The sequence below is a fragment of the Somniosus microcephalus genome, chromosome 34 (assembly GCF_052327205.1).
Source record: "Somniosus microcephalus isolate GS21.2 chromosome 34, FLI_Smic_1.0, whole genome shotgun sequence".
Taxonomy (NCBI): Eukaryota; Metazoa; Chordata; class Chondrichthyes; order Squaliformes; family Somniosidae; genus Somniosus; species Somniosus microcephalus.
The window spans coordinates 52,181-196,359 of NC_141020.1; the positions used below are offsets into that span (position 1 = coordinate 52,181).

General features: G+C 47.6%; 4 protein-coding genes across 4 annotated transcripts in view; 1 reads left to right on the forward strand and 3 right to left on the reverse strand.

Annotated features, from left to right (window-relative positions):
• The first annotated feature begins 3,061 nt into the window (after positions 1-3,061).
• On the forward strand, positions 3,062-119,789 carry LOC147096623 (carboxy-terminal kinesin 2-like). The gene is made up of 15 exons (XM_085973123.1): positions 3,062-3,182; positions 3,777-3,851; positions 5,336-5,465; positions 7,082-7,130; positions 8,093-8,260; positions 9,493-9,615; positions 10,093-10,209; positions 12,145-12,315; positions 13,256-13,423; positions 112,744-112,914; positions 113,855-114,022; positions 114,616-114,754; positions 115,981-116,114; positions 119,433-119,506; positions 119,597-119,789. The coding sequence occupies exons 1-15, from the start codon at positions 3,095-3,097 to the stop codon at positions 119,787-119,789; spliced, it is 1,968 nt and encodes a 655-aa protein (XP_085829249.1). The 5' UTR covers positions 3,062-3,094.
• On the reverse strand, positions 26,849-73,179 carry LOC147096624 (protein jagged-1-like; the record flags this gene model as incomplete). The annotated part of the gene is made up of 6 exons (XM_085973165.1): positions 26,849-27,211; positions 33,964-34,038; positions 47,270-47,330; positions 55,941-56,186; positions 68,318-68,378; positions 72,853-73,179. Coding segments are annotated over 6 exons (999 nt in total), but the record flags the coding sequence as incomplete, so codon positions are not given.
• Positions 73,179-88,889, reverse strand: LOC147096625 (SH3KBP1-binding protein 1-like). The gene is given in 10 exon segments (XM_085973164.1): positions 73,179-78,565; positions 78,855-78,945; positions 80,973-81,137; positions 81,515-81,595; positions 82,351-82,409; positions 83,640-83,713; positions 83,866-83,911; positions 84,533-84,543; positions 84,546-84,588; positions 88,709-88,889. Coding segments are annotated over 10 exon segments (888 nt in total). The 5' UTR covers positions 88,765-88,889; the 3' UTR covers positions 73,179-78,303.
• Positions 119,790-127,473: 7,684 nt separating the features above from the next.
• The window catches only part of LOC147096626 (uncharacterized), a 22,195-nt gene continuing 5,489 nt past the window's right edge, over positions 127,474-144,179 (reverse strand). Inside the window, exons 3-6 of the mRNA XM_085973166.1 lie at positions 139,891-139,937; positions 138,508-138,681; positions 135,752-135,902; positions 127,474-129,066 (exon numbers count right to left, since the gene is read on the reverse strand). Of these exons, the coding sequence (XP_085829292.1) occupies positions 128,648-129,066; positions 135,752-135,902; positions 138,508-138,681; positions 139,891-139,937 (791 nt within the window). The 3' untranslated portion in view covers positions 127,474-128,647. The remainder of the gene's footprint in view (positions 129,067-135,751; positions 135,903-138,507; positions 138,682-139,890; positions 139,938-144,179) is intronic.

The window sequence follows — 144,179 nt, forward strand, 5'->3', positions numbered from 1 at the left end:
TCTGAAAGTCCAAATACTCCACATCCACTGGTTCTCCCTTATCTATTTTACCAGTTACATCGTCAAAAAATTCCAGTAGATTAGTCAAGCATGATTTACCTTTTGTAAATCCATGTTGACTTTGTCCAATCCGGTCACTGCTTTCCAAGTGCTCTGCTATTACATCTTTTATAATAGACTCTAGCATTTTCCCCACTACCGATGTCAGGCTTACCGATGTCTATAATTCCCTGCTTTTTCTCTACCACCTTTTTTGAATAGTGGGGTAACATTAGCTACCCTCCAATCCATGGGTACTGTTCCCGAGTCTATCGAGTTCTGGAAGATGACCAGCACTGCACCTACTATCTCTAGGGCCACTTCCTTAAGTACCCTGGGATGTAGACCATCAGGCCCTGGGGATTTATCGGCCTTCAGTCCCATCAATTTTCCTAACACCATTTCCCTACAAATACTGATTTCTTTCAGTTCCTCCCTCTCATTAGACCCTATGTTCCCTGGCATCTCTGGGAGGTTATTTGTGTCCTCCTTTGTGAAGACAGAACCAAAGTATGTATTTAGTTGGTCTGACATTTCCTTGTTTCCCATTATAAATTCCCCTTGATTCTGACTGTAAGGGACCTACACTTGACTTCACCATTCTTTTTCTCTTCACATATCTATAAAAGCTTTTACAGTCAGTTTTTATGTTCCCTGCTAGCTTACTCTCATATTCTATTTTCCCTTTCTTAATTAATCCCTTTGTCCTCCTTTGTTGACTCCTAAACTGCTCCCAATCCTCAGGATTATTGCTTTTCTAGCCAATTTATATGTCCTCTCCTTGGATCTTATGCTATCCCTAATTTCCCTTGTTAGCCACGGTTGAGTCACCAATTTTGTTTTTTTTATGCCAAACTGGGCTGAACAAATTCAGTAGCTCATCCATTCGGTCTTTGAATGTTTGCCATTGCCTATTCACTGTCAACCCTTTGAGTGCCATTCCCCAATGAATCCTACCCAACTCGCTCCTCAGACCATCGTAGTTTCCTTTATTTAAATTGAGGACCCTTGTCTCTGAGTCAACTACTTCATTCTCCATCTTAATGAAGAATGCGATCATATTATGATCGCTCCGACCCAAGGGGCCTCGTACAACAAGATTGCTAATTAATCCTTTCTCGTTACATAATACCCAGTCTAAGATGGCCTGATCTCTGGTTGGTTCCTCGACATATTGGTCCAGGAAACCATCCCGTAAACACTCCAGAAATTCCTCCTCCACAGTATTGTTACTAATTTGGTTGGCCCAATCTATATGTAGATTAAAGTCACCCATGATGACTGCTGTGCCCTTATTGCACGCTTCTTTAATTTCCCTTTTAATGCCATCCCCAACCTCCGCCTTACTGTTTGGAGGTCTATATACCACTCCCACTAATGTTTTTTTCCCCTTAGTATTTCTTAATTCTACCCATACAGATTCCACATCATAGCTAATATCCTTCATTACAATTGTATTAATCCCTTCTTTAACCAGTAGTGCTACCCCACCTCCCTTTCATTTTTGCCTATCTTTCCTGAATATCGAATACCCCTGGAGTTCCCAGCCTTGGCCATCCTTGAGCCACGTTCCCGTAATCCCAACCAAATCATACTCGTTTACCTCTATTTGCGCAGCCAGTTCATCCACCTTATTACAAATGCTCCTCGCATTAAGGCACAAAGCCTTCAAGCTTTTTTTAACGCTCTTAGACCTATTAGAATTATTATTTACTGTGGCCACGTTTTGATTTAAACCGTTGATTTCTCTGACTGCCACTTTTGGTTTTCTCCTTCCTATCTTTTGCTTTTATCCCTGTTTTCCTTTCCTCTGTCTCCCTGCTCAGGTTCCCAACCCCCTGCCATTTTAGTTTAAACCCCCCCCCCCCCGAACAGTGCTAGCAAACCTCCCCGCAAGGATATTTGTCCTGCTCTAGTTCAGGTGCAACCCGTCCGACTTGTACAAGTCCCACCTTCCCCAGAAGCAGGCCCAGTGATCCAGGAAACTAAAGCCCTCCCTCCTGCACCAACTCTTTAGCCACGCATTCATCTGCTCTATTCTCCTATTCCTATACTCACTAGCACGTGGCACTGGGAGTAATCCAGAGATTACAACCTTTGAGGTCCTACTCTTTTAATCTGCTACCTAGCTCCCTAAATTCTTGCTGCAGGACCTCATCCCTCTTCCTACCTGTCGTTGGTCCCAATGTGAACCACGACCTCTGCCTGTTCACCCTCCCCCTTCAGAATGTCCTGCAGCCGTTCAGTGACATCCTTGACCCTGGCACCAGGGAGGCAACAAACCATCCTGGAGTCGCGTCTACGGCCGCAAATGCCTATCTGTTCCCCTTACGATAGAATCCCCTACCACTATTGCTCTCCCACTCTTTTTCCTCCCTTCCTGAGCAGCAGAAGCACCCCTGGTATACCTGTTTGAAAGGGGGATGGCCACAGGGGTCACCTGCACTACCTGCCTGCTTCTATTGCTCTGCCTGGTGGTCACCCATTTCCCTTCTGCTTGTGCAGCCCTACCCTGTGGCGTGACCAACTCATCAAACGTGTAATCCATGACCCTCTCAGCATCGTGAATGCTCCACAACCCATCCATCCGCAGCTCCAGCGCCTCCATATGGCCTGTTAGTAGCTGCAGCTGGATGCATTTCTGGCACACGTGGTCGTCAGGGACACTGGCAGCGTCCCTGAATTCCCACGTAGAGCAAGAGGAGCATAACACAGGGCTGGGCTCTCCTGGCATGACTTACCCCTTTAATTTTAAATTAATTCAATACCACCAGTTAAAGATATATTCTAGGGTGCTTATATACCAACTGTCTCCACTACACCACAGAGACCCAAGAAAATATAAACCGCAGAATTTAAGCTTGTAATGTAAAGGAGAAAGAAATACTCACCAGCCAATCACTTATCTGCTTCCTGGTGACGTCACACTTGGATTACTTTTTGCTTCCCTCTCCCGGAACCTGGATTGGTAAGCCTCTGGTGCTCCCTCACAGGTCCGCTGACTCTCCGCTCTCTCGGATGAATCTCTGTTGGGCTCTGCTTTCTAAACTGCACCATGTCCTCTTCCACAGAGAGACTGACAAACGTTAACGGGGCATGGACTCGCAGTCCAGCTGTGAACTCTGCTGCCACTCTAGCTGAAGGTAAGTGCATGTGTTAATTTCCTCTGGTGTTCCCACTGGGGAAGATGGGAATAATCTGTTTAAACCAGAGGACATGGCATCAAATCTCCAATGCAACTAACAGGGTTTTAAAACAATCTTTCATCTGTTCAAACAGCAGGCTGGTAATGAGCCTTTCTGACTTGTGTGGGGGAACTTGTTCACTGGGTCACTCTACAGACCTGATGCATGCTTTTCCTACCAGGGAATTGTTCATTCCTCTTCAATGCTCCTCATTTTCTTAGTTGTAGTGAAGAAGTCAGCAGTTTTGAAGTCAGTAGTTACTAGGATTATCCTTACACCCTTTCTTGAACAATGGTGTCACATTTGCCACTTTCCAATCCTCGGGCACCTCTCCCGCATCTAGGGAAGATTGGAAAATTATGGCAAGCCCTTCCACTATCTCCGGAGTGTTTGCTTAAAGTTAACATAACTGCAGACATCACCCTGACCTGATTACACGCTTGCGACGTGTGTTCCTGTGAACTATCTCTGCTGGGCTTTCTAGTTTCACAATAAATGGATGAATCTCTGTAGGGCTCTGCTTTCTAAACTGCACCGTGTCCTCTTCCACAGAGAGACTGATGAGAAACGTTAACGGGGCATGGACTCGCAGTCCAGCTGTGAAATCTGCTGCCACTCTAGCTGAAGGTAAGTGCATGTGTTAATTTCCTCTGGCGTTCCCACTGGGGAAGATGGGAATAATCTGTTTAAACCAGAGGACATGGCATCAAATCTCCAATGCAACTAAAAGGGTTTTAAAACAATCTTTCATCTGTTCAAACAGCAGGCTGGTAATGAGCCTTTCTGACTTGTGTGGGGGAACTTGTTCACTGGGTCACTCTACAGACCTGATGCATGCTTTTCCTACCAGGGAATTGTTCATTCCGCTTCAATGCTCTTCATTTTCTTAGTTGTAGTGAAGTCAGCAGTGAAGAAGCCAGTAACAGCAGTGGCTGCACCTTCATCCATCCAGACAGCAGGTAAAGTACTGTCTAATGCTCTCAATACAGGGCTTCAACCTGAAAATAGACTGACCTCTCGGGAGGAGCATGGCTCCTAATGTTATTCAAAAGCATATTTAGAGACAATTAATGTTGAACTAATATTTTAACTCTAATCATCATTGGTGCTGTCCTAAGGAAGTGTTGGGATGGGGGGACAATCTTCACTACAGCCTGCTTATAACGAACATGTATTCTAAGTCCCTGCAGATCTAGTCGGTTTGTGTCCATCTATTCGGTTCAGTAGAGCATGTTTTAACATGATGAAAGGCACTGTTGCCTGTTTCATGGCCCATGAACCTCCACTGCATTACTGCAAGTCGTTTGTGTCTAAAGGCACTTGACTTCTTTTTATACCAGCAAATTGTTTTAAAGTAACAATGCTCAATGCGGTCTCCTCTACATTGGGGAGACCAAACACAGATTGGGTGACCGCTTTGCGGAACACCTCCGTTCAGTCCGTAAGGGTGACCCTGAGCTTCCGGTCGCCTGTCATTCCAATTCACCATTCCACTCCCACTCAGACCTCACTGTCTGCGGCCTCTTGCATTGTTCCACGGAAGCTCAGCGTAAACTCGAGGAACAGCACCTCATCTTCCGATTAAGCACTTTACAGCCTTCCGGGCTCGCTATCGAGTTCAACAATTTCAGATCATAGCCTCGGGCCCTATTATTTTATCCACACTTTTAGTTTGTGCCTTTTCCTTTTTGTTCTCTCCCCCACATGGCAGCTGTCTCTCTCTCTGCCAGCGCATTTCACACTTCATCTAGAGCCATTGTCTGTTTCTTGACCTGTCCTATTACCATCTCATCTCACCTTGAATATCTTAGTCTCTTCTTTCATCCCCTCCCCCACTTCCCAGCCCCCAAACTGCCTTTTAATTTTTCATTTCTTGCCCTTTTTCTCTCAGTTCTGTAGAAGGGTTTGACCCGAAACGTTGACTGTTTCTCTCTCTCCACGGATGTTGCCTGGCCTGCTGAGTTTTTCCAGCGTTTTCTGTTTTAAAGTAATATTTTTGTAAACTTGCTTTGTTTTTTGTAGCTGCAGGCATTGTTCACAAACACACTTTTACTGCTGATGAGTTGCATTTTAAAAAGCGGTGAACTGATGTTTTGTGCTCCTCTTCACAGCTGCCTCCAAGAAGCGGCCAGCCCGGGATTTGAAAGGGCAACTTAGTGATGTGAAGGTGCAGCTGAGGTACGTGAAGTCAGAGTTGTCGGAATGCACCAACAAGCTACAGGTCTCTGAGGAGGCGAGCAGGCAGCTTGAGAGTATGTTACTGAGGGGTGACCAGTTGGCTGTTGCTGCCTTGCAGATCCAAGAACTTCAAAACAAGCTACAGTTAGTATTGTATTGTATTGCATCGTTGGACTGCTTGCATCAGTAATAAATAGCAGGAATTAAACCAGGGCTTGCTGTGTTGGGCCTGCAGCAGCAACAATAAATAGCAGGAATTAAACCAGGGCTTGCTGTGTTGGGCCTGCAGCAGCAACACTTGTAAAAAAAACAAAATTCCCTGCGTAGCAAAAATAGTTGTCCATGTTAGTTACCCATGACTCCCTCGCACAATTGATACTCTTCCTTACCCTCTACACACTCCCACCTTTGACACACTTCCTAATGTAACTGGCCAGTTTTGTGCCTGCCCACTCTGATTTGAGGAAGGGAGGTGGAGGCGGGGGGAGAATGCTGCTGTCAACTATCATTACATTAGGACTGGCAGACTGGTCAGTGAGTGGGCAAATGAAACCCAGTCAGAGTAATCACAGTACAAATATATAAAAATGGCAGACTCTGGGAATAAATAGGTCAGTCAGAATGTGTAGTGACAGGCAGGTAATGGTTCAGATGTGTGCCCGTAATGTCGGAAGCTGCCTTTTCACTTCATATGCTGGCTGGCTTGTGTGCTTCTAATCGAGAATCCTGCATCTTTCTAATTAGCTCAGTTAAAATGGTTAAATTCAGTACTTCCTCCTGTAATTGGTGTTGAGATCAGGTTCAGTTTACTTTCAGTCAGCATCTGTAATGTGATGGCCTCATCCCTCCCCGTCTCTGTAACCTCCTCCAGCCCCACAACCCTCCCTATCTCTGTAACCTCCTCCAGCCCTACAACCCTCCCCGTCTCTGTAACCTCCTCCAGCCCCACAACCCTCCCTGTCTCTAACCTCCTCCAGCCCCACAACCCTCCCTATCTCTAACCTCCTCCAGCCCCACAACCCTCCCTATCTCTGTAACCTCCTCCAGCCCTACAACCCTCCCCGTCTCTGTAACCTCCTCCAGCCCCACAACCCTCCCTATCTCTAACCTCCTCCAGCCCCACAACGCTCCCTGTCTCTGTAACCTCCTCCAGCCCTACAACCCTCCCCGTCTCTGTAACCTCCTCCAGCCCCACAACCCTCCCTATCTCTAACCTCCTCCAGCCCCACAACCCTCCCTATCTCTGTAACCTCCTCCAGCCCCCTACAACCCTCCCTATCTCTAACCTCCTCCAGCCCCACAACCCTCCCTATCTCTCTAACCTCCAGCCCTACAACCCTCTGATGTCTGTGCTCCTCCAATTCTGGCCTCTTGCGCATCCCTGATTTCAATCGCTCCACCATTGGTGGCTGTGCCTTCAGCTGCCTAGGTCCTAAGCTCTGGAATTCCCTCCCTAAACACCTCTCTCCTCTTAAGATGCTCCTTAAAAACCTACCTCTGACCAAACTTTTGGTCACCTGTCCCTAATATCTCCTGGAACTCTGTCAAATTCTGCCTGATAACGCTCTTGCAAAGTGCTTTTTGGAGGTTTGCTACGTTAAAGGTGCTATATAAATAAGTTGTGTGTCCACTCCCGTCCCAGCTCAGGAACCCTGACTCTGTTCACCACTTCTGTTTAGAGCAGCGGAGGTGGAGCTGAACAAGTGCCGAGAAGGTGCTATCCTGCAGGTGAGTGAAACTGCAATAGAACGCTTAACTGTTCATGTTGAAGTGAGGACCAGTAATCTGACTCTCTGCTGAGGTTGAGGAAACAAAAGTAGTGTTCCATCTAATTTTTTTTCCGGGCGTGGTCCCATTAAGTGGCTGCGCATCCCATTTAAATTTTCACGCGGTTTCTCCCATTTAAAAGCCGGTAAACTGCCTGTGCGGGACCTCCAGACTGCCGCGCAGCTTAGCGGTAGCGTCACATTTCTGGATGTTTTGATTGCCACCACCGCCACCCCCCCTCCCCCCCCCCGCTCCCCACAAAGGCTTTAAAGCATGCCTTAACTTAAAGGGGTTAGATTCACAGGCCCACAGGTGTCGATCAGGCTAAAGAGGAGATAAATCAAGCAGCGGGTCAGTGATCCAAACTAGTTCCAGCTCAGCTGTGATGGTCCACTGTTTCACTATCACAGCCTCCCACTTGGGCACTGGTCACCTGTGAAAGGTACCAGGGAGGCACTGCACTGCCACACCTGAAACTGCCCCCCAAAGAACTTGCCTTTTCACATGAGGATACCTGGAAATGATGATGTAGCATTGGATAAGATCAAGTGTCCAGTGGTACAATGTTGACTAACTCTTGAAGTCTGTGTTAAGAACTCTCGTGGTGGTTCAGCACTGCAGAGGGATCGGAGATGAGGTGAAGTATTTCTGGAATTTATTTTCAGGGGTCACTGAGTAGGCTTTGGAGACTGAATTAGAATTGGCAGCTTTATGTGCCACGGATTTGGTTAGTGTTATCTTTAATCCTAATCTTGGATGACAACCTAGGAGGGGATGATCCAGACTGACCAACTAGGTTGATTCTACACTGTTACTAGGGCAAATGTTTTAGTTAGTTGTGTGCCATGTTTACAAACGTGCCCCTTTTCAGATGGTATCTAAAATAATAGTGCTGACTGGCCACGTTGCCATTCTTTGTCCAGAACAAGCTGACATTGAAGGAGCAGGAGCTCGCGCACAACGTTGCGTGCATAGAAGAGCAGCAGACAACAATCGCGTCGCTGCGAGATGTGGTCGCGGATCTGGAGGATAGGCTGCACTGTACGGAACAAGAGAGGCGCAAACTGCACAACACTGTGCAAGAGCTCAAGGTACATAAGGCCCAAGGCAGCCAGTGCCATTGCCAGGAACCTGTGCTGGCACCTTTCTGTTCTCCAAATACTGGGCGTGTTGGACATGGGTAAATTAGAGTCTTGCTGACTGCTAAAGTGGGAGTGTTGCAAATGTCAGTTCAGTGTAAAGGCAGGGAGGAGAGCAAAATGGAAATACATCTGGTTTAGGGGAGGAGATTGAATACAAAAAGCATGCGATAATGTGCCTGTACAAGACATTGGTTGGATTGCAGTCACAATACTGTACAGTTGAGGCACACCACTATAGTGATGTTGAATAATGGTAAGGTAGAGTTAGATTCACCAGATACCAGGGAAGAGACTAGTCAGGACCTGGAGCTGAGGTTAAGGTATCTACTGGAATTGTGTGTGTGCCTTTTAATTAGAAGGTTGAGAGTTTAAGCCCACTTCAGGACTTCAGCCCATAATCTAAACAGTACTGCATTGTAGGATGAGATGTTAAACTGAAGTCCTGCCCTCCTGGTGGGGGTTGGGGGAGGGAGAGAGAACAGGACAAAACAAATCTTGCAACTCTTTTGAAGAGGAGCTGGGATTCAGTTCTCCTGACCAACATTGCTGAAACAGGTTAACTACTCCTTGATCTCATTGTTATAACAGTGGCTACACTGTCATTCTTTGGCTGACTTGCTTTGGGACATCCCAAGAATGTGAAAGGCAAGTTCCTAACGGGGCTTGATTTAGTAGGTCAATGAATTGGTAACAAGGCACAAACATTAGGGTTAGTACTAAAGGAATTCAAAGGACTGAACAACACGAGTTACAGGAAGAAAGTAGGGGGGGGTACAGGGATTGGAGCAGACTCCAATGGTTACCTTGAACAGTCAACCTAGGGTACTTGCCTAAATGGCTGTTGAAGGCCAGCTAATTAACTCTGGGGCATCAGTCGGGTCACAATGCACCATAGGCAAGTGCTTCCACCAGGGGTGAGTACATAACAATGAGTAAAACATGGTCTGTCTTTCGCCACAGGCCAGACTTACTGCAGCTAAAGTAACAGACTAACGGAGCCCAGAATGTGGGTGAAGCTGGGGCCTTGCTGGTCTGAGTGGCTCAGCTGGTCATTTGCTCGGCCATGAAGAGCTTTCTCCTTCGCTCGTAGCTTCGTCTTCAAGCAGTAGATGATCGGAGGAATTCTTTCTCTTTGCCCCATATGTAACCAATAATTTTCCCTCTGCTGTGTTACTTTGCAGGGTAACATCCGCGTGATCTGCCGTATGCGGCCAGTTCTGGACTCTGAGAAAGAAGATGGCAATGAACTTCACGTTCAGTTCTTGCCCAATAAGAAGGTGATCACCTTGACTAAAATGGAAGAGGTAAGATTGACCTGTGCGCTGTATCTGATCCTTCAAACTGGTAACCAGCAATAAACATCAACTGCAGCAATGCTACTGACTGTTAGATTCGGGCACAGGACAGGGGCGTTCTGTTCTTCCCACAAAGCAGGAAACGAAAGGGTTGCCCGATTGACTTTATAGGGACTATGAAATGGTGTTGCTGCACTACCCACTTACTCGAGTGTCTGGATGACACCACTGTCGGCCAATGAGTTGGAGGCAGGCTGCCCACTCTGCTTGCTTTCTGCTTCCAATGTTTACTGGATGGAGTCATTGTGTGGCAGTGGGAATTACTTCAGAAGTGAAATTCTGCAGAGTAGGGATGTTGAGCCATTGAAGTTCTACCACTACTTCTCCCTGGGCACTATACCAGCTCAGTACAAAGTCTTGCATATCTAGTTCCTTTGCTTGTTTACAAACTTAACTTTTTCTCCCCCTCTCTGTCCCTGGCTACAGTCTCACATAGGCCGCGATCGGAAAGGAGAGGTGAAATACGACTTCAGTTTTGACCGTGTTTTCCGGCCAATGGCAAGTCAGAAAGATGTATTTGATGATATCTCCCAACTGGTCCAGGTAATGGGGGTAGGGTGCTCTGGGTAATGATGGGGGCAGTGGGAGGATGGTTCAGGTAATGAGATGATTGGATGGTTTAGATAGCATTGTATAGGAGGCTTCCTCAATCTGAGTATGCAGGTGGTTTCACTAAAGATTGCTGATAAACTACTCACTGCCTCCATCTTTCTGGGTGGAATGATCCTTTAGATGTCAGTGTTTATACTGGAACAGGGTTTGTTGCCTAATTGGTATGAAACTTTAACTCTTGTATTCAGTTATTTATGCAAGCATTATTAGTGGACATGGGAACCTTTCCATCCACACTATTAGTATTACCATAAGAGCAGGAGGAGGCCATTCAGCCCCTTGAGCCCATTCTGCCATTCAATTAGATCATGGCTGATGTACTTCAACCCTGTTTACCTGCCTTTGCCCTGTATCCCTGGATTCCCTTATGAATAAAAAGCTGTCAATCTGGGTCTTGACAGGTTCAATGGTCCCCAGCATCCACAGCCTTCCTGTGGAAAGACTTCTAGGTTTCCACTACCCTTTGTGTGAAGAAGTGCTTCCAGATTTCACTCTTAAATAGCCGAGCTCTAATTTTAAGACTCTGGCATCTTTTTATCGTATTAAACCTGCTCCGGCTGGTAAGAGCATCAATTTGTGTGCTAAATGGTACAGAATGTGAAGGCACTCACTAAGTAATGGATGGTGCCCATTGCACCTCTGGATCTGGATCCAATGAGTTGGTGCTTTTAGAGAAGGACCGGGCAGAAAATGGAGGTAATGGGGTTATGTAAGATTACATGCATAGGATATACAGCACAGAAACAGGCCATTCGGCCCAACCAGTCCATGCCGGCATTTATGCTCCACTTGAGCCTCCTCGTCTTTCCTCATCTAAATCTATCGACGAAACCCTCGATTCCCTTCTCCCTCATGCTTGTCTAGCCTCCCCTTAAATGCATCAATACCATTCGCTTCAGCCACTCCCTGTGGTAACAAGTTCCACATTCTCACCACGCTTTGGGTAAAGAAGTTTCTTTTGAATTCCCTATTGGATTTCTTGGTGACTATCTTATATTGATGGCCTCTAGTTTTGCTCTTCCCCACACATGTAAACATTCTCTCTATCTACTCTATCAAAAATTTTCATAATTTTAAAGGTCTCCCCTCTGGTTTTTCCCCCAAGAGAAGAGACCCAGCCTGCTCATCCTTTCCTGATATGTATACCCTCGCATTTCTGGTATCCTCCTTGTAAATCTTCTCTGCACCCTCTCCAGGGCCTCTATCCTTTTTATAATATGGCGACCAGAACTGTACGGAATACTCTGGTCTAACCAAGGCTCGATACAGGTTTAGCATAACTTCCCTACTTTTCAATTCTATCCCTCTAGAAATAAACCCTAGTGCTTGGTTTGCTTTTTTATGGCCTTGCTAACCTACGTCACAACTTTTAGTGATTTGTGTATTTGTACTCCGAGATCCCTTTGTTCCTCTACCCCACCTAGTCTCGCACCCTCCAAGTGATAAGTGACCTCCCTATTCTTCCTACCAAAATGTAATACCTCCCATTTATCTGTGTTGAACTTCATTTGCCAATTATATGCCCATTCTGCAAGTTTATTAATGTCCTCCTGTAACTTGTTGTAGTCCTCCTCAGTATTGACTATCCCCCATCCCCCAAATTTGGTGTCATCCACAAACTTAGAAATTGTGTTTTTGATTTCTAAATCGTTAATATAAACTGTGAACAGCAGCGGTCCCAGCACTGATCCTTGTGGAACACGAGGGGTGGGGGCAGGTGGTAAGTAGTGCAACTGTTTTGGGATCTTGAAGGGTCCCAAGGCTCGGCCCAGAGTCATGTGCCCAAAGTGACGATGCGGGCAGTCTGAATCGAGGGAGTTATGCGATGTGGAGTAACTCTGCCTGTCTGTCTTCCCCTCTTCCCAGTCTGCCTTGGATGGATACAACGTGTGCATTTTTGCTTATGGACAAACGGGCAGTGGGAAGACCTTTACTATGGAAGGACCCGATGACGTGACATCAAAGACCAAGGGGATGATTCCGCGGGCCGTTGATCAGATCTTAACTGCACAGGAATTGAAGGCCACGGGATGGACAGTGAGTTACTGCAGGAAGTGGCATACGTCACACACCACCCGCTCTCCTGTAGGCACTGACTCAACCTCGATTTTAGATACCCGCTGTTCTCTGGTACTTCATCAAGCGGTTATTTCTACTGTGCCTTTAGACACAGGATTTGGACAGCAGCTGAATATCACATTTTTCTTCTTTGCTCCAGTCCAGAGCCCAGTCGTAGCATCTGTACTATTGGCCAACTGGCCAGTGTTCAGGCTTTTCAGATCTAGCCTATGTGGCTGATTTCTTTGCAATAGTGAAGCTGTAGAAGAACTTGCATTTCTATAGTGCCTTTCAGCACCTCTGGATGTCTCAAAAGCACTTCACAGCCAATGACCTACTTTTCTACATTAGTGACTACACTTCAAAAGTTCTTTGAATTTGTATGGCAATGTGCCTAAGACATGGGGAGGGATACTAGGAGGAGGAGGTCATTCAGCCCATTGTGCCTGCGCTGGCTGAAAGAGCTATCCAACCTAATCCCGCTTTCCAGCTCTTGGTCCGTAGCCCTGTCGGCTACAGCACTTCAAGTGCATATCCAAGTACTGTTTAAATGCAGTGAGGGTTTCTGCCTCTACCACCCTTTCAGGCAGTGAGCTCCAGACCCCCACCACCCTCGGTGAAAACAGTTCTCCACAACGCCCCTCTAATCCTTCTACCAATTACTTGTATTTCAATAATGGAAAGTGCTTTAAAAGTACAGAAAACATGGCTTGGGGGGGGTTTCATGATTCTACTTCACAAAGCATGACCTGGTGCCACCAGACTTTGATTCAACAGTGCAAAAGTTGATAGTGTGGCTTTTAATTTGTGCTCTTTTTCTGTCTAGCCAAGTACTGTACTTGAATAATTGCTTTGAGTCAGTTAATGCCATTGGCTGTTTTGCAATAATCTGTGAGCACTTTTTTTGCATCTGTTTCAGTATAAATTCACTGCCAGCTTTTTGGAGATCTACAATGAGACCCTTCGTGACCTGCTTGTGACAAAACCAGAGAACAATGTCGAGTACGAGATCAAATGGCTCGGCGCTAAATGTGAAAAGCTGTACGTAACAAACCTCCAATATATCCCCGTCGCCACAGCGGAGGAGGTGGGTAACGTTTGTGTACTTGTGTTTACAACTCAAACTGTTCATGAGTGAAAAGAATGCTTGTTTGCTGGTTTGTTAATACAGTTCCATACCAGCGAGGAGAGCTGGGACTGCTCACTGTTTCCTTGAACAGGGCCGGGTAATCAGTTTGACGTTTCTTTGTTGTGAACAGAAATATAATTTCTTTACTATGAAACTGAGCAGGGCATGTTGTGCTCTGTGCCCACGTCTAGTAGGTTAGCACCACTTTCATTCTTCAAGTTTTACATTTAGATTGCTCCTGGTTCAATAACCACTCGCCATCAATTGAAAGTAGATGGCGTTAAGTCAGATCAGCCCTGATTTCATTGAATGGCAGAGCAGGCTCGAGGGGCTGAATGGGCTGTTCCTGCTCCTGTGTTCCACTGGTCCTTTGGTGCCTCTATTAAATCGCCATTGGTTCGATTTACAGAACTCCAATTTGAATTCTGTGTTTAGCATCTTCAGTTTTGGGAGAGGGATTTCAATGAGTAAATGCTCAAATCGGTTGAGTTGCCTGGCTTCACGGATCGGCAGTTGAGTGTAGTTTCTCTGTTTCTGTCCTCCCCACGCAGGTTTGCAATTTGATTGCTATCGCAAAAGGCAATCGGTCGGTGGTGAGAACGGAAGCGAATTATCATTCCTCACTGAGCCACAGTGTCTTCCAGCTGGAGATTGACAGGAGTAACTCCACTGGTGATCTCCAGTACACATGTGAGTATCTGTCCCAACGTTGACCTTCTCTAGCGACGGGCAGAGTTTGGGCTTCTGCAATCCTCCTTCGATGCTGGTTGTGGTGCTTGTCTGTCGAACTGAAGCAGTGGGTTAACACTGCTGCCCCTCTTTACACTGGAATTAGACAATCTACAAGAGGTTCTATTTGCAGCACCCAATGAGCGCACAGCCACTTGTGTCTTGTCCAAGCTGCTAACCCAGCTCCTATGTGTTGCTGTAAGGGCAGCACTGACCCATGGTGCCCAACAAAAGGCCCCATTTACTTGTGCACAGCCCCTGGGGGTAGTCGTGCTACTTTGAAAAGACAAATCAGACCCCTCTGACTTCCCATCGCTGTGAGACTCGAAGCTGACACTAGGTGTGTAACCTGAATGAACTGGCAGAATCCCTGCCGTACGTTGCAACAAGAGCCTGAGGCAAATAATGGGGGAGTAGTACACTTTGCACATCAGACAGCACTTCTCTCCCCCAGATTCAGTGTCGTGTAACCAGATGCAGCAGCTCCCTCTAGTTCATCCCAACAATACGGCACCACCCCAACCTTAACAATCCCAACTGTGCACCAATGTGACACTTTCCCGATTCCCACGTCAACCATCCTGCTGGATCTGAGATTAGCGTGAGACTAACTGCCAGAGTCGCCCTGCGTAGGAAGGAGGCTTTCATCCCTTCAGTCTGCTAGCTTTGAACTGGAGCTTGTAGCTCGTCCCTCCCTACTCCGATTGTGTGCGTAAAGGGACAGGTAGCTGCGGCTTGTTGCTGTTGGCCTGTTTGTAGCTGCCCACTGCTACACAATGGCCAGACACTCCCTCCCTCCACAGTTCCACCTGATTTCCCCCCCCCCCTCTACTTTCTAGCACCTCCTAAAGATCCTGCTCCTTCCCTTTCTCCCTCCACTCTGGAAACCATTCTCTCCCACGCCTCTTGTATTGGTTTGAGAAACAGCACTATTTTCAAAAATGCGACAATGCTGTTTGCTGTCCAAAAGAATGACTACCACCCTCTCCATGAGGCATTTGGTTATTGATGCGTTTGCTACCAAGATTGTGGCATTTTGTGTTGCTGTCAAACATGGAACGTGGTCCCTGTCAACCTTTCTGATTCGAGACCTGCCTCCTCCAGCAGGTTTTAATGTTTTCAGCCCTGTGCGGTAACCTTGCTTTTTTGCTAATGCTGATGTTGGTTTTCCCCCAATGGGTTCAGCGACCCTGTGTCTGGTGGACCTGGCAGGCAGTGAGCGGATCGATAAATCTCACTCGAGGGGTGATCGTCAGCGGGTGTCAATTAACAGGAGCCTTTCCCAGCTTGGCCGTGTAATCCTGTCGCTGTCAAACAAGGTAAGATCCAGTATAGGAGGTTAAAGCCTTTGGAAACGGGACTGGTTCGGCTCCATACCCCATTTACACCCTATCTAATTTTTACACTCCATTTACATCAGGTTAAAATAGAAGCTGTTTCTGTTCCTTGCTCTTTCTCCCCATGCGCCCTCAGTCCCACCACAGATCTTGAGCATTCCATTTGTACCCCACCCACCAATAGCTTGAGTAAAAACGGAAAATTCTGGAGATACTCAGCATCTGTAGAGAGAGAAACGGTTAATGTTTCAGGTCGATGACCCTTCGCCAGAACTGGGGAAAAAGTTGGCGATGTAACAGGTTTTTAAGTGAGGGGAGGAAAGAACAAAAGGGATGGTCTGATAGGATGGAAGGCAGGAGAGATTAAGAGACAAACGGGATGATGGTGCAAGGCAAAGCGGTCAAACAATCTGCGTTTGGTCTCCCCAATGTAGAGGAGACCACATCGTGAAGTGATTATAGTATACTAAATTGCAAGAAGTGCAAGTAAATCGCTGTTCCTCCTGGAAAGTGTTTGGGGCCCCGGACAGTGGGCAGGGAGGAGGTAAAAGGGCAGGTGTTGCAGCTCCTGGGCTTGCACGGGAAGGTGCCGGGTGTTGGGGGTGATAGGAGTGGACCAGGGTGTCGCGGAGGGAGCGGTCCCTTCGGAATGCTGAAAGGGGAGGTGAGGGGAAGATGTGTTTGGTGGGCAGATCATGCTGGAGGTGGCGGAAATGACCGAGGATCCGTTGAATGTGGAGGCTGGTGGGTAAGGTGAGGACCAGGGGAACCCTATCGTGGTGCCAATGAAGCTCGAGGAACAGCACCTCTTTCGATGAGGCACTTTACAGCTTCCGGACTCCACAAAGTTCAACAATTTCAAACCATAACGTCTGCCCCATCTTATTTTCTCTCCGGCAGCTGTTGATCATCCTGCCATCACCATTTACACTTCATCTAGACTCCTTTTTGTTTCTTGTCCCATTACCATCTCCTTTTGCCTTGCACCATCATCCCTTTTGTCTCTTAATCTCTCCTGCCTTCCATCCTATCACAGACCTTCCCTTTTTTCTTCTCCCTCCCCTCCCCCCCTTTCCCTGCTCCTACACTTGCTTAAAAACCTGTTACACCTGCAACTTTTTCCAGTTCTGACAAAGGGTCATCGACCTGAAACGTTAACTGTTTCTCTCCACGGATGCTGCCTGACCTGCGTATTTCCAGCATTTTGTTTTTATTTCAGATTTCCAGCAGCCGCAGTGTTTTGCTTCTGTAATGGCTCAAATAGTTCAGTGTCGGCCTTTATCCATTTTCCCTGTGTGAATATTCGGTGCTGGTCAGCCACAGCTGTGCAAAGTATGTTAGCCCTTGTGTGTTTTATTTAAACACTGCTACTTTGTACTGTCTCAACGGGGGTTTTAAATACTGTCACTTTGGGGCAGTAGGTGGGATGTGGGGGGCCGGGGGGGTGCCTACTGCTGATTCTGTTTTGTCTGTGGAACAAACTGATGCAGGTGTGCAGAGATGTGGATCATTCTCAGTGTGGGCTGTTTAAAAGACCACTCTGGTTCTGGTTAGTGGCAGTGCTCTGCTGTATTGTTCGAGAGTGGGGAGAGGGAAACCAGTCCTATTTGAACTAACTATACAGCAGGAACTAATTGGATATTGGCAAGATTAAATTGTATATTCGATAAGGCGTGAAAGGTTAGTCCCCACACATTTGGAATAAACGGGTCTTTTTCCGAGTGGCAGGCAGTGACTAGTGGGGTACCGCAGGGATCAGTCCTTGGACCCCAGCTATTCACAATATATATTAATAATCTAGACAAGGGAACTAGATGTAATGACTCCAAATTTGCAGACGAGACAAAGCTGGGTGGGCGTGTGTGCTGTGAGGAGGCTGCCGAGAAACTCCAGGATGATTTGAACAGGTTGGGTGATTGGGCAGAAGCATGGCAGATGCAATATAATGTGGATAAATGTGAGGTTATCCACTTTGGTAGCAAAAACAGCAAGGCAGATTATTATCTGAATGGCAATAGATTGGGAGAAGGTGGGGAAGTGCAACGAGACCTGGGTGTCCTTGTCCACCAGTCGCTGAAGGTAAGCATGCAGGTGCAGCGGGCGGTTAAGAAGGCAAATGGTATGTTGGCCCTCTTCGTAGCGAGAGGGTTTGAGTACAGGAACAAGGATGTCTTGCTGCAGTTGTACAGGGCCTTGGTGAGACCACATCTTTAGTATTGTGTGCAGTTTTGGTCGCCTTATCTGAGGAAGGATGTTCTTGCCATGGAAGGAGTTCAGCAAAGATTCACCAGGCTGATACCTGGGATGGCAGGAATGACACATGAGGAGAGATTGGATCGATTGGGCTTGTACTCGCTGGAGTTTAGAAGAATGAGGGGATGTCATTGAAACTTATAAAATTCTAACCGGACTAGATGCAGGAAGGATGTTCCCGATGGTCGGGGAGTCCAGAACCCGGGGTCACAGTCTAAGGATAAGGGGTAGGACATTTAGGACAGAAATTAGGAGGAATTTCTTCACCCAGAGAGTGGTGAACCTCTGGAATTCTCTACCACAGAAGGCAGTAGAGGTCAATTCATTAAATATATTCAAGAAGGAGTTGGATATATTTCTCCAGGCTAAAGGGATATGGGGAGAAAGCAGGGACCGGGTACTGAATTTGGATGATCAGCCATGATCGCATTGAATGGCAGAGCAGGCTCGAGCAGCCGAATGGCCTACTCCTGCTCCTATCTTCTATGTTTCTATTTCTTTCCCTGCAAAATTTGCTGTTCCTATTGGTAAGATGTGAGGGACATGTTGTTTTATAGGGTCCACTGCAGTAATAGCTGTGTGTGGAAACTCAGTACACACAGATTTGCTAGTGCCTTTCATGACTTTGGGATGTCCCAAAGTGCCTTCCAGCCAATGAAGTACTTTTTTGAAATGTAGTCATTGTTTTAATGTATAAAACACAGCAGCCAATTAGCATACAGCAAGCTCCCACAGCCATGTGATGATCAGATCTGTTTGTGATGTTGGTTGAGGGATAAATATTGGCCAGGACACCAGGGAGAACTCCCTTGCTTGTCGAAATAGTACCATGGGATCTCTTGCATCCACCTGAGGGGACAGACCGGGGCCTCGGTTTAACATCTCATCCGAAAGACGGCACCTCTGACAGTGCAGCATTCCCTCAGTACTGCACTGGGAGTGTCGGCCTAGATTTATGGGCTCCTGTCTCTGGAGTGGGACAGTGCTGGTGGGTGGAGCTATTTTACTATTCGTCTCTTGTCACAGGAGTTCCCTTTGTTTTTTCCAGGAATCACACATCCCCTACCGGGACAGCAAGCTAACTTACCTGCTGCAGAACAGTTTAGGAGGCAATTCAAAGATGTAAGCTGCTTTCTCCTCCAGTCGGTACAATGATGTTCCATTTATCTAATTTGTGAAGTTTTTTTAAAATTGGAAACCTTTTCCTTGCAGGCTGATGTTTGTGAATATCTCTCCCCTAGAAGAGGACTTCAGCGAGTCACTCAATTCCTTGCGCTTTGCCAGTAAGGTATGTCGAATTCAAATGGTTCATGCCCTGTGTTGCAGAAACTGGCTGCTAGTGATTGTGTACAGTGGGGCACAAATGAGAGTTTGTGGTATTTATGTGCTTGTCACTGAGGTTTGACAACAGTACAAGCTGTGACCTAATGACTAACTATTGTGTTGCAGTACAAGTCCTGTACCCAGCCTCCTTGCTCGTTGAGCAGCTGACCCATACAAGTTCCATCTGTGAGCTAGCTTGTGTGACAGCAAGGGTTTTTTCAATTGGCCTGTAGTTTCAGGGGTGGAACCAGACCACTCTGCTCCAGACCTCATTACAGCCTAGGTCCAAACATGGACAGAGGGGCTGAATTCCAGAGGTGAGAGTGACTGCCCTTGACATCAAGGCAGCATTTGACCGAGTGTGGCATCAAGGAGCCCTAGTAAAACTGAAGTCAATGGGAATCAGGGGAAACTCTCCACTGGCTGGAGTCATACCTAGCACAAAGGAAGATGGTTGTGGTGGTTGAAGGTCAATCATCACAGCCCCAGGACATCGCTGCAGGAGTTCCTCAGGGCAGTGTCTTAGGCCCAACCATCTTCAGCTGCTTCATCAATGACCTTCCCTCCAACATAAGGTCAGAACTGGGGATGTTCGGTGATGACTGCAGTGTTCAGCGCCATTCACAACTCCTCAGATAATGAACCAGTCCATGCCTGTATGCAACAAGACCTGGATGACGTTCAGGCTTGGGCTGAGATGTAGCCAGTAACATTCATGCCACAGAAGTGCCAGGCAATGACTCTCCAACAAGCAAGGGTCTAACCACCACCCCTTAACATTCAATGGCATTACCATTGCCAAATTCCCCCACCATCAACATCCTGAGGGTCACCATTGGCCAGAAACTTAACTGGACCAGCCACATAAATACTGTGGCAACAAGAGCAGGTCAGAGGCTAGGTATTCTGTGGCAAGTGTCTCTCCTCCTGACTCCCCAGTCTGTCCACCATCTACAAGGCACAAGTCAGGAGTGTGATGGAATACACTCCACTTGCCTGGATGAGTGCAGCTCCAACAACACTAAGCTCAACACCATCCAGGACAAAGCAGCCCGCTTGATTGGCTCCCCGTCCATCACCTTAAACATTCACTCCCTCCACCACCGGCGTACCGTGGCTGCAGTGTGTACCATCTACAAGATGCGCTGCAGCAACTCGCCATGGCTTCAGCAGCAGCACCTCCCAAACCCATGATCTCTTCCACCTAGAAGGACAAGGGCAGCAGGCGCATGGAAACACCACCTCCAAGTCTCACACCATCCTGACTTGGAAGTATATCACTGATCCTTCATCGTCACTGGGTCAAAATCCTGCAACTCTCTCTAACAGCACTGTGGGAGCACCTTCAGTGGACTGCAGTGGTTCAAGAAGGCCGCTCTCCACCACCTTCTCGGGCAATTAGGGATGGGCAATAAATGCTGGCCTTGCCAGCGACGCCCACATCCCTGGAACAAATTTTTAAAAATTCCTCTGATCAGCATTCAATGACCTGTGTGTCTGTTGGGAGAGCTGGAATCCAGCTAAGCTGTGCTTCCCCTGGCAGTTTATTCTGCTTTGGGATTTCTGACGTTGCACCTTGTCATTCTAGTGCATTAATGACACTGTGAATTGTCTCCTCAGTAGGTTGTGCTGTCGTTTGTGGGTGGTGGGCACTTTTTGACCCAAACTCTTGCTAAACCGGGTGTTCTTTTTCAGGTGACTGAGTGTGTGACTAGGATGGCTGAAGGTGGCCATTGCTGATGCTCCAAGTGCAACGCTGTGCTGAACAAAGAACATCTGCTGTGGAAATGTGCGGCTGAGTGTATTCAGCCTCGCTGCATCTATTGAAAATCCTGCTGTGTGCATTTAATTTATTTTTAACGTGTCTTGCCTTTTTGATTCTTTGTATTTTTAATCAATAAATGTTTCTCTTTTGGCAAAGGCTGGTTCTTTGTTCAACTGTCATTCGGCACTGATGAAGCCCAGCCATTGTATGCTGCCATGTACGGTGCATTGGAGAAAACAAAATGTTTAGTCTTTACAATGATGGTGCATCTGGAAACAGATTGCTTTAACTATTTGAAAACTTCTGAGAAGTTGTGTATGTAACACTTTTTAAAAATGTTATAATAAAGTTTGTATTTTCCCATCAGCGCAGTTACCTGGATTTTCTAGTCATGTACAGCCACTGCTGTCAAGTTGTCCCCAGGGTCATTTTTAGATCACCATTTCCCCAAGTCGTAGCACCATTTGAGAGTCTGCTTCTGGCCAATGTTCCCTCTTTTTCTTTGTACTGATCGGGCCACGACCTCCTTGAGTGTGACCTTTTCGTCCGTGGGCAACTTTTACGACATCAACCACTTCTATACAGTAATGCCATATTGCCACCCTGCCATTTCAAATCATGAGACAATCAGGCAAGGTTCTATACAAATTTAATGTAACTTCACTGCTTTTGAATTCTACTCTTCTAGAAATGACCCTGTGCTTTAGTTGCACTTTTATGACTTATTTAACCTGCATTGCTACTTTTAATGATTTGTGAATCTATACCCCTAGATCCCTTTACACCATTTAGATTCTTATTTTCCAAGGAGTAGGTAGCCTTTTCCACCTACCAAAATGCACCACCTCACACTTGGCTATATTGAAATTAATTTGTCATTTCCATGCCCATCCTGCAAGTTTGTTTACAGTAGAATTAATTAAAAGCTTTTAGTTTGTCATGTACAAACTTTTTTTTAAATTACTTGTCAGAAATGACAGGCATATCAACGAACTGCATAAACACTTCAGAAACGCTAGCTGAGTGATCGACCAAAAGCCCAAGGTGAGCTGACTGAGGCATATCTATTAGTGCAATTTGTATTAATTTTAAACTTTTCCACATTAGCCCATCCCTCACGTCACTATACCAATGGCAGCACAAGCAGCAGCTTTCCTATGGCGCTGACGGGCTGTACATCCTGATATGTAATCAGAATATTAATCACAATGCAACCGGAAGACCAACCAATATAAAGTGCTCTACTTCTTTAGTTCACAGTATTAAAAAATTGAACAAAAATGGGTATACATATTTTTAACTTCAATCACTTCCATTAATAAATGTGGTCTTGTTGAACCAACACACCCCCATGTGACATGTCAGAAATGCAGCACTTCCTCCCAAGTGCAGAAAAATACATAACACAATTTGTGTTACTGAATTAAAAACAAGCAGGAAAAGCTATTATTTAACATAAAATTATTCTGGTTCTCCTGTTGTAGGATTTGCAAAATTGAACTTTATGATAAAGGGTCGAATGGCAGAAGAGGCCATGATTTTAAAGACTTTTAAAAGAAGCCTAGGGAAAAGGGGCATTCAAAATGGCCACCAGACCCCATGACCAACTTATTGGGACACTTTAAAATGGTTCCTGCAGTCCTCCGACAGCTTTGTGGATTCAGCCCACAGTAAGTTCTGGAAGCCGTTTCTGAGAACGAAACCAGACACCCACATATACATATAGATTGGATGCAGATCCAGTCAAGATTGGCCTGTAGATAAAGGCCATCTAAATGTTTACCCAGACAAAAGGGAACATTTTCATATTCATAAGAGCATCAAGGACCCGTTAAGGACATCACCAGGACATTAAAAACAATGAAGGTCATTCCAGACCAGAGATGGCCCTTTACCGGCCATCCCAAAGTATTTTAAAATATAACTACCCCGTTGTGCAACAAGCCCGCCAAAAGTTAAACAAAGACTAACCTGATTTGGGCGGGAGAAAGAGGCTTCTCCTGAGAACTATAATTGGGAGACACCCAGGTAGGAATTTGGCTTTTCAGCCTTTCCAGCTTGTTCAACCTTTGAGCTGGGTAAAGGGGAGCTGCTTTGGGAGATGATCAACGTGGCTCCTCTCCATCATTGGAGAGGAAGAAGAAAGCAGTCATCGTGGTGCTACCAACATATTCGGTGGCATCGTCGCTTGAAGAAGGGGAAGATGGTTCGAGCTGGCGACCCGCCCCGGGGTAAAACATCGGGAGATCATCAACCAACCCCAGGCCGTTGACGAAACGGGAGGCCATCGACCCACTCTGGCACAGGAGAAGAGACAACAAAAAACTAAAGAAACCTATATGAAAGCCAGTCCGAGGCTCCTCTGACTGGGGTCGAGCAGACGATCCCCGACCCCGCCGACGTCCAGGCCAGCCGGTGTCCAGCCGTCCCCGACCCCCCACCTCAGGAGAGAGGTGTGGTGCAGCTCGCTGGGGCTCCACTATCCACGAGGAGACAGGATGCCTGAAGGGATCAAAATGCAGACCTGTTTCAAAACTTTACACTTCCTAGTTGTATTGGTGAGCATGTTTCTGGCCCTTCATAATCAGATCTAGATAGGTTGAAGGGGGTGGACATTTAAGGGTATAATTAACGAGTTGTTGTCCCTCGATGTTCCGTGTGTTTCCCCATTTCATGATGATCTTTGTAGAGTATAATATGCCTGTATTTGCCTTAGTTAGTTTTGTGTCGTTATGATTTGTTTGTGTTTTTCCCTCCCATGTACCCTCTTATTTGCTTGCATTTGATTTGTTTCACCATATGCAATAACATTTCATTTTGTTTCATCAAACTTGGTCTATACGAGTTTTCTCTACATTGTAGTTCCTGCCCCAAAGTCCAGAGTACAGAATCTAAGGGGCGAGTGGGTCGAACCACTCACGGTTTACTGTGCAAGAGAGAGAGGCCTCGAGAGAGAGAAACCTTTGCGATCTAAAACCCCTTACACTGTCCAGAGGAAAATCAGACTGACCTAGAAATGTTTAATATGTTGATGTAAAATGTTAATTTACAAATTTCACTTCTAATGTTTTTCTCTCAAACATTCTCCAATATTAATCCCTGCTCTTATCACAAAGTGTTGAATTATTTGTTATTTTGCAATTAAATAGCAGGAAACAAACTTCATTGTACTCTATTTTTAATCTCCTATTTCAAACATTTATGCCAAATCAAAATTGTAGTTTAATATTTTTCTCTACAGTGGTTTCTTAAGTAGCTTGCTGCAATTTTTATACATCATTACATAATTCTTGTTTCTATTAACACTCCACTAAACATTGAAGAGGAAATCTATATTTACATTATTCCTGGAACTTGCTCGGACTATAGAACGACAGACAAAATAAAATGGTTTGTGGTTTTTTCCCCTTTTGCTTCTCTTCCTAAATGTCTGATACTTTTTATTGAATTTTTAAAATATGTAACTGCTCCAAATTCTTCCCTCAACAGCATGGTTGCATGTTTGTGTAAAGCTACTCACTTCAGTTGATTGTTCTAAATCAAATACTGAGATTTCCATTTTTAAACATTTTAAGCAATTCAGAGCCTCTGAAAGTGTTTGGACTTCAAGACCTGGTTGAAACTTGTTTTAGATGAGGGGAAAATTGATTTGCTTGTTTCTTCCAAAATCATATTCGCAACTAAGGGTGAGTTAGTGATTTTTAACACTCTCTTTTTGCCAAGTTCATTAAAAATCTTAATTCTTTCAAGTCTCGTTGCAGCTTTTACAGAAGAAGTTGCTCCAAGATTTTCTTTCCCTCTTCAATGCTGTTAAACATACAACAAAAAATAAAATAAAATAAACTCTAAACGAAGCTCAAAGTGGTTAAGCTTCCTTAGAAGGCTGAGGTTATCTAGCTCCAGTCATGGTGGTGAGTTGGGATCAATTTTAGAAGTTGTTTCCTCTTTTTCTGCTGCTGGTCTCTCAGACTCAGGTACAAACAGGGGCACAATTTTTTTCCCCTCAACATGATTTAAATAAGTGATACTCTTTCAAAAAGGGGACAATATCTGGAACTTACCGCAGGACATCCATCATCACTTTCCTGTATTTTTTTTCCGACTTTAAACAATTTTCAAAAAAAATGTCACGCTGGTCTAAATTGTTTGCTTTAGCCTCCTTCCAGTGGCCATTGTCCATGTGCTGCACCTCCACCTATGTTGTTCCAAAGTGCGGCCACCGGCTCAGTCCCCGAGAATGGACTGCACACACCTGGACCCTCACCCCTCCCTCTTGCTGTCTTTTTCTCTGTCCCTCCCTCCCTGTTTCTCTCTCTCACCCTCTCTGTTTCTCTATCTCCCTCTGTCCCTGTCTCACTCTCTCTCTCTCTGTGTGTTTCCCCCCTGTGCCTCTCTCTGTTTCGCTGTCTCTCTCTGCAAAGGACATTCGAGCAAAAGGAGAAGCAGCAATTCAGTGTTGGTTCAGGAGAGAGTTTTCCTTCCAACATTTGAAATCCAATCATGTTGAAACATGAACATAATTCTTTCCCTCTTGGGAATACATTGTCAAGAAGTGTCTCCCCTATTTGTGCTCTTGTAATAATGAAGGTGCTCATATCAGACACCAGCTCCACTAACCTATTGCAATTAATTGAATGCCCTCAGTGTCCCAGCTCTGTAATCTGAGCGATAACTGCCTGCAGGTTTTAGAAGAGATTGTAGGAATGTCTAGTTCCTATCAAGAGACTGAGGTCGACTCAGGCGATCAAACAAGCAATGTTTAATGTAAAACAAACTGAGTTTAACAAACAAATGCACGAGAACTACGAATACAGGTCTACTCAGTTCGGAGGCTCCACGAGGACTGCTTGGGCGGTCCCGTGGCTGGTGTCATGACGTCATCACGTTTTTCCCGCCGGTGGGGATCACGTGGTGAACGGCGTGACGTCATTGCGTTTGCCCACGCTCTGTACATGCAAACAGTATATACAAAGATACAGACTCAGGCTGTAGCTAACATATTGTTAAAGGGAATTATATACAGTTGATCGGAGTCCCTTAGTTAAACATTACATTGCAGTGTAAAAACAAAGACAAAATATTACATATTATACAGAAATATATAAACAAAGTTGATCTTGTGAACCCACAACAGTGTCCCAGAGGAAGTGTTACTAGTGTCACCTCTGATGATGCACCGTTACAGCAAATTACAATTCAGTGCATTCCAGAGCCTCCTGGCATTGCTTGTGGATCTTCATCCAGAGACTCCTCGCGTCAAAGTATGAAGGGCCTTGCCTGTGCCATGAGCATGCCAGTGAATACGGGCATTTATCTAGTTCATCTTTCTTTTTAAAAATACAGACACACACACATACTAGCCCTTTACTTTTAACAAAGGCGTAACAGCAACCGCTTATACTGGCCAATAGAGTGGGCACACCACTGGGCCCCCAGTTAGTACATGTGAATAAGTGGGTCTTATTCAATGACTCTCACACTGGTCCGTGAAGTTGGCAGAGGCTTGCTGGCCTAACCGGCATCTGCAATCCCATTTCAATAACAGGATACACAATAAACCTCTGACAATTTATGTATAATTTAAAAAACTTAATCACAAGGCTCAGAATGCCAGCTTCTTCATTTTGACTCATTACATACCAGTGAAAGATTCACTCACAACAAGCTGTGACGCTAAGTGTCGAATGTCTGAGGAGGAGGGTAAATAAACATGAATTCTGAGCCCCAAAGTAGTGATCACCTCAAGATCAGTGCAGGTTATTACCCTGTAAGAGGAAAACCCTTTATGAATTGGTTATGGGATCAGATGGAAGAAATTAAACCACCTGATTCAGAATGTTAAGCTCGGGGAAATCCCACTTTGCTCCTCTAAAGGAGTTGATGTGGCACCAATATCAGCTGCTCAGGATCAATGCCTTAACTCCTTTCCCTCATCCAGGCAGTTAAGCTTCTCTCTTTCTCTGTTTGTTTTATCCATTTTCTCAAGGTTCAGCAGCTTAGAGATGGCCCCGTTTCCCATCAGGGCTTCAACATCCTTTTCCACATCTGGCAGGTTAAGCCCCAGGTCTTGTTCCATTGCGAGGTGCTTTACCATGCAGATTGACCCTTTGTCAGCACAGAGGGTTTTGTACCCGTACTCTGGATCCCCGTCGATGCTGCAGGGTTTGGGCAGGTTTTGGATGAGGTTGAGGGTCACTCGCTGATTGTTGACATGCTCGCTCGGAGGCATGCGCTCTCTCTCCTTTCTCCTCCTCCGCTTCATGAAGAGGTAGATGCAGACAGATACAATGAGAATTACCATGACAGCAAGCAGCACAAGGAGGAGGTGAAAAGTACTTCCTGTAATATGAAACAGATGATATTCTTTATCCATCCTTATTTTACCAGCTGTTATTCCTACTAGTCACTCTCCTGTGGCAAAGCCATGCAGCAACACTACAGACTGGTTAAAGGGTGGGCTGCGGTCAGAGCAATTTTGCATTCAACCTGCTGAAGAATCAGGTGAAAGGGGTTGGAAGGTAGACAGGCCTCAGCTCAAAGTCTCATCCAGAAGGATGCACCTGTGGCAATGCAGCACTCAGCAGTACACTGGAGTGTCAGCCACAATTATGTACTCAAAAGGCGACTTTAAAAGGAGGAGCGAGGTGAGGCCCGACCACAGCGGCTGACCTGGGAGTGCAGTGAGGAGCGAGAGCGGACCTGCGTGAGGTACAAGGCGGCCACTTTAAAATTAATTAAAGGGTAAGTCATGTCAGGACAGCCCAGCCCCGTGTTATGCTCCACCTGCGCTTTGTGGGAATTCAGGGATGCTGCCGGTGTCCCTGACGACCATGTGTGCCGGAAATGTATCCAGCTGCAGCTACTAGCAGACCGCATTGAGGCGCTGGAGCTGTGGATGGATGAGTTTTGGAGCATTCGCGATGCTGAGAAGGTCGTGGATAGCACGTTTAGTGAGTTCGTCACACCGCAGGTAAGGGCTGCACAGGCAGAAGGGAAATGGGTGACCATCAGGCGGAGCAGTAGAAGCAGGCAGGTAGTGCAGGGGACCCCTGTGGCCATCCCCCTCTCAAACAGGTATACCGATTTGGATACTGTTGAGGGGGATGACTTACCAGGGGAAGGCAGCAGCAGCCAACTTCCTGGCACCAGGGGTGCTTCTGCTGCTCAGGAAGGGAGGAAAAAGAGTGGGAGAGCGACAGTGGTAGGGGATTCTATCGTAAGGGGAACAGATAGGCGTTTCTGTGGCCGTAGACGTGACTCCAGGATGGTTTGTTGCCTCCCTGGTGCCAGGGTCAAGGATGTCACTGAACGGCTGCAGGGCAATCTGAAGGGGGGAGGGTGAACAGGCAGAGGTCGTGGTTCACATTGGGACCAACGACATAGGTAGGAAGAGGGATGAGGTCCTGCAGCAAGAATTTAGGGAGCTAGGTAGCAGATTAAAGAGTTGGACCTCAAAGGTTGTAATCTCTGGATTACCCCCGGTGCCACGTGCTAGTGAGTATAGGAATAGAAGGATAGAGCAGATGAATGCGTCGCTAATCAGTTGGTGCAGGAGGGAGGGCTTTAGTTTCCTGGATCACTGGGCCTGCTTCTGGGGAAGGTGGGACTTGTACAAGTCGGACGGGTTGCACCTGAACCAGAGCGGGACAAATATCCTTGCGGGGAGGTTTGCTAGCACTGTTCGGGGGGGTTTAAACTAAAACGGCAGGGGGTTGGGAACCTGAGCAGGGAGACAGAGGAAAGGAAAACAGGGATGAAAGCAAAAGATAGGAAGGAGAAAAACAAAAGTGGCAGTCAGAGAAATCAACGGTTTAAATCAAACGTGGCCACAGTAAATAATAATTCTAATAGGTCTAAGAGCGTTAAAAAAACAAGCCTGAAGGCTTTGTGTCTTAATGCGAGGAGCAATTGTAATAAGGTGGATGATCTGGCTGCGCAAATAGAGGTAAACGAATATGATTTGGTTGGGATTACGGATACATGGCTCAAGGATGGCCAAGACTGGGAACTCAACATCCAGGGGTATTCGATATTCAGGAAAGATAGGCAAAAAGGAAAGGGAGGTGGGGTAGCGTTACTGGCTAAAGAAGGGATTAATACAATTGTAATGAAGGATATTAGCTCTGATGATGTGGAATTTGTATGGGTAGAATTGAGAAATACTGAGGGGAAAAAAACATTAGTGGGAGTGGTATATAGACCTCCAAACAGTAAGGCGGAGGTTGGGGATGGCATTAAAAGGGAAATTAAAGAAGCGTGCAATAAGGGCACAGCAGTCATCATGGGTGACTTTAATCTACATATAGATTGGGCCAACCAAATTAGTAACAATACTGTGGAGGAGGAATTCCTGGAGTGTTTACGGGATGGTTTCCTGGACCAATATGTCGAGGAACCAACCAGAGATCAGGCCATCTTAGACTGGGTATTATGTAACGAGAAAGGATTAATTAGCAATCTTGTTGTATGAGGCCCCTTGGGTCGGAGCGATCATAATATGATCGAATTCTTCATTAAGATGGAGAATGAAGTAGTTGACTCAGAGACAAGGGTCCTCAATTTAAATAAAGGAAACTACGATGGTCTGAGGAGCGAGTTGGGTAGGATTGATTGGGGAATGGCACTCAAAGGGCTGACGGTGGATAGGCAATGGCAAACATTCAAAGACCGAATGGATGAGCTACAGAATTTGTTCATCCCAGTTTGGCATAAAAATAAAACAAAAAAGGTGACTCAACCACGGCTAACAAGGGAAATTAGGGATAGCATAAGATCCAAGGAGAGGACATATAAATTGGCTAGAAAAAGCAATAATCCTGATGATTGGGAGCAGTTTAGGAGTCAACAAAGGAGGACAAAGGGATTAATTAAGAAAGGGAAAATAGAATATGAGAGTAAGCTAGCTGGGAACATAAAAACTGACTGTAAAAGCTTTTATAGATATGTGAAGAGAAAAAGATTGGTGAAGTCAAGCGTAGGTCCCTTACAGTCAGAATCAGGGGAATTTATAATGGGAAACAAGGAAATGGCAGACCAACTAAATACATACTTTGGTTCTGTCTTCACAAAGGAGGACACAAATAACCTCCCAGAGATGCCGGGGAACATAGGGTCTAATGAGAGGGAGGAACTGAAAGAAATCAGTATTTGTAGGGAAATGGTGTTAGGAAAATTGATGGGACTGAAGGCTGATAAATCCCCAGGGCCTGATGGTCTACATCCCAGGGTACGTAAGGAAGTGGCCCTAGAGATAGTAGATGCATTGCTGGTCATCTTCCAGAACTCGATAGACTCTGGAACAGTACCCATGGATTGGAGGGTAGCGAATGTTACCCCACTATTCAAAAAAGGTGGTAGAGAAAAAGCAGGGAATTATAGACCGGTAAGCCTGACATCGGTAGTGGGTAAAATGCTAGAGTCTATTATAAAAGATGTAATAGCAGAGCACTTGGAAAGCAGTGACAGGATCGGACAAAGTCAACATGGATTTACAAAAGGTAAATCATGCTTGACTAATCTACTGGAATTTTTTGAGGATGTAACTGGTAAAATAGATAAGGGAGAACCAGTGGATGTGGTGTATTTGGACTTTCAAAAGGCTTTCGATAAGGTCCCACATAAGAGATTAGCGTGCAAAATTAAGGCACATGGGATTGGGGGCAAGGTATTGACTTGGATAGAGAACTGGTTGGTGGACAGAAAGCAAAGAGTTGGAATAAACGGGTCGTTTTCCGAGTGGCAGGCAGTGACTAGTGGGGTACCGCAAGGATCGGTCCTAGGACCCCAGCTGTTCACAATATATATTAATGATCTGGACGAGGGAATTGGATGTAATATCTCCAAATTTGCAGACGACACAAAGCTGGGTGGGAGGATAAGCTGCGAGGAGGATGTCGTGAAACTCCAGTATGATTTGGACAGGTTGGGTGATTGGGCAGAAACATGGCAAATGCACTATAATGTGGATAAATGTGAGGTTATCCACTTTGGTGGCAAAAACAGGAAGGCAGATTATTATTTGAATGGCAATAGATTGGGAGAAGGGGAAGTGCAAAGAGACCTGGGTGTTATTGTGCACCAGTCGCTGAAGGTAAGCATGCAGGTGCAGCAGGCAGTTAAGGCGGCAAATGGTATGTTGGCCTTCGTAGCAAGAGGGTTCAAGTACAAGAACAAGGATGTCTTGCTGCAGTTGTACAGGGCCTTGGTGAGACCGCACCTTGAGTATTGTGTGCAGTTTTGGTCACCTTACCTGAGGAAGGACGTTCTTGCCATGGAGGGAGTGCAGCGAAGATTCACCAGGCTGATACCTGGGATGGCAGGAATGATGTATGAGGAGAGATTGGGTCGATTAGCCTTATATTCGCTGGAGTTTAGAAGAATGAGAGGGGATCTTATTGAAACTTATATAATTCTAACAGGACTAGACAGACTAGATGCAGGAAGGATGTTCCTGATGGCGGGGGAGTCCAGAACCAGGGGTCACAGTCTAAGGATAAGGGGTAAGCCATTTAGGACTGAGATGAGGAGGAATTTCTTCACCCAGAGAGTGGTGAACCTGTGGAATTCTCTACCACACAAGGCAGTTGAGGCCAATTCATTAAATATATTCAAGAAGGAGTTAGATATATTTAAGGCTAAAGGGATCAAGGGATATGGGGAGAAAGCAGGGACTGGGTACTGAATTTGGATGATCAGCCATGATCTCATTAAATGGCAGAACAGGCTCGAGGGGCCGAATGGCCTGCTCCTGCTCCTATCTTCTATGTTTAGAGAAGGTGCAAAGATTTACTAGAATGGTATCTAACTGAGAGATTATACCTATCAGGAAAGATTAAACAGGCTGGGGCTCTTTTCTCTGGAAAAGAGAAGACTGAGGGGTGACCTGATAGAGGTCTTTAAGATTATGAAAGGTTTTAATCGGGTAGACGTAGAGAAGAGGTTTCCACTTGTGGGGGAGACCAAAACCGGGGCCATAAATGTAAGATAGTCACGAATAAATCCAATGGGGATTTCAGGAGAATCTTCTTTACCCAGAGAGTGGTGAGAATGTGGAACTCGTTACCGCAAGGAGTAGTTGAGGCAAACAACAGAGATGCATTTAAGGGGAAGCTAGATAAGCACGAGGGAGAAAAGAATAGGATATGTTGATAGGGCGAGATGAAGAGGGGTGGGAGAATTCTCGTGTGGAGCATAAACACTGACATAAAGCTGTTAGGCCGAATGGCCTGTTGCTGTGCTACAGACTCGATGGGCAGGATTTTCATTGGGCCGTGGAGGCGGGATTGGAGGTGTGTGGGGGGTTAAAATCCCAAAATGAGGGGGCACGAACCCATCCCGCCCCCAACCCACCTCCATGCCAGTTTCAAAGGAGGTGGGTACCCGACCCGCACTGGGACCCGCCTTCCCGAGGCGGGAAGGGGATTAGTGCCAATTAACTGTCTGTTAACGGGTAGTTAACAGGCAGTTTTTAGCCTAATCCCTATTTTCATTCTTGAAGTGTGGGATTCCCGACAGCTCCAAACCACGCCAAGTTAGCGAGGCGGGCCGTCGGGCTGAAGGGTTCGAGATGTCCGGTGTTCAGGTGAGTGATGGGTGCATGAGTTCAGAGGTAAGTGTGTTTGGTGTGTTTAAAGTGCTTAAAGAAGTTTTACTTACATTTACTTACCTTTACAGCCTTCCTTCCTTCAGGTCTCAGGAGTCCCTCATCTCACCAGCACAGAAAGCAGAACGGCCGCGATCTGTCAAAAATTGCAGCATTCAACTTTCTGTTCCGGAGAGATCTCTAAATCATCCTGAAAGGAAGGAATTAACTTAGAGTACGGATTGTCAGTGTTTGACAGCTTCAAACAGCTGTGAAACGCCGATATTTCATCTGTCAAAAGGTCTTGACAGATGAAATATCAATCTGTGACGTCACCTGTTGCCAGGTGGCCCTTAATTGGCCTGCTGAGCCCGCTGGGCGGGCTCAACAAGGTCAATCAAGTCAAAATCGCATGGGTTGGCCACAACTCGATGGAGGCGGGACTACAACCTCGAAAGTTGTAGTCCCACCTCCTACCCGCCTCCTCAATGAAAATCCAGCCCGATGTATCTGTGTGTAGGGAATGGAGGGTGATCAGGATCGCCTCTGCTCTGACTCCTTTCATGGTTGAATATCCTGCTGACATATTCTGTCTAGGGTGACATGAATAATGGCTATTTGGTTAATTCCTGGAAATATATCTTAGCATCAGTCAGTGCCTTCAGAGCAGAAGTTTACATGGTGCGAATAGTGTCTGGCAAACAAGTCAGGAGACTGAGGAACCTGGGAACAGAAAAACTGGGGATCATTTTGAATGTCCTAACATAACATGAGCTACACAAGGGCTCGTCTCACTGCAATCCTGGCTTCGACTATGAGGGGGTTTGTCAGACAGTTTGCTTTCCTTCTAGGAACAGATTGAAAAGAAAAGAAGAAAAACTTGTTGAATCCAGAATAAAATAACGAAGGATTAACAGGTGCCCTGGGGCCTGTAATGAGTGGGGTGGATGTGATTCGCATTGCAATGTGACTGGGCAGCAGTATCTCTTACTCGGGCTGTCCAAACAATGCAGAAAGCTGCAGGAACTGAAGTCAGTGAATTATTGAGGGTCTTATCACAGAATCACAGAATCACAGAAACCCCACAGTGCAGATAGAGGCCATTTCGGCCCATCGAGCCTGCACCGCCACATATCCCACCCGATCCCTGTAACCCCCCGTATTTAATCCCCCTAACACTAAGGGTCAATTTATCATAGCCAATCAACCTAACCTGCACATCTTTGGACTGTGGGAGGAAACCGGAGCACCCGGAGAAAACCCACGCAAACACGGGGAGAATGTGCAAACTCCACACAGACAGTCACCCGAGGCCGGATTCAAACCCGGGTCCCTGGCGCTCTGAGGCAACAGTGCTAACCACTATCCCAGCAGGGGTGACCGCTACAACAGAGGAAATCGCTGGCAATTCAGTTCCAAACCCATTTCCTCTCAGAGTGGATAGAGACTTGGCTTCGGACCAGAAACAACACCATTTCTAGCCTCATTGTCCCCGGTTTCACACTCTAACCTGCGGCTGTCTCCATCCGGCTTCTCACTCCTTTTCCTCTCTGAACAGTAATTCCTGCACAGACCACAATTCCCTCTGATGGAAACAAACAAAAAAAGTGAAAACATTCTACAGGTCCCCAGGAGAGAGAACGAGAGAAAGAGAGACAGATAAGAGAGTAGGAGAGAGCATTGACGGTACAGTATTCAGCTACCACCCTCCAACACTCAGGAATTCTCTCCCTAAAACCCTCACTGTGCCATTACTCTTACTTCAAAAATGTAAATCTATGATCCTGCCTTTAGCCGCCTCCCCAACCCTTCTTCCAAATCCTGAAGGCGTGGACTGATGGCTCCCTAGCTGCCTTCTGCTACCTTGTCCAAGAGGTCATTCTCCACCTGTGACAGCAGATAGTGTTGACAGGGTATTCTACCATGTAGTACATCACAGATGAGCCAAGAAGTGCGGGACTGAGACCGAGAGACCAGGAAGGCTGGTCTGCGACAAGTTAACTGATCCCATCTGGAGGAGCAGTAGACCTCAGAGCTCCTGGTTTAGAGGGGGAAAACAGGGCAACAAAAGGTCCCTGCTCCTGACTGGTATCCAGTTAACTCCTGCTGGATAGGACATATATAGGCCAAGATTCAGCAAGGACAGGGTCAGGTTTGGCCATGATTGAACAGCCTGCCAACACTCACCATTGAGAAAGGATAAGAAGGGATCAGTCACGCAAATAGGGGTATTCTACAGACCACCTAATAGTGGAAGGAAAGTGGAGGGAAAAAGGTGTAAGCAGATCAATGAAATGTGTAAGACATAAAATCATAATCATGGGAAAATTCAACTACCCCCAAATAAACTGGCAGGAAGGGGTAGGTAAAGGGGAAAAGGGAATGGAGCTTTTACAGTGTGTTCAGAACTCCTTTCTTACCAAGTACGCAAGAAGGCCCAACAAGAGAAGGATCACTGCTGGATCAAGTAATGGGAAATGAACCAGAGCAGATAAGAGAAGTAAGCATAGGGGAACAACTAGGCAATAGCGAGCACAACATAATAATGTTTATGATAATGATTGAAAAAGACATAAGTAAGAAAAAGACCAAAGTAATCGATTGGAAAAAAGCTAATTTTGTGGGAATGAGAATGGAACTAGAAAACAAACTAGAAAAAAAAATTGACATCCAGAGATAGAACAGCAGTGGGAAATATTTAAAACAGTGATCAAGAGTTCAGGAGAAATATATTCTGCTTAAAAACAAGAGCAAACTAGTCAATAATGAAACACCATGGATGAATAAAGAGATAAGGGTAAAACTGAAACTAAAGAAAAAGGCACACACTGAGTACATAGACAATAAAGGAGAGGATGACAAAAGGAAATATGAAGGCCTAGAAATTCAGTATAGCCACATTTGGGGCGCTACAGCATGGCGTTCACTAACTTTTGCGCCCGGCGCAACTTAGCGCCACCTTCGCCGATATTCAGTTGCATCGCCCCAAGAGGTTGCTGCTGCGCTAAAGCAGGCGATGCACGACTATCATTAGGCGCTAAGCCGGCGATCCGGGGCGCAAACACCGAAGGCGGGCGCTGCGCAGGTGCGGCGAGTTGCTCATTGAGGGCAGACAGTCAGGCGCCGGTCAGCACTTAAAGGGGGAGAGTGGAATTGCTTGGCTGCCACGCCCTGCACACTGCAGCCCTACGGCAAGGCCTGAACACTGCTTCTGGAACAGCTCCACGCCCAGGAGAATGGAGAAGGCCAGGGAGAGAGCGCAGCGCTTCAGCGAGGGTGGCCTGAGGTTGCTGGTTGACGCAGTGGACCGCAGGCGCCATATCCTCTTCCCTGAGGGTGGCAGGAGGCCGCTGCCCGCCGAATATCGGAAAGCATGGAGGGATGTGGCAAACAGGGTCACGTCCAACAGCGTGGTTGGCAGGACACCAACCCAGTGCCAGAAAAAATTCAACGACCTCACTCGGGTTGTCAGGGCGAGTACCCTTTCCAGTATCCTCCTCGTCCCTGCATGTGCACCTCACTTTATGGCCAAACGGGTCTGAAAGCCCTAATGGCCAGCCCTCATCCAGCAGCTATGGAACTGTCATGAAAAGCACTTGCGCATTCAGGACTTTAGACACTGTCAGGGCTATTCGACCATGGGAGGCAGTGCGGGCAAGATCAGGGCTTGACACTGTACTTAGAGGCGGTCCTTTCTCTTGCAGGCCAAGCTGGCACATAACAGAAGACAGCAGCGACAGACCGGGGGAGGCCGTCCTGACCTGAAACAGCTGAGCGACCTCAAGCAGCGAGTAGAGCGGATCATGGCAGGCCGGCTGAGTGGCCCCGTCACCACTGGAGATGCTGACCCTGTTCTGGGCACCAATGGTAAGGTCATCACCTTTTTGACCTCTCCCTTTCCACTTGCTCCTCACACCAGCATCCTTTGCCACTATCGAACCAATGCAGTGCACAGCAGCACTCATGCCTCCCTCGCTGCCGCCCTGTCCTCACTCTAAAGCAACTCTTGTGCCTCCCTGCTTTCAGATGGTGACTCACCAGGTGAGGAGGCGGCCCCTCAAGCTGGCATTGTGTCCGAGTCAGACATAGAGGAGGAGGAAGAGGAAGCCAGCCCATCAGGGACACCCTCAGCCGAGGCAGCCCATGGCCATGATGGCGACACATCTTCCCTGGAGGGGAGCAGGGGGGGGGGGGGGGGGAGGGTCGGAGGATAGTGAAGCTCCGGGGGCCAGCGGGCTGCAGCAACGCGGGAGGGGTGGGGAAGATCGGCGGCCTTCTCCCCGGAGGGTGAGTGCGGCCTCCAGTCCTGCTACGGTGAGCGCAGAGGAGGTGCGGCTCCTAGCGGAAATGGGTGCCCAGGCTGAGCACAGGCACACTGAGCATGGCTGCAGTGGCAAGGATGCCTGACTCCATAGAGTCGCTGGCAAGGAGAGTGCAGGAATTCGGGACAGCACAGGCCAGGAGTCTGTGCCTCAGCAGATTGCTGCGCATGCTGCAGTGCTGGCCCATGCGCGTGCCAATGTATCAGCCGACCAGGGAGGGCCTGTGATCGGTCAGGTTGGCAGCATTCCTGCAGCCAACACTGTCACTCCTCCATTGCAGCTGCCACCAGCTGTTGGACAGACTGCTGCCGCCCAAGCAGAGTTGGAGCAGTCAGCAGCCGGCCCCTCCAGGCCCAGAGCTGGTCCAGGCCGACCCCCAAGGGCATCTGCCGTCTCACCATCTGACCCTCAGCAGCCTTCCCCCAGCCTTGCTGCAGCCACTGGGGTCCCATTGAGGAGCTGCTGCAGGGCGGGTAGGGGCCAGTCACGGAAGCGAAACGGATCACCCTTGCAGGGAAAAAAGTAGAAGGTGTGGCCAAATGTTTTGTTTTATATATAAAGGCCGAGACTGGTGTATTTGTTTCATATATAAAGGCCGAGACTGGTATATTTGTTTTACTTGTAAAGGCCGAGACTGGTGTATTTGTGTTTTTGGGGGGGGTTTCTCTCCATTAGTTTGTCATGTGGGAAGGGCACAGAGGTATCACAGTAAAAAAAAATCTTAAATCGCACTGTCCATGCTTTCTTTTGGAAGTCCTGGCTGCCCTGCTCGGCTGAGGGCTTGTGGAGCGGCTACATTCATCTTCTGCCATTGGCACAAGCCATTCCCTGAGAGGGGGCCTAGAACCGACTTGCAATAAGCCACCGACGGGCGACCCTTGCACTTTCTGCCTCCCTCCTGTGCTGGTCCTCCTCCTCCGGCGGTCCTCCAATGTCTGCTGGCAGTGGCTGAGTCCTGCGGATAGCCAGGTTATGCAGCATGCAGCACACAACGAAATGGGAGACTCGCTCAGGCAAGTACTGTAGGGCTCCCCCGGAACGATCCAGACAGCGGAACCGTTGCTTCAGCACGCCGATTGTTTGCTCAATGATGTTCCTGGTTGCTTGATGGCTGTCATTGTATCCCTCTTCAGCAGGGGTGCTGGGCGCACGGAGCGGGGTCATCAGCCAGGTGAACAAAGGATAGCCTTTGTCCCCGAGAAGCCATCCTCGTGGGTGAGGCTGGGCCTCGAACATGTCTGCCACAGAAGTCTGGCGCAGGATGAAGGCATCGTGGCTGCTGCCTGCAAAGCAGGCATTGACAGCTAGGATCAGCTGCCTGTGGTCACACACCAACTGCACGTCGAGTTGCCCGCAAAGCCACATGCGTGCAGTCAATGGCGCCCTGCACCATGGGGAAGCCTGCTAATGCTGCAAAGGCCATTGCACGCACTTGCTGCTTGTCAACGGTCATGAGGAAGGAGATGAACTGACGTCTCCTTCTGAAAAGGGCATTGGTCACCTGGCGGATGCAGCAATGTACCGCAAACTGGGAGATGTTGGAAATGTCCCCAGTAGCGGATTGGAAGGAGCCGGTGGCATAGAAGTTGTGAGCCACCGTCACCTTCACTGCCACCGACAGAGACGTCCTGCTCCTCAGCTGTGGCTGCAGATCTCCGCGAAGCAGGTGGCAGATCTCAGTGTTCACCGCCCTTCTGAATCGCAGCCTCCGAACACACTGCTCCTCAGACATGTTCAGATATGAGAACTGCTGGCGGTATACCCTGGGTGGGCAAGGCCTCCTTTGCCGACGCCTGTTGGCCCTTCTCTGTCTGGCCATGACTGGCACTCTCTCACGGCGTCTCTGAGCCCTTTGAATGCAATGGAGAAGCCCAACGTTTCCACCCATTGCAGCCCCCATTATATGTTTCCAATCAATGCTATGACACTGAAGTTAAAGACAAGTGCAAAGCTGTGACCTGAAGCCACAAGTACCTATGCGAGTGTTGAGCCAAAGCAGAAAGCTCTCTACCTTTGTCTCTCTCCAAAGATCCGTCTCTCACGAAGAAGGAGTGGTGCAAAATGGATGCCATTTATACTGCAGGAGGAGTCCCCTTTAATTAGCGCCCCCCGTGCCCCGCAGCGACTGGGAACCGTTCCCCTCTACCAGTCGCTAGGGGCGCCAGGCGCACAATAGGCCGGCACCACTGAATTTCCGGTTCGGGGCGCACAAAGGGCGTTGCACCATGAAATGATGTCAGGATCTGCGCGTGCAGCGGAGCGCGCGCAAAGGTTTTGCGCCGCCGCTAAATCTTAACTGAAGTTCGTGAGAGGCGTAGATCGCGCTGCGCCCGGGCGCTAGCCGCTTAGCGCCCCACTTCTCCTCCTCCTAAGGCGCTAGCGGCTGGCGCAAACAACTGAATTTCTAGGCCAAAGAGTTTAGGAAAGAAATAAAAAAATGATCACGAAATCAAGAACAGCTATGAAATTAAATTTTCAAGGAATATAAAAAGAAATGTGGAACTATTCTACAGACACATATATAACAGAAGTAAAATTAGGATAGGGACAGGGTCACAAGGGATTCACACAATAAACTCACAGGTAATGACAGTAAAATGACAAAGATTGAATAATTACTTTGCCTCCCTTAGTCTTGGAGACTAACAAGGTGGGCATGACAATTGAAGAGGTCAAAAAAGATATCAAGACATTTAAGATAGAAAGGGGGGAGATAATTGATAAACTAGTCAAACTTCAAGAGGATAAAACCCCTGGTCTGGATGGATTGCATCCACGCATTTCAGAAGTTGCTAGGGAAAAGATAGCAGAGGCACGAATATATATTTATATATAAACATTCATTAGAAAAGGGAACAGTGCCAGAGGACTGGTGGACAGCTATTCTGATTCCTATATATAAAAAGGAGATAGAGCAAGTCCAGGGAACTATAGAACAATTAGCTTAATGTGGCGGTAGGAAAGATAATGGAATCTTTACTCAAAGGTGTAACAGCAAAACATCTAGAAACTGAAAATATAATAACGAATAGTCAGCACGGATTTCAAAAGCAATAGTAATGCTTACCCAACCTTATTGAATTCTTTGAAGAATTAACAGAAAGTGTAGCTAAGGGTAATGTAATAGATGTAACATACTTGGATTTTCAAAAGGCCTTCGATAAAGGTACCGCATAGTAGACTCATGACTAAGGTCAGAACATGGAGTCAGGGGACAAGTAGCAGAATGGATAGCAAGCTGGCTACAAAACAGAGTAGGGGTTAAGGGTAGCTACTTAGACTGGCAAAAGGTGGGAAGTGGTGTTCCACAGGATCGGTAGTGGGACTGCTGTTGTTCACCATTTACATAAACGATTTGGACTCTAGATGCGGAAATACAATTTCTAAATTTGCGGATGATACGAAATTGGGAGGGGTAGTTAATACAGAGGAGGACTGCGACAATATACAAGAGACATTAATAAACTTGCAGAAGGGGCGTGTAATTGGCAAATTAAGTTCAATATAGATAAATGTGAGGTGGTGCAATTTGGTAGGATAAATAAGGAGGCCACATACTCCTTGGAAATAAGAGTCTGAATGGGGTAGAGGAGCAAAGGGATCTAGGGGTACAGATATACAAATCATTAAAAGTAGCGATGATGGTTAACAAGGCCAATAAAAATGCAAACAAAGCACTGGGGTTCATTTTTAGATGGACAGAATTGAAAAGTGGAGAAGTTATGTTAAACTTGTATGGAACCTTGGTTAGACCACACTTTCAGTACTGTGCACAATTCTGATCTCCATATTATTAAAAGGATATAGAGGCACTGGAGAAGGTGGAAAAAAGATTTACAAGAATGATACCAGAACTGAGAGGTTATACCTATCACGAAATATTGAATAGACTGGGGCTCTTTTCTCTCAAAAAGAGGGGTTACCTGATAGAGGTCTTTAAAATTATAAAAGGGTTTGATGGGGCAGACGTAGAGAAAATGGTTCCACTTGTTGGGAAGTCAAAACTGGAGGCCATGAATTAAGGATCGTCACTAATAAATCCAATCAGGAATTCAGGAGAAATGTCTTTACCCAGAGAGTGTGGTGAGAATGTGGATCTCGCTATGACAAGGAGTGACTGAGGTGAATAGCACAGATGCATTACACAGGATATACGGCACAGAAACAGGCCATTCGGCCCAACCATTCCATGCTGGTGTTTATGCTCCACTCGAGCCTCCTCCCGTCTTTCCTCATCTAAATCTATCAGCATAACCCTCGATTCCCTTCTCCCTCATATGTTTGTCTAGTCTCCCCTTAAATGCATCTATACTATTTGCTTCAACCACTCCTTATGGTAGCGAGTTCCACATTCTCACCACTCTTTGGTAAAGAAGTTTATTTTGAATTCCCTAATGGCTTTCTTGGTGACTATCTTATATTGATGCCTCTAGTTATGCTTCTCCCCACAAGTGGACACATTGGGCTGGATTTTACCAGCCCTGAGGAGGCAGGTTTGGAGGCGAGACTGCTAGGAAAGTCAATAAGAATGGGAGCGGGTCCCGAACCCGCTCACAACCAGCCTCCAACCAATCTTCCTGGGAGTCGGGTCCGCAATTTGCGCAGGGGCCCTACTCCTAGCGGCGGGAACTGGATTTTAGGCACTTAACTACTTGTTAACAAGCAGTTAAGAGGCTTTTTTCAATTTTGAGACTTCTGCTGCGGGCTTCCCGACATCGGGGAACCCCGCCAGGGTAGGTGAGGCGTGCTGTGAGTCTATTGTTATGTTGGTGTATAGATGACAGCTGCAGAAGTGGTATGAAGGATGCAATGGGACACTGGTAAGTATCAGAGGTAAGGAAATGTTGGGAAAGTCATTTTTAATGTGTTTAGATTTTTCTGTAAGTGACGAGCTTGGAGGTGTTTGTGTGGCCTCACCTCAGTGGGAGAAGTGACAGATTTGCTTCTGTACCCTCACCTGCAGCTGATATCTGTTTCATCCTAAGGAGAGAGTCACTGGAGAGCCTGGGTTCAAGGGCTCACCTGTGTACAGTGATTGTCAGTGTTTGACAGCACCTCAATGCTATCAAACACTGTCAAATCATCTGTCAAAAATTTATGGCCTTCAGGAAAACCGGCAGATGAAGCGTCATCAACTGACGTCATCTGACATCGGCATTCCCTTAATTGGCCAGCAAGCCCGCAGGGCGGGCTTAACAAGGCTAATCAGGGGAAAATAGCATCTGTGCATCAGATGTTGCTGGGGGCAGGACTAGAATCCGGAAGGCAGCAGTCCTGCCCCCAACGCATCTCGGTGAGTAAAATCCAGCCCATTCTCTCTGTATCCACTCCATCAAAACCTTTCACAATTTTAAAGACCTCTATTAGGTCACCCCTCAGCCTTCTTTTTTTCAAGAGAAAAGAGACTCAGCCCGTTCCTTTCCTGATATGTATATCCTCACATTTCTGGTATCATCCTTGTAAATATTCTCTGCACCCTCTCCAGTGCCTCTATATCCTTTTTATAATATGGCGACCAGAACTGCATGCAGTACTCAAAGTGAGATCTAACCAAGGTTCGATACAGGTTTAGCATAAATTCACTTCTTTTCAATTCTATCCCTCTAGAAATAAACCCTAGTGATTGGTTTACATTTTTAATGGCCTTGCTAACCTATGGCACAACCTTTAGTGATTTGTGTATTTGTACTCTGAGATCCCTTTGTTCCTCTACCCTACCTAGACTTGCACTCTCCAAGTGATGTGACCTCCCTATTCTTCCTACCAAAATGCAATACCTCACATTTGTCTGTGATGAACTTAATTTGCCAATTATTTGCCCATTCTGCAAGTTTATTAATGTCCTCCTGTAATTTGTTGCAGTCCTCCTCAGTATTGACTATCCCCCCCCCCCGCCCAATTTGGTATCATCTGCAAATTTAGAAATTGTGTTTTTGATTCCAAAGTCTAAATCGTTAATGTAAATGGTAAACAGCAGTGGTCCCAGCACTGATCCTTGTGGAACACCACTACTCACCTTCTGCCACTGTGAATAGCTACCCTTCACTCCCACTTTCTGCTTTCTGTCTTGAAGCCAGCTAGCAATCCATTCTGCTACTTCTCTCCTGACTTCACATTCTCTAACCTTGTTCATCAGTTTATTATGGGCTACCTTATCAAAGGCCTTTTGAAAAATCTAGATAAATTACATCTATTGCATTACCATTGTCTACTCTCTGTTACCTCTTCAAAAAATTCAATAAGGTTGGTCAAGTAAGATTTTCCCTTTTGAAATCCAAGTTGACTATTCATTATTATAGAAGATAGGAGCAGGAGTAGGCCATTCGGCCCCTCGAGCCTGTTCCGCCATTTAATGAGATCATGGCTGATCATCCAAATTCAGTACCCTGTCCCTGCTTTCTCCCCATATCCCTTGATCCTTCTTGAATATATCTAATGAATTGGCCTCAACTGCCTTCTGTGGTAGAGAATTCCACAGGTTCACCACTCTCTGGGTGGGGGGGGGGGGGGGGGGGGGAGAGAGGGGGGGAGGGAGAGGGGGAGGAGGAAGGGGAGGGGGGGAGGGAGGAAGGGGAGGGGGGGAGGGAGGAAGGGGAGGGGGGGAGGGAGGAAGGGGAGGGGGGGAGGGAGGAAGGGGAGGGGGGGAGGGAGGAAGGGGAGGGGGGGAGGGAGGAAGGGGAGGGGGGGAGGGAGGAAGGGGAGGGGGGGAGGGAGGGAGGGAGAGGAGGGGGGGAGGGAGGGGAGGAGTCCCCCCCGATGTCCCGCCCCGCGATCTCCCGATGTCCCGCCCCGCGATCTCCCGCCCCGCGATCTCCCGATGTCCCGCCCCGCGATCTCCCGATGTCCCGCCCCGCGATCTCCCGATGTCCCGCCCCGCGATCTCCCGATGTCCCGCCCCGCGATCTCCCGATGTCCCGCCCCGCGATCTCCCGATGTCCCGCCCCGCGATCTCCCGATGTCCCGCCCCGCGATCTCCCGATGTCCCGCCCCGCGATCTCCCGATGTCCCGCCCCGCGATCTCCCGATGTCCCGCCCCGCGATCTCCCGCCCCGCGATCTCCCGATGTCCCGCCCCGCGATCTCCCGATGTCCCGCCCCGCGATCTCCCGATGTCCCGCCCCGCGATCTCCCGATGTCCCGCCCCGCGATCTCCCGATGTCCCGCCCCGCGATCTCCCGATGTCCCGCCCCGCGATCTCCCGATGTCCCTCCCCGCGATCTCCCGATGTCCCTCCCCGCGATCGCCCGATGTCCCGCCCCGCGATCGCCCGATGTCCCGCCCCGCGATCTCCCATCCCCCCGATCTCCCATCCCCCCGATCTCTCATCCCCCCGATCTCCCGATGTCCCGCCCCCCGATCTCCCGTCCCCCGATGTCCCGCCCCCCGATCTCCCGTCCCCCGATGTCCCGCCCCCGATGTCCCGCCCCCCGATGTCCCGCCCCCCGATGTCCCGCCCCGCGATCTCCCGATGTCCCGCGATCTCCCGATGTCCCGCCCCGCGATCTCCCGATGTCCCGCCCCGCGATCTCCCGATGTCCCGCCCCGCGATCTCCCGATGTCCCGCCCCGCGATCTCCCGATGTCCCGCCCCGCGATCTCCCGATGTCCCGCCCCGCGATCTCCCGATGTCCCGCCCCGCGATCTCCCGATGTCCCGCCCCGCGATCTCCCGATGTCCCGCCCCGCGATCTCCCGATGTCCCGCCCCGCGATCTCCCGATGTCCCGCCCCGCGATCTCCCGATGTCCCGCCCCGCGATCTCCCGATGTCCCGCCCCGCGATCTCCCGATGTCCCGCCCCGCGATCTCCCGATGTCCCGCCCCGCGATCTCCCGATGTCCCGCCCCGCGATCTCCCGATGTCCCGCCCCGCGATCTCCCGATGTCCCGCCCCGCGATCTCCCGATGTCCCGCCCCGCGATCTCCCGATGTCCCGCCCCGCGATCTCCCGATGTCCCGCCCCGCGATCTCCCGATGTCCCGCCCCGCGATCTCCCGATGTCCCGCCCCGCGATCTCCCGATGTCCCGCCCCGCGATCTCCCGATGTCCCGCCCCGCGATCTCCCGATGTCCCGCCCCGCGATCTCCCGATGTCCCGCCCCGCGATCTCCCGATGTCCCGCCCCGCGATCTCCCGATGTCCCGCCCCGCGATCTCCCGATGTCCCGCCCCGCGATCTCCCGATGTCCCGCCCCGCGATCTCCCGATGTCCCGCCCCGCGATCTCCCGATGTCCCGCCCCGCGATCTCCCGCTGTCCCGCCCCGCGATCTCCCGATGTCCCGCCCCGCGATCTCCCGATGTCCCGCCCCGCGATCTCCCGATGTCCCGCCCCGCGATCTCCCGATGTCCCGCCCCGCGATCTCCCGATGTCCCGCCCCGCGATCTCCCGATGTCCCGCCCCGCGATCTCCCGATGTCCCGCCCCCCGATCTCCCGATGTCCCGCCCCCCCGATCTCCCGATGTCCCGCCCCCCGATCTCCCGATGTCCCCGATCTCCCGATGTCCCGCCCCCCGATCTCCCGTCCCCCGATGTCCCGCCCCCCGATCTCCCGCCCCCGGATCGCCCTATGTCCCGCCCCCGCGATCTCCCGATGTCCCCGCCCGAGCCGGCTTCAAGACCAGAGAGACGCCGCCGCGCAACCTACCGCGTGAGGCCCGGCCGGACTCAAGTCGCGCTCCGGGCAGAAGATGACGTGGACGCTGACTCCCGCCCCGCCCGCCTTTACTAAGATGGCGGCGGTGGCGACACTCGGCTAAGGTCCGCCCCCTCCAGCCTTCACAAAGATCGTGACGGGAGGCGCCTAGCTCGGGTGTGGCTGGTCAACAGACGCCCAGGCTTTGAGGCCTGGAAAAACGGTGAAAGGTAGGAAAATTATATAGAGGTTAGACAAAAGATTTACAAATTAATTAACTTTTTTAAAAAACAATTTGTCTTTTAAAAGCAACTTTTTTTTTGCTGGAAATGTAGATTTGAAAAGAAACACGCAGAAAGCGGGAAAAAGAAAGGAAAAGTTTGGAATCAAGATGGCGGTGACTCACCTCGGTTCAGAACGATAAGGCCTGCCCACACACCGATTGGTGGACCGTTAGGTCACCGAAGTGTAGGATTGGTCAATCGTCCCGTCACTCAACCGTAGGAGTGCCCGCCCGCACGCGCCAGGAACCCGCCTTACGATTGGTCGACCTCGACGTCACTCAATGCTAATGAGCGGAATGTTGAATGTTTTTTGGATACCGCGGGCGCAATTTTTGTCCGGCCGAAACGTAAATACGCTTAGGACGGTTCTGGAATCGTCAGCTTTCTTTCGACGTAACACACGTGTAGGTACGCGCTATAACTTTCGAGTTAATTCAATACAGACAGACAGACGGAATGACAGACAGATGTATCCTTTTATATATAGATATAGATAGATAGAAGATACCCACTTTAAAAAAAAATTTTTTAATGCACTTATCTCATTACTCATCTCATAATCCAATGCCATGTCCACCTGATCTATCTCCCTGGTAAATGCCAAAGCGAAATAATGATTTAATATTTCTTCCATCTCCCTATCGTTACCTGTGGTATTGTCCTGTCCATCCCTTAATGGCCCTATTCCCAAAAATTGACCCTTAGTGTTAGGGGGATTACATACGTGGGGTTACGGGGATAGGGTGGGATATGTGTTGGTGTAGGGGTTACGGGGATCGGGTGGGATATGTGTCGGTGCAGGCTCGATGGGCCGAAATGGCCTCTATCTGCACTGTGGGGTTTCTGTGATTTCTGTGATCATGCACTCCTCTGCTGTCTATATACTTAATGTATGCCTCTTTCCTTACCCTCAATTGTTTCCTTATGTCTTTATTCATCCATGGAGTCTCATTAGTGTTTAGTTTGTTCTTTCCTTTTAGCGGAATATATTTTTAATTTTGCATTTAAGGGGAAACTAGATAAGTGCATGAAGGAGAAAGGAATAGAAAGATATGCAGATAGGGCGAGATGAAGTAGGGTGGGAGGAGGCTCATGTGGAGCATAAATTTCTTCACCCAGAGAGTGGTGAACCTGTGGAATTCTCTGCCACAGAGGGCGGTGGAGGCCAGTTCATTAAATATATTCAAGAAAGAATTGGATATATTTCTTGAGGCTAAAGGGATCAAGGGATATGGGGAGAAGGCAGGGACAGGGTACTGAATTTGGATGATCAGCCATGATCTCATTGAATGGCGGAGCAGGCTCGAAGGGCCGAATGGCCTACTCCTGCTCCTATCTTCTATGTCTAAATGCCATCATAGACCAGTTGGGCTGAATGGCCGGTTTCTGTGCTGTGCATTCTATGTAATATAAAGTCACAGGTGACCTGGGTTGAGGCTCTGGAAGCCGGCTCGTGCTGGTGTAACCTGTAACCCAGCACTTCAGCACCTTCAGGAGAGCAAATCAGAGACTTGTCTGTGACTCTCAGCTTTAGCAAGCGTGAGAATAATGGCAAAAAGATGAATATTGAAAGAAGTTCCTTACTTGCATTGTCCAGGTTCTTCACAATAGCCTCGGGTCCCATGGCAACCTTGTTTACACACCGCTAAAAAAAAGGAATCAAGGTTAGTGATCAGATCGCAATAACCATAGAATAGTGGCTGGCTGCGAGTGTATTCCCAGCCTTACTCTAGTCCAGCATTCCCTACACCTCACATCAGCACCAGCTATAATTGATTTTGTAAAGGGTCACTATCCCAACTAGCTTGTTGCTCAAGGGCTGCTGAGGAATACTACACCAGAGTGTTGGGATGCATGGTCTGTGCTCAGAATAGTCCCACACACAGCAAGCTCTACACTTCAATCCTGCTGATACAAATCAAGCTGCCACATGGAGGGCACTTCAACTTTGGCTCAATTCTTGATCAGCTCATATTAAGTCCTGTTCAGCTACTAGCCCAAGATCATCCATTGAAGGGGCCTCCCCTCCCTTGTCCAGGAAGAGGCCTGTACAATTTCAGCACCAGCAGATAATCTATTAACCAGAGTGTGAGTTACACTCCTGCCTCTCGCTTATTCACCAGGAAGGAAAGACAAACAGGTGAACGAACACTTAATACATCTCTCAAATGTCCCAAAGCGCTTCATATACGATGAATAACAAATTACATCATTAGATGGGTAGGTGCAGCAGCAAATTTGCACACAGCAATGCCAGAGATGAATGACCTATTAATCTATTTGTGGTGGTGTTGGTTGAGTGAACAACCAGGTGACATGGGATCTTTTACATTCACCTGAGGGGGCAGACAAGACCTGGGTTTAATACCTCATTCAAAAGACAGCGCTCCCTCAGTACTGTCCCTCAGACAGTGCAGCGCTCCCTCAGTACTGCAATGTTGGGCTGGATTTTACCGTCCCTGGGGAGGCAGGTTTGGAGGCAGGATTGCTGGGAAAGTCAAAAAGAATGGGAGCGGGTCCCGAACCCGCTCCCAACCCACCTTCAACCAATCTTTCCGGGAGTCATGTCCCCGATTTGCACAGGGACCCGACTTCTAGCGGCGGGAAGAGGATTATAGCCATTTAACCGCCTGTTAACAGGCAGTTAAGAGGCTTTTTTCAATTTTTAGACTTCTGCTGCGGGCTTCCCGACGTCGGGGAACCCCACCTGGGTAAGTGAGGCGTGCTGTGGGACTGTTGTACTGTTGGTGTACAGATGACAGCTGCAGAAGTGGTGTGAAGGATGCAGTGGGACACTGGTGAGTATCAGAGGTAAGGAAATGTTGTGAAAGTCATTTTTAATGTGTTTATATTTTTCTGTAGGTGACAAGCTTTGAAGTGTTTGTGTGGCCTCAGCTCATTGGGAGAAGTGACAGATTGCTTCTGTACCCTCACCTGCAGCTGCCATCTGTTTCATCCGAAGGAGAGAGTCACTGGAGAGCCTGAGTGCAAGGGCTCACCTGTGTACAGTGATTGTCAGTGTTTGACAGCACCTCAATGCTGTCAAATCATGTCAAAAATTTATGGTTCATGTGCCTTTAAGAAAGCCGGCAGATGAAGCGTCATCAACTGACGTCATCTGACACTGGCTTTCCCTTTATTGGCCGGCAAGCCCGCAGGGTGGACTTAACAAGGCCAATCAGGGGAAAATAGCGTCTGTGGGTCGGACGTCGCTGGGGGCGGGACTAGAACCCAGAAGGCAGCAGTACCGCCCCCAACGCAACTCGGTGAGTAAAATCCAGCCCAAAGTGTCAGCCTAGATTATATGATGAAATCCTAGAGTGGGATTTCAATCCATCATCTTCTGACTTGGATGAGAATGCTACTACGGAGCTAAAGTTCACATCAAAGCCATCACGCCTGAGGAAACCTTCAGATTGTCCCGACACCTACATTCAATTAAAATGTATTTACTTTCCTTCCTAAAACAAAAAGCTCCATACAAGAATGTTGTCCTTTGTGGAATGTTATTATTAGATCTGGAGGTTCTTATCCCCAAGGCAACTAACAATCAATCAGCAATCGTCTCTACACATCACTGCACGAAGGCAAGCAGCAAGGATTGGTATTGATTTCCTCAGACTTCTACTCAGAGCCATCACTGGACAAATCTCCAGCGTGAGATTTTCAGTTGTCAGTTGTGTACAAGAGGCATTAACTTGTACTTGAAATATGGTTCGGAGCAGGTTTCTACCACTCAGAGTGTAGACAGCCAGGCAGTATTCCTGGCAAAAGGTCTACATCAAAAAACCTTAACCCGTTTTCCCTTTTGGTTTGGCAGTAGTTGATCACCTGACCTGCACAGAGAGGAGACCAGCTGTAATCTTCAGGTAATGTGGGGGTGGTTATTGGATCAGTGTGTGCAGATGTAATTCCGTCTCCATTTTAAATTCATACTTTCAGTCCTTATTTTATACAATACTTTCATTTTAGATTATTATACATAATCCAAGCTGACACTGCAGTGCAGTAGGGAGGGAGTGCTGCACTGTCGGAGATGCCATCTTTTGGATGAGACATTAAACCGAGGTCCCATCTACTCTCAGCTGTAGCTCCCATGACCGGAAAGCCCTGCAGCGGGTAGTCAAAACTGCCCAACGCATTACCGGCACCCGGCTATCGACCATAGAACATATATATCAGAAACTCTGCCTACGGAGGGCACGGTCCATCATCAAAGACCCTACCCACCCCAGCCACAGTCTGTTCGCCCTCCTACCATCTGGGAGACGCTACAGATGCATTCGCACCCGTACGACCAGATTTAGGAACAGCTTCTTTCCCAGGGCTGTCATCCTACTGAACTCCACAAATAAACTCTAAAGCCTGCACATCTGCCGATGCACTTTATTATGGTCATATTTATGCTAATATATATGTACAAATGTATGTTGAAATGTTTAAGTGTCCTAATCCAAATTGTACACTCTCGGGAGCCGCAAGCCTACATTTCGTTGTACTGCACTTGTGCACTAACAATGACAATAAAAGTTGATTTGATTTGATATAAAAGATCTCAAGGCACTATTTGAAGAACAGGGGAGTTTTCCCAGTATCCTGGCCAGTATTTATCCCTCAACCAACATAACTAAAACAGATTATCTGGTCATTATCACATTACTGTTTGTGGGAGCTTGCTGTGCACAAATTGGTTGCCACACTTCCTACATTACAATAATGACTATACAATAATGACTGTTATAAATCTCATCATCAAGAAACTACTCATGAAATAACGCTGGACGGCCAGCTGGTGGCGCCGTCCAAGGAGTATAAATACTCGGGCGTGGGCTCAGCTTTTCAGGGACATTTTGTAAGACAGGAACTAGTGAAGTACAACTAGACCTCCATGTTCTGAAACAAGTTGATTAAAGCCTTGCTTTATGCTCAAACCAAGTGTGTAGTGAGTTTTATTACGTCAATTTAATCAACTGGATATCGACTCCACGCTTTGGGTGATTTCGGGAATAGCCAGCTACGACTCGAACCGTAGAAAGGAACTCGGACAAGTAATCGATCCATCATGGAGAAACTACTCAGACCCGCCCGTCTCGACCTGGACCCGAATTCACTTACCAGTATTTCCATACCTTAGCAGTTGTATCGTACCTTTAGCAACTTCCTTGAGGAGTGTGGTGAGAATGTTCCTAACAAGTTACGAATGCTTGCTAATTATGTATCCCCTCATGTGTTTGATTATATCAAAGACTGTGTAGACTATGACGCCGCTATCCAAATACTACAGCAGCTATATGTCAAGTCCCCAAATGAAATTTTTGCTCGGCATCTACTGGCCACAACTCGACAACAACCCAGGGAATCACGTGACGAATTCCTTCAGAAACTTCGCAGGCTCAGCAAGGATTGTAATCTTAAAGCTGTTATAGCTGAGCAGTACCAGGAGGAGTTAATTCGTGATTCCTTTATTAATGGGATTGCGTCTCCCTTCATACGTCAGTGTCTGTTGGAGAATAAAACCCTCAAGTTACAGGCTGCCTATGACCAGGCATGTTCTCTGGACTTAGCAAAGAGGAATGCAGATACCTATCTTTCACCACGTGCACGGGCTGCTGCTATCACTTTTAGTGACTGCTACGATAGGCCTCGGGTGGAAGCCCGCACGGATGACGACTCCAACCTGGCTGATGACAACCCTACCCTAGAAACCTACACTGATGACGACCCTGCCCTAGCGGCATCTTGGCAATCTGGAAGGAAGTGTTTCTTCTGTGGAGGTGCGTTCCATTATAGGAAATTTTGTTTTGCTCATAACACAACCTGCAATCATTGCAGCAAGAAAGGACACTTTTCCTAAGGTATGCCAGTCAAGAGCCGCTGTTAGTAAGAAAGGCCACTTTTCTAAGGTATACCGGTCGAGAGCTCCTGTTAGTTTTGCAGCTATCTATAAAACTGCTCCTCCCCCAAGAGCCACTACTAAGGTTACAGCTGTCAAGGCTAAAACTGCCCCTCCTCCCCTCACAGCTGTTTTTCCCCAAAGTCTGTCCCATGCAGCCACGAAGGTTTCGGTAAATGGACACATTTTGAGTGCACTAATCGACTCATGCAGCTCTGACAGCTTCATTAGTGAGCGGGCTGTCAGTAAGTTAAAACTGCGTATTTACCCCTCGGACAGGGAAATTGCAATGGCTCCGACGACACTGACCACCAATTCTTCCGGCTTTTGTCTTGTCGACCTTATTCTCAATGGCCGCACTTATTTCTCCACCCGGCTCGGGGTGCTCAAGAACCTATGCAGTAATGTGCTCCTGGGAAAGGATTTCCAGAAACAACACAAAAGACTCAATTTCGAGTTTGGAGGGTCAAAGCCGGAGCTTACTATTTCCAAAGTACCGTTTTGTGCGCTTTCGGCAGCTTTGCTCGACGAGCCCTCCTTGTTTGCCAATCTTTCCCCCGATGTAAGCCCATAGTCACTAAATCACGATGTTTCAGCCAAGATGATCGATCCTTTATCGAGGCAGAAATCTCTCGCCTTCTAGCTGATGGTATCATTGAGCCATGTTCATCTTCTTGGCGGGCTCAAGTCGTCGTTGTCAAAAATCCTCTGAAGCAACACAAGAAACATCTTTGCATCGATTACTCGCAAACTATTAACCAGTATACCGACCTGGATGCCTACCCACTACCACGCATCGATGACATGGTCAATAACCTTGCTAACTACAAGGTATTTTCAACCTTTGATTTAAAGAGCGCATATCATCAGGTACCGTTAAAGGACACCGACAAAAAGTATACGGCCTTTGAGGCCAATGGTCGGCTTTACCAGTTTTGTCGCCTTCCATTTGGGGTCACCAATGGGGTGGCCGTCTTTCAATGGGCAATGGATAGCCTAGTCAAACAGGAGAACTTAACGGACACTTTTTCATATCTGGATAATATCACCATTGCTGGTCATGACCAGAAGGAGCATGATGCCAATCTCCAGAAATTTTTTGACGTTCTCCGTCGTCGCAACTTAACCTTAAATGAGTCCAAATCTGTGAAATCAGTACCATCAGTCAACATCCTTGGCTATTGGGTGGGCAACGGTGTCATCAAACCGGATCCGGAGCGACTTCGTCCGCTTCAGGAGCTCCCTCCCCCTACGAATCTCGGCTCTCTTCGTCGGGCACTCGGCATGTTCGCCTATTATGCGAAATGGATACCCCACTTCTCCGACAAGATCCAGCCCCTGCTTCACGCGAAGTCATTTCCATTGGAGGCAACGGCTGTTTCAGCTTTCAACCTCCTCAAGCGACAACTGGAAAAAGCCACGCTTCGTTCCACTGATGAAAATCTTCCTTTCGTGGTCGAGTGCGATGCATCGGATGTGGCGATCTCTGCTACCTTGAATCAAGGTGGTCGACCCGTTGCATTTCTGTCCAGAACTTTGCAGGGTAGCGAGCTCCATTATCCTCCTGTCGAGAAGGAGGCTACGGCCATCATCGAGGCTGTACGTAAATGGAGTCATTTTCTCACTCGTCGCCATTTCACACTTATAACCGATCAGCGCTCCGTGGCCTTTATGCTGGATAACCGGAAACGCACTAAGATCAAGAATAACAAAATACAACTCTGGAGAATGGAATTGGCTGCCTTTGGATACACCATACATTATCGACCCGGCAAAGAGAATGTGGCCCCGGATACACTCACACGGGCATTCTGCTCTTCTATGTCAACTTCGACTCTTGCAGATCTTCATATTGACTTATGCCATCCTGGCGTTACCCATAGGTTGCACTTTGTGCGATCTAAAAATCTCCCATTTTCTACAGAAAATGTGAAAAGAACATGCTCCTCCTGTAGAATTTGTGCGGAATTAAAACCGCAATTCTTCCGTCCATCGGATGGCTCACTCATACACGCTATGCAGCGACTCAGCATTGACTTTAAAGGGCCATTGCCTTCCTCAATGCGAAACACCTACTTACTGACTATGGTGGACGAATATTCACGCTTTCCCTTTGCTTTCCCCTGTCCCAATATGCTTACTTCCACAGTGATCAAATGCCTTGATCAAGTCTTTTCCCTTTGCAGTACGGCCAATTCCATCCACTCTGATCGGGGTCCCTCCTTCATGTCAAGCGAACTCAAAAGTTCTCTCCCACAACAGGGAATTGCCACAAGTAAAACGACACCGTACCATCCCATCGGTAACAGACAGGTTGAGAGATACAACGCTATCATTTGGAACACTGTTCATCTTGTGCTGAGGTCACACAACCTACCAGACCAGCAGTGGGAAACTATGCTCCCTGACGTGTTGCATTCCATCAGGTCTCTCCTTTCTACATCCACCAATGTCACACCTCACGAGCGATTCTTCAGCTTCCAGCTTCGCTCCACCCATGGGATGTCTCTACCGTCATGGTTGGCAGCTCCCGGCCCCGTGCTGCTCCGAAGATTCGTCCGATCGTCTAAATACGATCCTCTCGTCGACGAGGTAGAACTCACGGACGTCAATCCCATGTATGCGCACGTGCAGTACCCTGATGGCCGGGAGTCCACCGTTTTGCTCTGGGACCTGGCTCCCTGTCCAGCCGGTTCCACGGACCCAACTGATAGAGGGACCCATGGGGATGATGCCAACACTCTGCACTCCCTCAAAGATGACGCCCTACCTGGGACATTGAGAGATCTGCCGGCTGCCCCACCAGATCCACTCGGGGAGCTGAGCGCTCGCCGTGGGATGGCCACCTGAGGCCAGGACGGCGGTCAATCCTCGGCTAACAGGATGAAGCTAGTTCTGCGCCTGTGGGGACCCGCACCCGGAGTCAAGATCTCCCCAGCCTCCCTTGGGTCGATCAGAGCAACACGGGCCCTGTTGATCCACCGGTACGGATCAAGCGGCCCAGGGACCAAGACACGGTCCGGGGAGACGTGCCTTCTAGCCATAAACAAAAATCTAAAAGACTGTGGCTATTCGTGGTCCGCCTAATCCGTTAAGAGGAAGTCGTCGGACTTCCAAATCTTTTAGGCAGGAAGAATGTTATAAATCTCATCATCAAGAAACTACTCATGAAATAACGCTGGATGGCCAGCTGGTGGCGCCATCCAAGGAGTATAAATACTCGAGCGTGGGCTCAGCTTGTCCAGGGACATTTTGTAAGACAAGGAACTAGTGAAGTACAACTAGACCTCCATGTTCTGAAACACGTTGATTAAAGCCTTGCTTTATGCTCAAACCAAGTGCGGAGTGAGTTTTATTACATCAATGACTATACCTCAAAAGTACTTCATTGGCTGTAAAGCACTTTGGGACGTCCGGAGGTCATGAAAAATGCTATAGAAATCACGTATAAATAAAAATCAAGTTCTTTCTTGAAAGGTGATGATTGAAAGGGCAGGCTTAGAGAAGTATACAACCCCTTAAACCATTAGTTTAATAAGAGCCCTAATTCAAGTTATACCAGAATAGTGGAACAGGGGACATAATCTAAAACTGATGATGGGTCAACGGTTAATGAACCTTCGTCACAGAAAGAATGATTGATGCTGGGAGGTAGGGTAGGAGGCAAAAAAGAGACATATTTAAGAGTCAGTTAGATAAGGTGATGGAGGGATGTAGGTCTTTTACTTTGGATGGTAGAATGGTTTGCCTCATCAGTAACTTGTGATCGTTAAACCAGTAATGTCTCGGATACTGAAAGCCCTCATTGAATTATAGGCCCCAATAGCCACTGGGAGATATCTCCATCTCCATGTTGGAAAGTACTGTCATGGTCCACGCACTATTCACATGCTGCTGGAGAGTTGATAGGACTACTAGAAGCAGGTCTCAGTAATGGATACAATCCAAAACCTGCACTAAGATTATGCCCAGAGTGAATCTGAGTAAACAGCATGACATTGCCTCGCCCGGCCCAACCCTGTTCCGGTATAAACCCTGCCGAATCTGGCCTGGCTTCGACGCCAGTTTGAACAAACCAGATACCCAGGGAACCCAAAATAATTACACAAACAAAAGAACTTCCAGTTATTTTGAGCACTTTCCACATCCTCAGGATGCTCCAAAGTGCTTCATTATATATATAATGCAATAACATTCTGGATTGATAACGTTACTGCCATGAGTCTCCCGGTTATGGTGATTTCCCACCTGGATAGACAGAACATGCCCAGTTTCAATTGCTGCCCATTGATTTTAGATCACCCCAAACCAGACTCGTCCAACTTTGGATTGCGCTAAAGACGGTCCCCAAAAGACTCCTACCTTTTAAGTACTGTGGGCCGATCCAACCTTCCACACAGACCTCGTTTCCCATCGGATCGCAAGTGTAGTGGCCAAAGAAGTCATCGCGGGGTCGGCACAGCTTGTTGCAGCTCACGCCGTAGTAATTCTCATCGCACCGGACGCGGATGTTGTAGTCAATGTGCGCGATTCGGCCATGGTGTTGCCATTGGTCCCCGGGGTTGAGCATCCCTGAGTGAGTGGTCCTCTCAATCAACTGCTGGCTGCCTGCGACACAGGGTGGGTAAAATAAGCAGCAAAACTACACAGACCTCAACAAGATGGGGTAAGAAGTGTTGGGAATGGAACACTTTCCGCATCAATCACTCACAAGTCAGGTGCAAAACGAATCAGATGATAATATTTGGAGATACAGTATATGAATAAGCTCTCCACCACTGGGGGTTTTCCTCATCTCATGTCTGGGTCTTTTGTAGACTCATTGATGAGATTGATTGCTGTGATTGGTCAGCAACGCCATTATCATTGGATTTACGACTACCAGGATGGTAGAAGGAGACGTCGATGGACGTTCATCTTTTCGTCCAGCAATTCCTATAGAATCATAGAATGGCCACCTTCCGTGCTGTAGCCATTCGGCCCATTGAGCCCGTGCTGGCTCTCTGCAAGAGCACTTCAGCTAGTCCCACTCCCCCGCCCTTTCCCCGTAGCCCTGCAAATTTCTTTCCTTCAGATACTTATCCAACTCCCTTTTGAAAGCCGTGATCGAATCTGCCTCCACCACCCTTTCAGGCAGTGCATTCCTGATCTTAACCACTCGCTGTGTTAAAACATTTTTCCTCATGTCGCCTTTGGCTCTTTTGCCAATCACCTTAAATCTGTATCCTCTGGTTCTCAGCCCTTCTGCCAATGGGAACAATTTCTATCTACTCAGTCCAGACCCCTCATGATTTTGAACACCTCATCAAATCTCTTCTCAATCTTCTCTGCTCCAAGAAGAACCACCCGAGCTTCTCCAGTCTATCCACGTAACTGAAGACCCTCATTCCTGGAATCATCCTCATAAATCTTTTCTGCACCCTCTCTAAGGCCTTCACCTCCTTCCTAAAGTGTGGTGCCTAGAATTGGACACAATACTCCAGTTGGGGCCGAACCAGTGTTTTATACAGCTTCATCATGATTTCCATACTTTTGTACTCTATACCTCTAAGCCCAGGATCCCATAAGCCTTTTTAACTGCTTTCTCAACCTGCCCTGCCACCTTCAACGATTTGTGCACATATACCCCCAGGTCTCTGTTCATGCACCCCCTTTAGGATTGTACCCTTTAGTTTATACTGCCTTTCCTCATTCTTTCTACCAAAATGTATCACTTCACACTTTTCTGCATTAAATTTCATCTGCCACATGTCTGCCTATTTTACCAGCCTGTCTATGTCTTCCTGAAGTCTATCACTCTCCTCCTCACTGTTCACTATACTTCCAAGTCATCTGCAAATTTTGCAATTGTGCCCTGTACACCAACGTCCAAGTGATGAATATACATCAAGAAAAGCAGTGGTCCTAGAACCGACCCCTGGGGAACACCACTGTATACCTTCCTCCAGTCCGAAAAACAACTGTTCAACACTAGTCTCTGTTTCCTATCACTTAGCCAATTCCGTATCCATGCTGCCGCTGTCCTTTATTCCACGGGCTTCAACTTTGCTGGCAAGCCTATTATGTGACACTTTGTCGAACGCCTTTTGTAAATCCATGTACACAAATCAACTGCGTTACCCTTATCAACCCTCAGTTACCTCATCAAAGAGCTCAATCAAGTTAGTTAAAGATGATGTACCTTTAACAAATCTGTGCTGGCTTTCCTTAATTAATCCACACTTGTCCAAGTGACTGTTAATTTTGTCCCTGATTACTGTTTCTAAAAGCTTCCCCACTACCGAAGTCAAACTGACTGGCCTGTAGTTGCTGGGTTTATCTTTACACCCATTTTTGAACAATGGTGTAACATTTGCAATTCTCCAGTCCTCTGGCACCAACCCCGTCTATGTTCCTAGATGCTGAATAAATCGCCCTCAACTGCAAAAGCGCCTCCTACTGCACCACAGAGTCTTGTGGGCTGCTAAATGCGGCTCCATAGCACCTGTTGTTTGGGCACTATGGGTGCTGACTCAGTTGCAAAATGAAATCTGCCCAGTTACACCATTAGTCAGTGTTCTTGCAGGTCAGGCTCTTTTCCCCTTCTAGCACCTGCTCCAGCCAGAATGCACCTAACCTTTAAGAGGTGCAGGCTGGCTTTAAGTAGTGCAGGCTAGCTTTAAGTGGTGCAGGCTAGCTTTAAGTGGTGCTAGCCTCGCACGAACTTGGGTCCCCTGCTGAGACGCTCAGCCACGCAACACATTTAGCGCTGCCTCAACGCTCCAATCATTTTAATTAGCAGGCAGCACAAAGTTTACGCGCTGCCTGCATCAGAAGCAACGGGTGCGGGTTAATCACGCAGCACAATTTCCACGCCCATTTTCAGTGGCTATCAAATTTAACCCCCGTGGCCTCTCAGTGAGATTGCTAATTTGGTGAATAAGCTCCAGATAATAACGTACTTTGCCCACGTCACCAAAAAACTGGGTTGCAATTAATCCAAGAGCATTTTGCAGCCAGGAGACTTTCTGGGCTGGATTTGAATGCAGATTCAAGAAATAAATTTAGGGGTAAATGCCCCCAAAAAGTTAGTGCACCCACGGCCGATTTTCCCAGGTTGCGCCTCGCCGCAGCGCCATGCGTGCGGCACATCGCGCCGCGGTACTGCAGGCCATCCTCCCCTTAGTAAAGGGGAGGGGCCTAGCACAGCATGTCCTGATGCCCAGCTGGGCCACCAGGGATCGGGATGCCGGCAAACGAGCCTGGCACTCACTGAGAGCAGCCGGCACCCCGCGGGGGGGCTTCACGGGCAACAGACATGGCCGCCCGCCATCTCCTCTTTAACTAGCGCCACCCCGGCCGCAGGTAGGCCCCCCTGACCCCAGTGGACATAGCGTCCGACGGTAAGTTGGGGGCGCCACCTGTAAGAGTCATGAAAGTTTAAGAAAGTGTAAAGAAGAAAGAAAATACCTTAAAATATTGGTTAAATATTATGGTACAGTATGTATGTACATTTGTTTATTATTGATGCATATTCTAGTATAATAGTTAATTTACCTGACTGACTTATTGTATTGAGAAACCCCCTCTTTTCTTGTTCCAATAGTATAGTCTGAGAGACCCCCTTTATCCTTGCTCCAATGGTATAGTCCTTAAGCTTGTCACATGATATATCCAGCCATTTTTACAGTTCAAGCACCACGAGGCTCGGAAAGGTAGAAGCTTTGATGGCTGTGGAGCAATACAGTTTTTGACCGTGTTTAAACGTGTTTTACTTTGAAATCCTGTTTGAAATGTATTACAGTAAACAGTTAAAAGACAAAGTTACGTTTTGGAACGTTTTATTTTGACACGCGTCTACTCGTTGCTAAAAGCCTCAAAGCTAAAGCTCAGTGGCTGCATATTGAAAACTACAGAGCGCCACTACATTAGTCAAAAACTAGCTCCCTATGAAGGAAAGGACGGAATTGTCGGCGAACGTATATACAGGAATGGTCACGGAGCCAGACGGCAATATAAGAAAGCAAAGGTACAGTGACTGTTACTTGCCTTGTTCATTCTATTCAGAAGCTAGATAAGAGCTGCGGTTAAAATGGCCGCCGCCTCATGGAGCCGTGAGGGGCTTCCCCTGGCTGTAGAAAGGATTGTTGGCCAAAAGAGGGAAGTAAAGCTCACCCCAAAAGGCAATGGAAGAGAAGTTACATAGAAGCATAGGTGCAAGGAGGGCTAAATTAGCTCAGATAACTGGAAAAATGAAGGTAATTGATTGTCTCATGGAAGATAATGCTAATATTGAGAAAGTTGAAGACATAATTGATGCGCCATCAATAACTCCAGAAGACTAAGAGTTAAACTTATAACAAGTAGGCTTTTATTAACAAAAGAATACGAGCATGCCTCTGCTGGTAGACCGATCCTTAAAGCCAGGGGGACTGGAGGTCAATCACCTTTATACCTGGGCTTAGGGGTGGAGCCAGGGGCGGAGCCAGCTGAGGCATGCCCAGACATGTTCTGTACAGGCAGATTAGTGGTTTACCACAATAATGCATTATGATTTCTCCAAGTTGTATGAAGAATTTACTGTACTCAATGAAGATGTATTAGCACTTTTGTCTGAAGATGAGGGAAACGCTGATCAGCACAACTGGTTTGATCTTAAATCATCTAACATTAAGGACTATGTCAAGGCCACAGAACAGTGGATGTTGAAGATTCGTCAAGATGCTGATACAGCAGAGAAAGATAAAGATGATGATGAAGTCGGACCAGATGATAGCATTTCAGAGATTTCAGCCAGACTGAGCAAAAATCGAAAAGAAGGTAGCTCCGTTACTGGACACAGGTCAGTCGCTTCTACCACATGCTCGTCGCAGCGCATGAGAGAAGAGGTTGAACGGGCAGCGTTGATGGCGTGCGCAGCATCTTTAGTGGAGAAGCAAGCTCTTGAACGGGAATCAGCTTTGCAACAGGCCCAACTGCAGGCCAAACAGGCCCAACTGCAGACCCAAGTGGCCCAACTGCAGGCCCAGCTGAAGGCTAAGAAAGAACAGCTGGAGCTAAAAACAGCTATTGCGGTCTCAAGTGCCAAGTTGAGAGTGTTTGAAGATTATGAAGGCTCACAGGATGGCATGAACGACTACTGCCAGTCAATGGTGTCACACAGAGTTGGATCCAGGGCACCTTCAAGAGTTAAAAGAGAGTCTGAAGACCATCTCCTGGCATTACAGCGTGGAAGAGAGGCCTCTCCACTAACAGGAGCACGTGCTGCTGCCCCAGACGTCAGACGGTCTAGACTAGACCCTGCTGATGACCACCAGAGGCCTGAAGACACAGAGAGAAGCCTATACCGAGTGATGCAGCGTCAGAACGAAATTACAGAGATGCTTGTAAAACAACAGAATCTGTTTCAACTCCCTCAAAGAGACGTACCAGTGTTCCAAGGCGACCCACTCAAGTATAAGCACTTCATCAGATCCTTCGAACAAGCCACTGACTCCAAAACAGAGATCAGCAGTGATAAGTTGTACTACCTGGAACAGTACACCAGTGGTAAACCACAAGACCTGGTCAGAAGCTGTGAACACATGAGACCGGACCGGGGATACATAGAAGCCAGGAAGTTGCTTCAGGAGCACTATGGCAACGAGCTGAAGATAGCCACTGCATATATTGAAAAGGCTATTAAGCGGCCACAGATCAGATCGGAGGATGGGGAGGGATTGAACACATATGTTCTTTTTCTCATAGGATGTCGCAACACCATGGAGGATGTTGAATTCATGGAAGAGATGGACAATCCTACGACTATGAGAATCATCATCTCTAAGCTTCCTTACAGGATGAGAGAACAATGGAGAGGAACAGCCTTTGAGATAATGGAGAGACGGAAAGGTAGAGCCAGGTTTGCAGACTTAGTGAATTTCATAGACAAACAGGCTAAAGTTGCTATGGACCCACTGTTCGGAAATATCCAGATGTCAGCCCAACTACTGATGGAAGAGTGAAAGCCAAGCCTGCTGAATCAAAGACTCTCAGGAAAGGTGGTTCCAAGGGAAGCAGCTTTGCAACTATCGTCACTCAAGCTGGAGAAGAAGTCTCAGAACTCATCTCCCAAAAGGAGCAGCACAGTGACGCCTGCTAATGCCTTCCAGAAGCCATGTTTATTCTGCCAGAAGAATCACACATTGGATTTCTGCAGTGACATCAAAGCACAGCCACATAAAGACAGAATTGAATTTCTGAAGTACAATGGCCTATGTTTTGGATGTCTTTCTCAGGGGCACCTGAGTAGAAACTGTAAGCAAAGAACAACATGCAGAGAGTGCACTCGGAAACATTCCAGTCTGCTGCATATCCATAAAGAAGAACAAGTCTCTAAGAAGAGTGAAGAAAACAACAAAGACGAGAAGGTTGTTTCAAGTGCTCTGGTGTCACTAGAACAAGAGACTTGTGGATTCACTGGGGCCGGTGACAGTGATTGTATTCTTGCCATCGTACCTGTAAAGATCAAGTCTAAGAGGAGTGAGAAGTTTGTGGAGACTTACGCCTTCATGGATCCAGGTAGTTCAGCAACGTTCTGTACAGAAACACTCATGCGACAGCTGAACGTTAGAGGCAGAAGAACAGAAATCCTATTACGCACCATGGGTCATGAGAAGTCAGTGCAAAGTTACATCCTGTCAGACTTAGAAGTGTGTGGACTTGAAGAGAAGGACTTCATAGACCTGCCTAATGTTTTCACACAGAGGGAGATTCCTGTTAAAATAGGGAACTTAGCCCTGCAGAAGGATGTGGAGAGATGGCCTTACCTGGGAAAGGTGCGTCTCCCATACATTGAAGCAGAAATTGGCCTATTAATTGGAACCAATGCCTACAAAACTATGGAGCCATGGCAGGTGATAAACAGCAAGGATGACGGACCCTACGCCGTCAGGACAGCCCTTGGATGGGTAGTCAATGGACCGGTAAGGAGAGATGATGGCAACAAGTCGAACAAGGAGGAACGACAAAATGTCACAGTTAATTGTATCTCTATCGCAAGCATTGAAGAGCTGTTGATACAGCAGTTCAAACGCAGCCTTCTCAGAACGCAGCTGTGAGGAAAAGACAGAGATGTCACAAGAAGACAATCAGTTCATGGATTTGATGACAAGGTCTACACAGTTCATTGATGGCCACTATCACATTGGTTTGCCGCTGAGAAGACAGACCGCGAAGATGCCAAACAATCGCTGCATAGCAGAGCAGCGCGCCATCAGTCTAAAGAGAAAGCTGAACAAGAACCCCGACTTTCACAAAGACTACAAAGGCTTCATGAGAAACATCATAGCGAAAGGCTATGCTGTAAAAGTGCCCGAGGAACAGTTGAACAGAGAAGATGGAAGGGTCTGGTACATTCCTCATCACGGTGTGTATCACCCAAAGAAGAAAAAGATCCGTGTAGTGTTTGACTGCACCGCTTCATTTAGAGGAACTTCACTGAACGACCAGCTGCTTCAAGGTCCTGATCTTACTAATACCCTCATTGGTGTCTTGACGAGGTTTAGACAAGAGCTCGTTGCCATGATGTCAGATATAGAATCAATGTTCTACCAAGTCAGTCAGAGTCCCTGATAAAGATGCTGATCTTCTGCGTTTCCTTTGGTGGCCAGATGGCGACGTTAGTCGAGCTATGGTGGAACGTAGAATGGCCGTACACTTGTTCGGAGCCACATCATCTCCCAGCTGTGCAAGCTACGCTCTCAGAAAGACTGCAGAAGATGGCAAAGGCAAGGCACCATCAGAGGCTGTGGAGACAATCTTCAGAAACTTTTACGTCGATGACTGTCTGAAGTCCGTGTCAACAGAAGACGATGCTATTGCACTGTCAAGAGACCTTAGAACTCTGTGTTCGAATGGAGGATTCCATCTAAGTGGATAAGCAACAGCAGAGCAGTTCTAGCTTCTATCCCAGAAAAGGAAAGAGCCACTGAAGTCAAAGATCTAGACCTGAGCCACGATGTCCTTCCTATCGAGAGAGCTCTTGGTGTACAATGGTGCATTGAGTCAGACACGTTCAACTTCAGAATAATGATGAACGAAAGACCATCCACAAGACGAGGGATTCTCTCCGTGGTCAGTTCCATCTACAACCCTCTTGGATTCCTGGCACCACTCATTCTGCCGGTGAAGCTGATCCTACGAGAGCTGTGTAGAGACAAGAGAGGCTGGGATGAAGATATCCCAGAAGGTCAAGCTCAGAGATGGCTCAGATGGTTGACAGATTTGCAACAACTTTCTAGCTTCAACGTCAGCAGATGCATCAAGCCTGTGAGTTTTGGAGTTACAAAGACAGCTCAACTACATCATTTCTCGGACGCCAGTGAGGACGGCTATGGCACGGCTACTTACCTCTTGCTGACAAATCAACAGGGCCAGAAACATTGTTCCTTCCTCATGGGGAAATCCAGGGTGGCTCCACTGAAGCAGGTCACCATCCCGAGACTGGAGTTGACGGCAGCGGTTGTTGCAGTTAAAGTTGACAAGGTGATGCGGAAAGAGTTACAGTTCCCACTAGAAGAATCTGTCTTCTGGACGGATAGCACGACAGTGCTGAAGTATATAGAGAATGAGAAGATACGCTTCAAGACCTTCGTAGCAAACAGAATCTCATCCATTAGAGAAGCTACACAACCATCTCAGTGGAGGTATGTAAACACCTCATTAAACCCAGCAGATCAAGCCTCACGGGGATTGAAGGCTGAAAACTTCATGAGGAGCGAAACTTGGATACAAGGCCCAAGTTATCTGCTGGAAACAGAGAGATCATGGCCAGAAAGACCAGATATACCAAGTCAGATTGCTGAAGACGAGTCGAAGTCAAGAGATCAGTCACAGCAAATCTCATAACTACGAAAGAGAACTTTGACACAGTGAACAAGCTTGTTAACCATTTCTCAGGATGGCACCAGTTGAGGAAAGCAGTTGCATGGTTTCTAAAGCTGAAAGAGTTGCTGCTACACCTGAGCGTTAAGAGAAAAAAGTATCGAGCCACTATCAGTCAGTCTGAAAGTAACCCTGATAAGCAGAGAATGCTTCGACAGCAGTATATGCACCAGAACAAGACCACATTGGGTAAGAATTCACTGACCGTGGAGGATTTGGCCAAGGCTGAGATGGAGATAGTTTGCTTCAGTCAGAGACAAAGATATCCAGAAGAAATCAAAGCTCTACAGCGAAATACTCCAATCAAGAAAGGTAGTCATATCTACAAGCTGGACCCTACACTCCAAGATGGAGTACTGAGGGTGGGAGGGCGACTAAACAAATCTGCTATGCCAGAGGAGGCCAAGCATCCTGCTATCCTTTCTAAGGACCTCCGGGTTGCTACTCTCATTCTTCAGCATATACACCAGTGTATTGGACACAGTGGGAGGAACCACGTGCTTGCGAAGCTAAGACAAAGATACTGGATTCCAGGAGCTAATTCTGTAATAAGAAAAATACTCTCTGAATGCATTGTTTGCAGACGGTTACACGCTAGAGCTGGGGAGCAGAAAATGGCAGACCTGCCTGAAGACCGTTTGTTACCAGACAAGCCCCCATTTACAAATGTAGGGGTGGACTATTTCGGGCCTTTTGAGGACAAGGCTCCGTCCTCGCTTTACAAGAGATATGGTGTGCTTTTCACTTGTTTGACCATCAGAGCAGTTCATATTGAGGTGGCACACACGCTTGACACTGATTCCTGTATTAACGCCCTGCGGCGCTTTGTCTGTAGAAGAGGACAGGTGTCCATTATGCGTTCTGATAATGGCACTAATTTTGTCGGAGCAGAGAGAGAACTACGGGAAGCTATTGAAGGTTGGAATCAGCTCAAAATACAGGAAGCCATGATGCAAACAGGAATTAAGTGGATCTTCAATCCACCGGCTGCATCCCACCACGGAGGTGTTTGGGAAAGACAGATACGCACCATAAGAAAATGACTCAGTTCTGTACTGAAGCTGCAAATGCTTGACAACGAGGGACTTCAAACCGTTCTGTGTGAGGTTGAAGCCATCATTAATGACCGACCGATAACTAAGACATCTGATGATCCCAATGACCTCGAAGCCCTGACCCCGAACCACCTGTTGTTGTTGAAAACACAGCCAGTCATGCCCCCGGGAGTCTTCAAAAAGGAAGATCTGTATGCACATCGGAAGTGGAGGCAAGTTCAGTATATGTCAGACCTTTTCTGGACCAGATGGACAAGAGAATACTTACCTCTGCTACAGGAGCGTCAAAAATGGTCCAAAGTAAAGAGGAACTTCATTGTCGGAGACATCGTGTTAATTGTGGATGATTCAGCCCCCAGAAATTCTTGGTTGATGGGAAAAATAATTAAGACCATGCCAGACTCCAGAGGCGTTGTTCGTCGCGTTTGTCTGCAAACCAAGACCAGTACCCTGGAAAGACCGATCACAAAGCTCTGCCTGCTACAAGAAGCAGCGTGAAAGGTTCCCGAACCAAAAAAAAAAGGGGGCATTTATATTGTAAATATAACTCATTAGTTTATGACTCTTAAGAATGTTTGAGTAATTGCTATGCTTCATGTGCCTAGTCAATTAGGGGCCGGAATGTAAGAGTCATGAAAGTTTAAGAAAGTGTAAAGAAGAAAGAAAATACCTTAAAATATTGGTTAAATATTATGGTACAGTATGTATGTACATTTGTTTATTATTGATGCATATTCTAGTATAATAGTTAATTTACCTGACTGACTTATTGTATTGAGAAACCCCCTCTTTTCTTGTTCCAATAGTATAGTCTGAGAGACCCCCTTTATTCTTGCTCCAATGGTATAGTCCTTAAGCTTGTCACATGATATATCCAGCCATTTTTACAGTTCAAGCACCACGAGGCTAGGAAAGGTAGAAGCTTTGATGGCTGTGGAGCAATACAGTTTTTGACCGTGTTTAAACATGTTTTACTTTGAAATCCTGTTTGAAATGTATTACAGTAAACAGTTAAAAGACAAAGTTACGTTTTGGAACGTTTTATTTTGACAAAAGCCTCAAAGCTAAAGCTCAGTGGCTGCATATTGAAAACTACGGAGCGCCACTACACCACCCAATATTACAGCCGGGGCGCGAGCGGAGCATTGCACATGGCGATGACATCATTGCCGGCGGCGCATCACCGTGCAGCGCCAACGGTTAGCACCGCCGCTAACCTCCTGCTGAATTTCGCGGGAGGCGTTAGCAGCACCGTGCCCAGGCGCTAGTTGATTTGCGACCTCAGGGCGCTAACGGGAGACGCAAATCAACCGAATTTAGCCCCCGTAGTGTCTAACTGTGCTGTGAAATGGAAAGTTAAACCCTTGTATTAGTGTTAGCTACAGGTCCAATCTCAGACTGCAGTCAGGTGTAGCCCACGCTCAAGGCTCATCGAGCTTGATTCTTGAACACAGCAAGGTTACCTCATCATCATTTGTCCGTAAAACGGGACTCCTCTGACCATTCAGCAAAAAAGGCTCAACGCAATTATTTCCTCATGAACAGAGACATCTGCTGCTATGGTGCAGAGAGCGAGAGTGAGGCACTGAGAGGAGGGGAGCAATGTTGAGATAGAAACCAAGGGATAACCAGAGATCGGAGTGAAGCAAGGTCAGGCGAGGAGAGAACAAGGTAGATTTATAATCCCTGGGGAAATGGCGAGATTCAGGTCATGAAGGAATGGAGCTTAGAGACCCAGTGGAGAGACATCACGGAGATCCAAATGAAGCAAAGAGACTATGAAAGGAGCAAGTTGGTGCTTAAACTGATAAAAGAGCCAGGAGGAGATAAACGACAGGAGGCAGCTTAGAGACCTAGAGGGAGTCAGAGACCCAGGGAGGGGAAACCTGTAGACACAAGATCCTGAGGCCTATTAGGAAAAAGGTGAGTTTTAAAACCCAGATACCCACAAGAGAGACAGAGGGAAGACCTAGGAGAGCAGGCAGGACAGATTGGATGGGATAGAACCCAGACATCCAATGATCATCCACTGGGGTTACACCAGATGGTCTAGCTGTGCATCACTATGCCATTCTGTGCTTTCATTCAGGAGATTTAGTTAAATGGCAGGGGTCATATTTAAACTGTAATTCTGGTGATGTTTCTATCAGAGTTTGTGACACCTTTTCACTCCATTCAGAATGTCTGATGTCACCACAAAGCTGCAGCAAATCCTATGATCAGAGATTAGACACAAAATGGATTAACTGCTCAGTGAATGACGGGGACAAAACCCACAACTGAAACCTCCAGCAAGGACGGGAGGCCGAGGAGCCGAGGTGTGGGGGTGAAGCCATTAACACAGGTCTGTAACCTAATGGGCAAGTCCTCTCTCTCTCTCCCTTGCAACCCTTCTCATATCTTTCTCCCTTTATCAATAGGACTATGGTTGGTGCTTTGCACCTTTCCTTTCTTATTCTTCCTAAATTCCAAATGTCTTTCCCTCCAGCCCTGAATTAATTGCACAATCTCCTCCTGTAACTCACTCTTTCCTTGGAAGGCAAATCTGTGGAAATCCTCACCTCCCTCACTCTTCCTACAATCTACAGGCTTTGAAAGCAAAACTTGGCATTTCATAATCTTGGTGGTGTCCTGCATGTTGATTGGCTCCATGGCTGCAGGCTTCTTGCCTTAGCTTTGGGTCAAGTCCCTGATAATTCCATTCAGATAAGTGGGAACACAGCAAGGTGGATTGACAGACTCCTTCAAACACTGCTCAAGATAACAGTGCATTGTCCTTACCTGCAACATGGGCTGAATCATTATCATCGTCCCAGGCTTCCAGCATCAGGGAGTAGGATCTCTGAAAATGAAAAAAGGAGAATCTCATCAAAGAGGGGACCATAACAAAGAGAATCACTGGACAGACCAGGAGAGGCCCAGCTTTGTTCCCCAGTCTGTCAACATTCACTGACCAGGTGCTAGGAGGGGTTGGCCTCCCCCGTGGAACTCATACCCCAGGAGGCCACACCAGTAAGTTGCCCATTTGAACAGCCAAGGTGTTTGGTCCTTGAAATCAATGGAGTCCACTCGGCCCTGCACAATCTTGCCCCTTCTCAGGTCATCCTATCGAGGGAGAGGGGGTGAAACTCAGCACCTAGACAAGGGGGGTTAAAATGTTGAAGGAATTTCAACCAGGCAAAAGAACCAAGTGAGAGATGAGGAGTGTGTTTTTACGCAGCGAGTGGGTATGATCTGGAATGCACTGCCTGAAAGTGTGTTGGAAGCAGATTCAAATAGTAACTTTCAAAAGGGAATTGGATAAATATTTGAAGGGGCAGAAATTTGCAGGGCTTTGCGGAAAGAGCGGGAGGCTGCACAGGCACGATGGGCCGAATGGCCTCCTGCTATGCTGCATCATTCTATAATTCTATGAATTTCCATTTTGTTAAACAGAACAAAAAGTCCCCTGAAACTTTTGATTTTATTCAGTAGCCGATATGTAGTCTGGCCCCACTGTTCCAGGAGGTCACAGCATCGTCAACACAAACCAACATTGAGCAGACGATTCAACTGATGACTATATTAATCCCTGGATTAGAGTAGTTTATCTTGGCACAGACGCTCAGCTAGCCAGGGATTTCCAGGACAGCAATTTGCAGAGTAGTAGTGCGAGGTCTGAATGTATTCGAGTCTCTCTAACATATCCAAAGTCAGAAACGACCCAGAGATGATTCTACAGGCAAATATAAACATCAACTGTGGAGAACCACAGTCTGCGGGATGTAGGGCAATATGACACGCCAATCAGAGTCAAATATCTTGTTCTAAACAGACAGCAGTGGATGAAATAGGTTGCCTCATGGGCCACTAGGGACAGGAGACTGACGAAACAGCCCTAGGGCACTGAGGCTAATTGTTGCACCCAACCACCATCCTAGCGAGATCCGCCAACTCTGCACAGACCAGGGTTCAAAACTAAAACCTGTCTGTAAGGCACAGTTTCAGAGAAAAGAATTATCGGGGAGACTTCACAATCTGGCATTTCCAGTGGAGAGCTGGGCTTGGAGCATGGCATCTCTTGGATTTAACAAATGTGACTACAAATCTAACCAGGTCATGCAGTACCAGTGGTATAGGTGCACCTTCCTCTGTTTACTAATCATTGCACAGCTTTGAGAAAGACTACATTCCACAAGATTGTTTCCTTTGCAAATCAAAAATATTGTATTTAAAGTTTAATTGGAACAAACTCTTCATGAACACCCTACTCTCCTGTAATATATGGCTTCCTTCGGATATTCCTTACCTAAGGAAGGATATACTTGCCATAGAGGGAGTGCAACGAAGGTTCAGTAGACTGGTTCCTGGGATGGGGGGGGGGATTGTCCTATGAGGAAAGATTGAATAGACGAGGCCTATATTCTCTAGAATTTAGAAGAATGAGAGGTGATCTCATTGAAACATACAAAGTTCTTACAGGGCTTGACAGGGTAGATGCAGGGAGGATGTTTTCCCTGGCTGGGGAGTCTAGAACCAGGAGTCACAGTCTCAGAATAAGGGGTCGGCCATGTAGGACTGAGATGATGAGAAATTTCTTCACTCAGAGGGTGGTGAATCTTTGGGATTCTCTACCCCAGAGGGCTGTGGAGGCTCAGTCGTTGAGTATATTCAAGACAGAGATCGATAGATTTTTAAATATTAAGGGAATCAAGGGGTATGGCGATAGTACAGATGAGGTAGAAGATCATAGAAGATAGGAGCAGGAGTAGGCCATTCGGCCCCTCGAGCCTGCTCCGCTATTCAATGCGATCATGGCTGATCATCCAAATTCAGTACCCTGTTCTTGCCTTCTCCCCATACCCCTTGATCCCTTTTGCCTTAAGAAATAGATCCAACTCCTTCTTGAATATATTTAATGAATTGGCCTCTACTGCCTTCTGTGGTAGAGAATTCCACAGGTTCACCACTCTCTGGGTGAAGAAATTCCTCCTCAATTCTGTCCTAAATGGCCTACCCCTTATCTTTAGACTGTGACCCCTGGTTCTGGACTCCCCGACCATCGGGAACATCCTCCCTGCATCTAGTCTGTCCAGTCCTGTCAAAATTTTATAAGTTTCAATGAGATCACCTCTCATTCTTCTAAACTCCAGCGAGTACAAGCCCAGTCGACCCAATCTCTCTTCATACGTCATTCCTGCCATCCCAGGTATCAGCCTGGTGAATCTTCGCTGAACTCCTTCCATGGCAAGAACATCCTTCCTCAGATAAGGCGACCAAAACTGCACACAATATTCAAGATGTGGTCTCACCAAGGCCCTGTATAACTGCAGCAAGACATCCTTGTTCCTGTACTCAAACCCTCTCGCTACAAAGGCCAACATACCATTTGCCTTCTTAACCGCCTGCTGCACCTGCATGCTTACCTTCAGCGACTGGTGCACAAGGACACCCAGGTCTCGTTGCACTTCACTTCTCCCAATCTATTGCCATTCAGATAATAATCTGCCTTCCTGTTTTTGACACCAAAGTGGATAACCTCACATTTATCCACGTTATATTGCATCAGCCATGCTTCTGCCCAATCACCCAACCTGTCCAAATCATCCTGTAGTTTCACGGCATCCTCCTCACAGCACACACACCCACCCAGCTTTGTGTCGTCTGCAAAGTTGGAGATATTACATCTAGTTCCCTTGTCTAGATCATTAATATATATTATGAATAGCTGGGGTCCAAGGACTGATCACTGCGCTACCCCACTAGTCCCTGCCTGCCACTTGGAAAAAGACCCGTTTATTCCAACTCTTTGCTTTCTATCTGCCAACCAGTTCTCTATCCAAGTCAATACCTTGCCCCCAATCCCATGTGCCTTAACTTTACACACTAATCTCTTATGCGGGACATTATCGAAAGCCTTCTGAAAGTCCAAATACACCACATCCACTGGTTCTCCCTTATCTATTTTACTAGTTACATCCTCAAAAAATTCCAGTAGATTAGTCAAGCACGATTTACCTTTTGTAAATCCTTGTTGACTTTGTCCGATCCTGTCACTGTTTTCGAAGTGCTCTGCTATTACATCTTTTATAATGGACTCTAGCATTTTCCCCACTACCGATGTCAGGCTTACCGGTCTGTAATTCCCCACTTTCTCTCTACCACCTTTTTTGAATAGTGGGGTAACATTAGCTACCCTCCAATCCATGGGAACTGTTCCAGATTCCATCGAATGTTGGAAGATGATTAAGTACCCTAGGCCGCTTCCTTAAGTACCCTAGCCATGATCTTATTGAATGGCGGAGCAGGCTCGAAGGGCTAAATGGCCGACTCCTGCTCCTATTTCTTATGTTCTTATGTTCGCGAGGGTTGGGCACCTGTGGACTTGCTCAATAAGAATCACAAGTCCAGCACAGAAGAGATGGGTTTCAGCTCGATACCAGAGTGCTGTAATTACAGGCTCCCCTTTCATTCCCATAACCTCTCGCAGAAGGTTAGAAACAATGGATGACTTCTAAAAGGACAACCGCAAATCACATTCCCACCAGTTCTCAAGGGCTCTGCTTTGAATAAAGATATCTGTTGAAAATGAAACAATTATTGGGCTATTGGCAGACAGCTACCGTGTAGTACAGGAGCTCTCCTTTATTTATTAATTTATGCTCATTAAACTAGGGAATAAAAGTCCTGCCATTTCTGACACCCAGTGTCAGCATCAAGAATCGTAACACAGCCAGATGCGGAATAAAGACCTTCTGCCCCAACTCAACAGCACTTCCTACTGTTCCAGTGTGACATTGACCATATCTTCATGTGGTTTCCATCCAGTGCCAATTAATGCCTAGTAGGAAGTAGATAGAGACTGCCAACCTCATTTCATTAGGACCCGTACAACCAATAAATAGGAGAATAGGATTAGACCTTGATTCCAGAGGTGAAAGGCCAGATAAACCCACTGTGTTCTCCTCTCTTCTCAAAGTTCTGATTTATGCCGGGGTCTGGGCACTTAGACCTCCAGAACTTGACCGGAAAGTAACCGCTCTTCATGGGCCCAGAGAGCGAGTGTTCCAAGGCTGTTCCTCTACAGGCCACACTCACGACGGGATCACTGGATAGCAATCTAGAACAGAAAGCCTGACCCTGACCCTAGCCCACTGAGGCCAACTGTAACCTCCCTACCACTGCCCCTACCGAGATCAGACCAGGGATCAGATCCATGGGGCTTGGTACCACCCCAGGCATTGCATTTACTCACTGAACTGTCAGTAGTTCTCCTCAAAACCACATCCTTAGCAAGCAGCAACCACCAGTCATGAAATATTAGACCAACACCTTACCGGCCATGCGAAATGAAAGGGGATTCCGACCCTGCTGGCATTTCCATTGTAGTTCCTTTTATCTTTGAATGAAAATGAATTGCCTCCTAAGACGGTGCTGGAACCTGTTCCCAGGATACAAGAACCCCCGGGCAGCACTCGGGCTTGGTACTCCTCGAGGCAGACGCGAAAGTACGTGTCACATTCATCTTGTGTGCAGCGAGAATTGTGACCCTCCCGTTCACCATCGCAGCAGGCGCCAGTCTGAAGCTCGCCATTGAGATTATGCACCAATTTAATCTGAAGCTCAAAAATACCAGTTGCACGGGGAACCTGCAAAAGAGAACATCATTAGGAAGGGCAACGAGATTTGTCAAATACACAACTGGCCTGGAGTCAAAATGTGCAGGTCACAGTAGGCAATGCCACAAGTTATGGAGGGTGGGAGGCCAGCCAGGGGAGCGTTGGAATAAAGTCTAGAGGTAACAAAGGCATGGGTGAGCGTTTCAGCAGCAGATGAGCTGAGGCAAGGGCGGAGTCGGGAAATATTCCAGAGATGGAATAAGGCGGGCTTGGTGATGGAGTGGATATGAGGTTGGAAGTTCAGCTCAGGGTCAAATAGGACACTAAGGTTGCAAACAGTCTGTTTGAGCCTCAGACAGTAGCCATGGAGAGGTGGAGTTTGTGGCGGGGACCGAAGACAATGGATTTAGTCTTCCCAATATTTAGTTGGAGGAAATTTCTGCTCATCCAGTACTGGATGTCGGATGAGCAGTGTGACAAATCAGAGGCAGTGGGTCGAGAGAGGTGGTGGTGAGGTAGAGCAGGGTGTCGTCAGCTACATGTGGAACCTGTCATTGTTTTTGGATGATGTCGCTGAGGGGCAGCATTTAGATAAGATTTAGGAGGGGGCCAAATATAGATCCTTGAGGGACTCCAGAGGTAATGGTGCAGGAGTGGGAAGAGAAGCCATTGAGATTCGTTAGCTACGACTGGATAGGTAAGAGTGGAACCAAGCGAGGGCAGTTCCACCCAGCTGGACGACAGATGAAAGACGTTACAGGAGGATGGTGTGGTCAACTGTGTCAAAGTCAAGAAGGATGAGGAGGGATAGGTTACCACGGTCACAATCACATAGGATGAGGAGGGATAGGTTACCACAGTCACAGTCACATAGGATGAGGCGGGATAGGTTACCACAGTCACAGTCACAGAGGATGAGGAGGGATAGGTTACCACGGTCACAATCACATAGGATGAGGAGGGATAGGTTACCACGGTCACATAGGGTGAGGAGGGATAGGTTACCACGGTCACATAGGGTGAGGAGGGATAGGTTACCACGGTCACAGTCACATAGGATGAGGAGGGATAGGTTACCACAGTCACAGAGGGTGAGGAGGGATAGGTTACCACGGTCACAATCACATAGGATGAGGAGGGATAGGTTACCACGGTCACAGTCACATAGGATGAGGAGGGATAGGTTACCACAGTCACAGAGGATGAGGAGGGATAGGTTACCACGGTCACAGTCACAGAGGATGAGGAGGGATAGGTTACCACGGTCACAGTCACAGAGGATCAGGAGGGATAGGTTACCACGGTCACAGTCACATCGGATGCCATTTGTGACTTGGATAAGAGCCGTTTCAGTGCTGTGGCAGGGACGGAAACCTGATTGGAGGGATTCAAACATGGAGTTGTGGGAAAGATGGGCACAGATTTGAGTGGCGACAGCACATTCAAGGACTTGAGATGAAAGGGAGGTTGAAGATGGGGTGGTAGTTTGCAAGGATAGAGGGGTCAAGGGTGTTTTATTTTTTATTTTTAAGGAGGGGGTGATGACGGCAGATTTGAAGGGGAGGGGGACAGTGCCCGAGGAAAGAGAACCATTAACAAGATCAGCTAACATAGGAGCCAGGAAGGGAAGTTGGGTGGTCAGCAGTTTGGTAGTAAAAGGATCGAAGAGTAGGAGGTGTGTTTCATGGACAAGGTGAGCTCGGAGAGGGTATGATGGGAGATCGGAGAGAAAGATGCGAGCTCAGGGCTAGGGCAGGGTGAACCTTAGAGGAAGTCTGGCCCAGTGGATTAGGGGAAAGGAGAGAAGCAGCAGAGGCAGATGAACCGATGGTTTCAATCTTAGTGACAAAGAAGTCCATGAGCTCCTCGCACATGTTGGAGGTGAGGGTGGAGGAGACAGGGGAGAGGGGTTTAAGATGATGGTTTGTGGTAAAGAGAAGCCAGGGTTATCTTTGCATTCCAGAATGATCCTGGAATAGTGAGCAGTTTTGGCAGACGAGCAGGTCCCGATAATGCTTCATGTGGCCCAGCCAGATCTGGCGATGAATGGTTAAACAAGTTGTCCACTATAAATGTTCAAGTCTGCATCCCTTGGACTTAAGGGAGTGGAGGTCAGGGCCATACTGGGGGAACAACCAGGGTGAGAGTGTAATGGGAACAAGGGATCAAAGGTGGAGCCATAATTACGATCACCTATTTCCACCTCCGTAACATCGCCTGACTCCACCCCTGCCTCAGCTCATCTGCTGCTGAAACCCTCATCCATGCCTTTGTAACTCTAGACTTGACTATTCCAACATATGCTTGGCTGGCCTCCCATATTCTACCCTACGTAAGCTTGAGGTCAACCAAAACTCTGCTGCTCGTGTCCTAACTCGCACCAAGTCCCAATCACCAATCACCCTGGGCTCACTGACCTACACTGGCTCCCGGCTAAGCAACACCTCGATTTTAAAATTCTCATCCATAAGAAAGAACATAAGGAATAAAAGCAGGAGTCGGCCATTTGGCCCCTCGAGCCTGCTCCGCCATTCAATAAGATCATGGCTGATCTTCTACCTCATCTCCACTTTCCTGCACTATCCCCATATCCCTTGATTCCCTTAATATTCAAATATCTATCGATCTCTGTCTTGAATACACTCAACGACTGAGCCTCCACAGCCCTCTGGGGTAGAGAATTCCAAAGATTCACCACCCTCTGAGTGAAGAAATTTCTCCTCATCTCAGTCCTAAATGGCCGACCACTTATTCTGAGACTGTGACCCCTGGTTCTAGACTCCCCAGCCAGGGGAAACATCCCACCTGCATCTACCCTGTCAAGCCCTGTAAGAATTTTGTATGTTTCAATGAGATCACCTCTCATTCTTCTAAACTCTAGAGAATATAGATCTAGTCTACTCAATCTCTCCTCATTGGACAATCCCCCATCCCAGGAACCAGTCTGGTGAACCTTTGTTGCACTCCCTCTATGGCAAGTATACCCTTCCTTAGGTAAGGAGAGTAAAACTGTACACAGTACTCCAGGTGTGGTCTCACCAGGGCCCTATATAATTGCAGTAAGACGTCTTTACTCTTATACTCAAATCCTCTTGTAATAAAGGCCAACATACCATTTGCTTTCCTGATCGCTTGCTGTACCTGTATGTTAACTTTCAGTGATTCGTGTACAAGGACACCCAGGTCCCTCTGAACACCAACATTTCCCAATCTCTCACCATTTAAAACATACTCTGCTTTTCTATTTTTCCTACCAAAGTGGACATTTCACATTTCTCCACATTATATTCCATTTGCCATGTTCTTGCCCACTCACTTAGCCTGCTTTTATCCCCTTGAAGTCTCCTTGCATCCTCCTCACAACTTACATTTCCACCCAGCTTTGTATCATCAGCAAACTTGGATCAGTCATAGAGTCAGAGACATAACAGCACAGAAGGAGGCCATTTGGCCCATCGAGTCCGTGTCGGCTCTCTGCAGAGCAATCCAGTCAGTCCCATTCCCCCGCTCTATCCCCGTAGCCCTGCAAGTTTATTTCCCTCCAGTGCCGATCCAGTCTCCCCTTGAAAACAGACACTGACTCTCACTGGGGTACGGGTTCCACAGACACTGACCCTCACTGGGGTACGGGTTCCACAGACACTGCCTCTCACTGGGGTACGGGTTCCACAGACACGGACCCTCACTGGGGTACGGGTTCCACAGACACGGACCCTCACTGGGGTACGGGTTCCACAGACACTGCCTCTCACTGGGGTACGGGTTCCACAGACACTGCCTCTCACTGGGGTACGGGTTCCACAGACACTGACTCTCACTGGGGTACGGGTTCCACAGACACTGACCCTCACTGGGGTACGGGTTCCACAGACACTGCCTCTCACTGGGGTACGGGTTCCACAGACACGGACCCTCACTGGGGTGCGGGTTCCACAGACACTGCCTCTCACTGGGGTACGGGTTCCACAGACACTGACTCTCACTGGGGTACGGGTTCCACAGACACTGACTCTCACTGGGGTACGGGTTCCACAGACACTGACCCTCACTGGGGTACGGGTTCCACAGACAGACTCTCACTGGGGTACGTGTTCCACAGACACTGCCTCTCACTGGGGTACGGGTTCCACAGACACGGACCCTCACTGGGGTACGGGTTCCACAGACAGACTCTCACTGGGGTACGGGTTCCACAGACACGGACCCTCACTGGGGTACGGGTTCCACAGACACTGCCTCTCACTGGGGTACGGGTTCCACAGACACTGCCTCTCACTGGGGTATGGGTTCCACAGACACGGACCCTCACTGGGGTACGGGTTCCACAGACAGACTCTCACTGGGGTACGGGTTCCACAGACACTGACCCTCACTGGGGTACGGGTTCCACAGACACTGACTCTCACTGGGGTACGGGTTCCACAGACACTGACTCTCACTGGGGTACGGGTTCCACAGACACTGACCCTCACTGGGGTACGGGTTCCACAGACACTGACTCTCACTGGGGTACGGGTTCCACAGACACTGACCCTCACTGGGGTACGGGTTCCACAGACAGACTCTCACTGGGGTACGGGTTCCACAGACACTGACCCTCACTGGGGTACGGGTTCCACAGACACTGACTCTCACTGGGGTAGGTACGGGTTCCACAGACAGACTCTCACTGGGGTACGGGTTCCACAGACACTGACTCTCACTGGGGTACGGGTTCCACAGACACTGACTCTCACTGGGGTACGGGTTCCACAGACAGACTCTCACTGGGGTGCGGGTTCCACAGACACTGACTCTCACTGGGGTACGGGTTCCACAGACACTGACTCTCACTGGGGTACGGGTTCCACAGACAGACTCTCACTGGGGTACGGGTTCCACAGACACTGACTCTCACTGGGGTACGGTGCCTGCAGCCTCAGGTACCTCTCCCATATTATCATTGTTCATGCGTGAGCTTAAACAGTGACTTTTTTTTGAGTCATCGAGTCCAATCGGTCCCTCCCTTCACCCAGTTAGACAGTGATCAGTAGCGGAGTCTCTGGCTGGTCTGTGTGGCTCAGTAGCAGACCTGAGGGAGTCCTGCAGATGGTTTTCCAGTTGGGTTGGGTGCGGGTAACGGAGTCCATGACCCGCAGGTGTGGCACAGACAGTAACTCCATTACACGGCTACAATAGCAACACGCGGAATACCAGAAACCATTTCAAATCCCGCTTCCTTGTGAGCAAAGCTACCATACCGATCTCATTCCCACTGCCGCCTTCGTGAATGGCCCACAGTATAATCTCGCTGCAAGAGGCCACAGCCACCATCTTGTCGTTGTCCCCCAGGGAACCACCCATGACCTTGGCGTTGAGTGCCACGCGCTCGATGACCCAGTCTAGACGGGGGCTGGAGAACACCTGTTGCCAGCCAGACGACTCCTTCAGTCTGTTCAAGGTGAGAAACAGAGGGACACGGTGAGAGGCCAACAAGAAACACGAGCGGTAGTAAGGACATTAAACCAGACTCCACCCAATAAATGAGTGTCTGTAAACTTCTGACCATGAATGGGGGCGGGGCGGGTGTGGAAAAAGAGATTAAAACCATATGCGGCCCCAGACACTCAGCCCCAGGCTCCAGGCCCAGCGCGCGGGGCAGTCCTTCAAAATAGAGAAGAGATGAGGTGAATCAGGAAGTAGGGGTGAGGTGACACTAAGTTTGGGTTTAACATACTCACCTGTAACACACCACAAAGTGTGTGTAAACCACCGCAATCCAGTTGTGATGTCCTCGCACGATCCTCACCATCCCAGGATGGGCCGTCGACCCTGGGGAAGGAGAGGGAAGTGGTCAGGGTCACACGAGCGATCTCGCTACTCTGGTTCTACAGACAACAACAACGACGTGTATTTATATAGCGCCTTTAACATAGTAAAACGTCCCAAGGCGCCGCACAGGAGTATTATAAGACAAAATATTTGACACTGAGCCACATAAGGATAAATTAGGGCAGGTGACCAAAAGCTTGGTCAAAGAGGTAGGTTTTAAGGAGCATCTTAAAGGAGGAGAGAGAGACGGAGAAGCAGAGAGGTTTAGGCAGGGAATTCCAGAGCTTAGGGCCCAGGCAACAGAAGGCACGGCCACCAATGTTGGAGCGATTATAATCAGGGATGCTCAAGAGGGCAGAATTAGAGGAGCACAGATATCTCGGGGGTTTGTGGGGCTGGAGGAGATTAGAGATAGGGAGGGGCGAGGCCATGGAGGGATTTGAAAACAAGGATGAGAATTTTGAAATCGAGGCGCTGCTTAACCGGGAGCCAGTGTAGGTCAGCGAGCACAGGGGTGATGGGCGAACGGGACTTGGTGCAAGTTAGGACACGGGTAGCCGAGTTTTGGATGACCTCAAGTTTACGTAGGGTGGAATGTGGGAGGCCAGCCAGGAGTGCGTTGGAATAGTCAAGTCTAGAGGTAACAAAGGCATGGATGAGGCTTTCAGCAGCGGATGAGCTGAGGCAAGGGCGGAGATGGGCGATGTTACGGAGGTGGAAATAGGCGGTCTTTGTTACGCTGTGGATGTGTGGTCGGAAGCTCATTTCAGGGTCAAATATGACAGCAAGGTTGCGAACAGTGTGGTTCAGCCTCAGACAGATGTTAGGGAGAGGGAGACCCCCCCAGTACCCACAGACCTATCGTTCCTCGTGATCCCAACAACGATTCATTACTGTCCCGTCAACACCCGCCCGACATTTAGGAGCAAGAGCCGCTGATCCACAGACCGCGAGGGTCCCTGTTCCCATCCCCAGGCTGCATTGTCAACTCATCTCCGCCAACAGATGTTGGAGAACTTCAATGGGCCTCAGTGCCCCTGGGCAAGTTACATTACCAGTGCACCTCAAAGACGCAAACCCAATTTTAATGCTCCCCAATAGGAATGGCTGCCCCATCCACCACCTTAAACATTCAGTCCCTCCACCACCGGCGTACCGTGGCTGCAGTGTGTACCATCTACAAGATGCACTGCAGCAACTCGCCAAGGCTTCTTCAACAGCACCTCCCAAACCCGCGACCTCCACGATCTAGAAGGACAAGGGCAGCAGGCACATGGGAACACCACCACCTCCAAGTTCCCTTCCAAGTCACACACCATCCGGACTTGGAAGTATACCGGCTGTTCCTTCATCGTTGCGGAGTCAAAATCCTGGAATTCCCTCCCTAACAGCACTGTGGGAGTACCTTCACCACACGGACTGCAGCGGTTCAAGAAGCTGCTCCAAGGGGATGGACAATAAATGCCAGCCTTACCAGCGACACCCACATCCAGCCAATGAATTTTTTTTTTTAAATCACTGCTGTGTTAAGGAGACGTGTATCGATAATTAGGGTCGCAGTTTCCTGCACCTCTTCTCCCCTGGGGAACCTTCTGCTACTTTACCTAGTTGACGTTTCTAATGCTCCAGGCTGAACTGTAAATGACCTCATGGCATTTAACCATGGGGATCACTATGGCCGTGTCCAACCCCCAACCGCACCCTCCGACCTCACCTGGTGCCCAACCCCGCCCCCGATGCCTGCCCTACACGCGTGGAACTTCCAGCAACGTCACTAGATGGTGATGACATGCAGGAACCTTGTCCAAGTTTCTGATCCCCATAACTCTGTGCAGAGTCCAATTGTAGCATCAGGTCCGGCTGCAACAGACCAGGAATCGAATCTGGGACCTTCTTGGCCTGTGTGCCTCAGTACCAACCCATGGATAACTGAGCCACCTGGGGGAGAGGAGAGGAACTGCAGGTCACATGCTGACTGACTTCTGAAATGGAGAGAGTTCAACTGCTTCGCGCCAACATTTACAAACCGTTCCCTCGCTGCTCCAGGAGCTTCCCGAGAATCCCGGCATTGCCCAGGTTCGGTGGCATGGTGTTGCTCCTTCGCACAGGCGCTCGATCCGTGCCCTCCTGCCGAGACCCCACAAACTGCGGCCCAGCCAGGCTGTGCCGATTACGCCTCATTGCCGGGATCACTGTGGACAGAGAAATGCATCAGAATAAAGGCCAAGCGACCGGAGCTCATGAAGGATCCTCACCCCCCCGGCCCCACCATGGGTAAATGTCAAAGGGCACAAATCTCACTCTGGTAACTCGCCCTCCACCCCCCCCCCCGACCAATGTGGCCATTCTTTGCACATAAGCATTGACTGTGGGCAGAAACTATTGGACATCCAAAGGCATCGCAGCCAAACCCGATCTAGTCCTCACGCACATGCCACAGCAGCACCTCACGAGGATCCCACTCCGTGACCAAAGGGTCAAAGGTTCCCTTCAATGCCAGAATGCATTGACCAGAATCCTGGGAAGATTAGTAATAAAAGGGCAGAGAAACTGGGAGTGCTGGACTTACCAGGAGGAGGCAGATACCCATGGAACAGGACACTCCCACAGGACGAGCGTTCCAAATCCTCGCACAGCTCCAGGCGGCGAACTGGGAAAAGGAAGAAACAAAACATAAAACTCCGTCACAGGCCCGGCCCGGCTCGGAGGGGGGGCTCCGCCACAGGCCCGGCTCGGAGGGGCGGCTCCGCCACAGGCCCGGCTCGGAGGGGCGGCTCCGCCACAGGCCCGGCTCGGAGGGGCGGCTCCGCCACAGGCCCGGCTCCACCACAGGCTCGGCCCGGCCCGGAGGGCAGGCTCAGAAGGGTGGCTCAGCTCCAAGGTGCTGGCGGCTCTGTGCAATATTAAGACGGTGAGTATGACGCATAATCCAGCCCGAGCTGCTCTTGTTACCACGGCATTAATGTCGTTTATCCTGTTGAGGTTCTGATCAATGGCAACCCTCAGGAAGTTGATGGTGGGGGATTCGGTGATGCCACTGAATGTCAAGGCAAGGTGGTTAGACTCTCTTGTTGGAGATGGTCATTGCCTGGCACTTGTGTGTCTACAAGTCACTGCACTGTGGAAGAGGCAGTACTGAGGGAGTGCTGCACTGTCGGAAGGATCTCAAGGGTAGGAGCGAGCTGAGAACGGGGTGCAAATACAGGGACAATTGGGAAGAGAGGTTTAAGGATCTGGGAAGACTGAGGTGATGGAGTCTGGGACTATATTTTGGTTCCGATATGTGGTTAGAGTGGGGTCTCAGTTACAGAGCGAGGGTGAATGAGAATGTCGGTCGAGTTATTCCCCTCCTGTAGGTTTTCCCAGAGTGGTTTTGGGCAGTGAGCCACGGTATTCCTCACTCACCCAGCGGCGAGATTCCATAGAACTCCGCCTCATGCCGAAGCATTCCAATGTTGGCATCTCTGGAGCGAAAAAATAAATTCAGTCTTTCAATTCTAGAAAATCCCACAGCTTCTTAAAGTGATAAAAAGATACCAGTAAACCATCATCAACATAGAGCCAACTGTTCCCCCTCCCCTTCCCTTCCGCCCCTACCCCTCACCCACTCTCCTCCCCCACAACACTTTCTTCTACAAACAGCTCCACAATACTCGAGGCCTCCACTCACTGAAGGAAGGCACACAGAGTAAAGCTCCCTCTACACTGTCCCATCAAACACTCCCAGGGCAGGTACAGCATGGGTTAGATACAGAGTAAAGCTCCCTCTACACTGTCCCATCAAACACTCCCAGGGCAGGTACAGCTCGGGTTAGATACAGAGTAAAGCTCCCTCTACACTGTCCCATCAAACACTCCCAGGGCAGGTACAGCTCGGGTTAGATACAGAGTAAAGCTCCCTCTACACTGTCCCATCAAACACTCCCAGGGCAGGTACAGCACGGGTTAGATACAGAGTAAAACTCCCTCTACACTGTCCCATCAAACACTCCCAGGGCAGGTACAGCAAGGGTTAGATGCAGAGTAAAGCTCCCTCTACACTGTCCATCAAACACTCCCAGGGCAGGTACAGCACGGGTTAGATACAGAGTAAAACTCCCTCTACACTGTCCCATCAAACACTCCCAGGGCAGGTACAGCACGGGTTAGATACAGAGTAAAGCTCCCTCTACACTGTCCATCAAACACTCCCAGGGCAGGTACAGCTCGGGTTAGATACAGAGTAAAGCTCCCTCTACACTGTCCCATCAAACACTCCCAGGGCAGGTACAGCACGGGTTAGATACAGAGTAAAGCTCCCTCTACACTGTCCATCAAACACTCCCAGGGCAGGTACAGCACGGGGTTAGATACAGAGTAAAGCTCCCTCTACACTGCCCATCAAACACTCCCAGGGCAGGTACAGTACGGGTTAGATACAGAATAAAGCTCCCTCTACACTGCCCATCAAACACTCCCAGGGCAGGTACAGCACGGGTTAGATACAGAGTAAAGCTCCCTCTACACTGTCCCATCAAACACTCCCAGGGCAGGTACAGCACGGGTTAGATACAGAATGAAGCTTCGCTAACCTGCCATAATTGGAGCACACCTGCTAGGCCCCGTTGCCCAGGAAACTGGAAGGTTACCTGTGGCCCTTACGCCTCTTAACCCGTTCTGCACACGGTTTACCTTGCCACCTGTTCTGGGCATACCTGGCGTCCAGCTCCTTGGTACGGAGAAAATTCAAGATGGAGGTGAACACTGTCGGATCCCGATCGATAAAAATCTAGAGTGAATAACAAAGAGGGAATGAAGTTGGTGATTGTGGAGAAGGGGAGGCTCAGCCTATCCGGTGGCATTTTTAAATATGTCTGAACACGGGATCACTATCGGCTGAGTATTGATTTCTAATAGAAACTTGCTTCAGGTTTTACTCACCGCTCCCGTTTCATCCTTCAGGGTGGAGATTCGTCCGCTCAACAGGCTGAAAGGGAAAACAAACCTGAACAGCATCAGATCACTTACCCAGCCCACTGGAGACCTACTGTCACCTAAACAGCATCAGATCACTTACCCAGCCCACTGGAGACCTACTGTCACCTAAACAGCATCAGATCACTTACCCAGCCCACTGGAGACCTACTGTCACCTAAACAGCATCAGATCACTTACCCAGCCCACTGGAGACCTACTGTCACCTAAACAGCATCAGATCACTTACCCAGCCCACTGGAGACCTACTGTCACCTAAACAGCATCAGATCACTTACCCAGCCCACTGGAGACCTACTGTCACCTAAACAGCATCAGATCACTTACCCAGCCCACTGGAGACCTACTGTCACCCAGCACACGGCGCAACAATGTCAATCCACACTGCAATCCCGGGTCAGATGGAGTGGGCCTAAGTTCTGAGGCTTGTTTTGCATTTGATGAAAATTCACTGCAAGCCTAGGTAACTAAAATTCTCCACATCATGAGGCATGGGAACAAGTGGGAAAATAAATCACCCGTCAGAAGATCCAGCCTTGGAATCCGGTTTCTATCTGAGAAATTGAAGATGAGATGCCACATATCACAGCCTGGGCCAGCGAGAGCGTCTTACCTCGAAAAGAAAAAGAGTCCGGGATCCAGGTGAGAGTCTGTCGAGAGGAACTGAACCTAAAGGAGATATTCAAGGGAACAATACAGAAAAGAGTCATCAGTTACGTTATATCCGTGTATCTTAATGTTGTGTCCTTCAATAATCAGACTGCAGGGAACGATTCAACAGGTGTTTACTGAATGAGGGTTACTCTAGAACTAAATATACAGATCACTACTCAGGGTTTATATACAGGTGTGGTCACTGCCGGTACTACAGTATACAGGAGCTGTAAAAAGTAGTTCTCTCCCTTAAGGTATATATACACATTACATACATTACAATTTACTGTATCTGGCACACTCTGACCCAGGTTAATGGACAGGGTCTGTCCCCAGCACACTCTGACCCAGGTTAATGGACAGAGTCTGTACCCAGCACACTCTGACCCAGGTTACTGGACAGGGTCTATACCCAGCACCCTCTGACCCAGGTTACTGGACAGGGTCTGTACCCAGCACACTCTGACCCAGGTTAATGGACAGAGTCTGTACCCAGCACTCTCTGACCCAGGTTAATGGACAGAGTCTGTACCCAGCACTCTCTGACCCAGGTAAATGGACAGAATCTGTACCCAGCGCTCACTGACCCAGGTTAATGGACAGAGTCTGTACCCAGCACTCTCTGACCCAGGTTAATGGACAGAGTCTGTACCGAGCACTCTCTGACCCAGGTTAATGGACAGAGTCTGTACCCAGCACTCTCTGACCCAGGTTAATGGACAGAATCTGTACCCAGCGCTCACTGAACGAGGTTAATGGACAGAATCTGTACCCAGCACTCTCTGACCCAGGTTAATGGACAGAGTCTGTACCCAGCACACTCTGACCCAGGTTAATGGACAGAGTCTGTACCCAGCACACTCTGACCCAGGTTAATGGACAGAGTCTGTACCCAGCGCTCACTGACCCAGGTTAATGGACAGGGTCTGTACCCAGCACACTCTGACTCAGGTTAATGGACAGGGTCTATACCCAGCACACTCTGACCCAGGTTAATGGACAGAGTCTGTACCCAGCACACTCTGACCCAGGTTAATGGACAGAGTCTGTACCGAGCACTCTCTGACCCAGGTTAATGGACAGAGTCTGTACCCAGCACACTCTGACCCAGGTTAATGGACAGAGTCTGTACCCAGCACTCTCTGACCCAGGTTAATGGACAGAGTCTGTACCCAGCACACTCCGACCCAGGTTAATGGACAGGGTCTATACCCAGCACATTCTGACTCAGGTTAATGGACAGAGTCTGTACCCAGCACTCTCTGACCCAGGTTAATGGATAGGGTCTGTACCCAGCACACTCTGACCCAGGTTAATGGACAGAGTCTGTACCCAGCACCCTCTGACCCAGGTTAATGGATAGGGTCTGTACCCAGCACACTCTGACCCAGGTTAATGGACAGAATCTGTACCCAGCGCTCACTGAACGAGGTTAATGGACAGAGTCTGTACCCAGCACACTATGACCCAGTTTAATGGACAGGGTCTGTACCCAGCACTCTCTCCCGCTGTCCCAGCTCCAAGTAGACCCCGGTGTCCAAATTATGGCCTGGACGTCAGAAGTCTCCCAGGCCCTAGCAATCTGCTCCTCGAAACCCAGAAAATTTCATTCTATTGGAACCTCCATTGCTTATTTGAGCTTACTTATATTTTAGGGGCCTGGACGTTTAGGAAGGGCTGTTCTTGAATGAGGTTGCGGTATATGCAAATTATTGGGATTGTGGATTGAAGCTTCATTTTCCCTCCCTCAGGCTCCAGCTTACATAAAAGGCCAATGAAGGCAGAGGGCTTCATACAGGTCTGTTGTGCTGTTCCCAGCCCGAGAGAAGTTGGGACCACAGTTAGCTTCTGTCCCCTAGGCATCGCGGGGTATGGGGAGAGAGTGGGAATATGGTATTGAGATAGAGGATCAGCCATGAGCATACTGAAAGGCAGAGGAGGCTCGCAGGGCCGAATGGCCGACTCCTGCTCCTAGTTTTCTATGCTCTACGTTTCTAGCCTGGGGAAACAATGGGCCAGGATTCCTGCTCATGTTGACTAAAATTCCCTTTCACAACCACATCTCCTTCCTCAGCAACCGTCTCCGGCTCCAACTTATTCCACATGGATTCCAACTGAAATTCCACCCATCATGTTTCGGATCCACCTATGATTACAGATATCTTCAAGATATTCAGCGTTCCTCAAACCACTGCTCTCGCCACATCCCGAGATCCACGCTCAACGCCATGCACCACTACATGCACGCTCTAGACCTCTCTCTTCAGCAGCACCGACTCACTATCTCAGAGCTGTCCTGGTCTGCAGTTCCAGTTCATTCTTCGCCTCATCCGGCGCTTTAACAAAAAACGTTTTTTTTCCCCTTTTCCGGTGTCAAGGATCGCAAGCTTCAACAACTCAGATACCAGCGCCTCTCTGGATCCTCCTGCCCCTTCACTTTCCTCTGACATCCATCCTTCCTTCCAATCTCACCCTTTGCCATGTTTTCACTATCTGACCTTCGCCTCTCTGACCCCGAACGATCAGTCCTCAACAAACACCTCAACTTCATCCCCTCAATGAATTTTGAGCTCGGCACGACACCGAGCTCTTCTTCCGCCGCCTTCTCCGCCACTTCTTTGCACACGTATCTACCTCCCCCCCACACCCAGCCACAGTGGACCCTGTCTCCCGTCTAAAGAATTCTCAATCCACCTAGACCCCTCCCTCTGGCTTCTTACTCTCTCTAGATCTTTTCATTGGGAACTGCCGGCATGAAAGCGGCCATCTCAATTTCTCTACTCCGCTCACTCACTCTAACCTACCTCCCTCTGAACTTACAGCGCTCTGTTCCCTCAGGTCCAACCCTGACATTGTCTTTAATCCTGCACTGTCACAGGGGCAGTACTGAGGGAGCGCCGCACTGTCGGAGGGGCAGTACTGAGGGAGCGCCGCACTGTCGGAGGGGCAGTTCTGAGGGAGCGCCGCACTGTCGGAGGGGCAGTTCTGAGGGAGCGCCGCACTGTCGGAGGGGCAGTACTGAGGGAGCTCTGCACTGTCGGAGGGGCAGTTCTGAGGGAGCGCCGCACTGTCGGAGGGGCAGTTCTGAGGGAGCGCCGCACTGTGGGAGGGGCAGTACTGAGGGAGCGCCGCACTGTCGGAGGGTCAGTACTGAGGGAGCGCCGCACTGTCGGAGGGGCAGTTCTGAGGGAGCGCCGCACTGTCGGAGGGGCAGTTCTGAGGGAGCGCCGCACTGTCGGAGGGGCAGTACTGAGGGAGCTCTGCACTGTCGGAGGGGCAGTTCTGAGGGAGCGCCGCACTGTCGGAGGGGCAGTACTGAGGGAGCGCCGCACTGTGGGAGGGGCAGTACTGAGGGAGCGCCGCACTGTCGGAGGGGCAGTTCTGAGGGAGCGCCGCACTGTCGGAGGGGCAGTACTGAGGGAGCTCTGCACTGTGGGAGGGGCAGTTCTGAGGGAGCGCCGCACTGTCGGAGGGGCAGTACTGAGGGAGCGCCGCACTGTCGGAGGGGCAGTACTGAGGGAGCGCCGCACTGTCGGAGGGGCAGTACGAGGGAGCGCCGCACTGCCAGAGGTGCCGTCTTTCGGATGCGACGTTAAACCGAGGCCCCGTCTGCCCTGTCAGATGGACATAAAAGATCCCACGGCACTATTTCAGAGAAGAGCAAGGGAGTTCGCCACGATGTCCTGGCCAATATTTATCCTTCAACCCACATTACTAAAGCAGATTATCTGGTCATTATCACATTGCCATTTGTGGGATCTTGCTGTGCTCAGATTGGCTACCGCATTTCCTGCATTACAACAATGACGACACTTCAAAGGGGCTTCATTGGCTGTGAAACGCTTTGGGACGTCCCGAGGGGGTGAAAGGCGCTATAGAAATGCAGGTCTTTGCCATTTTAGCGATTTGCTGATAATACAAGATGTCACTGCCTGCAGGAAGTCGCAGCGACAGACTCTCCGGGTACTTTGCACTATCAGCAAGTCACTAAACAGCAAGTGGAAAGGACAGGCTCCGAAACACAGATGATTGGGACCAGCTTACATTGAAAGACCTCCAGACGCCCCATTCATAATCCACACCGCTGACAACCTCATATTAAAGGGGCTTGTAATGCCTGCGCTGCTTCACCCACCTCTTTCCTCCCACATTGAGATGTATAATTTCTCCAGGTTTTGCTGAATTTGCCATATTCACACCATCCCAGCAGACCGCTCCAGCTGCCAGCCACTTATCCCACTTCCTCAAACTTTGCCTTCAAACAAGTTCAGCCAACTTTGGGTGTGTTTTAGTCCCACCCGCTGACCGCGTCTGATTGGCTCCACGATGTTACAGTCATTCAGGCCAGTTACTTGATTGGGTGGGTTAAGTGTCAATCAAACTTCTTCCTTATTCCCAGGGTACTTTGCACGACAGCAATGTCTCCAGCTTTTAAAGACACAGCTCCTCTGGGCTGACAGGAGTCCTTAAAGCCACAGGACACCGAGAAATATTTGCAAAAATCTGGGAGAAGCAAAACAGCTCGAGTTCCAAAGGCAGCAAATTTCTTGAGTGTATTCAAGACAGTTTCCTGGAACAATATGTTCTTGCACCAACAAGAGAACAGACCAGACTAGATTTAGTGATGCGTAATGAGCTTGAATTCGTCACCAACCTAACGGTAGGGAACATCGAGCTAACATAGAGTCATAACGGCACAGAAGAAGGCCATTCGGCCCATCGAATCCGTGCCGGCTCCCTGTAGAGCAATCCAGTCAGTCCCATTCCCCCGCTCTACCCCCGTAGCCCTGCAAGTTTATTTCCCTCAAGTGTCTATCCTCTTCTTCTTAGGCAGTCCCTCGGAACCGAGGATGACTTGTTTCCACACTAAAAATACGTTCTCAGGTGACTGGAGTCCAATGCGGGACCTACAGTCTCTGCCACAGGAGGGGCAGACGATGGTTGAAGGGGCGGTTGGGTGGGGTGCTTGGGTTGACGTGCGCTCCTTCCGCTGTTTGTGCTTGGCTTCCACTTGCTCCCGGCGAAGAAACTCGAGGTGTTGGCGCCTTCCCGGATGCTTCTCCTCCACTTTGTGCGGTCTTGGGCCAGGGATTCCCAGGTGTTGGTGGGGATGTTGCACTTTTTCAAGGAGGCTTTGAGGGTGTCCTTGAAGTGTTTCCTCTGCCCACCTGGGGCTCCCTCATGTCGGAGCTCCAAGTAGAGCGCTTGTTTTGGGAGTCTCGTATCGGGCATGCGGACGATGTGGCCCGTCCATCGGAGCTGATCGAGTGTGGTCAAAGCTTCGATGCTGGGGATGTTGGCCTCAGCGAGAACATTGACGTTGGTGCGCCTATCCTGCCAATGGATTTGCAGGATCTTGCGGAGGCAGCGTTGGTGGTACCTCTCCAGTGCTTTGAGGTGCCTGCTGTACATGGTCCATGTCTCTGAAGCATACAGGAGGGTTGGTTTCACTACTGCTCTGTAGACCATGAGCTTGGTGCTGGGTTTGAGGTCCTTGTCTTCAAACACTCTCTTCCTCAGGCGACCGAAGGCTGCACTGGCACACTGAAGGCAGTGTTGGACTTTGTTATCGACGTCTGCCCTTGTTGACAGTAGGCTCCTGAGGTATGGAAAGTGGTCCACGTTGTCCAAGGCCTCGTCATGGATTTTGATCATCGCGGAGCAGTACTGTATGGCGGCGGCAGGTTGGTAGAGGACCTTTGTCTTATGGATGTTTAGTGTAAGGCCCATGCTCTCGTACGCTTCGGTGAAGGTGTTGACGATGGTTTGGAATTCGGCCTCAGAGTGTGCGCAGACGCAAGCGTGATCTGGATACTGTAATTCAATAACAGAGGATGGGATGACCTTGGATCTGGACTGGAGGCGACGGAGGTTTGTTCTGTAGATTAGCTCCTCTCAATCTTCTCTGCTCCAAGGAGAACAACCCCAACTTCTCCAGTCTATCAACGTAACTGAAGTCCCTCATTCCTGGAATCATTCTCATAAACCTTTTCTGCACCCTCTCTAAGGCCTTCACATCCTTTCTAAAGTGTGGTGCCCAGAATTGGACACAGTACTCCACTTGGGGCTGACCCAGTGTTTTATATAGGTTCATCATAATTTCCACACTTTTGTACTCTATGGGCTGGATTTTGTGAATGGAGACGTGCTGGAGGCGGGACTGCTGCTTGTCGGGTCTCAGTCCCACCTCCATCATGTTCTGGCCAACTAGTGGGATTTTCCCCTGATTGACCTTGTTAAGCCCGCCCTGCGGACTCAGCAGGCCAATTAGGGGGAAGTCACTGACAGAGCACATCAACGTCTGACGTGCCATCTGTCAAGACTTCTTGAAAGAAGAAATGTCAGCATTTGACAGCTCTGTGAAGCTGTCAAACACTGACATTCTGTGTGGTTTGATGAGTCCTGTGTTCAGGACTCATCAAACCTTTCAACTTTGTAGAAAGCAGATGACTGTTGGTTCAGAGGATCCAAGAGCCAGTCTGTGAAATCTACAGCGAAGATGTCGGGACTCCGGAACCACCGCGGCTGAAGGCTGTAGGCAGAAACAAAGGTAAGTGAACATTTTCTAACACTTAACACTCACATCACATACTTACCACTCCACACTTGCACCCATCGCTCACCTCTACATCTCACTTTCAGGCCCCTCTGACCCCCGCAGACCTCCTATTCGACGCCTCCAACCTGGCGGGGTTCTCCGAGGTCGGGAAGCCTTCACCTGAAAAGGTAAAATGGGACTAATCCTTTTTTCTGCCTGTTAACTAACTACCTGTTAACAGGCAGTTAAAATAATTTAATCCCTTTCCCGCCTCGAAAAGACGGGACCCGGGGCAGGACGGCTTCCCGCCTCCTGGCAAAAGGGCACGGAGGCGGGATGGGGGTGGCTTTGCCATCCGCCCTCACTTTCTGCAACTTTACCGGCAGTCCTGCCTCCATGGGGCTGACAAAATCCAGCCCAACACCTCTATTTACGAAGCCCAGGATCCAGTAAGCCTTTTTAACTGCTTTCTCAACCTGCCCTGCCATTTTCAATGATTTATGCACACATACCCCCAGGTCTCTCTGTTCATGCACCCCGTTTAGGAACCGGGGTTGGTCCCCTGGCTTGATGGTAATGGTATATGCTGGGCCATGAGGATACAGATTGTGGTGGTATACAATTCTGCTGCTGTCACCCAGTAGCCATCTTTTGGTTTGCCATGGTGGTTGAAATACAACTGGCACAGAGGACTGCCACAGAATGAATGCATCGTGACTGCTGCCAGGATACTGGGCATTGGCCTATTGTCACACACCAGCTGTATGTTGAGGAAGTGGAATTCCTTTCAGTTCTGGTACATGGCAGAGTTGACATGAGATGCACGCAAAGCAATGCAGACACAAAGATACCCTAACCCTAATTGCAGATTCGCCGGCGCTCGCGCACGCACGCACACACGCTAGAGCGCGCACGCACACACGCTCGCGCGCGCAAGCTATTTTTCTCTGACGCTCGCGCGCGAAAACACGTTCTCGCTCCTCCCTCTCCCTCTCCAATCGGATCACCGCATCCGGCGCACGTGACGGGCTCGGCAGCCAATGGGTAGCCGAGCGCCCCGTATTTAAACGGCGTGGAAATGGCGGTTTGTTATCTTGAGAAGACATTTGATTGGTGAGTGACCGGCGAGCGCGAGGCAAGGGCGGGGCGAGGGACTCCGAATCCTCCGGGAGGCGGGAGAAGCTGGGGAAAATCAAACCCGCCGGTGGGGTGGTGTGGGAGGGGCTGCTGGTATACAATCCTAAAAGGATGCATGAACAGGGAGACGTGCGGTTATGTGTGCAAATCGGTGAAGGTGGCAAGGCAGGTTGAGAAAGCAGTTAAACTTACTGGGCTTCATAGAGGTATCGAGTACAAAAGTGTGGGAATTATGATGTGGCAGTACCACTGGTTGTCCCTTACATTGAGACACATAATTCCCTTTAACTTACCTTACTGTATGTTTAACTTACCTTTTGGGGCCGTTGCCCTTTTAACTTACCTGTTGGGGCCATTGCCCCTTTTGACTCGCCCTAGCGCGCTGACGTCACGTCACGTACAACGTGATGTGCGTGCGCCGGCACAGCCCGGCCTAACGTTTTCGGCCTCAACGGCCCGCCGACAGGAGCGACGCGATCTTCCGCGGCAAGCACCGGCACAGCTCGACGTGCATCACGTGATGCCCTAAGCGTGAGAAACGCAAGCCACGTGATGATGTCATCACGCTCCCCATAGGACTGCGAACTCAGTCCTCGTGGAGTCCCCGCTGGGACAAGACCTACACCGCGGTGCTCCTACAGTCGGCCATTTGCCTGTTCCTGTAAATAAACAACTTGTTAATAGTTTGTCGAAGTCAAACTCTTATTTAGTGGCGATCTACACGAACCGCTACAATGAACCTTTTTTTATTTAAAAAAAAAAAAAAAAAAATGGTTTGGCCTCAACTGGAGTATTGTGTCCAATTCTGGGCACCACACTTTAGAACGGATGTGAAGGCCTTAGAGGGTGCAGAAAAGATTTACAAGAATGGTTCCAGGAATGAGTGGCTCCAGTTACGTGGATAGACTGGGGAAGCTGGGGTTGTTCTCCTTAGAGCAGAGAAGGTTGAGAGAAGATTTGATAAGATGCTCAAAATCATGAGGGGTCTGGACAGAGAAACTGTTCCCATTGGCGGGAGGGTCGAGAACCAGAGGACACAGATTTAAGGTGATTGGCAGCAGAACCAAAGGTGACGTAAGAATAAACTTTACGCAGAGTGTGGTTAGGATTTGGAATGCAATGCTTGACCGGGTGGTGGAGGCAGATTCAATCATTGCTTTCAAAAGGGAGTTGGATAAGTACCTGAAAGAAAAAAAAAATTATGGGGAAAGGGCGGTGGAGTAGGACTAGGTGAAGTGCTGTCAGAGAGCCAGCATAGCCTCCTGTGTTGTAACCATTCTATGAATGATTCTGTGACTGACTTCCCAAATCCACACCAGCAATTTATCAAACAGCTTCTGGATATTGGTTCATAACTCTTCACACCTTCAATAGTCACTGCACAAGGTCCTATTCGCCAATAACATCAGCCCACACAGCTGTGGTTAGATTGTAAAAAATAAATTAAAAAATCCATACTTTGCATGGAAAGAGCGGTGCAGGAGTCTGATGTCGGGAACACATTAGCAGCTGGTGGTAATGTAAGCATTCAAAATAAGTCCTTTCCTCAAACAGGACCTGGAATGCCCACACTCTCAATCAATCATTTCTGGGCCCTTGGGAATCAGCTGGCTGGTGTACAGACCTGCTGCCCCCCCCCCCCCCCCCCATAGTTTACTGGGTGAAGGTTACCCTGAAACTGTTCCTGTTTTTTGGTAGTGCTTCCCTTTTTAATAGAGAAATGATATTGGGTCAAAAGATCAGGATAATGAAACAGTTTGGGTGGAGGTAAGGAATAATAAGGGGGAAAAAACACTAGTGGGCGTAGTCTATAGGCCTCCGAACAGTGGCAACTCTGTTGGACGGAGTATCAATCAGGAAATAGTTGAGGCTTGTAATAAGGGAACATCTATAATTATGGGGGATTTCAACTATCCTATTAATTGGACAAATCAAATTGGGCAGAGCAGCCTTGAGGACGAGTTCATTGAGTGTATTAGGGATGGGTTTCTTGAGCAGTATGTAACTGAACCGACCAGGGGGCAAGCAACCTTAGATCTGGTCCTGTGTAACGAGATGGGATTAATTAAAAATGTCCTAGTAAAGGATCCCCTTGGAATGAGTGACCATAACATGGTTGAATTCCATATTCAATTAGAGGGTGAGAAGGTTGGATCTCAAACAAGCGTGCTAAGCTTGAATAAAGGAGACTTTGAAGGTATGAGAGCGGAATTGAGTGGATTGGGAAAATAGATGAAAGGGTAAGACGATACATGATCAGTGGTGTACATTCAAGGAGTTATTTTACAACTTGCAAAAAATATATATTCCACTGAGAAGAAAAGGGTGTAAAAGAAAAGACAGCCATCTGTGGCTAAGTAAAGAAATTAAGGATAGTATTCAACTAAAAACAAGGGCATATAAGGTAGCCAAATCTAGTGGGAGGATAGAGGATTGGGAAAACTTTAAAAGACAGCAAAAAATAACAAAAAGATTAAGAAAGGGAAGATAGATTATGAAAGTAAATTAGCAAAAAATATAAAAACAGATAGTAAGAGTTTTTATAGTTATATAAAAAGAAAAAGCGTGGCTAAAGTTGGTCCCTTAGAGGATGAGACTGGGAAATTAATGGTGGGAAATATGGAGATGGCAAAAACACTGAATATTTTACATCAGTCTTTACAGTAGAAGACACTAAGAATATCCCAACGCTGGACAAACAGGGGGCTATAGGGGGGAGGAGCTAAACATGATCAAAATCACTAAGGAAGTGGTACTCGGTAAAATAATGGGACTCAAGGCGGATAAATCACCTGGACCTGATGGCTTACATCCTAGGGTCTTGAGGGAAGTGGCGGTAGGGATTGTGGATGCATTGGTAATAATTTTCCAAAACTCCCTGGACTCGGCAAAGGTCCCGGCAGACTGGAAAACTGCTAATGTAACACCCTTATTTAAAAAGGGCAGTAGACAGAAGGCTGGAAACTATAGACCGGTTAGCCTAACATCTGTGGTAGGTAAAATTTTGGAGTCCATTATTAAGGAGACAGTAACAGGACATTTGGATAATCATAATTTAATAGGACAAAGTCAGCATGGTTTTATGAAGGGGAAGTCATGTTTGACAAATTTGCTGGAGTTCTTTGAGGAAGTAACGTATAGGGTGGCTAAAGGGGAACCAGTGGACGTAGTGTATTTAGACTTCCAAAAGGCATTTGACAAGGTGCCACACAAGATTATTGCTTAAGATAACAAATCACGGGATTGGGGGTAATATTCTGGCATGGATAGAGGATTGGCTATCTAACAGAAGGCAGAGAGTTGGGATAAATGGTTCATTCTCAGACTGGCAATCAGTAACTAGTGGTGTTCCGCAGGGGTCAGTGCTGGGTCCCCAACTCTTTACAATCTATATTAACGATTTGGAGGAGGGGACTGAGTGTAACATATCAAAGTTTGCAGATGATACTAAGATGGGAGGGAAAGTAGTGAGTGAGGAGGACATAAAAAACCTGCAAGGGGACATCGACAGGCTAAGTAAGTGGGCAGAGATTTGGCAGATGGAATACAATACTGGAAAGTGTGAGGTTATGCACTTTGGCAGGAAAAATCGTAGAGCAAGTTATTATCTTAATGGCAAGAAACTTGAAAGTACTGAAGTACAAAGGGATCTGGGGGTCCTGGTGCACGAAACTCAAAAGGTTAGTATGCAGGTGCAGCAAGTGATTAAGAAGGCCAGTGGAATGTTGGCTTTCATTGCTAGGGGGATAGAATATAAAAATAGGGAGGTATTGCTTCAGTTGTACAAGGTATTGGTGAGACCGCACCTGGAATACTGCGTACAGTTTTGGTGTCCATACTTAAGAAAGGACATACTTGCTCTCGAGTCAGTACACGACATACTTGCTCTCGAGTCAGTACAGAGAAGGTTCACTCGGTTAATCCCGGGGATGAGGGGATGGACATATGAGGAGAGGTTGAGTAGATTGGGACTCTACTCATTGGAGTTCAGAAGAATGAGAGGCGATCTTACTGAAACATATAAGATTGTGAAGGGGTCGGATCGGGTGGATGCAGGGAAGATGTTCCCGATGATGGGTGAAACTAGAACTAGGGGGCATAGTCTTAGAATAAGGGGCTGCTCTTTCAAAACTGAGATGAGGAGGAACTACTTCACTCCGAGGGTGGTAGGTCCATGGAATATGCTGCCCCAAAAAGCTGTAGAAGCTACATCATTACATAAATTTAAAACAGAAATAGACAGTTTCCTTGAAGTTAAGGGTTACGGTGAGCGGGCAGGAATTTGGACATGAGTCTAGGTTCGGATCGGTCATGGCCCTGTGGGTAGCAGAGCGGGCCCAGGGGCCGTGTAGCCTGATCCTGCTCCTATTTCGTGTGTCTAATTCTGTTAGATTCAGGAGATGGTTCTGTGATAGTGGATTGGCGGTTAGGATCAGATCAGCCATGATCTTATTGAATGGCGGAGCAGGCTCGAGGGGCCGATTGGCCTACTCCTGCTCCTATTTCTTATGTTCTTATGTTAATGGATCGGAAACGGAATGCATCTGCAGCCATGACCTCGTCCCCAGAGAACATGCCAGAGTTGCAGCAGCCCACGATGAAGAAATGCAAAGCGGCTGATGGAGGGGTGAGTTGCGCAGTAAGAAGCAAGAATCTGCCAATCCTCCGAATACTGCAGCTGTGTATGTGTCTCGTGTAGTGAAGGGTTAACACTACTGATGGTACAAGACATCAGCAAGATTGAAAAGTGCGCAAGGAAACGGAGGTGATCCTGAGCGCCTCTCCACTGTGGAGATGAATGGAGGAAACGTGTAGAATAGCAATCTGAGTTTGGGTGGAGAAGAGGAACGTGGCAGAATTAGAGCTGCGATGCCTGTTGTTCAATCCCCTCCATGCAAAGCCTTATTGTTCTAGGCTTTGTGTTGCTCGTGCTGAAATAAAGCCAGTTAAGGTTTGTGTAAACTCAGTGATAATGAGATGTATTTTTTAAACCCGGTTTAGCTGGCCCTGGTGGAGTTTGGCAGTGGCAGTGTTGCCTGTAACACTACACCCAATAACGATGTCAAGTGTGGAGGCCGAGTGGAGTCTGTGTGGAGGTATGTGATCTGTTTGCTTCAGATTTGGCAATCGACGCAGTGTTTTTTATCATTTTCATGTTCCTTTTACAATCTAATTTAGTTGCATGCTGTTGGCCTACCAAGTCCTTGCTGGGACGAGATGCAGTGAAGCCCACTGGGTGCAGCTTAATAGTGCACAGTTTTCCCCCTTTGAACATTGTGCATATCAATGATGAGACTGCCATTGAACATGGCACATGTGCCAAGGGGTGATGTTTCCCTGGGCTCCCCAAAACACATTGGCAATTCTGTTACAGAAAGGGCAAGTTAGTGTGTGTTAATGCTGGATCACCCAATTCATGGCTAGAATTCCTGAGCCAGGCTCCCTTCCTCGCCTCTCTCCAAATTCCAACATTCACAATGCCACAGCCCACATGCTCGCCCACAAAGGCCAGTCCTCTCAGCTTCCAGCAAGTTGTTTGTTTGTTTGTAAAAATTTTCGGCTTGCTTTAAAATCCTTCCCGAGCCTCGCTCCAGCGCCCCTGCCGCCAGTGATCTCCACCCTTGGCCCAGCTGGCCCTCCTGCTGTGTGGTCTCTGGCCGCCCTCCTCCCCTCCAGTTCTCTCTACTGGTGGTTGCTACACTCCTGTCTTCTGGGATTTCCTGCCTGGTTCCTGCAACCTTGATGTCTCCCTCTTTCATAAACTTTTCTCTTCAACCCCATCCTAACCCTCAGTTTCCACTTTTCCCCTCTCGCTCAGCATTTCCTCTTTTTTTTAATCTTAATACTTCCTGAAAATGCTGCTTATAATGTGCTATTGGGAGAGGCTGGGAGCAGGGAAGAGGGGCTGAGTGAAAGGATTTTTGTTGGATGGGGTGATGCAATGGCCCCCTCCCCTCTCCCGGACATGTTTTGAATCTGGCTTAGTTCTGTCAAATGATTTTTAGTTCAATAGTCTCGACTCAGTAACCTGTTCAGGTCTACAGCAGAGAGTATTCTGGCAATAATTGACCATTTCATTTGGTGTAACCATGAGACTAGGTCATGGGGTGGGGAGCTGAAGTTGACGAGTGCAGTGCAGGGTGCCTGTGTTGGCCTGGGGCACAGTGGATGAGCTTTGGCACAGAAGGAGGCTATTCGGCCCATCAAGTCCATGCCAGCTCTGTCGAGCAATCCAGTCAGTCCCATTCCCCTGCTCTATCCCTGTAGCCCTGCAAGTTTATTTCCGTCAAGTGCCTATCCAGTCTCCCCTTGAAAACATCGAGTGTCTCTGCTTCCACCACTTCCGTCAGCAGCGAATTCCAGGTCCTCGCCACTCGCTGCATAAAAAAAGTTTTTCCTCACATCCCACTATCTCTTGCCCAAAACCTTAAATCTGTGTCCCCTAGTCCTTGTACCATCAACTAGTGGGAACAGCCTTTCCCTGTCTAGCCTATCCAAACCCGTCATAATCTTGTACACCTCTCAAATCACCCCTCAACCTCCTTTGCTCTAATGAACACAAATCCAGCTCCTCCAACCTGTCCTTGTAGCTAAGATCCCCCATCCCTGGAACCATTCTGGTAAATCTCCTCTGCACCCTCAAGGGCTTTCACATCCTTCCTAAAGTGTGGTGACCAGAGCTGGACGCAATACTCCAGTTGTGGCCTGACCAGTGCTTTATAAAGATTCAGCATAACATTTGTGCTCAATACCTCTATTTATGAAGCCCAAGATCCCATATGCTTTGTTAACCACTCTCTCTCAATATGTCCTGCCACCTTCAGGGACCTATGTATATTAACTCCCAGGTCCCTCTGTCCCTGCACACTCTGTAAAACTGTGGTACAGGAAACTCTTTATCCGGCACCAACAGGACTGGCGTGGTGCCGGTTTAGCAAAGTCCGGATTACAGAGAGGTATAGTTTAAAAGGTACGAGAGCTCTGTACACAGCAACAAATCCAGGCTTCCCTGTTGCTTAGCAACATGTGCAGGACTCTGGCCACAGACCAAGCGTCCCTGTTGCTTAGCAACAAGTGCACGAACCCCAGTTACACAGCCACAGATCCAGGAACTGCCACTAATGAAGTAAAACTTAACTGGCAAAATTCAGGAGTAGGTTCAGGTAAGAGTTTCTCCTGTATTGTGTATATTGCCCCTCCCTGTTCCTTCTGCCAAAATGCATCACCTCACACTTCTCTATTAAATTCCATCTGCCGTTTGTCTGCCCATTCTGCTAACCTTTCTGTCCTGTTGCAGTCGATTTGGTATCATCACTGTTTGCCACACCCCCAAGTTTGGTGTCATTGGAAAATTTAGAAATTCTACTCTCTATTCCAATATCCATGTCATTTACATATATCAAAAAAGCAGTGGCCCAACACTGACCCTTGGAGAACACCACTGTCTACCATCCTCCAGTCTGAAAAGCTGCCATTTACCACAACTTGCTGTTTTCTGTCCTTAAGTCAATTCCTTATCCAAGCTGCCACTGACCCACCTATTCAATGAGCCTCAATTTTGGTAACCAGCCTTCTATCTGCACCACCCAGTGAGCGCACAGCCATGTCTTGTCCAGGCTGCTAACCCAGTTCTTGTGTTGCTGTAGGGCAGCACTGACTCATGGTGCCCAACATAAGGCCCCATTTACTTGTGCTACTTTGAAAAGCGAATTCCTTATCCAAGCTGCCACTGACCCACCTATTCAATGAGCCTCAATTTTGGTAACCAGCCTTCTATCTGCACCACCCAGTGAGCGCACAGCCACGTCTTGTCCAGGCTGCTAACCCAGTTCTTATGTGTTGCTGTAGGGCAGCACTGACTCATGGTGCCCAACAAAAGGCCCCATTTACTTGTGCTACTTTGAAAAGCGAATTCCTTATCCAAGCTGCCACTGACCCACCTATTACATGAGCCTCAATTTTGACAAAATACCACATAGAAGGCTGGTTAACACACACCTTCCATAAATCCATGCTGACAACATCCATTGCATTCCCTTCATCGATCCTCCCTGTTACTTCATCAAAAAATTCAATTAGTTTAGTCAAACACGATCTGGTGTTCTCTCCTTTAATTTGCTTAAAACTCTGCAAGTGCCTGTTAATTTTTTCCTTGATTATTGTTTCTAAAACTTTTCCCACCACTAATGTTAAACTGACCAGCCTGTAACATAAAAACATAGAAGATAGGAGCAGGAGTAGGCCCTTCGAGCCTGCTCTGCCATTCAATGAGATCATGGCTGATCATCCAAATTCAGGACCCTGTCCCTGCCTTCTCCCCATATCCCTTGATCCCTTTAGCCTCAAGAAATATATCCAATTCTTGAATATATTTAATGAACTGGCCTCCACTGCCCTCTGTGGCAGAGAATTCCACAGGTTCACCACTCTCTCTGGGTGAAGAAATTCCTCCTCATTTCAGTCCTAAATGGCTTACCCGTTATCCTTAGACTATGACCCCTGGTTCTGGACTCCCTGGCCATCAGAAACATCCTTCCTGCATCTAGTCTGTCCAGACCTGACAGAATTTTATAGGTTTCGATGAGATCCCCTCAATCTTCTAAACTCCAGTGAGTATAAGCCCAATCGACACAATCTCTCCTCGTATGTCATTCCTGCCATCCCAGGTATCAGCCTGGTGAATCTTCGCTACACTCCCTCCATGGCAAGAACGTCCTTCCTCAGGTAAGGTGACCAAAACTGCACACAATGCTCAAGGTGCGGTCTCACCAAGGCCCTGTACAACTGCAGCAAGACATCCTTGTTCTTGTACTCGAACCCTCTTGCTACGAAGGCCAACATACCATTTGCCGCCTTAACCGCCTGCTGCACCTGCATGCTTACCTTCAGCGACTGGTGCACAATAACACCCAGGTCTCTTTGCACTTCCCCTTCTCCCAATCTATTGCCATTCAAATAATGTGCCTTCCTGTTTTTGCCACCAAAGTGGATAACCTCACATTTGCATTTGCCATGTTTCTGCCCAATCGCCCAACCTGTCCAAATCGTACTGGAATTTCACGACATCCTCGTCGCAGACTACCCTCCCACCCATCTTTGTCGTCTGCAAATTTGGAGATATTACATCTAATTCCCTCGTCCAGATCATTAATATATATTGTGAACAGCTGGGGTCCTAGGACTGATCCTTGCGGTACCCCACTAGTCACTGCCTGCCACTCTGAAAACTACCTGTTTATTCCAACTCTTTGCTTTCTGTCTGCCAACCAGTTCTCTATCCAAGTCAATACCTTGCCCCCAATCCCATGTGCCTTAATTTTGCACGCTAATCTCTTTTGTGGGACCTTATCGAAAGCCTTCTGAAAGTCCAAATACTCCACATCCACTGGTTCTCCCTTATCTATTTTACCAGTTACATCCTCAAAATTCCAGTAGATTAGTCAAGCATGATTTACCTTTTGTAAATCCATGTTGACTTTGTCCGATCCAGTCACTGCTTTCCAAGTGCTCTGCTATTACATCTTTTATAATAGACTCTAGCATTTTCCCCACTACCAATGTCAGGCTTACTGGTCTATAATTTCCTGCTTTTTCTCTACCACCTTTTTTGAATAGTGGGGTAACATTAGCTACCCTCCAATCCATGGGTACTGTTCCAGAGTCTATCGAGTTCTGGAAGATGACCAGCACTGCATCTACTATCTCTAGGGCCACTTCCTTAAGTACCCTGGGATGTAGACCAACAGTCCCTGGGGATTTATCGGCCTTCAGTCCCATCAATTTTCCTAACCATTTCCCTACAAATACTGATTTCTTTCAGTTCCTCCCCCTCATTAGACCCTATGTTCCCTGGCATCTCTGAGGTTATTTGTCCTCCTTTTGTGAAGACAGAACCAAAGTATGTATTTAGTTGGTCTGCCACTTCCTTGTTTCCCATTATAAATTCCCCTGATTCTGACTGTAAGGGACCTACACTTGACTTCACCATTCTTTTTCTCTTCACATATCTATAAAAGCTTTTACAGTCAGTTTTTATGTTCCGTGCTAGCTTACTCTCCTATTCTATTTTCCCTTTCTTAATTAATCCCTTTGTCCTCCTTTGTTGACTCCTAAACTGCTCCCAATCCTCAGGATTATTGCTTTTCTAGCCAATTTATATGTTCTCTCCTTGGATCTTATGCTATCCCTAATTTCCCTTGTTAGCCACGGTTGAGTCACCTTTTTTGTTTTATTTTTACGCCAAACTGGGATGAACAAATTCTGTAGCTCATCCATTCGGTCTTTGAATGTTTGCCATTGCCTATCCACCGTCAACCCTTTGAGTGCCATTCCCCAATCAATCCTACCCAACTTGCTCCTCAGACCATTGTAGTTTCCTTTATTTAAATTGAGGACCCTTGTCTCTGTCAACTACTTCATTCTCCATCTTAATGAAGAATTCGATCATATTATGATCGCTCTGACCCAAGGGGCCTCGTACAACAAGATTGCTAATTAATCCTTTCTCGTTACATAATACCCAGTCTAAGATGGCCTGATCTCTGGTTGGTTCCTCAACATATTGGTCCTGGAAACCATTCTGTAAACACTCCAGAAATTCCTCCTCCACAGTATTGTTACTAATTTGGTTGGCCCAATCTATATGTAGATTAAAGTCACCCATGATGACTGCTGTGTCCTTATTGCACGCTTCTTTAATTTCCCTTTTTCATGCCATCCCCAACCTCCGCCTTACTGTTTGGAGGTCTATATACCACTCCCACTAATGTTTTTCCCCCTTAGTATTTCTCAATTCTACCCATACAGATTCCACATCAGAGCTAATATCCTTCATTACAATTGTATTAATCCCTCCTTTAACCAGTAGTGCTACCCCACCTCCCTTTTTCCTTTTTGCCTATCTTTCCTGAATATCGAATACCCCTGGATGTTGAGTTCCCAGTCTTGGCCATCCTTGAGCCACGTTTCCGTAATCCCAACCAAATCATACTCGTTTACCTCAATTTCTGCAGCCAGTTCATCCACCTTATTACAAATGCTCCTCGCATTAAGACACCAAAGCCTTCAAGCTTTTTTTAATGCTCTTAGACCTATTAGAATTATTATTTACTGTGGCCACGTTTGATTTAAACCGTTGATTTCTCTGACTGCCTCTTGTTGTTCTCCTTCCTATCTTTTGCTTTTATCCCTGTTTTCCTTTCCTCTGTCTCCCTGCTCAGGTTCCCAACCCCCTGCTAGTTTAGTTTAAACCCCCCCGAACAGTGCTAGCAAACCTTCCCGCAAGGATATTTGTCCTGCTCTGGTTCAGGTGCAACCTGTCGGACTTGTACAAGTCCCACCTTCCCCAGAAGCAGGCCCAGTGATCCAGGAAACTAAAGCCCTCCCTCCTGCACCAACTCTTTAGCCACGCATTCATCTGCTCTATCCTCCTATTCCTATACTCACTAGCACGTGGCACCGGGAGTAATCCAGAGATTACAACCTTTGAGGTCCTACTCTTTAATCTGCTACCTAGCTCCCTAAATTCTTGCTGCAGGACCTCCTCCCTCTTCCTACCTATGTTGTTGGTCCCAATGTGAACCACGACCTCTGCTTGTTCACCCTCCCCCTTCAGAATGCCCTGCAGCCGTTCAGTGACATCCTTGACCCTGGCACCAGGGAGGCAACAAACCATCCTGGAGTCGCGTCTACGGCCACAAATGCCTATCTGTTCCCCTTACGATAGAATCCCCTACCACTATTGCTCTCCCACTCTTTTTCCTCCCTTCCTGAGCAGCAGAAGCACCCCTGGTGCCAGGAAGTTGGCTGTTGCTGCCTTCCCCTGGTGAGTCATCCCCCTCAACAGTATCCAAACTGGTATACCTGTTTGAAAGAGGGATGGCCACAGCCTGCACTACCTGCCTGCTTCTATTGCTCTGCCTGGTGGTCACCCATTTCCTTTCTGCTTGTGCAGCCCTACCCTGTGGCGTGACCAACTCATCAAATGTGTAATCCACGACCCTCAGCATCGTGTGCTCCGCAACCCATCCGTCCGCAGCTCCAGCGCCTCCATATGGCCCGTTAGTAGCTGGATGCATTTCTGGCACACGTGGTCGTCCGGGACACTGGCAGCGTCCCTGAATTCCCACATAGAGCAAGAGGAGCATAACACGGGGCTGGGCTCTCCTGGCATGACTTACCCCTTTAATTTTAAATTAATTCAATACCACCAGTTAAAGATATACTCTCGGGTGCTTATTTACCAACTGTCCCCACTACACCACAGACCCAAGAAAATATAAACCACAGAATTTAAGCTTGTAATGTAAAGGAGAAAGAAATACTCACCAGCCAATCACTTACCTGCTTCCTGGTGACATCACACTTGGGTTACTTTTTGCTTCCCTCTCCCGGAACCTGCATTGGTAAGCCTCTGGTGCTCCCTCGCAGGTCCGCTGACTCACCGCTCTCTCGGATGAATCTCGAGGGCTCTGCTTTCTAAACTGCACCATGTCCTCTTCCACAATGACACTGACAAAAAATGTTAACTGGGTATGGACTCGCAGTCCCGCTGTGAAATCTTCTGCCGCTCTAGCTGAAAGTAAGTGCATGTGTTAATTTCCTCTGGCGTTCCCACTGGGGAAGATGGGAATAATCTGTTTAAACCAGAGGACATGGCATCAAATCTCCAATGCAACTAACAGGGTTTTAAAGCAATCTTTCATCTGTTCAAACAGCAGGCTGGTAATGAGCCTTTCTGACTTGTGTGGGGGAACTTGTTCACTGGGTCACTACAGACCTGATGCATGCTTTTCCTACCAGGGAATTGTTCATTCCTCTTTAATGCTCTTCATTTTCTTAGTTGCAGCCAAGAAGGCGGCCGCCAAGCAGAAGGCCGCGGCCGCGGAGAAGTTGGCCGCGGCCGCGGAGAAGTTGGCCGCCAGTAAGTACTGTCTAATGCTCTCAATACAGGGCTTTAACCTGAAAATAGACTGACCTCTTGGGAGGAGCATGGCTCCTAATGTTGTTCAAAAGCACATTGAGACAATTAATGTTGAACTAATATTTTAACTCTAATCATCATTGGTGCTGTCCTAAGGAAGTGTTGGGATGGGGGGACAATCTTCACTACAGCCTGCTTATAATGGACATGTATTCTAAGTCCCTGCAGATCTAGTCGGTTTGTGTCCATCTATTCGGTTCAGTAGAGTATGTTTTAACATGATGAAGGGCACTGTTGCCTGTTTCGTGGCCCATGAACCTCCACTGCATTACTGCAAGTCATTTGTGTCTAAAGGCACTTGACTTTTTATACCAGCAAATTGTTTTAAAGTAACAATGCTCAATGCGGTCTCCTCTACATTGGGGAGACCAAACACAGATTGGGTGACCGCTTTGCGGAACACCTCCGTTCAGTCCGTAAGGGTGACCCTGAGCTTCCGGTCGCCTGTCATTCCAATTCACCATTCCACTCCCACTCAGACCTCACCGTCTGCGGCCTCTTGCATTGTCTCACGGAAGCTCAGCGTAAACTCGAGGAACAGCACCTCATCTTCCGATTAAGCACTTTACAGCCTTCCGGACTCGATATCGAGTTCAACAATTTCAGATCATAGCCTCGGGCCCTATTATTTTATCCACACTTTTAGTTTGTGCCTTTTCCTTTTTGTTCTCTCTCCCACATGGCAGCTGTCTCTCACACTGCCAGTGCATTTCACACTTCATCTAGAGCCATTGTCTGTTTCTTGACCTGTCCTATTACCATCTCGTCTCACCTTGAATATCTTAGTCTCTTCTTTCATCCCATTTCCCAGCCCCCAAACTGCCTTTTAATTTTTCATTTCTTGCCCTTTTTCTCTCAGTTCTGTAGAAGGGTTTGACCCGAAACGTTGACTGTTTCTCTCTCTCCACGGATGTTGCCTGGCCTGCTGAGTTTTTCCAGCGTTTTCTGTTTTAAAGTAATATTTTTGTAAACTTGCTTTGTTTTTTGTAGCTGCAGGCATTGTTCACAAACACACTTTTACTGCTGATGAGTTGCATTTTAAAAAGCGGTGAACTGATGTTTTGTGCTCCTCTTCACAGCTGCCTCCAAGAAGCGGCCAGCCCGGGATTTGAAAGGGCAACTTAGTGATGTGAAGGTGCAGCTGAGGTACGTGAAGTCAGAGTTGTCGGAATGCACCAACAAGCTACAGGTCTCTGAGGAGGCGAGCAGGCAGCTTGAGAGTATGTTACTGAGGGGTGACCAGTTGGCTGTTGCTGCCTTGCAGATCCAAGAACTTCAAAACAACCTACAGTTAGTATTGTATTGTATTGCATCGTTGGACTGCTTGCATCAGTAATAAATAGCAGGAATTAAACCAGGGCTTGCTGTGTTGGGCCTGCAGCAGCAACACTTGTTTTTTTTTTTGTTTTTTTTTAATTCCCTGCGTAGCAAAAATAGTTGTCCATGTTAGTTACCCATGACTCGCTCGCACAATTGATACTCTTCCTTACCCTCTACACACTCCCACCTTTGACACACTTCCTAATGTAACTGGCCAGTTTTGTGCCAGCCCACTCTGATTTGAGGAAGGGAGGTGGAGGGGGGGAGAATGCTGCTGTCAACTATCATTACATTAGGACTGGCAGACTGGTCAGTGAGTGGGCAAATGAAACCCAGTCCGAGTAATCACAGTACAAATATATAAAAATGGCAGATTCTGGGAATAAATAGGTCAGTCAGAATGTGTAGTGACGGGCAGGTAATGGTTCAGATGTGTGCCCGTAATGTCAGAAGCTGTCTTTTCAGTTCATATGCTGGCTGGCTTGTGTGCTTCTAATCGAGAATCCTGCATCTTTCGAATTAGCTCAGTTAAAATGGTTAAATTCAGTACTTCCTCCTGTAATTGGTGTTGAGATCAGGTTCAGTTTACTTTCAGTCAGCATATGTAATGTGATGGCCTCATCCCTCCCCGTCTCTAACCTCCTCCAGCCCCACAACCTTACCTATCTCTGTAACCTCCTCCAGCCCCACAACCTTCCCTATCTCGAACCACCTCCAGCCCCCTACAACCCTCCCTGTCTCTCACCTCCTCCAGCCCCCGACAACCCTCCCTATCTCTAACCTCCTCCAGCCCCACAACCCTCCCTATCTCTCTAACCTCCAGCCCTACAACCCTCAGATGTCTGTGCTCCTCCAATTCTGGCCTCTTGCGCATCCCTGATTTCAATCGCTCCACCATTGGTGGCTGTGCCTTCAGCTGCCTAGGTCCTAAGCTCTGGAATTCCCTCCCTAAACACCTCTCTCCTCTTAAGATGCTCCTTAAAAACCTATCTCTGACCAAACTTTTGGTCACCTGTCCCTAATATCTCCTGGAACTGTCAAATTCTGCCTGATAACGCTCTTGCAAAGTGCTTTTTGGAGGTTTGCTACGTCAAAGGTGCTATATAAATAAGTTGTGTGTCCACTCCCGTCCCAGCTCAGGAACCCTGACTCTGTTCACCACTTCTGTTTAGAGCAGCGGAGGTGGAGCTGAACAAGTGCCGAGAAGGTGCTATCCTGCAGGTGAGTGAAACTGCAATAGAACGCTTAACTGTTCACGTTGAAGTGAGGACCAGTAATCTGACTCTCTGCTGAGGTTGAGGAAACAAAAGTAGTGTTCCATCTAATTTTTTTTCTGTCCGTGGTCCCATTAAGTGGTTGCGCATCCCATTTAAATTTTGACGCGGTTTCTCCCATTTTAAAAGCCGGTAAACTGCCTGCGCGGGACCTCCAGACTGCCGCGCAGCTTAGCGGTAGCGTCACATTTCTGGATGTTTTGATTGCCACCCCCCTCCCCACAAAGGCTTTAAAGCATGCCTTAACTTAAAGGGGTTAGATTCACAGGCCCACAGGTGTAGATCAGGCTAAAGAGGAGATAAATCAAGCAGCGGGTCAGTGATCCAAACTAGTTCCAGCTCAGCTGTGATGGTCCACTGTTTCACTATCACAGCCTCCCACTTGGGCACTGGTCACCTGTGAAAGGTACCAGGGAGGCACTGCACTGCCACACCTGAAACTGCCCCCCCAAAGAACTTGCCTTTTCACATGAGGATACCTGGAAATGATGATGTAGCATTGGAGGGAGACCCATAAGATCAAGTGTCCAGTGGTACAATGTTGACTAACTCTTGAAGTCTGTGTTAAGAACTCTCGTGGTGGTTCAGCACTGCAGAGGGATCGGAGATGAGGTGAGGTATTTCTGGAATTTATTTTCAGGGGTCACTGAGTAGGCTTTGGAGACTGAATTAGATTTGGCAGCTTTATGTGCCACGGATTTGGTTAGTGTTATCTTTAATCCTAATCTTGGATGACCACCTAGGAGGGGATGATCCAGACTGACCAACTAGGTTGATTCTACACTGTTACTAGGGCAAATGTTTGTTAGTTGTGTGCCATGTTTACTAACGTGCCCCTTTCAGATGGTATCTAAAATAATAGTGCTGACTGGCCACGTTGCCATTCTTTGTCCAGAACAAGCTGACATTGAAAGACCAGGAGCTCGCGCACAAGGATGCGTGCATCGCGTCGCTGCGAGATGTGGTCGCGGATCTGGAGGAAAGGCTGCACTGTACGGATCAAGAGAGGCGCAAACTGCACAACACTGTGCAAGAGCTCAAGGTACATAAGGCCCAAGGCAGCCAGTGCCATTGCCAGGAACCTGTGCTGGCACCTTTCTGTTCTCCAAATACTGGGTGTGTTGGACATGGGTAAATTAGAGTCTTGCTGACTGCTAAAGTGGGAGTGTTGCAAATGTCAGTTCAGTGTAAAGGCAGGGAGGAGAGCAAAATGGAAATGCATCTGGTTTAGGGGAGGAGATTGAATACAAAAAGCATGCGATAATGTGCCTGTACAAGACATTGGTTGGATTGCAGTCACAATACTGTACAGTTGAGGCACACCACTATAGTGATGTTGAATAATGGTAAGGTAGAGTTAGATTCACCAGATACCAGGGAAGAGACTAGTCAGGACCTGGAGCTGAGGTTAAGGTATCTACTGGAATTGTGTGTGTGCCTTTTAATTAGAAGGTTGAGAGTTTAAGCCCACTTCAGGACTTCAGCCCATAATCTAAACAGTACTGCATTGTAGGATGAGATGTTAAACTGAAGTCCTGCCCTCCTGGTGGGGGTTGGGGGAGGGAGAGAGAACAGGACAAAACAAATCTTGCAACTCTTTTGAAGAGGAGCTGGGATTCAGTTCTCCTGACCAACATTGCTGAAACAGGTTAACTACTCCTTGATCTCATTGTTATAACAGTGGCTACACTGTCATTCTTTGGCTGACTTGCTTTGGGACATCCCAAGAATGTGAAAGGCAAGTTCCTAATGGGGCTTGATTTAGTAGGTCAATGAATTGGTAACAAGGCACAAACATTAGGGTTAGTACTAAAGGAATTCAAAGGACTGAACAACACGAGTTACAGGAAGAAAGTAGGGGGGGGTACAGGGATTGGAGCAGACTCCAATGGTTACCTTGAACAGTCAACCTAGGGTACTTGCCTAAATGGCTGTTGAAGGCCAGCTAATTAACTCTGGGGCATCAGTCGGGTCACAATACACCATAGGCAAGTGCTTCCACCAGGGGTGAGTACATAACAATGAGTAAAACATGGTCTGTCTTTTGCCACAGGCCAGACTTACTGCAGCTAAAGTAACAGACTAACGGAGCCCAGAATGTGGGTGAACCTGGGGCCTTGCTGGTCTGAGTGGCTCAGCTGGTCATTTGCTCGGCCATGAAGAGCTATCTCCTTCGCTCGTAGCTTCGTCTTCAAGCAGTAGATGATCGGAGGAATTCTTTTTGCCCCATATGTATCCAATAATTTTCCCTCTGCTGTGTTACTTTGCAGGGTAACATCCGCGTGATCTGCCGTATGCAGCCAGTTCTGGACTCTGAGAAGGAAGATGGCAATGAACTTCACGTTCAGTTCTTGCCCAATGAGAAGGTGATCGCCTTGACTAAAATGGAAGAGGTAAGATTGACCTGTGCGCTGTATCTGATCCTTCAAACTGGTAACCAGCAATAAACATCAACTGCAGCAATGCTACTGACTGTTAGATTCGGGCACAGGACAGGGGCGTTCTGTTCTTCCCGCAAAGCAGGAAACGAAAGGGTTGCCCGATTGACTTTACAGGGACTATGAAATGGTGTTGCTGCACTACCCACTTACTCGAGTGTCTGGATGACGCCACTGTCGGCCAATGAGTTGGAGGCAGGCTGCCCACTCTGCTTGCTTTCTGCTTCCAATGTTTACTGGATGGAGTCATTGTGTGGCAGTGGGAATTACTTCAGAAGTGAAATTCTGCAGAGTAGGGATGTTGAGCCATTGAAGTTCTAACACTACTTCTCCCTGGGCACTATACCAGCTCAGTACAAAGTCTTGCATATCTAGTTCCTTTGCTTGTTTACAAACTTAACTTTTTCTCCCCCTCTCTGTCCCTGGCTACAGTCTCACATAGGCCGCGATCCGAAAGGAGAGGTGAAATACGACTTCAGATTTGACCGTGTTTTCCAGCCAATGGCAAGTCAGAAAGATGTATTTGAAGATATCTCCCAACTAGTCCAGGTAATGGGGGTAGGGTGGTCTGGGTAATGATGGGGGCAGTGGGAGGATGGTTCAGGTAATGAGATTGGATGGTTTAGATAGCATTGTATAGGAGGCTTCCTCAATCTGAGTATGCAGGTGGTTTCACTAAAGATTGCTGATAAACTACTCACTGCCTCCATCTTTCTGGGTGGAATGATCCTTTAGATGTCAGTGTTTATACTGGAACAGGGTTTGTTGCCTAATTGGTATGAAACTTTAACTCTTGTATTCAGTTATTTATGCAAGCATGATTAGTGGACATGGGAACCTTTCCATCCACACTAGTAGTATTACCATAAGAGCAGGAGGAGGCCATTCAGCCCCTTGAGCCCATTCTGCCATTCAATTAGATCATGGCTGATGTACTTCAACCCTGTTTACCTGCCTTTGCCCTGTATCCCTGGATTCCCTTATGAATAAAAAGCTGTCAATCTGGGTCTTGACAGGTTCAATGGTCCCCAGCATCCACAGCCTTCCTGTGGAAAGACTTCCAGGTTTCCACTACCCTTTGTGTGAAGAAGTGCTTCCAGATTTCACTCTTAAATAGCCGAGCTCTAATTTTAAGACTCTGGCATCTTTTTATCGTATTAAACCTGCTCCGGCTGGTAAGAGCATCAATTTGTGTACTAAACGGTTCAGAATGTGAAGGCACTCACTAAGTAATGGATGGTGCCCATTGCACCTCTGGATCTGGATCCAATGAGTTGGTGCTTTTAGAGAAGGACCGGGCAGAAAATGGAGGTAATGGGGTTATGTAAGATTACACGCATAGGATATACGGCACAGAAACAGGCCATTCGGCCCAACCAGTCCATGCCGGCATTTATGCTCCACTTGAGCCTCCTCGTCTTTCCTCATCTAAATCTATCGACAAAACCCTCGATTCCCTTCTCCCTCATGCTTGTCTAGCCTCCCCTTAAATGCATCAATACCATTCGCTTCAGCCACTCCCTGTGGTAACAAGTTCCACATTCTCACCACGCTTTGGGTAAAGAAGTTTCTTTTGAATTCCCTATTGGATTTCTTGGTGACTATCTTATATTGATGGCCTCTAGTTTTGCTCTTCCCCACACATGTAAACATTCTCTCTGTCTACTCTATCAAAAATTTTCATAATTTTAAAGGTCTCCCCTCTGGTTTTTCCCCCAAGAGAAGAGACCCAGCCTGCTCATCCTTTCCTGATATGTATACCCTCGCATTTCTGGTATCCTCCTTGTAAATCTTCTCTGCACCCTCTCCAGGGCCTCTATCCTTTTTATAATATGGCGACCAGAACTGTACGGAATACTCTGGTCTAACCAAGGCTCGATACAGGTTTAGCATAACTTCCCTACTTTTCAATTCTATCCCTCTAGAAATAAACCCTAGTGCTTGGTTTGCTTTTTTATGGCCTTGCTAACCTACGTCACAACTTTTAGTGATTTGTGTATTTGTACTCCGAGATCCCTTTGTTCCTCTACCCCACCTAGTCTCGCACCCTCCAAGTGATAAGTGACCTCCCTATTCTTCCTACCAAAATGTAATACCTCCCATTTATCTGTGTTGAACTTCATTTGCCAATTATATGCCCATTCTGCAAGTTTATTAATGTCCTCCTGTAACTTGTTGTAGTCCTCCTCAGTATTGACTATCCCCCATCCCCCAAATTTGGTGTCATCCACAAACTTAGAAATTGTGTTTTTGATTTCTAAATCGTTAATATAAACTGTGAACAGCAGCGGTCCCAGCACTGATCCTTGTGGAACACGAGGGGTGGGGGCAGGTGGTAAGTAGTGCAACTGTTTTGGGATCTTGAAGGGTCCCAAGGCTCGGCCCAGAGTCATGTGCCCAAAGTGACGATGCGGGCAGTCTGAATCGAGGGAGTTATGCGATGTGGAGTAACTCTGCCTGTCTGTCTTCCCCTCTTCCCAGTCTGCCTTGGATGGATACAACGTGTGCATTTTTGCTTATGGACAAACGGGCAGTGGGAAGACCTTTACTATGGAAGGACCCGATGACGTGACATCAAAGACCAAGGGGATGATTCCGCGGGCCGTTGATCAGATCTTAACTGCACAGGAATTGAAGGCCACGGGATGGACAGTGAGTTACTGCAGGAAGTGGCATACGTCACACACCACCCGCTCTCCTGTAGGCACTGACTCAACCTCGATTTTAGATACCCGCTGTTCTCTGGTACTTCATCAAGCGGTTATTTCTACTGTGCCTTTAGACACAGGATTTGGACAGCAGCTGAATATCACATTTTTCTTCTTTGCTCCAGTCCAGAGCCCAGTCGTAGCATCTGTACTATTGGCCAACTGGCCAGTGTTCAGGCTTTTCAGATCTAGCCTATGTGGCTGATTTCTTTGCAATAGTGAAGCTGTAGAAGAACTTGCATTTCTATAGTGCCTTTCAGCACCTCTGGATGTCTCAAAAGCACTTCACAGCCAATGACCTACTTTTCTACATTAGTGACTACACTTCAAAAGTTCTTTGAATTTGTATGGCAATGTGCCTAAGACATGGGGAGGGATACTAGGAGGAGGAGGTCATTCAGCCCATTGTGCCTGCGCTGGCTGAAAGAGCTATCCAACCTAATCCCGCTTTCCAGCTCTTGGTCCGTAGCCCTGTCGGCTACAGCACTTCAAGTGCATATCCAAGTACTGTTTAAATGCAGTGAGGGTTTCTGCCTCTACCACCCTTTCAGGCAGTGAGCTCCAGACCCCCACCACCCTCGGTGAAAACAGTTCTCCACAACGCCCCTCTAATCCTTCTACCAATTACTTGTATTTCAATAATGGAAAGTGCTTTAAAAGTACAGAAAACATGGCTTGGGGGGGGTTTCATGATTCTACTTCACAAAGCATGACCTGGTGCCACCAGACTTTGATTCAACAGTGCAAAAGTTGATAGTGTGGCTTTTAATTTGTGCTCTTTTTCTGTCTAGCCAAGTACTGTACTTGAATAATTGCTTTGAGTCAGTTAATGCCATTGGCTGTTTTGCAATAATCTGTGAGCACTTTTTTTGCATCTGTTTCAGTATAAATTCACTGCCAGCTTTTTGGAGATCTACAATGAGACCCTTCGTGACCTGCTTGTGACAAAACCAGAGAACAATGTCGAGTACGAGATCAAATGGCTCGGCGCTAAATGTGAAAAGCTGTACGTAACAAACCTCCAATATATCCCCGTCGCCACAGCGGAGGAGGTGGGTAACGTTTGTGTACTTGTGTTTACAACTCAAACTGTTCATGAGTGAAAAGAATGCTTGTTTGCTGGTTTGTTAATACAGTTCCATACCAGCGAGGAGAGCTGGGACTGCTCACTGTTTCCTTGAACAGGGCCGGGTAATCAGTTTGACGTTTCTTTGTTGTGAACAGAAATATAATTTCTTTACTATGAAACTGAGCAGGGCATGTTGTGCTCTGTGCCCACGTCTAGTAGGTTAGCACCACTTTCATTCTTCAAGTTTTACATTTAGATTGCTCCTGGTTCAATAACCACTCGCCATCAATTGAAAGTAGATGGCGTTAAGTCAGATCAGCCCTGATTTCATTGAATGGCAGAGCAGGCTCGAGGGGCTGAATGGGCTGTTCCTGCTCCTGTGTTCCACTGGTCCTTTGGTGCCTCTATTAAATCGCCATTGGTTCGATTTACAGAACTCCAATTTGAATTCTGTGTTTAGCATCTTCAGTTTTGGGAGAGGGATTTCAATGAGTAAATGCTCAAATCGGTTGAGTTGCCTGGCTTCACGGATCGGCAGTTGAGTGTAGTTTCTCTGTTTCTGTCCTCCCCACGCAGGTTTGCAATTTGATTGCTATCGCAAAAGGCAATCGGTCGGTGGTGAGAACGGAAGCGAATTATCATTCCTCACTGAGCCACAGTGTCTTCCAGCTGGAGATTGACAGGAGTAACTCCACTGGTGATCTCCAGTACACATGTGAGTATCTGTCCCAACGTTGACCTTCTCTAGCGACGGGCAGAGTTTGGGCTTCTGCAATCCTCCTTCGATGCTGGTTGTGGTGCTTGTCTGTCGAACTGAAGCAGTGGGTTAACACTGCTGCCCCTCTTTACACTGGAATTAGACAATCTACAAGAGGTTCTATTTGCAGCACCCAATGAGCGCACAGCCACTTGTGTCTTGTCCAAGCTGCTAACCCAGCTCCTATGTGTTGCTGTAAGGGCAGCACTGACCCATGGTGCCCAACAAAAGGCCCCATTTACTTGTGCACAGCCCCTGGGGGTAGTCGTGCTACTTTGAAAAGACAAATCAGACCCCTCTGACTTCCCATCGCTGTGAGACTCGAAGCTGACACTAGGTGTGTAACCTGAATGAACTGGCAGAATCCCTGCCGTACGTTGCAACAAGAGCCTGAGGCAAATAATGGGGGAGTAGTACACTTTGCACATCAGACAGCACTTCTCTCCCCCAGATTCAGTGTCGTGTAACCAGATGCAGCAGCTCCCTCTAGTTCATCCCAACAATACGGCACCACCCCAACCTTAACAATCCCAACTGTGCACCAATGTGACACTTTCCCGATTCCCACGTCAACCATCCTGCTGGATCTGAGATTAGCGTGAGACTAACTGCCAGAGTCGCCCTGCGTAGGAAGGAGGCTTTCATCCCTTCAGTCTGCTAGCTTTGAACTGGAGCTTGTAGCTCGTCCCTCCCTACTCCGATTGTGTGCGTAAAGGGACAGGTAGCTGCGGCTTGTTGCTGTTGGCCTGTTTGTAGCTGCCCACTGCTACACAATGGCCAGACACTCCCTCCCTCCACAGTTCCACCTGATTTCCCCCCCCCCCCCTCTACTTTCTAGCACCTCCTAAAGATCCTGCTCCTTCCCTTTCTCCCTCCACTCTGGAAACCATTCTCTCCCACGCCTCTTGTATTGGTTTGAGAAACAGCACTATTTTCAAAAATGCGACAATGCTGTTTGCTGTCCAAAAGAATGACTACCACCCTCTCCATGAGGCATTTGGTTATTGATGCGTTTGCTACCAAGATTGTGGCATTTTGTGTTGCTGTCAAACATGGAACGTGGTCCCTGTCAACCTTTCTGATTCGAGACCTGCCTCCTCCAGCAGGTTTTAATGTTTTCAGCCCTGTGCGGTAACCTTGCTTTTTTGCTAATGCTGATGTTGGTTTTCCCCCAATGGGTTCAGCGACCCTGTGTCTGGTGGACCTGGCAGGCAGTGAGCGGATCGATAAATCTCACTCGAGGGGTGATCGTCAGCGGGTGTCAATTAACAGGAGCCTTTCCCAGCTTGGCCGTGTAATCCTGTCGCTGTCAAACAAGGTAAGATCCAGTATAGGAGGTTAAAGCCTTTGGAAACGGGACTGGTTCGGCTCCATACCCCATTTACACCCTATCTAATTTTTACACTCCATTTACATCAGGTTAAAATAGAAGCTGTTTCTGTTCCTTGCTCTTTCTCCCCATGCGCCCTCAGTCCCACCACAGATCTTGAGCATTCCATTTGTACCCCACCCACCAATAGCTTGAGTAAAAACGGAAAATTCTGGAGATACTCAGCATCTGTAGAGAGAGAAACGGTTAATGTTTCAGGTCGATGACCCTTCGCCAGAACTGGGGAAAAAGTTGGCGATGTAACAGGTTTTTAAGTGAGGGGAGGAAAGAACAAAAGGGATGGTCTGATAGGATGGAAGGCAGGAGAGATTAAGAGACAAACGGGATGATGGTGCAAGGCAAAGCGGTCAAACAATCTGCGTTTGGTCTCCCCAATGTAGAGGAGACCACATCGTGAAGTGATTATAGTATACTAAATTGCAAGAAGTGCAAGTAAATCGCTGTTCCTCCTGGAAAGTGTTTGGGGCCCCGGACAGTGGGCAGGGAGGAGGTAAAAGGGCAGGTGTTGCAGCTCCTGGGCTTGCACGGGAAGGTGCCGGGTGTTGGGGGTGATAGGAGTGGACCAGGGTGTCGCGGAGGGAGCGGTCCCTTCGGAATGCTGAAAGGGGAGGTGAGGGGAAGATGTGTTTGGTGGGCAGATCATGCTGGAGGTGGCGGAAATGACCGAGGATCCGTTGAATGTGGAGGCTGGTGGGTAAGGTGAGGACCAGGGAACCCTATCGTGGTGCCAATGAAGCTCGAGGAACAGCACCTCTTTCGATGAGGCACTTTACAGCTTCCGGACTCCACAAAGTTCAACAATTTCAAACCATAACGTCTGCCCCATCTCTTATTTTCTCTCCGGCAGCTGTTGATCATCCTGCCATCACCATTTACACTTCATCTAGACTCCTTTTTGTTTCTTGTCCCATTACCATCTCCTTTTGCCTTGCACCATCATCCCTTTTGTCTCTTAATCTCTCCTGCCTTCCATCCTATCACAGACCTTCCCTTTTTTCTTCCCCCTCCCCCACCCCCCTCTCCCTGCTCCTACACTTGCTTAAAAACCTGTTACACCTGCAACTTTTTCCAGTTCTGACAAAGGGTCATCGACCTGAAACGTTAACTGTTTCTCTCCACGGATGCTGCCTGACCTGCGTATTTCCAGCATTTTGTTTTTATTTCAGATTTCCAGCAGCCGCAGTGTTTTGCTTCTGTAATGGCTCAAATAGTTCAGTGTCGGCCTTTATCCATTTTCCCTGTGTGAATATTCGGTGCTGGTCAGCCACAGCTGTGCAAAGTATGTTAGCCCTTGTGTGTTTTATTTAAACACTGCTACTTTGTACTGTCTCAACGGGGGTTTTAAATACTGTCACTTTGGGGCAGTAGGTGGGATGTGGGGGGCCGGGGGGGTGCCTACTGCTGATTCTGTTTTGTCTGTGGAACAAACTGATGCAGGTGTGCAGAGATGTGGATCATTCTCAGTGTGGGCTGTTTAAAAGACCACTCTGGTTCTGGTTAGTGGCAGTGCTCTGCTGTATTGTTCGAGAGTGGGGAGAGGGAAACCAGTCCTATTTGAACTAACTATACAGCAGGAACTAATTGGATATTGGCAAGATTAAATTGTATATTCGATAAGGCGTGAAAGGTTAGTCCCCACACATTTGGAATAAACGGGTCTTTTTCCGAGTGGCAGGCAGTGACTAGTGGGGTACCGCAGGGATCAGTCCTTGGACCCCAGCTATTCACAATATATATTAATAATCTAGACAAGGGAACTAGATGTAATGACTCCAAATTTGCAGACGAGACAAAGCTGGGTGGGCGTGTGTGCTGTGAGGAGGCTGCCGAGAAACTCCAGGATGATTTGAACAGGTTGGGTGATTGGGCAGAAGCATGGCAGATGCAATATAATGTGGATAAATGTGAGGTTATCCACTTTGGTAGCAAAAACAGCAAGGCAGATTATTATCTGAATGGCAATAGATTGGGAGAAGGTGGGGAAGTGCAACGAGACCTGGGTGTCCTTGTCCACCAGTCGCTGAAGGTAAGCATGCAGGTGCAGCGGGCGGTTAAGAAGGCAAATGGTATGTTGGCCCTCTTCGTAGCGAGAGGGTTTGAGTACAGGAACAAGGATGTCTTGCTGCAGTTGTACAGGGCCTTGGTGAGACCACATCTTTAGTATTGTGTGCAGTTTTGGTCGCCTTATCTGAGGAAGGATGTTCTTGCCATGGAAGGAGTTCAGCAAAGATTCACCAGGCTGATACCTGGGATGGCAGGAATGACACATGAGGAGAGATTGGATCGATTGGGCTTGTACTCGCTGGAGTTTAGAAGAATGAGGGGATGTCATTGAAACTTATAAAATTCTAACCGGACTAGATGCAGGAAGGATGTTCCCGATGGTCGGGGAGTCCAGAACCCGGGGTCACAGTCTAAGGATAAGGGGTAGGACATTTAGGACAGAAATTAGGAGGAATTTCTTCACCCAGAGAGTGGTGAACCTCTGGAATTCTCTACCACAGAAGGCAGTAGAGGTCAATTCATTAAATATATTCAAGAAGGAGTTGGATATATTTCTCCAGGCTAAAGGGATATGGGGAGAAAGCAGGGACCGGGTACTGAATTTGGATGATCAGCCATGATCGCATTGAATGGCAGAGCAGGCTCGAGCAGCCGAATGGCCTACTCCTGCTCCTAGCTTCTATGTTTCTATTTCTTTCCCTGCAAAATTTGCTGTTCCTATTGGTAAGATGTGAGGGACATGTTGTTTTATAGGGTCCACTGCAGTAATAGCTGTGTGGAAACTCAGTACACACAGATTTGCTAGTGCCTTTCATGACTTTGGGATGTCCCAAAGTGCCTTCCAGCCAATGAAGTACTTTTTTGAAATGTAGTCATTGTTTTAATGTATAAAACACAGCAGCCAATTAGCATACAGCAAGCTCCCACAGCCATGTGATGATCAGATCTGTTTGTGATGTTGGTTGAGGGATAAATATTGGCCAGGACACCAGGGAGAACTCCCTTGCTTGTCGAAATAGTACCATGGGATCTCTTGCATCCACCTGAGGGGACAGACCGGGGCCTCGGTTTAACATCTCATCCGAAAGACGGCACCTCTGACAGTGCAGCACTCCCTCAGTACTGCACTGGGAGTGTCGGCCTAGATTTATGGGCTCATGTCTCTGGAGTGGGACAGTGCTGGTGGGTGGAGCTATTTTACTATTCGTCTCTTGTCACAAGAGTTCCCTTTGTTTTTTCCAGGAATCTCACATCCCCTACCGGGACAGCAAGCTAACTTACCTGCTGCAGAACAGTTTAGGAGGCAATTCAAAGATGTAAGCTGATTTCTCCTCCAGTCGGTACAATGATGTTCCATTTATCTAACTTGTGAAGTTTTTTTAAATTGGAAACCTTTTTCCTTGCAGGCTGATATTTGTGAATATCTCACCTTTGGAAGAGGACTTCAGCGAGTCACTCACCTTACTGGCAAAGCGCAAGGAATTATGTCGAATTCAAATGGTTCATGCCCTGTGTTGCAGAAACTGGCTGCTAGTGATTGTGTACAGTGGGGCACAAATGAGAGTTTGTGGTATTTATGTGCTCGCCACTGAGGTTTGACAACAGTACAAGCTGTGACCCAATGACTAACTATTGTGTTGCAGTACAAGTCCTGTACCCAGCCTCCTTGCTCGTTGAGCAGCTGACCCATACAAGTTCCATCTGTGAGCTAGCTTGTGTGACAGCAAGGGTTTTTTCAATTGGCCTGTAGTTTCAGGGGTGGAACCAGACCACTCTGCTCCAGACCTCATTACAGCCTAGGTCCAAACATGGACAGAGGGGCTGAATTCCAGAGGTGAGAGTGACTGCCCTTGACATCAAGGCAGCATTTGACCGAGTGTGGCATCAAGGAGCCCTAGTAAAACTGAAGTCAATGGGAATCAGGGGAAACTCTCCACTGGCTGGAGTCATACCTAGCACAAAGGAAGATGGTTGTGGTGGTTGAAGGTCAATCATCACAGCCCCAGGACATCGCTGCAGGAGTTCCTCAGGGCAGTGTCTTAGGCCCAACCATCTTCAGCTGCTTCATCAATGACCTTCCCTCCAACATAAGGTCAGAACTGGGGATGTTCGGTGATGACTGCAGTGTTCAGCGCCATTCACAACTCCTCAGATAATGAACCAGTCCATGCCTGTATGCAACAAGACCTGGATGACGTTCAGGCTTGGGCTGAGATGTAGCCAGTAACATTCATGCCACAGAAGTGCCAGGCAATGACTCTCCAACAAGCAAGGGTCTAACCACCACCCCTTAACATTCAATGGCATTACCATTGCCAAATTCCCCCACCATCAACATCCTGAGGGTCACCATTGGCCAGAAACTTAACTGGACCAGCCACAAATACTGTGGCAACAAGAGCAGGTCAGAGGCTAGGTATTCTGTGGCAAGTGTCTCTCCTCCTGACTCCCCAGTCTGTCCACCATCTACAAGGCACAAGTCAGGAGTGTGATGGAATACACTCCACTTGCCTGGATGAGTGCAGCTCCAACAACACTAAGCTCAACACCATCCAGGACAAAGCAGCCCGCTTGATTGGCTCCCCGTCCATCACCTTAAACATTCACTCCCTCCACCACCGGCGTACCGTGGCTGCAGTGTGTACCATCTACAAGATGCGCTGCAGCAACTCGCCATGGCTTCAGCAGCAGCACCTCCCAAACCCATGATCTCTTCCACCTAGAAGGACAAGGGCAGCAGGCGCATGGAAACACCACCTCCAAGTCTCACACCATCCTGACTTGGAAGTATATCACTGATCCTTCATCGTCACTGGGTCAAAATCCTGCAACTCTCTAACAGCACTGTGGGAGTGTTGAAACGGATTTTTTTGGTCCTCAATCTGGTTCAGTACAAACACTGAGTCGAATACTAGTTTAGTTCAACAGTTGTTTTATTCTGTTGTCCCGGGAGACTTACTCTGATACAGCACCGTTCTGACTCCAGCAGAGTCTCGACAGGTTGCACCAGAGCAAGCAATCTTTCATAGAGTACCACATTATTATACTTGCTTTTGAGAAGACATTAACACCTCTTACAGTCTGCACCAATCCTGAGCTGGGCATGTACACATTTAAATTGATTTCCTGGCCTGGCAGTTTGAAATAAAGAAGTCACATTTCACTGGTTTATAGTTTAGGAAATATGCGGGTAATGGTTTCACGATCACCTAATCAGTATGGTAATGCGTTTTCTGATCGCCTATTGTCTGTATATCCTCTGCACTCTGCCCTACACTGTTTCCACCAGCAAGGTGTGACATTGTGGGTGCCAGCCATATTAGCAGCCACAGATCAGTTTAGCTTTTCCCGAGTTAACATGATCATCTCTTACAATATGCAAGTGACTCAGCGATGTCGACATTGCACCACCATTTTAGGCTAACAGGGTCCTCCATTTTAGGTTGGCAGGGTCCTTGGCCATGCGGAGCGAGTTGTTACCTTATTTTTGCATTCTATATTCTCAGGAGCACCTTCAGTGGACTGCAGTGGTTCAAGAAGGCCGCTCTCCACCACCTTCTCGGGCAATTAGGGATGGGCAATAAACGCTGGCTTTGCCAGCGACGCCCACATCCCTGGAACAAATTTTTTTTAAATTCCTCTGATCAGCATTCAATGACCTGTGTGTCTGTCGGGAGAGCTGGAATCCAGCTAAGCTGTGCTTCCCCTGGCAGTTTATTCTGCTTTGGGATGTCTGGCGTTGCACCTTGTCATTCTAGTGCATTAATGACACTGGGAATTGTCTCCTCAGTAGGTTGTGCTGTTGTTTGTGGGTGGTGGGCACTTTTTGACCCGAACTCTTGCTAAACCAGGTGTTCTTTTTCAGGTGAATAAGTGTGTGACTGGGCTGGCACAACTGAACCGGAAATGAATCAGTAACCAGCTGTCTGGTCCATCGTCCAAATACACTCAAATCTGCTTTTTAAAAAAAAAAATGACCTGCTTCAATGAGCCCATGTTGTAAAATGCAGAATGTTGCTGAGCTGCAAGATTAGATCTGTTTCAAATGTAGCTTTCAAACTTTGCAAATGTAGTATAAACCTGCTTTTCTATATGGGGGAAATGTAGTGTAGAATATCCGGTGGATGAGGAGGGTACAATTCCCCACTCGTGTGATTACAGGGACAGTGTCCTGGAGGAGGTAATGTGGAACTAGGGACTTGGGTCTCCTGCTCCTTCAGCGCCTATTACCTGGTCAGCTGCCGTCTCTGCCAATGTTGTACCTTCCCAATCGGAATACAGCTACTAGCCAGAGCCTCCGGCTGCCCATTGGGCGGACTTGAGGTGCCACTGGACCGATCCAGTAAGCCCACATATTGAAGGTCACTACATGGGGATTAGGACTTCATTTTATAGGGGAAGAATTTTTTTTTTTTTTTTTATAAACAAGAAAGGTGATGGTCATTTTGAGCATGGATTGGGGCTGCCTGTAGTCTCTGCTGAAGGTGGCCATTGCTGATGCTCCAAGTGCAACGCTGTGCTGAACAAAGAACCAGCCTTTGCCAAAAGAGAAACATTTATTGATTAAAAATACAAAGAATCAAAAAGGCATCTGCTGTGGAAATGTGCGGCTGAGTATTCAGCCTCGCTGCATCTTTTGAAAATCCTGCTGTGCATTTAATTTATTTTTAACGTGTCTTGCCTGTGTGATTCTTTGTATTTTTAATCAATAAATGTTTCTCTTTTGGCAAAGGCTGGTTCTTTGTTCAACTGTCATTCGGCACTGATGAAGCCCAGCCATTGTATGCTGCCATGTACGGTGCATTGGAGAAAACAAAATGTTTAGTCTTTACAATGATGGTGCATCTGGAAACGGATTGCTTTAACTATTTGAAAACTTCTGTAAAAATTGTGTATGTAACACTTTTTTAAATGTTATAATAAAGTTTGTATTTTCCCATCCGTGCAGTTACCTGGATTTTCTAGTCATGTACAGCCACTGCTGTCAAATTGTCCCCAGGGTCATTTTTAGATCACCATTTCCCCAAGTCGTAGCACCATTTGAGAGTCTGCTTCTGGCCAATGTTCCCTCTTTGTACTGATCGGGCCACGACCTCCTTTGAGTGCGACCTTTTCGTCCATGGGCAACTTTTACAACATCAACCACTTCTATACAGTAATGCCATATTGCCACCCTGCCATTTCAAATCATGAGACAATCAGGCAAGGTTCTATACAAATTTAATGTAACTTCACTGCTTTTGAATTCTACTCTTCTAGAAATGAACCTGTGCTTTAGTTGCACTTTTATGACTGATTTAACCTGCATTGCTACTTTTAATGATTTGTGAATCTAGATCCCTTTTACACCATTTTAGATTCTTATTTTCCAAGGAGTAGGTAACCTTTTCCACCTACCAAAATGCACCACCTCACACTTGGCTATATTGAAATTAATTTGTCATTTCCATGCCCATTCTGCAAGTTTGTTTACAGTAGAATTAATTAAAAGCTTTTAGTTTGTCATGTACAAACTTTTTAAAAAATTACTTGTCAGAAATGACAGGCATATCAACGAACTGCATAAACACTTCAGAAACGCTAGCTGAGTGATCGACCAAAAGCCCAAGGTGAGCTGACTGAGGCATATCTATTAGTGCAATTTGTATTAATTTTAAACTTTTCCACATTAGCCCATCCCTCACGTCACTATACCAATGGCAGCACAAGCAGCAGCTTTCCTATGGCGCTGACGGGCTGTACATCCTGATATGTAATCAGAATATTAATCACAATGCAACCGGAAGATCAACCAATATAAAGTGCTCTACTTCTTTAGTTCACAGTATTAAAAAATTGAACAAAAATGGGTATACATATTTTTAACTTCAATCACTTCCATTAATAAATGTGGTCTTGTTGAGCCAACACACCCCCATGTAACATGTCAGAAATGCAGCACTTCCTCCCAAGTGCAGAAAAATACATTACCGAATTAAAAACGAAAAGCTATTATTTAACACAAATTATTCTGGTTCTCCTGTTGTAGATTTGCAAAATTTAACTTTATATGATAAAGGGTCGAATGGCAGAAGAGGCCATGATTTTAAAGACTACTTTAAAAGAAGCCTAGGAAAAAGGGGCATTCAAAATAGCCACCAGACCCCGTGACCAACTTACTGGGACACTTTAAAATGGTTCCTGCAGTCCTCAGACAGCTTTGTGGATTCAGCCCACAGTAAGTTCTGGAAGCTGTTTCTGAGAACGAAACCAGACACCCACATTATTATACATATAGATTGGATGCAGATCCAGTCAAGATCGGCCTGTAGATAAAGGCCATCTAAATGTTTACCCAGACAAAAGGGAACCGTTTCATATAAGAGCATCAAGGACCCGTTAAGGACATCACCAGGACATTAAAAACAATGAAGGACATTCCAGACCAGAGATGGCCCTTTACCGGCCATCCCAAAGTATTTTAAAATATAATAACTACCCCGTTGTGCAACAAGCCTGCCAAAAGTTAAACAAAGACTAACCTGATTTGGGCAGGAGAAAGAGGCTTCTCCTGAAAAGTATAATTGGGAGACACCCAGGTAGGAATTTGGCTTTTCAGCCTTTGAGCTGGGTAAAGGGGAGCTGCTTTGGGAGATGATCAACGTGGCTCCTCTCCATCATCGGAGAGGAAGGAGAAGAAAGCAGTCATCGTGGTGCTACCATCGTATTCGGTGGCATCGTCGCTTGAAGAAGGGGAAGAAGACAGTTCGAGCCGGCGTCCCGCCCCAGGGTAAAACATCGGGAGATCATCGACCAACCCCGGGCTGTTGACGAAACGGGAGGCCATCGACCCACTCCGGCTCGGGAGAAGAGACAACAAAAAACTAAAGAAACCTATATGAAAGCCAGTCCGAGGCTCCTCTGACTGGGGTCGAGCAGACGATCCCCGACCCCGCCGACGTCCAGGCCAGCCGTCCCCGACCCCCCACCTCAGGAGAGAGGTGTGGCGCAGCTCGCTGGGGCTCCACTATCCACGAGGAGACAGGACGCCTGAAGGGATCAAAACGCAGACCTGTTTCAAAACTTTACACTTCCTAGTTGGATTGGTGAGCATGTTTCTGGCCCTTCATAATCAGATCTAGATAGGTTGAAGGGGGTGGACATTTAAGGGTATAATTAACATGAGTTGCTGTCCCTCGATGTTCCGTGTGTTTCCCCATTTCATGATGATCTTTGTAGAGTATAATATGCCTGTATTTGCCTTAGTTAGTTTTGTGTCGTTATGATTTGTTTGTGTTTTTCCCTCCCATGTACCCTCTTATTTGCTTGCATTTGATTTGTTTCACCATATGCAATAACATTTCATTTTGTTTCATCAAACTTGGTCTATACGAGTTTTCTCTACATTGTAGTTCCTGCCCCAAAGTCCAGAGTACAGAATCTAAGGGGCGAGTGGGTCGAACCACTCACGGTTTACTGTGCAAGAGAGAGAGGCCTCGAGAGAGAGAAACCTTTGCGATCTAAAACCCCTTACACTGTCCAGAGGAAAATCAGACTGACCTAGAAATGTTTAATATGTTGATGTAAAATGTTAATTTACAAATTTCACTTCTAATGTTTTTCTCTCAAACATTCTCCAATATTAATCCCTGCTCTTATCACAAAGTGTTGAATTATTTGTTATTTTGCAATTAAATAGCAGGAAACAAACTTCATTGTACTCTATTTTTAATCTCCTATTTCAAACATTTATGCCAAATCAAAATTGTACAGTTTAATATTTTTCTCTACAGTGGTTTCTTAAGTAGCTTGCTGCAATTTTTATACATCATTACATAATTCTTGTTTCTATTAACACTCCACTAAACATTGAAGAGGAAATCTATATTTACATTATTCCTGGGACTTGCTCGGACTATAGAACGACAGACAAAATAAAATGGTTTGTGGTTTTTTCCCCTTTTGCTTCTCTTCCTAAATGTCTGATACTTTTTATTGAATTTTTAAAATATGTAACTGCTCCAAATTCTTCCCTCAACAGCATGGTTGCATGTTTGTGTAAAGCTACTCACTTCAGTTGATTGTTCTAAATCAAATACTGAGATTTCCATTTTTAAACATTTTAAGCAATTCAGAGCCTCTGAAAGTGTTTGGACTTCAAGACCTGGTTGAAACTTGTTTTAGATGAGGGGAAAATTGATTTGCTTGTTTCTTCCAAAATCATATTCGAAACTAAGGGTGAGTTAGTGATTTTTAACACTCTCTTTTTGCCAAGTTCATTAAAAATCTTAATTCTTTCAAGTCTCGTTGCAGCTTTTACAGAAGAAGCTGCTCCAAGATTTTCTTTCCCTCTTCAATGCTGTTAAACATACAACAAAAAATAAAATAAAATAAACTGTAAACGAAGCTCAAAGTGGTTAAGCTTCCTAAGAAGGCTGAGGTTATCTAGCTCCAGTCATGGTGGTAAGTTGGGATCAATTTTAGAAGTTGTTTCCTCTTTTTCTGCTGCCGGTCTCTCAGACCCTGAGGTACAAACAGGGGCACAAATTTTTTCCCCTCTCATAACATGATTTAAATAAGTGATACTCTTTCAAAAAGGGGACAATATCTGGAACTTACCGCAGGACATCCATCATCACTTTCCTGTATTTTTTTTCTGACTTTAAACAATTTTCAAAAAAAATGTCACGCTGGTCTAAATTGTTTGCTTTAGCCTCCTTCCAGTGGCCATTGTCCATGTGCTGCACCTCCACCTATGTTGTTCCAAAGTGCGGCCACCGGCTCAGTCCCCGAGAATGGACTGCACACACCTGGACCCTCACCCCTCCCTCTTGCTGTCTTTTTCTCTGTCCCTCCCTCCCTGTTTCTCTCTCTCACCCTCTCTGTTTCTCTATCTCCCTCTGTCCCTGTCTCACTCTCTCTCTCTCCCTCTGTGTGTCTCCCCTGTGCCGCTCTCTGTTTCGCTGTCTCTCTCTGCAAAGGACATTCGAGCAAAAGGAGAAGCAGCAATTCAGTGTTGGTTCAGGAGAGAGTTTTCCTTCCAACATTTGAAATCCAATCATGTTGAAACATGAACATAATTCTTTCCCTCTTGGGAATACATTGTCAAGAAGTGTCTCCCCTATTTGTGCTCTTGTAATAATGAAGGTGCTCATATCAGACACCAGCTCCACTAACCTATTGCAATTAATTGAATGCCCTCAGTGTCCCAGCTCTGTAATCTGAGCGATAACTGCCTGCAGGTTTTAGAAGAGATTGTAGGAATGTCTAGTTCCTATCAAGAGACTGAGGTCGACTCAGGCGATCAAACAAGCAATGTTTAATGTAAAACAAACTGAGTTTAACAAACAAATGCACGAGAACTACGAATACAGGTCTACTCAGTTCGGAGGCTCCACGAGGACTGCTTGGGCGGTCCCGTGGCTGGTGTCATGACGTCATCACGTTTTTCCTGCCGGTGGGGATCACGTGATGAACGGCGTGACGTCATTGCGTTTGCCCACGCTCTGTACATGCAAACAGTATATACAAAGATACAGACTCAGGCTGCAGCTAACATATTGTTAAAGGGAATTATATACAGTTGATCGGAGTCCCTTAGTTAAACATTACATTGCAGTGTAAAAACAAAGACAAAATATTACATATTATACAGAAATATATAAACAAAGTTGATCTTGTGAACCCACAACACTGTGTCCCAGAGGAAGTGTTACTAGTGTCACCTCTGATGATGCACAGTTACAGCAAATTACAATTCAGTGCATTCCAGAGCCTCCTGGCATTGCTTGTGGATCTTCATCCAGAGACTCCTCGCGTCAAAGTATGAAGGGCCTTGCCTGTGCCATGAGCATGCCAGTGAATACGGGCATTTATCTGGTTCATCTTTCTTTTTAAAAATACAGACACACACACATACTAGCCCTTTACTTTTAACAAAGGCGTAACAGCAACCGCTTATACTGGCCAATAGAGTGGGCACACCACTGGGCCCCCAGTTAGTACATGTGAATAAGTGGGTCTTATTCAATGACTCTCACACTGGTCCGTGAAGTTGGCAGAGGCTTGCTGGCCTAACCGGCATCTGCAATCCCATTTCAATAACAGAATACACAATAAACCTTCGACAATTTATGTATAATTTTAAAAACTTAATCACAAGGCTCAGAATGCCAGCTTCTTCATTTTGACTCATTAGATACCAGTGAAAGATTCACTCACAACAAGCTGTGACACTAAGTGTCGAATGTCTGAGGAGGAGGGTAAATAAACATGAATTCTGAGCCCCAAAGTAATGATCACCTCAAGATCAGTGCAGGTTATTACCCTTTAAGAGGAAAACCCTTTATGAATTGGTTATGGGATCAGATGGAAGAAATTAAACCACCTGATTCAGAATGTTAAGCTCGGGGAAATCCCACTTTGCTCCTCTAAAGGAGTTGATGTGGCACCAATATCAGCTGCTCAGGATCAATGCCTTAACTCCTTTCCCTCATCCAGGCAGTTAAGCTTCTCTCTTTGTTTGTTTTATCCGTTTTCTCAGGGTTCAGCAGCTTAGAGATGGCCCCGTTTCCCATCAGGGCTTCAACATCCTTTTCCACATCTGGCAGGGTAAGCCCCAGGTCTTGTTCCATTGCGAGGTGCTTTACCATGCAGATTGACCCTTTGTCAGCACAGAGGGTTTTGTACCCGTACTCTGGATCCCTGTCGATGCTGCAGGGTTTGGGCAGGTTTTGGATGAGGTTGAGGGTCACTCGCTGATTGTTGACATGCTCGCTCGGAGGCATGCGCTCTCTCTCCTTTCTCCTCCTCCGCTTCATGAAGAGGTAGATGCAGACAGATACAATGAGAATTACCATGATAACAAGCAGCACAAGGAGGAGGTGAAAAGTACTTCCTGTAATATGAAACAGATGATATTCTTTATCCATCCTTATTTTACCAGCTGTTATTCCTACTAGTCACTCTCCTGTGGCAAAGCCATGCAGCAACACTACAGACTGGTTAAAGGGTGGGCTGCGGTCAGAGCAATTTTGCATTCAATCTGCTGAAGAATCAGGTGAAAGGGGTTGGAAGGTAGACAGGCCTCAGCTCAAAGTCTCATCCAGAAGGATGCACCTGTGGCAATGCAGCACTCCCTCAGCAGTACACTGGAGTGTCAGCCACAATTATGTACTCAAAAGGCGACTTTAAAAGGAGGAGCGAGGCGAGGCCCGACCACAGCGGCTGACCTGGGAGTGCAGTGAGGAGCGAGAGCGGACCTGCGTGAGGTACGAGGCGGCCACTTTAAAATTAATTAAAGGGTAAGTCATGTCAGGACAGCCCAGCCCCGTGTTATGCTCCACCTGCGCTTTGTGGGAATTCAGGGATGCTGCCGGTGTCCCTGACGACCATGTGTGCCGGAAATGTATCCAGCTGCAGCTACGAGCAGACCGCATTGAGGCGCTGGAGCTGTGGATGGATGAGTTTTGGAGCATTCACGATGCTGAGAAGGTCGTGGATAGCACGTTTAGTGAGTTCGTCACACCGCAGGTAAGGGCTGCACAGGCAGAAGGGAAATGGGTGACCATCAGGCGGAGCAGTAGAAGCAGGCAGGTAGTGCAGGGGACCCCTGTGGCCATCCCCCTCTCAAACAGGTATACCGATTTGGATCCTGTTGAGGGGGATGACTTACCAGGGGAAGGCAGCAGCAGCCAACTTCCTGGCACCAGGGGTGCTTCTGCTGCTCAGGAAGGGAGGAAAAAGAGTGGGAGAGCAACAGTGGTAGGGGATTCTATTGTAAGGGGAACAGATAGGCGTTTCTGTGGCCGTAGACGTGACTCCAGGATGGTTTGTTGCCTCCCTGGTGCCAGGGTCAAGGATGTCACTGAACGGCTGCAGGGCATTCTGAAGGGGGGAGGGTGAACAGGCAGAGGTCGTGGTTCACATTGGGACCAACGACATAGGTAGGAAGAGGGATGAGGTCCTGCAGCAAGAATTTAGGGAGCTAGGTAGCAGATTAAAGAGTTGGACCTCAAAGGTTGTAATCTCTGGATTACTCCCGGTGCCACGTGCTAGTGAGTATAGGAATAGGAGGATAGAGCAGATGAATGCGTGGCTAATCAGTTGGTGCAGGAGGGAGGGCTTTAGTTTCCTGGATCACTGGGCCTGCTTCTGGGGAAGGTGGGACTTGTACAAGTCGGACGGGTTGCACCTGAACCAGAGCGGGACAAATATCCTTGCGGGGAGGTTTGCTAGCACTGTTCGGGGGGGTTTAAACTAAAATGGCAGGGGGTTGGGAACCTGAGCAGGGAGACAGAGGAAAGGAAAACAGGGATAAAAGCAAAAGATAGGAAGGAGAAAAACAAAAGTGGCAGTCAGAGAAATCAACGGTTTAAATCAAACGTGGCCACAGTAAATAATAATTCTAATAGGTCTAAGAGCGTTAAAAAAACAAGCCTGAAGGCTTTGTGTCTTAATGCGAGGAGCAATTGTAATAAGGTGGATGATCTGGCTGCGCAAATAGAGGTAAACGAATATGATTTGGTTGGGATTACGGATACATGGCTCAAGGATGGCCAAGACTGGGAACTCAACATCCAGGGGTATTCGATATTCAGGAAAGACAGGCAAAAAGGAAAGGGAGGTGGGGTAGCATTACTGGCTAAAGAAGGGATTAATACAATTGTAATGAAGGATATTAGCTCTGATGATGTGGAATCTGTATGGGTAGAATTGAGAAATACTAAGGGGAAAAAAACATTAGTGGGAGTGGTATATAGACCTCCAAACAGTAAGGCGGAGGTTGGGGATGACATTAAAAGGGAAATTAAAGAAGCGTGCAATAAGGGCACAGCAGTCATCATGGGTGACTTTAATCTACATATAGATTGGGCCAACCGAATTAGTAACAATACTGTGGAGGAGGAATTCCTGGAGTGTTTACGGGATGGTTTCCTGGACCAATATGTCGAGGAACCAACCAGAGATCAGGCCATCTTAGACTGGGTATTATGTAACGAGAAAGGATTAATTAGCAATCTTGTTGTATGAGGCCCCTTGGGTCGGAGCGATCATAATATGATCGAATTCTTCATTAAGATGGAGAATGAAGTAGTTGACTCAGAGACAAGGGTCCTCAATTTAAATAAAGGAAACTACGATGGTCTGAGGAGCGAGTTGGGTAGGATTGATTGGGGAATGGCACTCAAAGGGTTGATGGTGGATAGGCAATGGCAAACATTCAAAGACCGAATGGATGAGCTACAGAATTTGTTCATCCCAGTTTGGCATAAAAATAAAACAAAAAAGGTGACTCAACCATGGCTAACAAGGGAAATTAGGGATAGCATAAGATCCAAGGAGAGGACATATAAATTGGCTAGAAAAAGCAATAATCCTGATGATTGGGAGCAGTTTAGGAGTCAACAAAGGAGGACAAAGGGATTAATTAAGAAAGGGAAAATAGAATATGAGAGTAAGCTAGCAGGGAACATAAAAACTGACTGTAAAAGCTTTTATAGATATGTGAAGAGATAAAGATTGGTGAAGTCAAGCGTAGGTCCCTTACAGTCAGAATCAGGGGAATTTATAATGGGAAACAAGGAAATGGCAGACCAACTAAATACATACTTTGGTTCTGTCTTCACAAAGGAGGACACAAATAACCTCCCAGAGATGCCGGGGAACATAGGGTCTAATGAGAGGGAGGAACTGAAAGAAATCAGTATTTGTAGGGAAATGGTGTTAGGAAAATTGACGGGACTGAAGGCCGATAAATCCCCAGGGCCCGATGGTCTACATCCCAGGGTACTTAAGGAAGTGGCCCTAGAGATAGTAGATGCATTGCTGGTCATCTTCCAGAACTCGATAGACTCTGGAACAGTACCCATGGATTGGAGGGTAGCGAATGTTACCCCACTATTCAAAAAAGGTGGTAGAGAAAAAGCGGGGAATTATAGACCGGTAAGCCTGACATCGGTAGTGGGGAAAATGCTAGAGTCTATTATAAAAGATGTAATAGCAGAGCACTTGGAAAGCAGTGACAGGATCGGACAAAGTCAACATGGATTTACAAAAGGTAAATCATGCTTGACTAATCTACTGGAATTTTTTGACGATGTAACTGGTAAAATAGATAAGGGAGAACCAGTGGATGTGGTGTATTTGGACTTTCAAAAGGCTTTCGATAAGGTCCCACATAAGAGATTAGCGTGCAAAATTAAGGCACATGGGATTGGGGGTAAGGTATTGACTTGGATAGAGAACTGGTTGGCGGACAGAAAGCAAAGAGTTGGAATAAACGGGTAGTTTTCCGAGTGGCAGGCAGTGACTAGTGGGGTACCGCAAGGATCGGTCCTAGGACCCCAGCTGTTCACAATATATATTAATGATCTGGACGAGGGAATTGGATGTAATATCTCCAAATTTGCAGACGACACAAAGTTGGGTGGGAGGATAAGCTGCGAGGAGGATGTCGTGAAACTCCAGTACGATTTGGACAGGTTGGGTGATTGGGCAGAAACATGGCAAATGCACTATAATGTGGATAAATGTGAGGTTATCCACTTTGGTGGCAAAAACAGGAAGGCACATTATTATTTGAATGGCAATAGATTGGGAGAAGGGGAAGTGCAAAGAGACCTGGGTGTTATTGTGCACCAGTCGCTGAAGGTAAGCATGCAGGTGCAGCAGGCAGTTAAGAAGGCAAATGGTATGTTGGCCTTCGTAGCAAGAGGGTTCAAGTACAAGAACAAGGATGTCTTGCTGCAGTTGTACAGGGCCTTGGTGAGACCGCACCTTGAGTATTGTGTGCAGTTTTGGTCACCTTACCTGAGGAAGGACGTTCTTGCCATGGAGGGAGTGCAGCGAAGATTCACCAGGCTGATACCTGGGATGGCAGGAATGACGTACGAGGAGAGATTGTGTCGACTGGGCTTATACTCACTGGAGTTTAGAAGATTGAGAGGGGATCTCATCGAAACCTATAAAATTCTGTCAGGTCTGGACAGACTAGATGCAGAAAGGATGTTTCTGATGGCCGGGGAGTCCAGAACCAGGGGTCATAGACTAAGGATAAGGGGTAAGCCATTTAGGACTGAAATGAGGAGGAATTTCTTCACCCAGAGAGTGGTGAACCTGTGGAATTCTCTACCACAGAGGGCGGTGGAGGCCAGTTCATTAAATATATTCAAGAAAGAGTTGGATATATTTCTTGAGGCTAAAGGGATCAAGGGATATGGGGAGAAGGCAGGGACAGGGTACTGAATTTGGATGATCAGCCATGATCGCATTGAATTGCGGAGCAGGCTCGAGGGGCCGAATGGCCTACTCCTGCTCCTATCTTCTATGTTTCATCTTTAAGGAACGGGGACATGAATGATTAGACGGTTTTAAGAACATAAGAGCAGGAGTAGGCCATACGGCCCCTCAAGCCTGCTCCACCATTCAATAAGATCACGGCTAATCATCGACGTCAACTCCACTTTCCCGCCCAATCCCCATATCCCTTGATTCCCCTCGAGTCCAAAAATCTATCGATCTCAGCCTTGAATATACTCAAAGACTCAGCATTCACAGCCCTCTGGGGCAGAGAATTCCAAAGATTCACCACCCTCTGAGTGAAGAAATTCCTCCTCATCTCAGTCTTAAAAGGCCGACCCCTTAGCCTGAGACTATGTCCCCGAGTTCTAGACACTCCAGCCAGGGGAAACAACCTCTCAGCATCTATCAATCCTGTCAATCCCCTTCAGATTCTTAAACATTTCAATGAGATAACCTCTCATTCTTCTAAACTCCAGAGAGTATTGGCCCAATCTACACAATTTCTCATCATAGGACAGCCCTCTCATCCCAGGAATCAATCTAGTGAACCTTCGTTACACTGCCTCCAAGGCAAGTATATCTTTCCTTAGATAAGGAGACCAAAACTGTGCCCAGTACTCACCAAGGCCCTGTACAATTGGAGCAAGACTTCCTCACTCTTATACTCCAACCCCCTTGCAATAAAGGCCAACATGCCATTTGCCTTCCTTATTGTTTGCTGTACCTGCGCGCTAGCTTTCTGCGTTTCTTGCACAAGGACACCCAAATCTCTCTGAACACCAACATTTGAAAGTTTCTCACCATTTAAAAAATATTCTGTTTTTCTATTCTTCCTACCAAAGCGAAGAACCTCACATTTCCCTACATCATACTCCACCTGCCACCTTCCTGCCCACTCACTTAGTCTATCTATATCCCTTTGCAGACTCTCTGTTCTCCTCACAGCGTACTGTCCCACCTAGCTTTGTATCATCAGCAAACTTGGATACATTAGACTCTGGTCCCTTCATCTAGGTCATTAATATAGATTGTAAATAGCTGAAGCCCCAACACTGATCCTGGCGGCACCCCACTAGTTACAGCCTGCTAACCTGAAAAAGATCCGTTTATCCCTACTCTCTGTTTTCTGTCCATTAACCAATTCTCTATCCATGCTATTATATTACCCCCAACCCCATGAACCCTAATCTTGTGTAATAACCTTTTATGTGGCACCTTATCGAATGCCTTTTGGAAATCCAAATATACTACATCCATTGGTTCCCCTTTATCTACCCTGCTAGTTACATCCTCAAAAAACTCTAATAAATTTGTCAAACACGATTTCCCTTTCTCTCCTTCTCCCTAGAAGGCACCAACTCGGAGGCACCTTTCAGTTCTAACCAGCATTTCCCAAGCTCACTTTCTGATCTGTGCTCCGATTAGCCTCACTATCCCTGGTTTAGGGATGGGGTGGGGCAGGGGTTAACTCATCAGGCATGGTTTCTGGTCCAGATCATTATACAGTGACCCCTGCTGGAGAGCGACTGAGTGTGGACATTGGCATGGCATTCTCCTTCAATTGTAGCAGCAACCGGCAGCTGCTCAAGTCGGTCAGGTCACGTGATGGCAGTCCATATGGCAGATGATCAATTGGGCGCCTACTCCCTGTATTACCTACAAATGTACTCAATGCAGCTCAGGACTGGCAGCCTGTGCACTGGGGTCATTGGTCCACCCCCTACTCCCACTTTTCATTTAATGTGAGTGGGTGCAGTCCCCGACTTGTGCTCCAGGTGCACATCATCCGTTTGGAATGTGCACTTAAGGGAAGGCTGTATAATAAGATACAAAATAGTTCCCAGCCACACCTGTGCAGCAGAGCCCTAACCCTCCAGTACCCTGTTCCCTTGCCTAGTGTACACCCGTCCCTTCACCTCCTCCCTCTTTCTTTCCCCCTTCCACCCAAAATCAGAAATTCTCCTGGCAAGAAACAGGCAGCCTGCAGTCCCTTTACTGGCTGCTTGCACCTATCCTTCCAGTCTTTGTGAGCTCAGGAGCTTTCAAGTGACTCACCCATAGTGCCAGAAAGCTCTGGGAAAGCTGGCCTGACGTTATCGGTGAGGTCCATTTGTCCGGGCACAGCCTCTCGCAACCTCTGCACAGCAACAGGGAGGTAACTTTTATACACTAATGGCTTACTCCAGGAAGTGTAGTGACTGTAGTTAGGTTATGCACTGCAGAACCATGTAGAATCTGAGCACAAGAGCATGAATAAAACTCCAGTGAAAAGCACAGACCTTGACACGTGCCACTGTGGCAGCCATCTGCGACATGGGAGCAATTCTTGCCTTCATATCCATCAGGACAGGAGCAGAAGTAACCGAGCTCCGTGCTGTAACACTTGGCTCCATGCTGACACGGGTCGAGTTCACACTGCCCAGCAAAGACCTGTGGGTAAATTCTTGGCTCAATTTCATCACAGAAGACAGAAATCAACTCAGTACAATACCATACAGTACACAATATAAACACACAAACCACCCAGAATAAGCAGGACATGCTGGAAATTCAGAGCAGGTTTTCCTGCGCAACTGGTGGCTTTGACTTCACCATCAGATAGGAACGTTGCGCCAACTCTGGTTGCATTCCTGGAGGGTTCACATTGACATCTGTAAATGTTATTTATTTACTTTTACCTGCAGGGTCCCCTGCACTTGACTATCTTTGCTTGTGGTTTTGTGCCACATTATAAAAATATTTGACATAGGAAAAAGGCTGTTTGACTGACGGTCAAGAATCGTCCAATCAGGTAACAAGGAGTACGATAGCAAAATACTGCGGATGCTGGAAATCCGAAATAACAACAGAAAACGCTGGAAAAACTCAGCAGGCCAGGCAGCATCCGTGGGGACCGCTCCCTCCGCAACACCCTAGTCCACTCCTCTACCACCCCCAGCACCCCTTCCCCTTCGCCCGGCACCTTCCCGTGCAAGCACAGGAGATGCAACACATGCCCTTTTACCTCCCCCCTTCCCACTGTCCAGGGCCCCAAACACCCCTTTCCAGGTGAAACAGCGATTTACTTGTACTTCCTGCAATTTAGTATACTGTGTTCGCTGCTCACGATGCGGTCTCCTCTACATTGGGGAGACCAAACGCAGATTGGGTGACCGCTTTGCGGAACACCTCCGTTCAGTCCGTAAGGGGGACCCCGAGCTCCCGGTGGCCTGTCACTTTAATTCTCCGCTCCATTCCCACTCAGACCTCACCGTCCTCGGCCTCTTGCATTGTTCCACGGAAGCTCAGCGTAAGCTCGAGGAACAGCACCTCATCTTTCGATTAGGCACTATACAGCCCTCTGGACTCAACAGAGAGTTCAACAATTTCAGACCATAACCTCGGCCCCTATCACATATATTATAGATATATTTTTTCCCACACTTTCGTTTGGCCTTTTTTCTTCCCTCCCACATGACAGCTGTCCTTCATTCTGCCAGCGCAATTCACACTTCATCTAGAGCCATCCTTTGTTCCTTAACCTGTCTCATTACCATCTCCTCTTGCCTTGAATGTCTCTCCAATGTCTCTTAATCTCTCCTGCTTTCTACCCTATCACTGACCTTCACTTTTGTTCTTTCATCCCCTCCCCCTTTTCCCAGCCCCAACACTTGCTTCACAATCTGTTCCATTTCCTGCTTTTTTCCAGTTCTGATGAAAGGTCTTCGACCTGAAACGTTAACTCTGTTTCTCTCTCCACGGATGCTGCCTGGCCTGCTGAGTTTTTCCAGCATTTTCTGTTGTTATTTCAGGTAACAAGGAGACTGTTCGCCTTCCGATTGGTGCAGGAAGGAGGGGCCCTGCGAGGATGGACGTGTCAGGCAACCAATGGCGGGAGTGTGGGGGCAGGGCAGTTGGAGTCAGGAGCTCACGTGATGACAGCTCCAGGAATCTGTCCAACCAGAGTTGGTAGCCCTAGGGTCAGGGTTCAGGGTTAAACCTTTGGAGTCGGATTTTTGGTTTTGCAACTGCTTGATCTAGAGCTTAGAGTGACCACTTCGGATCAGGCCTTACGTTATAGCTGAGGGTTTGACCCGGTGTTGAGACTCAAGATTAAGGCTTATTGGGTTAGATACAAGCCGTGAAGAGGCAGGTTCAATCGCCAGTCTGTACGGAATTAACGGTCTCCGCTGTGTGGCACTACACTTGGCCGAAAGATATCAGAGTTTTGGCATCGGATAAAAATCAGCCTTGGGTTCCTGTTCCCAATTATTACCAGGAGTCTCCTGCTGGAAAGGATCAGTGCGAGGATGTTGGGAGGGAGCAGGATCAGGCTCTTAAAGCTCAGTGTCCAATCTGTACTTGAACAGTACCATTCCGGGAAAGCAGTTATTGTTGTGACCATCACAACGTTAATCTGCCTTTCGCTTTTCAGCCACCGGTAAGTCTGCTGTCCCACTTTTATTTTGGATTTCCAGCTATTGCCGTATTTTCTTTTAACATCACGTAAAATTCCAGCATTGTTTTATAAACGGGGCTCATGTCCTCATTCGGGGTGGAAACAGAGATTCAGGATTCAGCTTTCATGCTGAAAAGCTTCACCTGGTGGAGTGAGTGTGTTAGGTTAATTCACCTGATTCACAGACTCAATTTTCTGTCCATTTTAGGTGTTTAGTGAGTCAGAGTGCTGAGATTTACAGTACACTCTACTGTAATGCATACTGGGAGCAGGACAGTGCTTCACACTTCCCGAGGGCAATTGCTACAATGCTTTTGTATGGGAATCAATTAACACAAAAGTGGGAACTTAAAAAACCAAACTAGATGTACCTGAAATGGCTCAACTGGAAACAGCATCACTCAATGTGGTACTGCGTGCAGGGTCGGGCTGGAAGTATTATGGTTAGATACAAGCCAGGCTCAATCCCCAGTCAGGATAGAATTAGCTGCACTCAGCACTATAGTTAGGCGAGAGAGCGGATAAAATCAGTCAAGGGTTCCTCCTTTAAAAAAGATTACCTTGGTGTATGCAAGAATGAAAAATGACTAGACAAACCTCACAGCGGCTGCCCGAGAATCCTGGAGGGCACTGACAAAGAAAGCCACCGATGGGGTGTACACAGCGGGCTCCATTCAGACACAGGTAGCTGAAACATCCTTCATCTCTGGTCTCACAGTAATGTCCGGTGTAGCCTGCTGGGCAGTTGCACTGATATGTATCAATCAACCTCTGAGGGGGAAAAGGAATATTATCCCATCCTTGTCGCCAATTGTCATATCGGATAAACACTCAAGTTGATGTGGTAACGCGTAGGCTGCTTTTCAAACGCTGGAACATTCGGCAATTGCTGCAATGTGCTGCTCCATTAGGGCGCCCTCCAGTGTTAACAATGTGCAAGTACAATATTATAACATCAATATTAGTGATTATTATTCTGGGCGTCAGGATTTTGAGTTGTGTGGAAATGTTAAGTCAGATTTGTTCCCTTGGGAAAGAAGAGACTGAAAGGTGACAGAATCGAACTTACCAAGAATTTGAAGGGAATAGACAGCTGATCCAGGCAAACTGTTTCCTGTGGTGAAGGCCTCAATCCCAGGAATATTCAAATCAAATCAAATCAACTTTTATTGTCATTGTTAGTGCACAAGTGCAGTACAACGAAATGTAGGCTTGCGGCTCCCGAGAGTGTACAATTTGGATTAGGACACTTAAACATTCAACATACATTTATACATTTGGCTTGCAGTATATTAGCATAAATATGACCATAATAAAGTGCATTGGCAGATGTGCAGGTTTTAGTGTTTATTTGTGGAGTTCAGTAGGATGACAGCCCTGGGAAAGAAGCTGTTCCTAAATCTGGTCGTACGGGTGCGAATGCATCTGTAGCGTCTCCCAGATGGTAGGAGGGCGAACAGACTGTGGCTGGGGTGGGTAGGGTCTTTGATGATGGACCGTGCCCTCCGTAGGCAGCGTTTCTGATATATATGCTCTATGGTCGGTAGCCGGGTGCCGGTAATGCGTTGGGCAGTTTTGACTACCCGCTGCAGTTAAGCGTAAGAGGAGAGGTCAGGGGGAACTGATAGGGTGGGATGAGGAGAGGTGAGAGGAGGCTCGTGTGGAGCATAAGCTCCAGCATTGGACCAGTTGGGCTGAATGGCCTGTTTCTGTGTTGTAGGATAAGTTACGGGGGAAGGACATTGAAGCAGGCGGTGTAAATGGGGTTAAGAGACAGAGGCATTTCTGAAGAAGGGAGGGAGTTATATGGTGGGGAGGTGGATCTGTGGGGTATGGTGGGGCTGAGGGACAGGCTTGCTGGTGTTCCTAAACACACTTATTATAAATAGAGCAGTTCTTGCATGGTGATTGGGTAATGACTACATCAGGGATTATTGATTATACGGCCTGTCCTGTGATTGGCTCCTGGTTACATCATACCTGACAAATCCCGCCATTTTGGCACCGTGTGGGACAGTCTGTGGTACCTGGAACAGATGGAAAAAGAATTACTGAGGACAGTCATTTGGCTAAACAGTGGACAGACATACAGAACGAAAGGAGGGAATTTTTAAACAAAAATGAATGAATGAGGGAAATACAAAAAAGGGAATCAGAAAGAACTCCCTATTTTGGCTCACTGCCAAGGATTGGCTGACAACACTCCACGACAACACTCCACTAACAGCCCAGTCAAGATGGAACAGAAATTAACCGACCCACCTATCTGTAGAAGTTCAAGAAGTTAGTGACGCAGTTAACAAGATCACTGCAATAGGCAGTACTCTACAGTTCCCAGGCTAGCTACAAACCTCATTCCCCCATCACCAATGTCCATTATCTGCATTGAACCACAGCCATGCTTAAATAATCGACTCCCTGTAGTAACTCGAGAACAATAACAGCAAAAACAATGGACCGATGGAGTTATGGAGATGATGTCATGATGTTGCCGTCTTGCCACATGGCTGCTGTGGTCAGTCCCAGTCATAATCAGACATCAAAATCAGCCGCCCTATTTAGACAGCCGTGACCCTTGGAGAGTTTGGAACAAAAACAAGAAGTTCTGCTAAACTACATTATTTCAGATGGTGAGGGAATGGGGTAAGTGTCAAAACTAACACATGGTATTTGAGGCAAAGGGCTCGGGATACACAAGCTTACAAATTAGGAAGTTAGGAGAAAGAAAGGAAGTGGGCTGGAAATTTACCCCCCAAGGGGTAATCGAGCTGGAGAATAAGTTAGGGAAGGCCATTGAAGCAGACAGAATAAATGGGTTGAGGGACAATGAGATGAGTTTATGGGGAGAGAAGGGATTAAGATATGGAGAGAAAGCAGGCGGGGTGTTTTCTATGAGAAGGGGATGGGTTTGTTGACGTGGGAAAGGCAAGCAACAGTGCGGTTAAGTAGGGGGTCCTATGTTGAGGTTGGGGCTGAGGCACACTGCTGGTGCAGCATAAAGGGAACGTCAAGAACTTTCATTCATAGAATGCTTCATTGTGTATTTCAAAGTACTTCACATACAATGAATTACTTTGAAGTACAGCCACTGTTGCTATGAAGGTAAATGAGGCAGCCAATTTGCATACAACAAGATCCCACAAAGACAGAATCGAGATGAATGACTAGTTCATTTTTTTGGGTGGTGTTGGGCGAGGGCAGATCCCTCCACTCTTCAAACAGCAATGGAACCTTTAACATCAACCAACAGCAGGCACTTAGTTTAACTTTCTCAGTACTGCACTGATGCGTCAGCCTAGAGACTGTGGAGGGAATGCAGGAGGGACAACCTGTGTGGCAGGGCAGGAGCAGGAGGGATGATGAGATAAATCAGGAGTTATTGGTTAGGCTAATGAGGTCACTGTTGCCAACTTCTCTCTGGCTAATTTCACTGCCCAGTGTGGAGCTGACCCATACGGGTACGTCCACATTCAATTCCTGGTTAGCCCCAGGGCATTCTTGGCTGACCATTCCTTGCTGCTTCATTAATGGGGACCAGTCATTGAGTACTGGGATTCTTCCCACACAGCAAGCTAATGGATAGGGTGGTCCAGGCTGAACTGTCAAAAGGAAGCTAACCAGTAGCCTGTAATGGTAAAACTCCAGCAGTGGCTCTGCACACCCTTGGCATCTCTTAACCTCAACTCTTACTAACATGCGCCTAGTTAGTGTGTTCTTATGGGGAGTGTGCACTCTATTGATACAGGTTTGCTCAGTAGTTTGATTTGGAGGCAGTAACGTGGTAATTGTTGTGTATGTACCTTTAAGGGGAGAACTACTTTTACAGCTCCTGTATACTGTAGTACTGGCAGTGACCACACCTGTATATAAACCCTGAGTAGGGATCTGTACTGTTAGTTTTTGAGCAACCCTCATCCAGTAAACACCTGTTGATTGTTTCCTCTGCAGTCTCTATTTACGAACGGATACCATACCTCAAGATTCACAGATTTAACAGTGGTGACGATGAGTGGATTCAAACCTACCTGCAACTCTGTAGAAGAAGGCCGATTCCAGGAATACGGGCGTCGGCCATCCAGAGAAGACTTCAATATCGCAGAGGAGGCTGTGGAGAGCTGGGCTTGGGAAAAAGGCCGAACAGCGTCGACGGGGAAAGAAAGAGGGTGAAGCGCACAGCGCGCGGCCGGGGTTGAGGACCGAGCGGCCGGGAAAGAAAAAAAAAGAAAAAGGGAGAAAAGAGAGAGAGAGGGTGGAGCGCACAGCGCGCAGCCGGTGTTCAGGCCCGAACGGCGTCGGAGAGAGAGGCGCACGGGAGGGGCGAGCAGAGCGCGCAGCCGGTGTTCAGAGGCTCAGCCGCAGCGGAGAAGAAGGCAGAGCGCGGGAGACGTCAGTTTTCTTTTGGAGCCACAGCGGAGAAGAAGGGGAAGCGCGGGAGACGCCATTTTGAGCCGGCGGAGAAGAAGGGAGAGCGCGGGAGACGCCATTTTTCTTTGCCAGTCTAACCACACCCAGGGGTGCAGAAGCGTGGCAGTGTCACAGCGTTCGACAATGAAGTCGACGATTGGGCGACATATGTAGAACGCATAGAAGTGTACTGCATGGCGAAGGAAGTGCCTGATGCCAGGAAAGCACTGGTATTGTTGAATTCCATGGGTGCGAAACCTAGTAACCCCAGAGAAGCCAGTGGAAAAGGATTTTGAAAGCATAGTGGCAATCCTACAGGACCACTTAAACCCCACACCGCTCCTGATAGCAGAAAGATTTAAGTTTCACAAAAGGAACCAGCATAAAGACGAAAGTATTGCTGAATATCTAACGGAACTGCGCAAGCCATCAAAACACTGCCAGTTTGGAACAGAACTAGCAGATAAGTTAAGGGACCAGTTTGTGTGTGGGCTTCAAAGTGAAGGAACCCAGAAACGGCTTCTATCAGAAAAGGATCTTACGTTGGACAAGGCTTTCAGCATGGCAGTATCACACGAAGCAGCCGCACGGGGCGCTGTAGAGATACAATGGAGACCGCAAGAATATGGCACAAATGAAATGTCATACGGAACAGTAAAGTGCTATCGCTGCGGCAGAACAACACATGACCATAAGGATTGTTGGTTCAAGGACCAAGTGTGCAGACAGTGTGGAAAAGTAGGACACAGAGCAGGAGTCTGCAGGTCGGAAAAGAAAACCAGCAGCAAGAAATCTCCACAGGAGAAGTACAAAAAGGTACATAAGGTGACGAAGAGTAGTTCAGACGAACAGGAAAGTGATACAGACTCCGGAAGCAAGGAGCTGGGTTCTCTGGAACTACATAATGTAACCAAAATGGAGGATCACCAAACTATCTGGGTCACACTCAAGATAGACGGAGTCCAAGTGAAAATGGAATTGGACACAGGATCAGCCCTAACAGTCATAAACCGAAGGGACTACAAGCAGCTATTCTCACATATACCCTCGAGAGATACAGAGATTGTCTTGAAGACGTACACGGGGAAAAAAGTCTACCCCAAAGGAAAAATAAGGGTGAACGTGATATACAACGGCAAGGAAACACCAAAAATGGACATATATGTATTGCCAGATGGAGGACCACCACTACTAGGACGTGAATGGATCCGGAAGATACCATTAGATTGGCATTCCATACAAGCACTGACGGTAGATGCCAAAAAGGATGACGACGTCACACCTGGACGACTGTCAAAAATGCTAACTGACGCACAAGAAGTGTGCCAGGAGGGACTCGGAACACAAAAAGGCATAACAGCGACAATCAAAATAGAGGAAAATGCGAGCCCAAAGTTTTTGAAGGCCAGACCGGTGCCTTATGTGATCCGCCCAGCCGTCGAAGCAGAGCTGGAAGGTTTGGAACGTTCTGGAGTACTGTCCAAAGTGGACTGGAGCGAGTGGGCTACACCCGTCGTTCCTGTAATGAAGAGGTTGTTCCTCGGGCTGGTGAACTACTACCATAAGTTCTTGCCGAATTTGTCTACAGTACTACACCCACTGAACACCCTACTGCAAACGGGGGTACCATGGAAGTGGAATGACGAAGGTAAACGAGCTTTCCAGAAGTGCAAAGAATTGATCACATCAAAAGAGGTGTTGGCTCATTTCAATCCAGCACTACCAATTCGGTTGGTGTGTGATGCATCACCCTATGGTATTGGAGCGGTGCTGTCGCACAAATTCCCGGATGGCTCGGAGAGGCCAGTAGCCTTTGCGTCTCGGTCACTAACCTCAGCCGAGCGTAGCTACGCCCAGATTGACAA

What these genes read in the sequence shown, in the direction of transcription:
- LOC147096623 (XM_085973123.1), top strand. Translation starts at nt 3,095, where the DNA reads ATGTCCTCTTCCACAGAGAGACTGACAAACGTTAACGGGGCATGGACT. An exon ending in CCGTCGCCACAGCGGAGGAG is followed by an intron (nt 13,424 to 112,743) that starts GTGGGTAACGTT and finishes CCCTCTTCCCAG; the next exon opens with TCTGCCTTGGATGGATACAA. An exon ending in TTAGGAGGCAATTCAAAGAT is followed by an intron (nt 119,507 to 119,596) that starts GTAAGCTGATTT and finishes TTTTCCTTGCAG; the next exon opens with GCTGATATTTGTGAATATCT.